The following is a 144,179-nucleotide window of genomic DNA, read 5'->3' as shown; positions in this document are numbered from 1 at the left end:
CGGAACTATTTCATCTTTCATTTTTCTCTGATCTAACCTTCAATTATAAACATAGTGTGTGTGTGTGTGTGTGTGTGTGTGCGCACGCGCGCGCACAAGAGCATATAACACATGTGGCAACTTGGAATTGAATCTAGCCTTCTACCACTGTAGTGTAGAAGGGGTCACACTCAGGTCTTTAGGCACAGCAGTCAGCAGCCTTTGGTTGTGACGTCACTGCTTGGTTTCCTGCCCCTTTCTGGAGAGACACTAAACCAGACCCTGAGCTTCAGGGACCTGGAGGATCACATCCGTTTGCTCTGTTTGTGTATGTCTTGAGCATAATCCCTCAGCCCTTTCACTTTTCCTACCTTTCTTACCATCCGTTTGCTATGGCATTTATCATGTTTATTTACTAGAGCTCTTTTTCTCTCCAATATGCCCCCCCTCCGTGAAACTCATTTAATTCTATGTGTGTGTTTGCCTGCATGTATGTGAGCCACATGTATGCCTGATGCTCCACAAGAGGGCGTCAGGTCCCCGGGCATTGAGTTATGGATGTGAGTCACCATGTGGCTGTGGGGAATTGAACCTGGGTCCTTCGCAAGAGCAGCCAGTCTTAGCAGCGGAGCCATCTCTGTCCAGCCCCAGGCTGTCCCACTGTAAGTGTCCTTTTGAGAGGATGTCTGGGGCGTGGGCAAAGGGCCTGATATATCTCGGTGGCTGCATTCTGTCAAACTTCCCACTCTTGTCCATGAGATATTTCTTACTTTCCTCTTGATGTAAGTTTCATTTTTGTTAAGGTTCAATTACATATAATCATGTAAAATAAAGTATACAGGCTTTCAGAGAAAAACTCAATAAATTTATATAGAAAAATGTCATATTTATCATAGTATATGCATATGAGATTATATATACCCATCTTTATGCCAATATGCCATTTATATTTTATACTTCATATAAGGAAAAATGATAGTTTAGCTATTTTAAATGTCTTTTCATTTAAGTTTAAGTGATTTTATTTAATATCTATCTCTTTGTATGCACATGTATGTACCTGTGTGCGTATGCGTGTGCCATAGCACACGTGTGTAGACCACACCATTTGTGGGAATCAGTTCTCTTCTGCCACCACGTGGGACCTGAGGATTACACTCAGGTCAGCAGGCCTGGTGGCCGGAACCTTTACCTTTTGAGCAATCTTGCTGGCCCCAGTTACTTTATTGTTATGTAACTGTACATAATACATTATTTATTATGTATAGTAAATTGTGTATTTTTTAAAAATTCTACTTATCACATATAACATGTACATAGACCTTAACCCTACCCACACGGCCCTGCCAGGGCCCAGTACAGGACATTTCAGGGTGCTCCCTGTGTGCCCGCCTAAGCTAACTCTCCTAAGGCAAACACTGGTTTTCTCCACAGTCTGATTAGTGTTTCTCCACTTACTGTGGGGAGACTCTCAGACACCGCATTCTCAAAGAACATTACAGTATGCACCTGTCTCTTAGGGCTTCCACTGCTGTGGAGATGCACCATAACCACGGCAATTCTTTTTTTGTTTGTTTTTTGAGACAGGATTTCTCTATGCAACAGTCCTGACTGTTCTGGAGCTTGCTTTGGAGGTTATGTTGGTCTCAAACTCACAGAGATTCTCCTGCCTCTGCCTCCCAAGTGCTGAAATTAAAGGCGAGCACCCACTGCCTGTCTCACAGCAGTTACTTACAACAGCACTGAGTTAGGACTGACTTACAGTTTCGGAGGTTTAATTTGTTATCGTCATAGGGAGAAACACGCCAGCATTCAGGCGGACACGGTGCTAGAAAAAGAACTGGGAGTTCCTACACCTTGAGTGTAGAGTAGGAGACAGTGTGTCACACTGGGCATGGCTTGAGCATATGAGACCTCAAAGCCCGCCCTCACAATGACACCCTTCCTCCAACAAGTCCACACCTCCTAATAGTGCCACTCCCTATGGGCCAAGCATTCAAACACATGAGTCTTTGGAGGCCATTCCTAGTCAAACCACCAAAACATCTTTGACTTATTTTATTTTGTTTTTGTTTTTGAGACTGTAGTCTAGGTTAAGCTTGAACTCAAAATCCTTGTGCCTCTACCTTATGTAGAGCAGCATAATCTACAAAGCGGGCTCCAGGACAGTCAGGACTGTTCACAGAGAAACCCTGTCTCGAGCATTGGAATGATAGCCATTTTTCATTGTGGCAGTGACTTTTTTGTTTGTTTGTTTGTTTTGAAACAGGTTCTCTGTGTCGTTCTGGCTGTCGTGGAGCTGCTCACTATGTGGACCAAGCTGGCCATGAACTCATAGAGATCCTCCTGCCTCTGCCTCTGTGTGCTGGGATTAAAGGTGAGCACCACCCTTTTCACCCCATCCCAGGCATTTTGTTTGCAGCTGGTTGTATAGTGTTATTTCTTTGAAATTTTCGTTTTGGTGGTCAGGGTGTAGCCCTTTAGGCCACGGTCAACTTCAGTAAGCTCCATGAGACGACCCGAGACTTTGTCTCAAAGAAGAAAAAGAAAGAAAATTGATGTCTATTGCCCATCAGGCAGGTATCGTATACAGAGCTACAGAACCTTGGGATGGCACCATTTCTTCCACGGCGAGGTGAGTAGGGATTCCCTCCATCACTGCCCAGTTCATGGATGGTTTGAAGGAAATGACTGTTGAATCTCAGGTGTGAGTTTATTTTCTTACCTGCACTAGGTAATCTTGGATGGCAGGGGATCCCCCATAGAGGTGGTGATACCTAGACATACAGGGATAACCAACAGGGTCTGATCGTTGCGAGCAGCCTCTTGTCCAGAAGGAGCAGGGTAGAGCAAAGCAGAGCACAACCCTCAGCTCCTTAGACCCCAGTGAGACCAGTGCAACCTCAGGAGAAGTCCAAGAGCGCTGCAAAGCATGTCCCTGCAAAACATGTGTGTTTGGCTAGCGGGGCCTCAGCAGGGAGGCAGAATCACTGAATAGTCAAGCCTCTGTGCAGTTATTCCCTGTCTAAGAGTTATGTAATGCCCAACCAAATCCAAGGAGCATCTAATTGTAGGTCCTCCACACATACTTCAACACCCAGAGCTGATGAACAACCTGGGAGCCAAGTCTTACCTATTTTCCCCACCTAAAAAAGTAATTTGGAGAGATGGCTCAGTGGTTAAGAGCACTGGCTGCTCTTCCGAGGGACCCGGGTTCAGTTCCCAGGACCCACATGGCAGCTCACAGCTGTCTACCTCTGGTTTCAGAGGATCTGACACTGTTAGACCAATGCACATAAGATAAAGTTAAATACATTTTTTAAAAAACAGATGTGAATCACTATGTATAACTTTAAAAAATAATTTGCTTTGGAGCTAGAGATACAGCTGAATTGGTAGCAGGGCAGAGACATGTATGATCATTGACCATTAGTGATCATCTTACCTAATCAAAACATGGCGAGCTCTTGCTCAGGGAAAGACCCTATGTTACAGGGCTAAAGCGGAGTGACCGAGCTCCATTGCTGTGGTTGTGGGAGATGCCAGCAGGAACGTAGCAGCCCTATAACTTCAGGATGAAGACAGAGGCAGATTCCTGAGACACGGGCTCCAGCAGTCCTTGTAGACCGGGTCACCATGATGACAAAGATGACGGCTGAGGCCTGGGCTACCTGCTTTTCAGCGTTCTTATGGCCTCTCTTAGGCTCAGCTCAGGAGGTCCCGTTAGGAGGACTGTCCTCTCTTCGGCCATGTGACTTGCTTCAGACCAGGGAACGTAGATCAGTTAAGAGCGGACACTTCACTGTGCTCGCCCCTCCTCTCAGATGGAGCCGTCCACTCTGAGTTGTTAGACTAAAGAACACACGGTGGACATACATGGCCTCTGTGGCAGACATGTATGGTGAAGGACAGAGGTTTCATTGTGAAAGACACTGAGGCTTAGGGGTTGTCTCTTACTACTGCAATTTTTGGTGAAAATTGATAAATACAGCAGATTGTTTTTGTGTTTTATCTGTGTTGCTCAGAATAGCATATTTATTCATTCCCATAGCTAAACAGTGTGGGGGAGAAAGCAAGTTATGTGTTTTACTTGCCAGTCAATTACCAAATACAAAGAGAACTGGCAGCAATCACTCCTCTCAACTCACCAATATTTTCCAAAAGAAGCAGAGAAGAGCATATTAAGAATATTTTTTTCTCTACAGAATTTATTTAAATGTGTATGTATGTGCATATGAAGGCAGGTGCATGTGGTGGCCAGAAGGGGGCATCTGGAGATGGGGTTGCAAGCAATTATGAGCAGCTCCGTATGGGTGCTGAGAGCAGAACTCGAGTCCTGTGCATTCCTAACACCTGAGCTGTCTCTCCAGTCCCATTTTAGTAATATTCTTAGCTCTTTGCTCAGGTCGTTAAGGCAAAGGGCATTGGAAACATTATTTCAGAGTTCACTAGTTTTTGCACTTCACAGTCGATGTAGGTGAGCTGTTTGATCAGTTGCTGTTCCTTGGGGGTGATAATGAAACATTTAAACCTATAGATGTAACCCATCCAAATATATAGCTTTAGCTAAATGTGACAAACACAAAGGAAATATCAACAAATTTATAAAATCAATGAATGCATCTGTTATCTGTCATAAAATTTAAAAAGTACCAAAGGCCACTACAACAAACTCCTGAAAGACACTATGTAGAGAGAATAGAGAAGCTGGATGTCCAAGGGCACACACTGTATTCCACTCAGACAGCATGGAAATGGGCAAAGCCTACCTGGACAGACGACGGAACAGTGTGGTTTCCACGCCTTAGTCCTGAACTGGAGTAGCCAGGACGGAGCTCTCCTGAGTACTGAAAGTATTCTGATGTAGATGAGACTGTGGGAAATGGATCCGTGCAGACCTGTCAAGCTGCTCTGGTGAGACTTTGCACGGCCTTCCTGTCTTTAATTTAAAGATAATTCACCATGGGGTTGAGAGATGGCTCCTCATTGAAGAGTGAGCCCTGCTCTTCCAGAGAACCAAGCTTGGTTCCCAATACCCATGTGGGGAGGCTCACAACTGCCTGTAACTTCGGATCCAGGGCCTCTGGCACCCTCTTCTAGCCTCTGTGGGTGACTGACGTCTTTGATTGACATCTTGTGCACATAATTAAGTTAGTCTGTGCCATGCATTCAGAGTGTGTTTGCATTGACCCCAAAGTTCTTGTGTTGAAATCCTCCCCTCCCATATGATGGCATAAGATAGAATCTTTCGAAAATGTTAAGTTCAGGAGAGCGGGGGCTTGCGGGTAGGATTAGTGTCCTTATAGACACAGAATCTGTCTCTGTTCTCCTTGTGGAGATACAATGAGCAAATGGCCATCTGCTTAGAAGGAAGAGAGCCGTCATCAGACTCAGATTTGCTATAACTGTGGTTGTGGCCTTTTGAGTTCGGAGGATTGAAAAAATAAATAAATAATGTCTGATTTTAGTCCCCTTATCCATGATATTTTTATTGTAGCAGCAAGAATGCCGACAACCTGTTTCCAGATTTAGTATGGAATGCTTGCCAGGGTTGGCACAGGGTGCTTTGTGATCGCTGATTGAGAAATCCATTGCTCCCGTACTAGAGCATTTAAAGCAAGCACTGAGATCCAGCACTAAACTGACATCCAATGGCAGAGCCAACCAGTCAATAGCGCTGACTCTCTAGGACATGGGAAGCTCAGATTGCTAATTGAGAAGTAACTTTTGTGCATTTAAAAATTTAAAAGTTCTTTGCTTCTCCCCAAAGGAATGCCACAGTAGAACTGATAAAATTCAGATTCTCTGACCAGAGACCATGTCTGAGTTCTTTGTATTCAGACCCACTTGAGGTGAGAAAGTATCAATATGCCGTCACATTTGCATATTTAATTAATAAGCTGTTTAGTTTGTTAATCAGCTCTGTTTGGGGGCTTGTAAGAAATAGGATGCGGGGCTGCCTCATGCAAAGGCACCCTGCGTGAGCTCACAACAGTGACACTGGAATTTGTCACAAATGTCTGTAAGATAGACTAAGAGTGACACGGGCTGTGAGCTGCGTATCAGGGCTGGTGTAGGTCATAGTGAAGGAACAAATTCCCACGGGACATTTGCATTGAACCCTAGTAGATGGGTAATCTCAAGTGAGTGAACCTTGTCCATGTAAGAGAGGAAGAAAAGGCAGGGGAAGGAGACAGTATAGCTAGGTAGCTGGCCAGAATTAGTGCTTAGTCGTGTAACCAGCATCAATGCTATATAAGGCCAGAAGAGGACCGTTGTTAAAAGTGCTATGGTGCCGGCATGAGTGACTCTCTCCACGTCTTCAAGCCTCATGTGAATACAGTATGGAATTGCTGAAGATTCTGCCCTGGAGAGTGATATGATACAGAGCAGGCTGTTCAGAACATCCCCCAGGGAACCTTTGCGGGCTTCCCTGGGCAGAGGAAACCTTGGCACACAGAGATGCTGGGCAGGAGGCACAGGGTGGTAAGGAAGAGAAGGCACGGCCTGGTGGGACAGTGGCATGCCCGGAAGCACCCAGAAGCTCGCAGGAGACCTGCAGGTTGCAAGAGCTGATGGGAGCAAGGAAACCGGAGGAGTTTGCTTTGATCTTCAGCTCATGGCAGTTGCTCAGATGCCATTTAGACCAGGACAGGGAGGCTGCTTCCAAACCCAATAGGAAAACCAGAGTGAACAGTCACTTGTGACACCCGCCCTTGGCACAGGTCGGTCAGAAAGCATAAGAAACCTCAGCTACATGCCAGCAGCCCCTGGAGACTCACTTCTTCAGTGATCCCAGCGGTTAGAGTCTTTTTGTTTGTTTGAGACAGGGTCTCATGTAGCCTGTGCTGGTTGAACTTGCTACACAGTTGTGGATGGCATTGAACTCCCAGTTCTTGCCTACTCCTCCCAAGTGCTGGGACTACAGGTGTGGGTAACTAGGTCAGACATATGTGTTCATTAACCTAGCAGTCTGTTCTGTGTGCTTCCATGTCTCCACTCACTTTTGATTTTCTTGCTCTGTTTAGGCAGCATCTAAGTAGTAGAGGTCATGTCTCCTGCCTGTCTTCCTTGCACCCTCAAATATTGGGGTTCCCTGGAACTCATGCTGGGTTCTCCCTCTTTCTCTGTACAATTTCTCTCCACAACTCCAAGACTCATTATAATTTTACCTTTGTGTGCACAACTTTGCTGTGGAATAATCCTCTTCTACACTGTGAAGATTTGTCCCTCGGTTTGGTATAATAAAACACTGATTGGCCAGTAGCCAGGCAGGAAGTATGGGTGGGGGGACACAGAGGGAGCCAGAGATGAATGTGCCATGCTAATAAAGGTACTGCCACATGGGGAGGCATAAATAGGAATATGGATTGATTTAAATGTATGAGTTAGCTAGTAACCAGCCTGAGCTATCAACTGAGCATTTATAAGCAACATTGAGTCTTCGAGTCACTTGTTCAGGAAGCAGTCACTGGATATTTGGGAACAGGTGGACGGGAGAGAAACATCCAGCTACATATGGTGTTCCAACGTGGGGCTGGAATTTCTATGTGAAACCTAACAAAAGCTTAAGAAGGGATACTAGACACACAAGGACGGAGCCAGGCATGGCTTCTTGGCAGCTGCATTTTCTTGGGTGGGTTGCAGAGGCACAGTTCCTTTAAGAGATGACTTCCTGAAGGCTCTTTTCAGAGGCCATGCTAACAAACACGCAAATAGTGTTTATCAGCAGCTGGTGGTACTTACTTCATGGCAGCATGGGCGTAGAAACTTCCCAGAGTTGGGGTGAACAACTGGCTCCCAGAACTGACAGAACACATACCTCCACCATAGGACTAGCCTCTCAGGGAACCAGGGAGTGATGGAGCCAGCCTCCCAAGCGTCCATTCAGTCATGCCACATAGGCTAAACAAAAGACTCATGTGGTCAGCATAAGATAGAGATACATGGTAAAGATAGATTCAGACAAAAAAGAAGAAAAAAAACAAAGCAAATCTCTGAACAAGTCACAATGTGTTTAAAAATCTTTGTAAGATTGGGAGAGAAAAGAAAGGATAGAGAAAGCCCTCAAAATAGAAATAGAATAAAAAAATTGTAATAACCACATAAAGATAGAAAATATAGAGTCTGGATTATGTATATTATTGTGTTGTCTTTAAAATTTTTGGCTGCTAAGAGACCTTGGATAATAAAAACTGCTCTACTAAACCACCCTATATATGTAGACAGAAATTTCTGTCCTGCCCGATCTCATAGCCATTTAGTCTAAATAAACACACAGAGGCTTATAATAATTATAAACTATTTGGCCTATTGCTCAGGCTTATTACTAACTCGTAAGACTTAAATTAACCCATAATTCATATTTATGCTTAGCCATGTGACTCGGTACCTTTTCTCAGTAAGGCATTCTCATCTTGCTTCCTCTGTGTCTGACTGGAGACTGTGTCTCTTCCTTTCCTCTTCACAGAATTCTCTTACTGTGGTCACCGCACCTGTACTTCCTGCCTGGCTACTGGCCAATCAGTGTTTTATTAAACCAAACCAAGTAACACCTCTTTACAGTGTACAGGAATATTATCCCACAGCATATATATTTTAAAATTTAAGTAAAAATATATGTTACTTTGGGAAAGAGGTTATGCTTTTGTTCCCACAGGAAATGAGAAGCTTTGGGTTTATTCTGGGTGAAGAAAAATCAGGTTTGATTGAGGGAGACTCTCCTGAAAAATTTCCAATGGTAACAGATGGCCCAGATGATCCAACCTTTCAGAATGCCTTGATTTCAGTTTTCTCTGAGTTCTACATACAGAATAGCTTCAAGGCTGCTGGTGGAAATGAACCAATCTTTCAGAATATTCCAGCCAGGCCTTGACCATAATCCTAAATTTTCTCAGGATCTGCCAAAAATTTTCAGTGTCTCCAATCATCAGGAAATTGTCTAGAGAACTATGCTCACATTCCCCCCAAAAATGGATTATGGATGTTTGTCCTAATTTGGGGGGTTGATTAAAAATTATTCTTGATCACAGTAAAAAAAAGGCTAAACAAAAGAATTAAATTAAGAGATCTTTTCCTAAAATAAGAAAGGGGAATATGATATAGAAATAGGATAAAATAATAGATTATTGAACCTAATCCAAAAAATAGTCATTAATCTCAGGAAATTTTACACTGGTATAGATTTTAGTGTATTGATACAAATTTAAAGTTATCTCTGTTATGTTGTATGTCTGTTTCTACTCTTGTTTAAGGCATGTGTTTATGTAGCTCATTAAAAATGTAATGTATAATTAAGAAATACAGATTAATAGATATTTATAATAGCCAAACATATAGTCATGATAGTTAGATTTTCCAGATATATGGAGACATATTTCAGATAGATAGGTAATCTTCAAACATTTCAAGGGTGTACAGAATATGGCACTTAAAGTGTTTTAATAACTTAGCTGGGTGGTACCTTTAATCCCAGCACTCAGGAGGCAGAGGCAGGTGGATTTCTGTGAGTTTGGACTAAAAGCTCCGTTTACACAACTCTGTTCAGGATCTTCATTTAGACCAAGCTCAGAAGATCCCCACCCTCACCCCACGACAAGGCATCACCAAGTGATCGCTCAGTTTGTACAACCATTCTGCATTGGGTTCCTAATTTTCCGTTTCTGTGACAGAACACCACATCCAAGACCGTTTACAGAAGGAAGAGTTTGTTTTGGCTTCAGCTCCAGAGGGTTAGAGTCCATCATGGCTGGGACAGCGTGGTAGTGCATAGCAGGCATGGCAGCAGAAGCAGGAACCTCAAAGCTTTCCTCCAGCGACACACCCCTTCTTAAAAGGCCATCCCCTGAGCCTCCCCACACAGCGGCACCGACTAGGAACCCAGTCATCTGTGTCCACGGGAGGCACCCTCCTCCAGATGGCTGTGTCGCATACATAACCCCCATTGCCAGCACTCCAAGCGGTCGGTTTTTGTTTCTCTCCCAGTTTAATTATGATTGTCAGTTCATCCTCTTTTAACATGTTGTACAGGGGGCTGAAGAGATGGCTCAGTGGTTAAGAGCTCTGCACCCGCATGGCATCTTATAACTAACTGTCCATGGCTCCTGTTCCAGGGGATCTGAGCCCCTTACACAGACATACATGCAGGCAAACACCAATACCAATACACATAAAATAAAAAATTAAATTAAAAAGCAATAAAAAGTGTACAGATGAAAAGCAATTTAAGCCTTTCTTATCCCCTGGTACCGTAGCCGACCGGTCCACCCAGAAGCGGCTTCCCTTCCTGGTTTTTGAGGCAGCTTTCCAGGGGTAATCATGGAAATTAAACATTTTCTCTCGTGTGTGTCATACACTCCAGGTTTTTCTTCACTCACTCTTTTCATAGAATGGCTGAGAATCGCCCCGTATCAGTATATTAGTCTGTGGGATTCTTCCTTATTTGGAGTTAACAAAGGTCACTGTACTAAGGGTACACCAAAATTAGTTTAGTTTTTATATTTTTTATATATTGTTTGTATGTTTCCCAATCTTTTGTTGCTGTGAATAGTGCTGCAATGGGGTACACAGGCCATACGCGTTTGTGACAACTTGTATGGTGCTCAAGAAGGGTTAGCTTGTCTGTGACAAACCCCTAGAAAACTAATTTAAAGCTTGTTCCAGTTCGTGCTTTCAATCCATGGTTGCTTGGTGTGTTGTTTTAGACTTGTGGTGTCTGTTTGCCTTTTGGCAGGAGAGAGAGAGAGAGAGAGAGAGAGAGAGAGAGAGAGAGAGATCTTTGAAGCATGATTAATGAAAATTCAGAGGCAGATATTGGGGTTCAACCTGTAGACCAGAAAAGTAAAGCATCAGCCACTGCTTCTTACCTTGACCTCTGTCCAAAATGGTGATCCTGCCTCCAGGAATCTCAGAATGAGACTGAGCCTGAGAGCTGTCTCCTCCCATTTTATAATCCTCTCTAGTTCTGGGCTTAAAGGCATGCACCACTGGGATTAAAGGCATGCACAACCCGGTTTCTACGGCAAACTAGTGTGGCTGCTGGGATTAAAGGCATGTATCACCACTGCCTGGTCTGTAAGGCTGACCAGTGGGGCTGTTTTACTCTCTGATCTTCAGGCAAGCTTTATTTATTAAAATACAAATGAAGTATCACTACATATCTTCTTCAAAAGTATGTTTTCCCAGTGACCTAGCTTCTCTCACGAGTCTCCAGGTCTTAAAGGCTCTCCCACCTACCTGTTAAACCACAAACTGGATGGCAAACCTATAACACCTGAACCTTTGAAGAACACTGCAGAGCAAACTACATTAAGGTCCCTGTAGACACTGTCAGATTTCTCTTCCTCTTCCTCTTCCTCTTCCTCTTCCTCTTCTTCTTCTTCTTCTTCTTCTCCTTCTTCTTCTCCTTCTCTTCCTCCTCCTCCTCCTCCTTCCTAAGATTTGTTATCTTTGTGTATATTTTTTGTGTGTGTTTGTGTCCATTTATGTGTGTCGATGGAGGCAAAAGAGTGTGTTGTTGGGTCCCCGAGACCTGGAGTTTCGAGCAGTTGTAAGCTTCCTAATGTGTGCACTGGGTGTGGGACTCGGGTCCTCTGCAAGAGTAACACAGGTTCTTGACTGCTGAGCCACTGTCCAAGCACTGACATTTCCACATTTCATATATTACATTTTGTTGGCTTTTCTTACACAGCTCAGAATTTTATGCCAGATTTTGAAAGGTCTTCTCTACTCAAACTGTATTTTGTTTTGTCTTGTTTTTCAAGACAGGGCTTCTCTGTGTAATAATAGCCCTGGCCGTCCTGGAACTCCCTCTGTAGACCAGGCTGGCCATGAACTCATAGAGATCCGCCTGCCTCTGTCTCTTGAGCGCTGGGATTAAAGGTGTGTGCCACCACAGCCTGGCTCAAACTGTATTTTAAAATTTTTACATATTTTCTTCCAATAATTATAAGTTTAAAATTTCACTTCCACATTAATTACTAATAAATAATTAACCTTGATGTAAATCCAGCCTTACTTGGGCTGTAACAGATAATCTGTTGGACCAACACCCCCACCTCCCACTGATTTCAAACATCTCCTTTTCAGGTACGAATGACTCTTACATCTACCCTGTTATGTCTGTCTTCCCATGGACTGATATCACACTCTTTCTAAAATTCATCCACTTATCCACTCATGTGTTCTGTGTCTGTGAGAGCATGTGTGTGAAAGTGTGTGCGGTGTGTGTGTGTGTGTGTGTGTGTGTGTAGGTTTCTGCACCTGTGTGCCCGTGGGGGTCAGAAGAAGGCATCAAGTATCCTCCTCCACCCTCTCTGCCTCCTCCACTGTGGCAGGGTCTGTCCTTGACCTGAGGCTCATGCCTTGCTAGGCTCGAAGCCAGCAGACCCCAGCGACCCTCCTGCCTCTGCCCCACTCTGAGTTGGGTTTTCAGCATTTGAGGGGATACAGACTTTGCAACCTGGGTGCTGGGATCCAGACTCCGGTTCTCATAGTTTTGGAGCCAAAGCTCTTTACAGATGAGCTATCTCTCCAGCCCCCAGTGCCACAGTTTTAATTCCTGTAGCTTTCTAACGTGTTTTAATATGTGGTACACAAACCTTAACAGCTGCCCCTTTTCTAGATTTTCTTGATTTTGGTAGTTGTAAATATTAGTTTACATCTAAATTTTTGACTTAGCTTAAGTTAAAAAATAGCTTCGGGCCATCTACCACATTAAATATATACTATATATACATAATTTTGTTGAAGAATTTTTTAATTTTTTATGCTATTAAACCTACTTCTCCTAAATAAATTACAAACCTCTTGGTAACACTGAAACATTTTATCTTGTAGATCTTGCACATTTCATGGTGAATAGAGTTTATCCTCACCTGTTCTTCGGTTTCTAGTAAGCTAGCCTCTTCTCTGCTGAAGACTGCTATTCTTTTGTATTCCCTAAGCTGCTCACAAAATTTTCCCATTCTTAAGGTAGCTCTATTGTTACTTATAATAATCCCATAAACTGGACTGAGAAAATAGCTCAGTTCATAAAGAGTTTGAGGGTCTGAGTTTAGATGTGGCCTAAAAAGCCCTACACCTGTAACCCACCCCAGCTGTAACCCCCACCACCACACACACACACACACACACACACACACACACACACACACACACAGGGAGTCAGAAACAGGAGGGTCCTATCTACTTTTTAGCAGCAAATCCATGCTGTGACGGTTACCCCCCACTGCCACCTCTGTCTCTGGCTTACTGGTGCCACTGTGGCGGTCCTCTGGAGATCCCGCCATATCTTCAGGAAGTTTGATCTGGTGGGAGGAGAGGAAGGACGGAAGCAGATGGCCACTTCTCTCAGACCACACTGAGAGCCGGTTTTTCTTGGTTTTTAACCATTTCCTTGTCTTGTGCGCTGACCTCCCGCATTCAGCTCTTAGCGTTTTTGCAGTTCAATGATGATCTTGTTCTTTCAGAAGCATTTGTTCTGTGCTCTGTATAGATCAGGCACTGGGCTAAGTACCGCACTAAAAACATGGAGCTAAGGTGTATGCCCTAAGAGGCCTTCTCTTCCTCCTGGCAGATGGAAGAGAAGCCTCCAACAAAGAGCCCAGAGATATTTGCTTTGATAGGGAATGAGGTCTCCCCAGGGAAGGACAACAGTCATGAAACAACCGGTTGTGTTTAGGAAGCACAGCTTTTGGAAGCCTAGCAAAGAAGGCAGAGGGGGCTGATGAAGGAATGGGAGTGCCCAAAGCAGAGGTTCAAACGCTTGTCCCCAGTGCGGTCGGTTGGCTGTCCTTTAAGCTTTTCAGCAAGCAAAGATACAACACTGAACTTTATAGTCTTCCTGTGGGAGCAGGTCAAAGGACAAAGGAGCCGGGGAGGCTAGAAGGAGGGTTCCATGCTTGATTTTATTCTCAGTTCAGTTTGGCTTTTTAGATGATGCAGTTAATTTTTAAAAAGTCTTGAATATAAGTATTTATTAACTGGGATATGGGGTTAGTGACTCCCTCTGCCCAGCTTTCTTCTGTTTGTGTTACCCAATAAGGTGGAGACACAATCAAAACTGGAAGTGGCTGGAGGGAGGACTCAGCAGTTAAGAACACTGGCTGCTCTCCTAGAAGACCTGGGTTCAGTTCCCAGCACATACCTGGTGGTTCACAACCACCTGTAACTCTAGTGCCAGGAGACCCAATGGCCCTTCTGGCCTCCGAGGGCACTGTATGTATGTGGTGCACAGATGTATATGGAGGCGAAACACCCACACATGTGGAATAGAAATAAGCGAACGAGAGAAAGAAAAGTCTGGAAGTAAATCCAGATGTGGGACTGGTCATACATGTTTGTTGTCCCTGGTGAGTCGGCTCTTGGACATTTCATTTGTCTTCGAGTGAGATTTTGGGCTGCTAATTTTGCATTTTCAGATCTGGAAGTTAACACTCAGAGGTCCTGCCCGCTTAGAGGTCCTGTCTAGACCTCTCTGTGAGTCTGTAGCTTCCTTGTGCGTGTGTGTATGTGTGTGTTAGTACGTGTACGTGCGTCATTTCTCATGAGCCATCTACTTTGGTTTTTCAGACATGGTCTGTTTCACAAAGTCTTAGTAATAAAAACCCAGAGTCAGATATTAGGGGCTGAACGTGGAAAGATCAGAGAAGCGGTGTGGCCAGCTACTAGAGTTTTTACCTCTATGGAAGCCTCAGACCGAAGGGGTATCCTGTCTCTACAAGTACTCAGACTGAATGTCTAGAGCTCCTGTCTCCTTCCGCCTTATACTCCCCTCTCTGCCCCGCCACATCCCTTCCTGTCTCTAACTCCCTAGTGCTGACATTAAAGGCGTATGACTCCCAAGTATTGGAATTAAAGGTGTGAGATGCCCCTGCCTAGCTCTGTTTCTCTTTTAGACTGGATCAATTCTGTGTAACCCAGGTTGCCTTGAACTCACAGAGATCCATCTGCCTCTGTCTCTGGAGGCCTGGGATTAAAGGTGTGTGCCACCCTGATGTGGGAGGTCCTTCTGTCTGTGTGTTGCTTTTATTGGTTAATGAATAAAGAACTGCTTTGAGCCTATGGCAGGGAAGAACAGAACTAGTTGTGGGTGGGGGGAAAGCTAGGCTGTATGCTGGAAGAAAGGAGGTGGAGTCAGAGAGAAGCCATGGATCCACAGCCTGAGACAGACGCTGGGAACTTTAGCTGGTAAGCCACAGCCATGCAGTGATATACAGATTAATAGAAATGTGTTAAATTAATATAAGAGTTAACCAATAAGAAGCTAGAGCTAATGTGCTAGTGATTTAATTAATACAGTTTCCGTGTGATTATTTCAGGTCTAAGCTAGCCGGGCAGCCGGGAACCAACAAGCAGCCTCCCTACAACACCACCCCTGCCTGGCCTCTATCGCTAACTAGTGGTTTAGCTCTGCACAACTTCTGATCTTTAGGCAAGCTTTGTTTGTCAAATCACAAACAAAATATCACCACCATGGTCTCTTTTGAATCTGGAACTCACCAATTAGGCTAGTCTGGCCTGTAGGCCCCAGGATCTGCCAGTCTCTGCCTCCCTAGTGCTGGGTGGGGTTCCAGTTGTACACCAGTCTTTTTTTGGGGGTGCTGGAAAGTGACTCAGACAATCACTTCATAGAGCCATCTCCCTAGCAGTGTAGTTTCCGAACTGAATACCAGCTGGTGTGAAGTTGCTAACTGGACGAGGACACTGGTTGGAGACACCAGGCTGCTCTAGAACTTAGTGGGTGTGTTGTGATCACCCACATTCGTGGTGGCTTTGCCCGGGGAACTTGTTCCTTTGGTCTTCGTTGACTAAGCCTTTCAGTATTAAAAACTCTGTCCAATCTAAGCATAGAAACACCATTTCCTGCTCCTATACAAATCACTAGATGGTTTCAAACTTCAAAGGACAAAGGAAATAGAAAAACTAAGTTGAACAGTGGTGGAGCACGCCATTAATCCCAGCACCCAGGAAGCAGAGGCAGGTAGATCTCTGTGAGTTCAAGGCCAGCCTGGTCTACAGAGTGAGCTCCAGGACAGCCAGGACTGTTACACAAAGAAACCCTGTCTCGAAAAAGCAAGCAAGCAAGCAAATGAATAAAGAAATAAAAGAAAAAAGAAAACCAGCATCTTTCATTGGTGGCCACATGCCTTTACCTCCAGCTCTCAGGAGGCAGAGGCAGGCAGAGTTTGCTGAGTTTGACACTAACTTGGGCAATATAGCAAGTTCCAGGCAAACCAACACCACAACAGTAATATCCTGCCTCAAAATAAAGAAATATTTAAAATCAAAAATTCTCTGGATGGTGGTGGCGCATGCCTTTAATCCCAGCACTTGGGAGGCAGAGGGAGGCAGATCTCTGAGTTCAAGTTCAGCCTGGTCTACAGAGGGAGTTCCAGGACAGCTAGGGCTGTTACACAGAGAGACCCTGTCTCAAAAAAAAAAGCCAAATATATAAATGTAAAATTCAAAATAGGCCTAGTGGTGTAGTTCTGTGGCACAGCAGCAGACACTGAGTTCAATCTTCTCAAACAAGCAAACAACAACCCAAACACACATGCACAGGTGCATACAAATACAAACCAGTACTTACAGCATGCCAATTAGACCCTTCTGACTCCACGGGCTGGAGGTGTGTGTGTAGTTCAGTGGTAGGGCTTATATGCTTGAGGTCCTGGGTTCAACCCCAGGTACTGGAAGAAAAAGATTTGTAAATACAACATAGTAAGGTAATGCCATCGCTACAGCATTGACTTGACGCAAACTAGGGAAAACTTTGAAAGAGCCGAGACAAAACGGCTTTGGTGAGAGCTGGTGAGTTAATGAGCTTTTGGACACTGTCACCATTTGCAATTGTCAGCTTCATTTGGGCATTTCCCTTCAACCTGATAACTTGGGGAATGCTGTTACTTAGATCTTTATGTCAACTTGACATAAACTAAAGTTATCTGAGAGGAGGGAACCTCGATTAAGAAAATGCCTCCATAAGATTGGGTCATAGGCAAGCTTGTAGGGCATTTTTCAAAGTAATGATTGATGGGATAGAGGGGAGGGCCCAACCCGTTGTGGGTGGTGTCATTCCTGGGCTGGTAGTGGTCATAGGTTCTGTAAAGCAGGTCGAGCAAGCCATGGAGGAGCAAACCAACAAGCAGCACCCTCCATGGCCTCTGCATCAGCTCCTGCCTCCAGGTTCCCGCCCTGTTTGAGTTCCTGTCCTGACTTCCTTTGGTGATGAGCAGTGCTGTAGATGTGTAAGGTGAATAAACCCTTTCCTTCCCAGCTGCATTTTGGTCATGGTGTTTTGTTGCCGCAATAGAAACCCTAACTGAAGTTGGTACCAGGAGTGGGGTGTTGCTGTGACAGACCTGACCATGCTTCTAGGAGGGCTGTGGAAGGACTTTGGAAATTTGGGCTTGAAAAGCCATTGGGTGTTGAGAGCACCGTGGGATGTTCTGGACTGGCTTGAAAGACCAGAATGTTGAAAGCAGTGCAAGACGGAGGCCTGGCTTGTGGAGTTTCCGAGGGAAGTATAAAGACTCTGTCAGCGTTGTCTGCTATTTTTAATTAAGATTCTGTCATTCTGGTCAGCTGGGGCTGAAGAGTCGGCATGGTTAACAAGAGACCAGAACGGGTGAAGTAAAAATCTTTGCATCACTCGGGACAATTGATGCCATTTAGCCAGAGCTAAGATCATGTGGTGATTAAGGAGGAACCAGCATCTGTCTGAGGTGAAGTCTTCTGGGAAATGTTCCCTCAGAGTCAGCACACAGAAGCTGTGGTCGAGAAGTGGACAAGGTTGTGCCCCGTGCTGACTGCTGAACTTGGTGAGGTTTGAGTCACCCAGGTGAGCTGGGCGGTGGTGGTGCACACCTTTAATCTCAGCACGCAGGGGCGCAGAGGCGGGCGGGTCTCTGTGAGTTTGAGGCCAGCCTGGTCTACAAAGTGAGTGCCAGGACGGCCAGAGAAGCACAAAGAAACTGTCTTGAAAAACCCAAACCGGAGCAGGAGGCGGGGGTACGACAAAAAACCATGTCACCCAGGTGGTTCTGGTTTTGCAGGGGTCATGGGCAGTAACTGAGGTTCGGCACCCCGAGAACCCAGGAGAGGGTTCTGGGGAAAGTGCAGCGCGGTTGTAGCAGAGGATTCGTCAGCTGGAGATGGCAGTGCCGTGGGATGCCCACCCAGGACAGCTAGACCTAGAGGACAAGCTGTGTGCGCTGCAGGGGCAGAGCTGGGGAAGTGACCCGGGCTCCGTGCAGGAGCCCAGAAGATCGTGAGTGGATTCCAGACAATTGGACATGGAGTTACTTACACCGTTGGAGTTTGGTTTTGTTTTGATCTGGTAGTGACTGTGCACTGGCTCTTCCCTCTTGATGTGAGAAGGTATTAACTTAGTTTTGATTTTGTTTCATTTTGTTTTTTGAGACAGGGTTTCTCTGTGCAACAGCCCTGGTTGTCCTGGAACTCGATTTGTAGACCAGGCTGGTCTCAAATCTGTCTCTGCCTCCTGAGTGCTGGGATTAAAGGTGTGTGTCACCACATCTGGCTAATTTTGTTTTTTACAGGAGCCCACAGCTGAAAGACTTTACACTTTTAAAAGAGACTTCGGATTCATTAAAGAGATTGGATATTTTAAAGAGGTTGAATTTTGAATGTGTTTGAATGTGTAAGGCTGCGGTTATAATTAACATAAATAATGTGACATCTTGGGGACAAATGAGAAAGGAAAGGCTGTGGCTTTACAGTGATGTGTTGATGTGTCAAGTTGACAAGGATGAGGGGTCAGCAGTGTTGGATGGTTTTCTGTTAACTTGACACAAGCTGGAGTCATCTCAGAGGAAGCAACTCAGTTAAAAAAAAAAAAAGCAAGCCACTAAGCAGCATCCTCCGTGGTCTCTGCATCAGCTTCTGCCTCCAGGTTCCTGCCCTGCTTGAGTTCCTGTCCTGCCTTCCTCTGATGATGAACAGTGCTGGGGAAGTGTCAGCCAAATAAACCCTTTCCTCCCCAAGCTGCTTTGGTCATGGTGTTCTGCTGCAGCCAGAACACCTTAAGACAGGTGTGAATCAGTATAGGTACCACATTTCTCTCTAAGGGTTACCTAAATCACAGCACAGTTTCGGGATGTTCTCAAACAGTAGGAACCGTGTATGTTGTAGACGGATTTTTCTTTGGGCTGCCAGCTCACATAAAAATGACACGGAGGGGGCTGGAGAGATGGCTCAGAGGTTATGAGCATTGCCTGCTCTTCCAAAGGTCCTGAGTTCAGTTCCCAGCAACCACATGGTGGCTCACAACCATCTGTAATGTGGTCTGGTGCCCTCTTCTGGTCTGCAGGCATACACACAGACAGAATATTGTATACATAATAAATAAATAAATAAATATTTAAAAAAATGACACGGAGTCTTATAATTATGACACTCGACTTAGCTTAGGCTTGTTTTTAACTAGCTCTTATAGCTTAACCCATTTTTATTACTCTATATGCTGCCACATGGCTCGTGGATTTTACCTCTCTTGCATGTCCTGCTTCCTTCCCGTGTCATCTGGTGGCTCTCCAGCACCTAGATTCACCTCCTCTCCTCTTTTGGTCCAGAAGTCCCACCTAACCTCTTCCTGTCTAGCTATTGGCCAGCCAGCTCTATATGAAACCAATGAGAAGGTACCTTGGCAAAGACACATCTTCACAGTGTATAAAAAAATTATTCTAGAACAGTATGTCAACCTAACAATTTTGTATTTTTTAACTATTAATTTTTTTTTCTTAACTTATTATTAGAGAAGATTGTGTGTGTATGTTTGTACACGAGAAAGCTTGTGTGCAGGGCATGCATGCATGGTACCCATGTGGAGGTCTGGAGACAGCTTTTAGGGGTCTACTCTCACCCTCCTCCTTAACGAGGCATACTCTCTTCCTTGCTGAAACTTCATATTTTATATATTTTACTTAAAAGTCTCAGGAAAATAAATTATTAATGACAATTCATGAAATAATCTTGGCAAACATACCTATAGGAAGAGAAGGTAATGAGTATTGCTTTCGAGAAAGACAAGGGCACTGTTTGACCATATCTTGGCATAAAACAGTTGAATTCCATGAGCAACTGTAAGATGCTGGCCGAGCACTTTGTACGGGACCACAGGTGAGAGAAACAGGGAGAAGTCTGGGAAGACTTACCTTGGCTTATGCTTATGCTGTCTCTATGATACAAGAGCGGAGGTAGACACAAAGAAATAACTGTCTTGCTGCGTCCTTAGTACTGATATCCATGATGTGGCCTAACCACAAGCGCCCTCATTTCTTTCAAACCCATTTTTTGGCAGCAGAGAAGTCAATAAAAAGATGCTCCCTCTCCCCACCTCCCTGAGTGGACACCAGATATCCACAGAGGACAGATATCCAATAAACATGTTTGGGGGGGGGGGCGACACAGTGAGTTTGATTGCAGTTGCTTACAGGAGCGTGGGTGGAGAAGGAGAGGTCATTTACCAGGCAGCGGCTACACCATTGAAGAGAATGTCTCTTCTTCTCCCAGCTACCATTACCACCAGCCCAGAGGTCCTCAGGGAGCTAAATCAAAACACACACACACACACACACCCCAAAAAGAATTTTTATGAGTAATAAAGAAGGCCAGGGCATGTGTGGTGTGAGCACTCACCCATGTTTTCCTAGGAAACCCTGGGAGAAATGGGCTACTGTGAAGACAGCCAGACCTCTCTGGGCAATCCCGTAACCAGCCTGGGAAGAGGAAGTGCAGTTTCCCCCTGGCTGCGGGGCTGCTGAAACAATTCACTCCGTGGAGCTGGAATTTCCCCAGGAGCTGAATTTTCCCCAGCATGCTGGGAGGAGAAAAGGTCTCGGTGCCAGCCAGAAGAGGAACTTGGCTAAGAGAGAGACTTCACCCCTTTTTCTGACAACTTGTCTGAGCTCAGAGGCTGCCCAGGGTGCCATCGCACTCTGCAGGGACTGCCTAACCCTTCTTCCCTCCTGCCCTCTATCTAAATCTAGGCCTTGGGTCAGGACTTCTCGCCAACCCGGTCTGGGGTGCGGTCACTGGACCCCTCTGTTCTCTTTCCCAGTGTGGCTTCGCTGAATATATCTCCATGCTCTGTCCCTATTATTTGTCTCCTTAATAAAGCATGAGGCTTGTAAGAGGCCGGGTTTTGCCCCAGCCGCTCTCGGAACAACTTCTGTGAGTCAGTTTTACAGCACTGCTCTTTCATAGAGTTAAATTGCCTTAAATGACCACACACTTTCATCTTTTGCTTTAGGACCTCAGATGCAGAGAACTATTAACTTCTTAGTTCCTAGCATACTATCAAGGTCAGTTTCTTTAAGACTTTCATCTTGCTTTAATTTGTTTTAGTATTTTATATACATGGATGGCTTTAAAATTAGAACAATATGCATGAAAGTTCCCAGAAGGTGCTCCCTTAGTCCCGAATCTGTAAGGATGGATGGCGGGCCCTGCGCTGTACAGGGCTGGATTTGGAATTGTTCACCTTCTCACCTTGCGTGAGGGGTGGAGATGGGATTAGAACATGAGTTCACTTGTCCTTGGAATATTTGGTTTAGCTCCCAACAGAATTCCATCTACGCAGTCTAATAGGCTTAAAATAGGGCACCACCATGATGTGGGGGTGAAGGGATGTGGGGCAGCCAGGAGATACCTTGTTAGCTCCCCAGCAAGTTATCACTAAGGAGGTGCAGACTAAATAGCAGAGGTGCATCATTCCACAGCTGTGAAAGTTAGAAGCCCACAAGAAGGAGGAAACCGAGCCACCCCCACACACACTTGCAAGGCTGGGAGGGAGAATCTGTTGAGGCCTCTTGCTGGGGCTCTGCAGCCCCAGATGTTCCTTGTGCCGGGATTTTCTGGTCCTTGTCAGTGGTTTGTTGTGTCTGTCTCTAGGTCTAGCTTGTTATAAGGAAGGACATTGGTCATTTCAAATCTGGGTCTAACCCAAAGAGCTCATTTTTTGACTTGACCTCTGTGTACATTCTTTCTCCAAATAAACACTATGGTGTGGTGGGAACACAGGGTTTGCAAATGTGCTTGGATATGAATGAGTCCTGTCCTCATCCTGATGTGATATCACTCATCGCCTGTTTTCTCTTTGTAGAATGGGATGCTCTAGAATGAGCTGGATGGCAGGGACTTAAGACTCTGGGCTTGTCTTTGCTTTCCCAGGTTCTCAGATAAAATCAGAGGTCTAATTTCTCTAGTTAACACTATACTGGCACTTATTCCAGAGGCGACTGTGTCCTACCCCTGTCAATAGCGATAATTCATAGGCTACTTTTTAGGTGATGTTCTTGTCAAACATTGAATAGCATCCCAACTCAGGCAGGACAATTCATTGACTGATATCAGACAAGGTTGTGTTGGGTGGGGAGAGGGTCTCCCAGATGTGGAGACCAACACTTCCTAATCCTGCCTCACACTGAACAACGCCTTCTAGCTTGACCCGACTGACAATTTCTTGAGGCATTGTCATAGTCGGCCAAGGTAATTCATAGATTAAGCAGGTTCCCTCCTTTATGAACAATAAACATTTGACGGAAATTTAGTATTTAGTGTTGTGCTGGAAAAGAAACTGACCAGTGGAGTGAGGAGTCTGGAGGTGGGGCTGGGGCAAGCTTATGTTTGTGAAGGATCAGGTGCTAAATTCTGTGAAGGGGACACTCTAGGCCACTTCTTCTTTCTTCAGATTAATTATGTCGACTGTGGACTTTAATAACATCAACAGTGCAAATTTGCAAATGTAGCCGAAAGAACTTTGGTGGGGTGCCGCAAGTTTTTGATATCCCAGGCAGTCTAAAGCAAGCTATTTTCCTTTCCGAACCCTAATTTACTTTAGCTTTAGTGTACCAACGGTATACTAACTGTAGGATGTTTGTTGGAAATCATTTAAAGCAAGTGTTTTCTAGGGCCACACTGAACAGAGTAGAGTATTTATCGGTGTTCTTACATTTGTTTTTTAAGACTGCACAAGTTGAAATTGTTGCAAACAGCTTAAGCAAAACGTCCACATAAATATGGCAAACATCAAGTTTAGAAATCAACCCAGTGATTTTGGTACGCAACAGTGAATACACACACCGACCTATATCTAATGCATATATCCTTTCAGGTCATTATGGCCGTTATTTCTGAATAGGTACAAAATACAAATTGAGCCAGTGGCTGTCTACTAATTACAAAGTAGCCAGCACAGCAGACTTCGGTGTCAATGGCCGGAGAGCACACCCAGCGGTATTCAGCTAGGCGGAAGAATGAATAAAAGGCAGAATTCCAGTAAGACTCGACGGTTAAGGCCAAGTGGGCAAATTAAGAATCAGGAAACCGAGGTGGCTTATGACAAGCAAAGATCAAAAAAAACAACAACAACAACAACAACAACAAAAAAACAAAAAAAAAAAGGCCTGGGGTTGGTCTAGGCAGGGCATTCCGATGGAGAAGCCGGGGGAACCGGCGCCCGGGAGCGTGCCCAGCCTGGAAAGTTTCTGCGCGGACGGCGCGGCTCGGGCGCGGTCACGGTCTGATCAAGGTGGCGGCCGCGCGCCCGCAGCCGGGGCCGGAATTCCAGAGGTGAGCCGAGCCGAGCGCAGGGGTGGCCACTGCCTGAGCTCGTCGCGGACCCCCGCGGGCCCGCTCGGGCGAGGGGCTCGCGACCGAGGCCTTGGCGAGGCGCGGGGCGGGCGGCCTCCCGTTCCCTCCCTCCCGGGTCTGCGCGGGCGGGGCTGGCTGCGGGCTCGCGCCGCGGGCTCGCGCCCGGCCGGGCCGCAGTCGGCGTGGGAGCGAGCGCGGGGGCGGGGCGGCCGCGGGGCGGCAGGCGCTCGCTCGCTCGCGCACCCGCGCACCGGCAGGCCACCGCCTCACCCCCGTCCCTTCCTTTCCCTTCTCTCCCCTCCCCCGAGCGAATCACGCGCCCTCCTCTGACACTCGTAGCGGGCCCGAGCTCCGAATTTATCCTTCACGTGACCTGAGGGGGGTTGGGTAGTTGGCTGGGGGACGGAGGAGAGAGGGGAAGGAGGGAACGGAATCTGCCGTTGCCCGGGCAACAGGCCCCGCCCGCCGGCTTGGGGCCGGGGGGGCGGGAGGAGGACGTCAGCACGTCAGCCGGGGTTTTGCGTTTTGATTGACAGTTGCTATAGCGACCGGGTCGGTCCGTCGCCATTTTGTTGGTTGGTTTTTTTTTAAACCCTTTCGCTTCCCGCCCGAATAATAATAAAAAGCCCCATTGGAGTGAGGCGGGGGTGGCGGCGGCAACCGCGGCGGGGGAATCCGGGGAGACTGCTGCCGTCGCCGCTGCCGATCGCGGCCCGGGTCGGGCTGAGAGAGCGGGCTCCCCGAGCGGGGGTGCGAGCGCCGCCGCCGCCGCCGCTTCTGCTGCTGTTCCTGCTGCTGCTGTGGGTGCCGCTGCCGCCGCCGCCGCCGGCGAGCGGGCGGGACCGGTGTGAGTGTGAGGGAGCGTGTGCGAGGGCGAGTGTGCGCGCGGTGAGTGTGCGCGAGTGTCTGTGCGGGATCGGGGGCGGGCGGTCCGGGCTCTCCTGGCGGAGCCGCCGCCGCCGCCGCCGCCGCCGCCGCTCGGGCCCCGGCGCTCCTCGCTGCGCAGCTTCGGAGCGCGCGCCATTTTGTGAGATTTACAAAAATCCTCGTCGGGAAGAAGAGGCCGGCAGCGGCCGCCCCTCGGCGTCCGGCCTCGCCGCCGCCGCCGCCCTCCGCGCCGGGCCCCGCCGCCGGCACTCGGGGGCCCGGGGACTGCGGTATTTGCCGGGGAGGGGCTGTCGCCTCCCCGGCCGCGGGCGCCGCCGGCCCCGCCGGTCGGCCGGGACCCTGAGCCAGCGGGGCTGCGGCGCGGAGCCGGGGACGCCGGGGGCGGAGAGAGGCGGCCGGGGCGGCGCTGGCTGCGGAGGCCGCGGCGGGAGCGCGGCGCGGCGCGGGAGCCGAGGCTGAGACTCACCGGAGGGAGCGGCGCAAGCGCCCCGCCATCGTCCCGGTGAGTGTCCGCCCCGCCCGGCGCGGCCCGGCCTTGCGCGCGGCTTCCCGGGGCCCTGCGAGCCGAGCTCGCCAGGCCTCTCGCGGAGGGAGGGAGGGACCTGCCATCTTAGGAGCGGGAGGGCGGCCCGGGGCCTGCCACCGCGGGAGGGAGCCCGGGCAAGGCCGGGTCCCCGAGGAAAGTTGCGGCGGGTGGGACCCGCGGCCTCGGGCCGGGCCGGCGCCAGACCTCCACTGGCCTCCCGGGTGCAGGGGAGGAGGCTGTCTTCCTCCTCCTCCTCTTCCTCCTCATCCTCTTCCCCCAGCTCCTCCCTCGTCCCTCCTCTCGGTCCCCACCGGCGTGCGGAACGTCGGGGTTCTAGGCAAGGACAATGTACGGGTTAAGAAAATGGGGCTGACTGCCGGGAGGCGAGGACGCAGGGCCGAGCCGGGCCGGCCTGCGAAGGTCGGCGAGCCTGCGGTCTGCGAGGCCCCATGGGCCCGCGCCCGGGCCTGGGGACCCGGGGTGCTCGGAAGTCGGGCGGGGAGCGCGGGCCATCCTGGCCACCGGAGGGCCCGGGGTGACCTGCTTAGGTGCGGGAGGAGACACGAATCAGAATGGATACCTGTGTATCGCAACAAAACTTCACCGGGCTATTTATAGGCACAGACCCACTCAAGCCCCAGAGGCATCAGAGCGGCTGAATATCAGCTCTTAGCCAGAGGCCCCTCCCTACCCCGAAATAGTTAAAAAACGGCAGCATTCGTGAGTCAGTGACTCCGACGACCTGCCTGTCTTTTGCCCAGCCCTAGATTCTAAGAATCCTGTCATCGAGGTGCAGCATCGTTTGCTTCTTGAGTTCTGCCAAATCGCCAGAAAATGTACCCTCTAACAGTGTTTGCACACTCAAAGATTAGTGCCAGGCCTTCTTAACTAGTTTTATATATTCCCTTGCTTAACCTACCAGTAGGAAATGTTACCCATTTTACAGATGAGCAGACTGAGCCTAGAGGAGATCTGTGACTAGTCCAAGGTCACACAGTCAGGTCTTTGGGAGGCAGATGTCAATTGTCAGCCTGGGCTTCTAATCCCCAGCCTGTGACTTCTTAGATACTGTGTGATGACTCAGGGCTCTAACCTGCAGACTGGGTACAGGTTTTGGTGGAGTTAATTTAGGGTTGCAGAGAGAGCACTCTTAATGAAACCTGTCTCCCCCCCCCCCCCAGCAAACTAGTTAGCTTTTGGGTGGAAGAAATGAAAAACACGGGTACATTTTGTTTTTCACATTGAATTGTAATTATAGCATGGAGTTCTATTTCTGTATGTTGTTAAGTCAAAGTTTGTTGTAAAGTTATTTTATCTTTCTTTAAATACTTTGATTTCTATTTTGATCCTTTTGGACTTTGCATATTAAATAACTGTTAGGTACTTTGGTTTGAGATTGTCAGTAATGTAGTAGAATTACTTTACTTTTTCTTTCTTAAATTTCTCTTTTTAATCATTCTTAAAGAATTGCATTTCCAAATAGGCTGTACATGGGAGACAGGACCTCAGATTTCACTGGTTAAGAGTTCAGAGTAGTAGTGGTTAGGGACGTTTATTTGGTTCTATGGTACTAGTGACTGGATTTTCAGGGTCCATGTCTTAAGGAACCCTGGCCTTCGGAGCCTTTGCCTTGGCATGGCGGTGGTGTCCATGGGAGCTGTCCAAACAGAGTTAGACTTCAGACCTTGCCAAAAAGTTAAAAGACTCTTGTCAGCATCTACACCAAGTTCTCTTGTAAAAATGGCTACAGAAAGTTCATAGTTACCTCAGAGACGGATAAACTCAGAAATTATTCTAGAAGGCTCTTCCCTGTGTCTGTAAGGACACCCATTTCTTAGACCTGGTGGATGCTGAAGAGATGTCTGTCTTTCAAGGAATAGCATTGAGTGAATGGTAATTATTAATAAGGGTAGGAAATTGACAAAGTGATCCAGTGAGAGTTTTCTGAAGACATTTTGGTGCATGACCTATTAAAAATTGAACCTTAACCTTTACTATGTTCTCTGGATTGAGAAAATAATAGTCAAGATAACATGGATAGTCAAAAGACCCTTGGCTAGAAAATCTCCCTTGAGCTCTGTCCCCTACTTTCACTTATGGCTTCCTGTATCTGTGACCTAGAGATGGGGGTGAAGAGTGGCAAGTGCAACAATGTATTCAAGGAGCTGAGTCTGTACAGTGCTGGGAAAGTAAAGACACCTTGTTACAGATGTGACATGCCGTGAACTCCGTCATGCGTGTTACGTAACTGCGGAGAAAGTCATGTGCACATGTACTCTTGCGTGTTACTTTAAACCTTTTCTTTTTAATAGCACAGAATGTAAATCACACGGAGATGTTACATAGTGTATTGCATAGTGTATTGCAGGAAGACAGCCTGGGTGGAACTTTGGGTAACTGCTTCATACTGCATGGCATGACAAGTAAGACTCAGAGGGTGGCTTGATTTGTGCCTTTCTTGGTGCTCTTGATCAGATGTGTGTGAATTTGTCATTTTCTTCCTGTCTCAGAGAGCTCTTACTTTGTACCTGCAGTCAGTGCCCTCCTCCCAGCAACGTTCCCCCCCCCCCCCCCACCTCTTGAGAGAGAGCTTGACCTCCAAACCAGCAACCACTGTGAACTTCCAGAAAGTCTCTGGCAAGAGCTTGCCTCTGCGCTTGCCCTTATTAGTCCTGATAATTTTGTGGTATTCCTAAGCAGTAACTTGGCCCTAGCTGTCTACTTGCCTGTGAGTGCTTTTGGTGTTTTTTCCCCCGTTTGTACTTGTCTGTTTTCATTTCAGAAGCAATACACTTGCTTGGAAATATCAGTCAGGGTCACCTGAAACTTGACAGCATGCTTACCTGTCACAGTTTGCATTACCAGAATAGTAGTGTGTGCAGTGGGTGTGCCTTCAGGAGACTGGGACCCTGTGCTGTCCTGGCCACTTGGCAGTATTTGATGGCTAGACAGCCTGTGGTAATTCATAACCCAATGCTTGCACAATTTGGGATTACAAAATAAAGGGATTAAAATTGGTGTTTAGTTACTTGAAAAAAAAATCATTATTTCAAGTTACCTAAAGTTTCTCATTTGTTGTCCCTAAACGAAGGAATCTTTTGAAATCTTGCTTCATGTCAACTCTGTAGTGTTAGGCTAGAGTGTAAAGTCTGTTGTTGGGTGTGTGAGAGTTGAAGGCAGATTTCACATAGCTAAAACGAACGTTTATAATAGATAATGTAGACAAGTCTCATTTTTAAAGTTTAGTTTTATTTTGGTATATTAAAAACAAAATGATGGTAATACATTGTATTTATATAAAACAGCTATGCTTTTTAAAGTTATATTTTGGCTTTGAAATTGTTCCTTGAGAATCCTCCAAGGTGTTACAGTTCTTGAGAATGAAGCCTTACATTGAACATCTTAACTGCCTTGGTGCCACCAAGACACTTCTCGTTGACGAAGAACCACATTGGGTTCTTGGCAGTTCTTCATAGATGCCTCTTTTGTAAGCGAATTTTTGAAAGTTTATATAGTATTATTATTGCTAACAAGCTAAATTTTGACAAGATAAATACTTTTGATGACGGGGCATGTGCATATGTAACACAGTAGTCATCTTAAGAACATCTCTTGATGACGAGTCATGTTCTCACCCAAAGTTGGAATCCATCACTGAAACGCTGTGCGTTTTGGAGCCTCCTGTGAGGTCTGACATGGGGTGAAGCAGCTTGCAGAAGGCATCAACTCTGAATAGCACCCCATCATCAAATAAACCCTAACTTTTTTGTTCCTTCCCTATTTTTTTTAATTAAAAAACAAAACGCAATTCCAATTATGAGTTGGGTTTTTATTTAGGAGTATTAATGGGGTTTGTGGTTGAGGTTTACTGTGCAGCAGCACATGTTTGGGTGGAAGGGTGTTGAGACCCTGTCATCTCTCCCAGATCTGCTTGGTACTTGGTTAGGGGTAGTAATTGAGGCTGTGTAGAGCTCTAGAGAGATCACCTACCTTTGAGATAGTGCACAAAGATTCCCTTCAGTCAGTACAGTCCCAGTAGTGACCATTCCTTTCAGGGAATGACTTCAGGCTCCAGGTCTCAGGGTCACTTCCTCACCTGTGACAGGTTGTCAGTTGTCAGGTTCTTGTGCACGTGACCCTATGACCTCTTACTTCTCTTCTGACCTCACTTCTTCTAAAAACAATTTTTCTTTCTCAGCATGACTACTCAGAGATGCCTTTGCTGGGGGGGAGGGCAAGAATTAAACCTGGGACTTGACACACACTAGGCAAGCCCTGTCCCACAGCCCCTCCCTCCCTCCCTCCCTCCCTCCCTCCCTCCCTCCCTCCCTCCCTCCCTCCCTCCCTCCTTCCCTCCCTCCCAAGCAGGACTTTCTACTTTCACCACCTTTATTGCTGATAGCTGTATAGTGAGTCATCGGTGATTTATAGATACTTATTCTTCCTCTCCATTAGATGGTAAGGTCCATTTGGACAACAGTGTGTCATCTTTTCATGTGCTGTTGGTCAAATTTAGTCATGTGGCCTTAGCTGCACAGGAGGCTGGGATTTGTGGTCTTTGGTAGGGTGGCTGTTTATTTGGTTAAGAACTTGCTTCTACTGTAGATTTGGCAGAATGAAGGAAAATTACTTGTTCATTTCCAAATATTTTGGAAGAAACCTTTGGAAATAAGGCAGTTCATTGAACAGTCACTGTTCAGTTATTGGTCATCAAGCTTTTGTGCTATAGTTTGCAAATTCAGATAGGTTGTTGGCTCTGTAATGTCTGCTCAGAGGAATCTGTGCGCTTTTGTAGTGATGGTATTTAGGCCTGATAGCATTTACTGATGCTCTCTTCTGCTAGAAACACATTCTTTATAGTTGTGATAATATCATGTAAATAACAGAATCTAAACTTTTGGATCTACCTTTAGTCTGCTCTGGACCACACTGTGTGTGTGAGCATACATAGCAAGCGTGTAATGTGCGGTTGTGATCATGTAGGCAGTTCAGTCATCTAAACCAGTGCTGTGGAGTGGTGCCACATCACCACATTCTCATGGCTTCTAGTAACTACACACAGGTTTCCCTGCTGGACATGCTCTGTGTGTATTCATGTGTAGTTACATCTGATATGGACTGTGCTGCAGAACTGTGCTAGATACAACCCCCTCCCTTTCTCATTTCCCTCCCTTCTTTGAGTGACAGTGGGGATCAGACCCAGGGTATTTGGCCTATTTGGCAAATCCCCAGCCTTGTTTGTAAAGTGCATAGTTGTATATATGTTTGTGCATGTATGCAGTGTCTATGCATTTAAAATCAAAGACAAGCCAGATGGTGGTAGCGCATGACTTTAATCCCAGCACTTGGGAGGCAGAGGCAGGAGGATGGCTGTGAGTTCCAGGCCAGCCTGGTATAGAGGGAGTTCCAGGACAGCCAGGGTTACATAGAGAAAGCCTGTCTCAAAAAGAAATAAAATAAAAGAAAAAAAAAAAAGGCTCTGGCTCTCTCTCTCTCTCTCTCTCTCTCTCTCTCTCTCTCTCTCTCTCTCTCATATGTGCTTGAGTGTATGACTGAACACTGAGCCTAGGGCATCACCTGTTACTGGCCAGTGCTCATTAGTCTGTTAGCTTACTCTGAGGTGGGGACTCTGGTGCCTTGCTGTGCACGCTGTGCCCTTGGATTCACTCTGTCCCAGGTAGGCCTTGAGCTCAGATCTTCCTGCATTAGCCTTCAGAGTAGCTGGGATTAAAGGCCTGTATCACTGGGTCTTACTTTATTTATTTATTTATTTTTGTTTTTCGAGGCAGGGGTTCTCTGTAGCTCTGGAGCCTGTCCTGGAACTAGCTCTTATAGACCAGGCTGTCCTTGAACTCACAGCCATCCTCCTGCCTCTGCCTCTCGAGTGCTGGGATTAGAGGCATGCACCACCATCACCTGGCCCTGGCCTGGCTTTATGCATTTATTTTGGTTACTACTCTTTCTGTAGTCCTGACTGGTATGGAATTCACTATGTAACTCACACTGACTTCAGACTCATAGCCATCCTCCTGCCTCATTTTAGTCACTAAAGTTATAGGAATGAGCTACCTCACCTGACTTCTGTGTATGTATTTTTCTTTTCTAGATTGTTTTTGTTTGTTTTGATGACAAGGTCTCACTTTCTGTCTGGCTGACCTGGAACTTGCTTTGTAGACCAAGCTGGCCTTGAGTTTACAGAAGTCTGCCTGTCTCTGCCTTGGGGTTCTACGATTAAAGTGCATGCCGCCATGCCCAGCGCTCTTCAAAAATTTAAAAAGGATTTGTTTTTAAATTTTTATCTATGTGTTTCTGAATGAGTGTATGCCACATGTGTGTAAGTGCCCTTGGGTGCCAGAGGAGGCTGTAGGATTTCCTAGAGCGTATAGGCAGTTATGAGCCCCATTTAGGTACTGGGAATTGATCCGGGGTCCTCTGGAAGAGCAGTATGAGCTCTTAAGCATGGAGCCATCTTTCTGGCCTCTTCCTCTCTCTCCTTTCATTTCTTCCATTTCTTTCTTGATAGGATCTCATGTAGCCCAGCTTTCTTGACCTCCTTTTCCTCTTGTTTCAACCTCTGGAATGTTGTTAATGGATGTGTGTCTCCATGTCCATTTTATACCGTACTCGGCTTCAAACCCGGGTGGGATTCATGGGTTATAGGCAAGTACTCTACCAATTGAGATACATCCCTAGCCCTTCCTTGTCAGGGCTTAATTTTGTTTGTTTGTTTTTGGTTTTTTGATTGGGAACTATTTGTGTTCTTTGGTTTATTTAGCTGTCATGAAGGGACATTAAAATTGTTTTCATACTTTATTGTTTTAAACAGTGCTGCTCTAGTACACTTATTGATACATATAATTGTGTTCTGAACATTTGCTGTAGGATGCCATTTATAAGGAAAGCTATGTGCCAGCTATAAGCATATTTGAATGTATATTGCCAAGTTGTCTTCTAAAATATACTACCATTTTATGTGTTGACAATCACTGTCTCAAGAGTGCTTTTCTCTAATGCTTTTTTTTTGTTTTGATTTTGTTTTCCTTTCGTTTTTTGAGACAAGATTACTTTTTGTAGCCCTAGCTGTCCTAGAACTTCTGTAGAACAGGCTGGCCTTGAACTCGCAGAGATCCACCTGCTTCTGCCTCCCAAGTGCTGGCCATTTCCCCAATTTTTAACCAGGGCAGGTACTTAAAGTTTTAAATATTTGACAGTTTGTTTGAATCTTCCTTCCTTCCTTCCTTCCTTCCTTCCTTCCTTCCTTCCTTCCTTCCTACCTTCCTACCTTCCTACCTTCCTACCTTCCTACCTTCCTACCTTCCTGTTTTTTTATGACAAGGTTTCTATGTAGCCCTGGCTGTCCTGGAACAAACTCTGTAGACCAGGCTGACCTTGAACTCACAGAGATTCGCCTGCCTCTGCCTTTGTCTCTGCCTCCTGGAATTAAAGACTAAGACCTATGCTTTTAAATGACAAAGTATTCACTCCTTGTTAGATGTATAGTTAAAGAAAGATAGATTAATTATTTTCTGGTTTTCCTTTATCCTGTTGAATAACTGATGTTTTGATAAATTGTACACGTCTGGAAAAGGGACTTCTCTTTAGTTGAGGAAATGTCTGCATGTTCTCTGTGTGAGGTGTGAGTGGTGGTTGCTGTTAATGCAAAGGTGAAGAGAATCTAACTGCTTTCTATAGATGTGCTTTCAAGGACAAGCCAGTGTAGGCAAGGCTAGTGGCTGAGAGGTGTTGCCGTGTGAAGAGCTAGTGGGAGCACAGGCAGGTAAGGTAGTTAGGGGGCCTTGAGCAACATTCGGGACAGTAGGTGCGGGACAGTAGGTGCGTTTCCTGTGGTAGAATGTGGGGTTGGGCTTTGCAGAGGAGAGGGAGGGAAGGTGCCAGGATGGGGGGAGGAGGGGAAGGAGATCTTGAAGGAATGAGAGTTCTGGCCGGTGGTGCCGTAAGTAAGGTACATTGGGAAGGGAGAAACTGAGAAGGGAAAAGGTGGAAGGCAAGGGGAGTACAAGTTCTCAGTTGAATTTAATAGATAGCAAGATGACTTTCTGGGTTCCTACAGTGTGTCTGAGGTTTGGAGGTAGGGAGCAGGTGAATGCGGGAGGATTAGTGGGAAGGATTCCGTAGGTCCTCAGGGGAATGCTTGTATTGACAGTTGAGACCTGAAGAATTGTTTCTGTAGTTTGTGTCTTCTGTACTGGGGGTGGGAACAGTTTGAGCACCACTAAGGACCCGAGAGAAAGTGGGTGGTGGAAAAAGGTTTCGAACCTGTGACGCTGGAAGGGGAAGCCGTGCTTTACAGTTGGCAGTGGAGAGCAGCAGAGCATGGGCGCCTGCAGCTTACACCACGTGTCTCAGCATCCCATGAGCCTCGTGTTCTGTGTCTGTACGTGTATCCTAATTTGAAGACTGAGTAACTAAAAAGCATGTTCTTGTGTGGTGATAGAACTATTACTGATTTATAAGGCAGGATCTCACTATGTATGACTATACATGTATATGTGCATGTGCGTGCACGCACGTGTGCGTACACACACACACACACACACACACACTCTCACACTCTCTACTGGCTTGGAACTCTCTACATATACCAGGCTGGCCTTGAACTCACTAAGATCCTCCTGCATCTGCCCTGAGTCCTGGGATTTAAGGCATGTGCCACCATGCTGGCCAGAACTGTTTATTTGTGGAGCACCAAAGAGTGCCAAACGTGACCTGGAGCCTTGAAATCAACTCTGAAACAAGAGCCACTGCTCTTTGCCATTATGGAAATATATTCTGGTGGGGAAAATCTTTTATGGTTTTCTGTGTAGGCTTAAGGATAAAATAGACATAAATTAAATTCTCATTAAAGGGACATAGGATCTGTGACTTCATGATCCTAAAAATTATTTTTGAAGGTCAAAAATGATCTTCGAGTCCTTTAGGCAGTTACTTTTGAGCTAAACTATTTAGCTCAGGGCTGTAGTCCTGACTGAGTAGTCTGTAGTCTGCTGAGAAGTTTGTTGTGCTTTGACCATGTATCTTGAAAACAGTTGTCATCGCCATTGTGACTTTTGCTTTATCTTTATATCAAGCACATTTATTATTGATGAATAATTCCTCTTGTGATAGCAAGGATAAGAAAAGGAATAGGAGCTCATTGAGTATAGTGTGATTTGTCCATTTCCTTATGGCAATTCTGTAGCGGAGTTGAAGACGGTGGTTGAGGTAGGTGAGTTCACCTAGAGAGGGGCTGGCAGTTGCTCAGCAGAGGTGCAGTCAGGCCTGCAGAGGGGACTTTTCAGGATGTGTGGTGGATCATGGGTAGAGGATGCATGCCTATGGTGAAGGCTCAGGATAGAAGTTCAGTTGAAAGGGCAACAGTTGGGAGAATTTGACTGTCTAGAGAAGCAACGTTTCTGTCATTAAAAAGTTAAAAGAAAATTTGTGGTCAGAGGTTGTGGTCCTCAGCCTCTGGTGAGGTTCCTCAGGTTTACTTTGGAGACAGTGTCTTCTCGCCAAGTCGGAAATCTGTGATTAGGCTAGTCTGGCTGTTGAGTGAGTCCCCAGGCATCCGCCTGTCTCTGCTTCTACAGTATGTGCCACCACACCCTGCTCCTCACATGGGTGACAGGGTCAAACTCAGGTCCTTATGCCTGCACACCTGTAATTTTACCTCAGGAAGGTGAGCCAGGGCTAGGTTACTCAGCGGGACTCTTGCCTTGAAACAGACAAAGTAAAAACCAAAACCACCCCCCCAAACAAAAAACAAAGATTCCCCCTCCCCAAAACCCTACTTAATAGTGTTGTGACTTTTAGGATAAAGAACCTGTGCCCTTCTTGCCTAAATGACCTGTCCTTGTGACTGACTTGTGCCTCAGCTGTGTCTGATCATGTGACTGTGACTTACCGCTGTATCTTTTCACTGTTGCTTTTTGGTCTGGAGCGATTAGGTAACTGGTTTCCTTGTTCAGTTCTAGCTGAACAATCACTTTGTTAGGGAAGGCATAGCCCCCTCACCAAGTTATTCTTAGTTTATAAAATCTCATGTCTGTCTAGTCTTTGTTCATAATACTTACTAAAGTTAGTTTTTAGTGCCTCTTTGCTTAATCCTCTGCAGACATGAGCAGTGCTTTACCCTCAGTGTTCTGCAGTCTTAAGCATTTCAGGTACCTGGTATAGTCTCAGCATTAAACAAACATTTGTTGAATGGAGCAATAAACTTCTTTAGTTTTTTTCTTCAGTTAGTCCCAGGGACCAGAGAACTAGAGCAGGGCATGTTTTCATCTGGAATGGAGTAAGACAGGGAATTGGGAGTGTAGGAAGGGAAGAGCAAGGCGTTTCAGAGAGGGCTGAGGCTGGAATCCTGCTATGGTGGCACACTCAGGTCAGTTTTTAGACAGGACTGTGGTGAGTTGAAGCTTCATACTGAATTCTGGGCCACAGGGTGAGGCAGACACTCCTTAAAACAAAAGTCTTGGTGAGATTGGAGAGTTCTGTGTGCTCTGCACAGGGGAAAGAAAATTGCTTACTTGTATATTAATGCTCATAAATGCCTACTTTATATTGGGGCAGAATACGGGTATGAGGAGTGGAAAGATGGCACCTCCTGTGTTAGAAAAATAGCCCATTGTAGAAGTTTACTGAAGTCCATACAACTCTGAGTGGATCTTTGGAGCAGCTTTATTGATTGGCTGAGACAGGGTCTTGCCAAATGATCCAGGCTGGTGTCAGACTCACTGCACTCCTGCCTCAGCCTCCATAGGTGCGCACACATTGTAAAAATCACTGGAGGAATCAGCTTGGCTCTTGTACTACAGTTGTTTCTCCTGGCCAACAGACTGACGTTGATCCAGCTGGAGTCTGGATCTAGCTTTGTAGCAGTCCTGTGTCCACATGTAAATAAGGCTAGCTCCGGAAGGTGACAGGAAAGTGAAGACAGTGTGCATGCCTTCTGGCTGGAATTTTCACCTTAAGTTGTTTGGCTGACGGAACATGAGTGAGGGAAAGCTTGTGTGGAGAGTTTGCAGAAGTGAGCCTTGCACGTAGTTGAAGCTAGTGAAGCTGTCAGTCTTGCCAGGTGCAGCAGGCTTTGGAAGCTTATAAGGCCAGCATTTAAAATGGTTCTCAGTCCAGTGTCACAGCTTTTCTCAGTGACTGCTTTCCAAGTAATAGTACCAAACTTGGAACCTCCAGCTTGTTTGCAGTTTGAGACAGTGTGTCTGTGGAACTCATTATATAGCCCAGGCTGGCCTTGACCTGAGGACACAGGCTCTGTCACCACTCTTGTCTGTGGTGGTGGTGGTGGTTTGCAAGAAGGGCTCATGTAACCCAGAACCCCTGTTAAGAAGTAAGGGACTATTTAGTAGTGACAACTATCACAGTCAGTTCCCTGTATTATGCAAGCCTTTGAACAGATATTTATTATTAGCTATTGACCCTGTTCGACAGCCCTACAAAGTCACTAATATTATCTGTATTTTATAAGTTATTCAGGTAGGATGCAGGGAATTCAATTTTGCTGTATATTACTCTTAGTAGGTCACATGCTGCTACCAGATAAGTCCAAATCAGCATTTTGAGGGTAGGGAACCAAGCTTCAGCCAATAATTAACCTGAGGATCTTGGTGCCCTAGAACCCTGGAATAAGTTCATCCCTCCCCTCCCCCGACAGGGTTTCTCTGTGTAGCCCTGGCTGTCCTGGAACTTGCTCTGTAGACCAGGCTGGCCTCTAACCTACCTGGCTCTGCTGGGATTAAATGTGTGCGCCATCACTCTTAACACCTTTCTGGTTGGAGAGTGCTTCTTTGGATGGGTGTTGCTGGGAAGCAGATTTTGCTTGTCTTTGTCTGGGCAGATAGAATGTGGTTGTGTCCCCGGTTCCTGTCCTGCTTGTGCTGGCTGGCTGTCTCAGGAAGAGTCAGGCACATTGTACAGTTTGTGTTCAGTGGCAGCAGTGGCAGATTCTGGTTGTAGCATTTAGTTTGTTTTCAGTGGTGTCGGGACAGTTGGCAGTGATTGAGTCTGTGGTTTGCATTTGGTCTGTTTGACTATGTCCTGATACCTGTACAAGGTTTTCTTTTAGTTACTTTTAGGCTAGCCCAAAGTCAGAACAAGTTCCTAAGTAACCCTTTACTTAGTCATGCTAAGTAGGTAGCCCGTGCTAGAGAGGTCTCCTGGGGCAGGCTTACCTGCATCTAGGTTCGAATTTACTCGTGATGAGTTCAGTGAATGGTAAGTAAAAGGCTCCTGAGTGGTTTGCTGCTGATTGAGTGTGCTGTTCTAGTCAGGGCACAGTCCAGATGGAGATACAGGAGCCACTTGGTATACCTCTCTTCACGGCGCTTATATTTTGTAGTAAGATAGAGTTGGGAGGAAGGCAGCTAGTATAATTACAGAAATGAAGCAGGGATGATGTCACAGAGAATGGGTTCCTCTGTAGAAGTTACGTCCTAGAAAACATTTAGTTTAAGCTTAAATGAGAAGGAGTCATGACTTCTGTCTTTGCCTATGAGATAGCATTCTAAATGTCATTTCCTACCATACACACTTAGAATACTTTTCATTATTGAACAATATGAAAGATTAGCACAGAAAGATACATGGCTACTGAATACAAGTGTGATCCTTGACAGCTGGGAAATGAATCCGGAGGAGGTTTCTACCCCTCGGTCCCAGCCCCAGCAGGGTGACCGCACTGCTCGAGGAAGAGGGCTGGAGTTGCTGAAGCCATGAGGTTCTCCTCTGAGGAGTAGTGCTCTGGAGAGAAGGAGAGGCAAACAGAGCTCTGCTTCTCAGTGGTCCTCTGACCTGAGCAGGCACCTGTCTGCAGTGTGGTGTGCAAGCTTTCTGTGCAAGGAGCGCCTTGTGGGGAAGCTGCAGGTGGAGCAGTCCTCAGAACCTACAGAGGGCCGAGACTTGAGGATTACTTGCGTACTTTATACTCAGACTGGGAAGATCTCACTAAACGCAGTGCTTATCAAGACCCTAGAGGGCTAGCCTAGTCCTAGAGTAACTGTGTCCTCTGTAACTATATAAACTGTGGCATCCAGTTAAAGTTCTGTGACTTACAGGGACTCAATTGAAACAAATGTAAAATTGTACACAGATGTTAAAATTAATGCACAAGAATGTTAAACAATTAGATAGGGACACAGACACGAAAGTATCTAGAAGGTTCAGGTTAGCGTAGTAAACACTGTAAAATGTGATGTGGGAAATGCAGGGTAGAGCCAACAGAGCAGTAAGCTGAAAGGCTAGGAGACTGACATGACAGAGCGAGCAGACTGGCGTGTACAGTGGTCTTGTGAAGTCCAGGCTTCCATTAGAGTTTCCTGTTGACATCTTGTTACCTGAGTCTTGCTTAAGTGTCATTGTAGTTAGGTATGATGCCGACATAGTACACCAGGCAGAGGAGTTTGAGGCCTGCCTGCTCTGTAGCAAGTTCTATAGACCAAGTTCTATAGGTGAAGGCTTCATGGGGAGATCATGTCTCAAAAAATGCCTCCCAAAACAAAACAAAAAAAAATTGTGGCCTACAGTGATAGTGCCTTATGCCTGTAGTTTGAACACCAGAGAGGCAGAGTTAAAAGGACCGCTGTAGCTTCACCTTGCTCTAGGTGGGGAGGTCCAGGATAGCCAGGGCTACAGAAAGAGACCCAAATTAGAAAAGGTGATTGTGACTATAGCCTGAAATTGATTGACTTGATATGCGTAATAATTGAAAATAAGCCTCCCAGCAGAGCAACATGGGTGACCAAACATTACTGCGTGACAAACAATACATTTTTCTCTTGCTGTGTGACAGTATCCTTACAAAATTAGTAGTGGAAAACACTGGGGCATTACCTCGGTTTCTGAGAGTCAGTCTTACAAAGCTATGTTAGATTTGACTGGGGGAAAGATCTCTAGTAAAAGTACACTGTTGCTGGCCATAAAGTTGAAGACTGGCAACTTTAGTTTCTTTTTGCCATTTGGCAGGTATCCATCTTAAATTCCTGCCATCTAGTTCTTTCCTGCTTAGTTGTTTACTTTGTCAAGGCCAGAGTAGGACACTCACTCTACAGGCAGTTGACAGTTGTGTTACAACTGTGGAAATGACATCTGCATTACCTTTGTTGCATTTTCTTGGATAAAGGCAAGCCCTTGGCCTGTTCACACTTAGGGAAAAAGAGGTACACATGGGTGAACAGAGTTAGTGTCATGAGAGCCAGCATAAAGTCTGTCACCAACAGTATGGTGAAGTGGTAAAAATGTACATCTGTGTTTCTGGTCTTCAGTTTTGGTTTTGAGTACTAGCCCTGTCTTTCCCCAGCCATGTGCATGGTTCTGATCTTGAGTTCTGGGTCTAAGGATATCGACTTCCTGCCGAGTGTAGTCGTGATATCCTGCCGAGTGTAGTCGTGAAAAGGAAGTGGATGCAGATGGGCGTGAATGTATCTTCAAATCTCAACTGTGATGTTCATATCCTTCCCTGGCTCATTGAGGATGGCATTTTCCCTCTCTGGATTTTAAAGCACTCTGAGCTTGTTCTTTTCATTATTTCATATCCATTCTCCTGAATTTCCTAGATAGGTGTATTTATTTGTTGGTTACATCTTTTGTCAGACTAGACTATGGTCTGTCTGTATGTCGAAGGCCTAGTGTATGGTGTGGTGCATGGAGTAATTGTAAGGGCAATGCTAATGCGTTATTTCTTTGGGAGGATACCTTATTGCTACTGTATAATGTTCTGGGTTCTAGGGAGGCAGGCAGAGAGCTTGTCCCTCTTTCTAAGGTGATTAGATGCTAGCAGCTTGTAAACCCTTACTGTCTGGATTTTTTCATTCTCCCGTCTGTGGTCACTGTCATCTCTCTGTCTAAAAACTGCATCACTGTCTTCTTCTTGTAGTAGTTTCATTTATTTGTTTTCTTTTATTCTTCTCTCATACATTACATCCTGACTCAGTTCCCCTGCCTCCATTTCTCCCAGCTTCCCCCTCCCCCATTGTAGTTTTAAAAAATTCTTTAAAACTGGTGTTAATTGAGATTTCTCTTGGTTGCAGATTTGTGAGCTAGCAGAGTCGAGCGAGTGGATTACTCAGTGTGTTGAGTGTGCTTGCTGAAACTTTGGTCCTCTCAGGATTTTGTTTGTTTGCATGCGTGCGTGTGTTTTGTATTGTTATCCTTTTTCTGTTCCCACCCCGAATGTGCTCTGTTCATGAATTCTGTAATCTTTCATGGCTCTTACTACCATGGAGTGAAAACCAAATTTATTATTAAAGTTTTCAGATTCTGTTTGTCACAGGCTCTAGTTTATCCTTGCAGGTCATTCTGTTCTGAGTAGTTTGATTTTCCTGTGTTAGCTTTTCTGTGCCTCTACTCTTAGCTTTTCCTTGAGCATGTTGTCTGTGCTGCTTTTACTTTGTCTGTGAAACAGAGCTGGCGTAGCAGATGCTTGTGACATTAAACAAACAAATGTTATATTGTCTAATATAATGCCACTCAAACTTTTTGTTGTTCATTATCATTTCCAAATTTTATATTATCTCCTTTAATTGCGGTGCAGCTCTACAAACCATTATTCATCTTCCGTAAATGCTGTTGAGCAAATTGCCCAAGGTTGTGTAGCTTATAGATATGAAGTTAGACTAACAAGTGTCTGTATGCCTCTTTTAGGCTCAGTTTTAGCTGGCTCAGGTGGGGAATTAAAGCAGAAAATCATGTCCTTTGGAACCAGCATAAAATGCTTATATTCCAGCCCTGATGGAGTGGTGTGAGGGAAAACCTCCGTAGCCTCATTTAGATTTATTACTCATTTAGATTAGATTTATTTACTCATTTAGATGCCATCTTTAGGTTTTTTTTGTAGTTTGGTAGGAAGTGATTTTTTTTTCTGTTGTTTTCCTTAGTTTTTGTCTTACGTTCTCATTTTACTACATGTATTTGTAAAATTATTATTTGTATTCAGGGCCTTTCTCAGTCCTTGGTGCTGCTATGACAACACTGACTACATGCCATATAGTTACTGTGAGACATTGAGGACTGAGTCACCAGCAGAGTCGGTATGGTGAAGGCCTGCCTGCTCCTCCATGGTCTGGCTGTGCCCTCACATGACAGAGGGCAGCTAGTTAGTTCATCCATTCCCAAACATGTTGGGGCTTGTCTTTCTTTTAATGTTAAACAAACACAAATTAATTATGTGTGTCTCTGTGTGTATGCACATGTGTGAATACAGATGGCTATGGATTTCAGAAGAGGGGATTAATTCTGTATTTGAGTTATAGGTGGTTGTGAACCACCTGATGTGGGTGCTGGGAATCAAACTCAGGTCCCTCTGGAAGAGAAGCAAATGCTTAATCACTGAGACATTGCTCCAGCTTAATCCCCAACTCTTCATGCTGCTAGGCTCTAAGCTCATCTTTGGAGAAGACAGCAATATTCAGAGCTCAGTACATGGTGCTGCGATGCAGAAGTACAGACTGAAGAGCAGAGACCTAGTCATAGCGCTTTAGGCTGGGACATCCCGATAAAGCAGTAGTAACAGGCTCAGTGTTCAGTGCTGCTGTAGTCTCTGCTTCCACAGTGGCAATCTGAACACAGCCTCAGACAGAGGGTTGAAGCGCTGTGCTTTCCTGCTTCTGTCTGTGTGTAGTAATCTGGAGATGGGGTCTCTACCCTTCTTCTTTCTCAGTATTAGGCTGTTTGGCACAAATTCCATGGCTCTGATGACATGAGAAGGCAGGATTCACAGCCTCTCTTTCAATTAAAGAAGACATCATTTCAGAGGAGAGAATGTTACTGCAAAATAGTTTCCTAACAGCTTCATTGTGATTTCCCCATATTGTTGGTATACAAAATGTCGGGGTTACTTGTTGCTGCTTAACAAACCGTCACAGTGACGTAAGTCACAGTACTTATTGTTTGCTTAATTCCAGTTTAGGCAGGATTGTTTCCATTCTACATGGTTCCTGCTGTCACTGTACAGTCCAAGTTGACTAAGCCTTCACTTGTCTGGTGTCCCTGTCATCTCCCATATTGCCTTTTCCTCACTGTCTGGAATTTCTCACAGTTAGTCTCAGGCAGTTGGGCTTCTTACGGAGTGACTGCTTCCAGAGGTGCTGGAGCTACCAGGGCATGTTGGAGTTCATTTCTGGAAGCAGGCCACTTTCCCATATTCTCTGATCATGTGGCAGGTCAGTCTCAGGGGAGGGGACAGTACAAGGTGTGACTATTGCAAGAGTGGTTGATTTGAGCCAGTGGATATTCTTCGACATAATGAAAGGTGACACTTTGTGTTGACCTGTTCAAGATTTCATTATACAATGATATAAGTGTATCAGCTTTTAGCTATAAGTACATTGAAAAAGCCATATAATTAATGTAATTTCAAATTCAGTTAAATTGTATATTTGTAATTTTGATAGAATTCATAAGCACAGATTTAGGACTAGAGCAGAGGTGATCCTGAGTACTTTAATGGGCTTCTCAGCTCCAACTTAAACATGTCAAAGCACCATACTATGAGATAAAAGCCAGGCTGTGTAGTTCATCAAATAAACCACCTCTTGGGTCATGTTGCACTCCATAAAACACCTCAGGTGTTCCCACAGTGAGCCATGCTGTCTTTGTACAGGGAAAGAAGGGCTATACAGCCTTAGACCTGCACACTTTCCAGCTCTTAAGGGTGAGCCAAGGCACTGCCTGCTCCACACAAGACCCAGGAGACGCTCCTTCAGAGGCAGGTTCCTGTCCAGTGTGTTGCTCAGCTATGACTGCCTCTTCCAGGGAGGAGGGCCAGTTCTGTGTCTGCTCCTGCACAGTGGTGAGGAGTGGGTAGAAGACTGGCCTGTGCCCCAGTCCTGTAGGAAAAGGAATGGAATAGTGTTGACATCTGCTTGCTGGCTTCTCTTTTTGCTTTGAGCTGGACACACCTAGAAATGCTTCCCGGGAGCCGGTGAGTGCTGAGGACAGGGATGACAGACATAGGAGAGTGATTTTTAACCTATTCTCTTTTATAAGAAAACTACTAAAATACCTAAGCGTGTAGTCTAGTTTGTAGCATGACATTGAGGGTGGAGGGAAGGAATAGACAATTGAGAGCTGTGTTCTTCTTCCTGCTGTGCTTTCAAGTTGTCCTGGCTGTCACTCTCCTGTGTAGAGACTTAGAGAGTCTGGTGGGTAGTTTTCTAAGAAGTTTCAGTGTCCAGAATTCTGTTACGAAATTTTGTACTGCATCAGAGGTATCCTTGTGAAGGGAGTTAGTTACATTAGGCACCTAAACCACAGTGTATTCTGACCAACAGCCACACTGCTGGAGCAGATATTTGAGGTCAAGGTGGGGTGGGGGTCTGCCTCACTTGTTCATTTTTCTGCTTTCATCTGTGGGGAGGGTGTCTGCGCAGGAAAGCACAGGGCTGGGATGTTCGCTGTGTCCTGAGCGCTAAAGTGGCCTAATTCTGTTTATGGGGAGACACATGGCCATATCCCCTGAATAGCAAGCAGATGGGAAGTTAACAGGAAAGTGCTTGGCCATGAAGTCAAACTAGATGGATGGTTCTGGGGAAGAACTTTTTGCCTTTTTTTTTTTTAAAGAGCTATTTATTTTATATGTGTCAGTGTTTTGACTGTGTGTGTGTATGTGCGCGTGTGCATGTGCATGTGTGATGCCTGTAGAGGTGAGAAGAAAACATTTGATCCCCTGGAACTGAAATTGTGGATGATAGTGAGCAGCCATGTGAGTGCTGGGAACTGAACCCATGTCCTTTACAAATGCCCTTAAATGCCGAGCCATCTCCAGCGCTACCTCCTTCTCCCCATCTTCTTTTAAAATCAGTTATGGATTTCACACAAGGTAAATTATTTTGGCAGGTAGTGCATAAAAATGCTAAGAATGGGGTAATGAAAGATATTTGAAGTTAATTAAAATATATAATTTACCAAACTTGACTATATGTTTGCCTCATGAAGCGTTGTTGCAACCTTCTATGTAGATAGATACACATTTAGTCTCTGCAGTGGAGGGCCTCTTGTGAGCCTGCATAGAAAACCTTTCTGAATGCCATTCAGACTTCTGGACTCTGGGTTCTTACCATAAATTCCCAATTTGGCCACATGTCAAGATTGCCTAGGGATCTTGTTCAGTTTGTAGGCTCAGGCTGTGCCCTCAGGAGATTGTGATGGTTCTGTCTCAGAATCTGAATTTTTAACAAGCCCCTCAGGGTGATTCGGATGGAGCTGTCAGTAGTGTGGAAACCACTTCCATAGATAGTTGGTGTGTCATTTTCTTATACGAAAGCACTTCGTTACCTCATAGGCTGAGAGAACACGAAATGGGCTGTATCTGAAATTGTTCTGTAAAAGTGTTAGGAGCTGTGTAAATGGAGTGTCTGCTGTGTGTTTGGGTGGTTTGCCCAGAGGTGAGAGGTGACACTCCATTCCCGTAGAAATCCAAGGGAGCCTCAGGTAGGAGGAGGAGGACTCCGAGAATGTTGACTGCTCAGTTTACCTGCCAGTGAAACCAAATCAGGAATACATATTTTGTTTTTGCATAGTTCCCATAGGATAATAGGTGACAGCTTGACGCCCAAGTTAAATTCTTCTTGAGTGTGGTCTGCATGGAAGACCCCGAGCTTTGCTCTTTGACAAGGCCAAGTTGAGTAAGAGGTTCCTTGTCCATAAGGAGGTTGGAATCTACTAGAGGAGACTTAACAATTATGATACTGCTCTTAAGAATTGCTTTCTCCAGTAACCAGAAGGACAGCGTGTGAGGTGGTTTTTATGTCAAGAGCATACCTTGCAACAGCAGGGACAGTGTCATGAAGCGGGAGAGCCTTTTGCTGTGCTGTGGAGCTTAACGAGCAGGCAAGAGGATGATGGGAAACTCGCAGAGGACCCCCTTCCTGAGGGTTGGGATGCAGAGTATGTGAGTGGGTCTTAGTACATGCCCCCTTGTCCCAGCAGTCCTGGGAGGGGAAGAGCGGGCTCTTTTAGTGGACAGAACACAGGGTCTTGAAAATCTCAGAGCAGTTTGTAATTGTGCCACCAAATCTTGATTGTAGGTATTTAAAATAAGTGGTTTTTCTTGGTGAGACGGCTCTCTAAGCCTGGACTATCTTCCTTGTCAGTGAATTAGTTTTGGCTTGATTTTGACCAAGACTGGATGGCTGCTAACCCATTGTGACATGAAGGATAGAGGTCTATGGGCTCATTATCAAGCTGCAAGGCACAGGCAGGGAAGAGCAGTGTGAAAAACCCGCTGCCTTTGGTAGTGAGGAGTTCGCGGCAGACAGTTTGCCTCCATACTTCTGAGGCTTCGCTTAGAGTACTCACTCTGGCTGTTTGTATAAAATATGTGAGAGCTTCTTGACTGATACTGTTGGAGATGGGGTAGACTATTGTTGGACTTGGCTGAGCACACTGGTGGTAGAGTTTATCCATGTCCTGGTGAAGCTGGAAGGGGCTCCCTACGAAGTCTGGTTGGAAATCACTCCAAATGAGATGGACATTAAGTACAACTTTCCATTTAAGAATGTAAAGGACCCAGGAGCACTAATGCAGGCGGAACATCTCCTAGGAGCCATTTCTAGAATGAATATATTGTATGAAGATTGAAATGTTTTTCTTTGCTCCTAGTATTAGCTTCCTGTGTCTGCTGTAAGATCTTAGGAAAACTTCATGACTTAAAGCAACATAGGTGTGCTTTGATAGCTTTGGAGATCAGCAGTTCGATGACAGCCACTAGACTGTCATCCAGGAGGCCACAGAGCTGGTCTGTGTTTCCTTGAGAAGCTGTGGGAGAGAATCTCTTGACTGACCTTTCGGTAGCTAGCTGGTGACTGTGGCTGCGTCATGTTGGTGTCTTCTGTGCCCATGTCACGTCTCCTGCTTCTGTCTTAAGGAGCATGTATGATGGCGTTTAGGGTTCATGGTGGTAATTGTGGATGGTGTCCCCTTAAGATGGGTTACTAACCCACATCTACAAGAGCTGTTTCTCAAATAAGCTGCAGTTTCTAGGTTACAGATATCAGGATGCAAATATCCTTGAAGATGCTCTTTGTAAATGGTTTGGGAGAGTAGGAAGAGTGCTTTTGAAATAGTAACTTTTTTGATAATGTGTCTTGTAACTTTTTGATGTTGGCTTGATGATCCAAATTTGGAATCCAAACTGGGAGGCAGTAAATCTGTAAGTTGTCATTTATAGCACTGCATTGATTGAGCTCCTTTTCTGTAGTGATGGCAGTTAGTTCTGTTAGCTGGCTTAAGCTGACTGATAATTTTATACCAGGTATTTATTAAAATGGGTCTATTCAGGTGTTAGCCGCTGTAAAAATGAGTGTAAGTTTTGGGGAATGGTACAAATGCTGGGATCTCTTGAGGACTCCTAGAGTTTGAACGCTGGAGAACTTGTAGAGAGTAGCGAGGAGTAAACAGACAGTCGCACTTTCCTGAAGGTTGGTGCTGGAGTTGAAGGCAGAAATAGGTTGTCTTCATTGTTTGGTTTTACTTTTTGAGACAAGGTTTCTCTATGTAGCCTTGGCTGTCCTGGAACTCACTCTAGACCAGGCTGGCCTCAAAGAGATCTTCCTGCTTCTGCCTTCCGAGTGCTGGGATTAAAGGTGTGTACCACTACCGCCCGGCATTATCATTGTGCTCTTATTGTGCTATATTTTATGTGGTTAATTTTGGTGTAGGCTAATAGCTTATTTTAAATAAGGTATAAATATACATTCAGTATATTTACTGAATGTTAAAAGATATACATACTTGAAAGTTAAGTGTCATGGTGGTTGGGGTACCCTCCTGTAATTTAGGACTCTGGAGACTGAGGCAGGAGGATTGACTTCTAGAAGTTCAAGAGCACCTTGGGCTACCTAGTAGGTTCTAGGCAGTCAGGGTCCAGAATGAGGCCTTTTCTCAAAACATGCAACAATAGAAAAGGTGGGCACACGTGAAATGGAAGGTGCCAGTGGAGGGCTTTTACAGGTACATGTACATCTGTTTATCCGGGCATCTTACCTGATTCATGTTTTTAAATTATGTTTTCACATCTGTTATTTCTCGTTTTTTAAGCGAGTGACCTACCAGTGAGGTCCGTGTCTAGCCCCTAAACTTGAGATGTACCTTGGCTTTGGGATGGAGAATATATGCAGTGTTGTTTGTGATTGCTGAGCTTTTTTGGAGGTCCTCTGTATCTTGAGGGTGCTCACACCTGCTCTTAGATGTTTGGAGCCAGAGCTGCCCCAAATTCTGTTTTGCAACACATACCGCTTCTCCAGTGTGATGGCCCTGGTCTTGCTGGCTCCTCCCCAGCCCTTCCTCATGTGCACGGCTGTTCTGCACACTCCTCTGTTTTGCACATTGAAACTTCAGCTTATTCCTTACTGGGCTTTACCTTTGGCCTGTGTTACTAAATAACTCACAGTTATTATTTTTTTTTAGAACTACCGTTTGTTTTTTAATGAAATTAATGGGAGAAAAATCATTTATGAAAATGTATCTACTTATTCTTCTCTATTTCTTAGTATAGATTTGAATTTCCATGTAGTTTCCTTTTCCTTTAGACTTAAGTACAGTGTCCCATGTCATCCTCATTCCCATAAAGGTCAGAACAAGGTGTCAGATTCCTCTGGAACTGGAGTTGTGGATGGTTGTGAGCCACTGTAGGTGCAAAAACTCCAATCCAGGTCCTCTGCCAGAGCAAATGTGTCCTCCCTGTGGAGCTCTCTCTCCAGCCCCTGCAGAATGTTCTTTAACATTTCCTTACAGTGCAGGTAGGGCCACATAGATGTTTCTCGGTTCTTGGGAAGTTTTATCTGCCAGTGACTTTTCTTTGTCCCCTGTTTGAATGTGAAGGCTCCTGTCGCTGTTTTGTTGGTCAGCTCTCTGTGCTGTCTGCTTGGGAGGGCTCTGACTACGGGCAGTGCTGCTTTACTCTGCTTAACTCCTCTGTAAGCAGTGTTGGCTTCCCTGGCTCCTTTGAAGATGCCTGCCGTCTTCTCTTTGGTTTTGAACTGTATAGGTGTGGATATGGCTATAAGTTGAGAATTGTCTGCCCCTTCATTTCTTTGGTTTCATTTTATGTGTGTTTCACAGCATTTGATGCTCCTTGGGCTCCTGAGGCCTCAGTCTGTCCTCAAGTTTCCTATACTTCTCTCTCTCTCTCTCTCTCTCTCTCTCTCTCTCTCTCTCTCTCTCTGTGTGTGTGTGTGTGTGTGCGTGTGTGCGTGTGTGTGAGAGAGAGAGAGAGAGATACACTCTTCAATAATGTTGTTGACTCTAGTACATTTTCTGATGAGGTTATCATAATCTTCAGTCTTAGAGTCTTTTTGTTATTTTCTATGGTTTAAATTTTTCTGGTGAAGTACCCTATATATTCACATACTAAAAATCATCATGTTCTAGCTGGACATTTGCTTTTAATCCCAGAACTCTATAGAGGTTGGGAGGTAGAAGGATTTCTATGAGTTTGGTGCCAGCCTGGTCTACATAGTGAGACCTTGTCTCAAAACAACAACAAATAAAACAAACCACTACCATCAACAAAAACCATGTTTTCCTCTTTAAGTTTTTGAATGTAATTCCTTCTTTTTCTTTGAATGTTTAAAATAATCACCTAAAAATCTGCTTAATCTAGCAACGGTCACCCCAGCATTGATCTTCTACTGATCTGTTGCTCCCCTTCTCATTGACTGTGGATCACATTTTTCTGCTCCATTTGTTTTGTTTGTTTTTTCAAGACGTGTGTGTGTGTGTGTGTGTGTGTGTGTGTGTGTGTGTGTGTGTGTGTGTAACAGCTCTGGCTGTCCTGTAACTAGATCTGTAGACCAGGCTGGCCTTGATCTCACAGATATCCGCCTACCTCTGCTTCCTGAATGCTGGGATTAAAGGCACGTGCCACCACTGTCCAGCTTGATCCAGTTATTTTTTTTACATTACATTTAAAGATTATTTTCAAACAATATATTTGATCATATTCTTTCCCCTCTCCCATGTCCTCCCAGATCTCTCCACCTTTCTACCCACCCAACTTCACTCTCTTTCTCTTTCCAAAAAAAACCACAAAAATCTTAGATAACACCCCTCCCCCAGCAAAATAAAACACACAGAGACAGAAAGCACTCAGTCACAACAACAACAACAAAAAGCACAAAAACCATGGAGTCAGTTACTCCTGAGCACGAGCCCTGCCCTGGAGTATGGCCGGCATCCCCGATACCGCCCCAGTGGAGAAAACAGGTAACTTCTTGGTTAGTGGTTGAACTTTGTACCCATTTTCCTTCTGTGCTGGGACTTTTGTCTAGATGGCATTTGATCAGGTCTGTACATGATGTCGTCTGCGATCATGCGTATATCAGTCCAGTTGTGTCTGAAAGGCTTCCTTGCTGTCTTCTCTTTTGCATAGTTTCTTCCGCTTTGTGAGGAGGAGTTCTTAATAGACATCCCATTCAGGACTGAATGCTCCAAGGTCTTTGACTGTCTGCACATTACCCGGTTGTGGGTCTCTGTGTTAATTACCATTTGCTGCAAGAAGTTGTTTCTCTGATGAGGGTTAAGCGATGCAGTAAACTAGGGATATAGTAGTTTGTCACTGCTATAACAACTGTTTCATTGCTGTACTCACTTAGTAGAATAGTAGTATATGTTCCCCTAGGGTGCATTACCTGTATAGTCTTTTTTTTTTTTTTTTTTGGTTTTTTGATACAGGGTTTTTCTATGGCTCTGGAGCTTGTCCTGGAACTAGCTCTTGTAGACCAGGCTGGCCTCTAACTCACAGAGATCTGCCTGCCTCTGACTCCTGAGTGCTGGGATTAAAAGTGTGCGCCACCACCATCCGGCTGACCTGTCTAGTTTTATGCATTCGGTCTCATTAACAGGGTCAGGTTTATGTTTCATGGATGGGCTTTAAATCCGATCAGAAAGTGGTTGGTTGCTCCCATAACGTTTGTTGCTACTACTCCACCAATGTATCTTGCAGGCAGGTTGCTGTTGCTGGGCGTGTAGCTGGGTGATTCAAGATATCTTTTTCCTCCAGTGGCATGGATTGTACCTTCTAGCGCTACTTACAGTAGTTAGGAGGGGTGAGGTGCTTCTAGTTTTCTTCATGTTCAATGACATAAATAAGTGGTGTCTTCCCCAATAAGGTCGCATCTCATGTTGTGGAGGGTAACCAATAGCACTGACAGTGCCCTGTGATGTTTGGGGTGGAGCCTGTGAGACCCCTTTGGCCAATGACTCATCAAGAAGTGACCCGTACCCTGTACTGGGGGTTTTTACATGATAGATGATGTCTACTTGGGTCTGTGTCTTTCTCTGTTAAATGGTAACTCTATTTAAATTCCTTTCTATGTTTTAGGAAACTTCTGCAGTAGTAGGTTTCCATATGGCTTTTCCAATGGCCTTCAGTGTTAGCTGCCCTCCCCATAGTCCCTCCTTTATCCTGCTCGCTCACCCTCCTCTTCATTTAGTCCCCCTATTCTAGTTTCCCTTTTATCTTTTTATGACATTGTGCTCTATTTCCCTGCCTTGGAATATCTCCTTCCCGCTGGTCCCTTACTGGTTACCTAGCCTCTGTGGATATTCTAAATGAAAAACATAGGTCTAAAGCTTAAATGCTACCTTCCACGTATAAGAGAAAACATGTGTTTGTCTTTCTGGGTCTCGGTTACCTCACCCAGGATGATTGTGTCTGGTTCTCAGAATTTTCGTTTTCCTAGCAGCTGATAATATTCCGGTGTGTAAATGTACTGTTGTTGCATATTCGTCCACCTGTTGATGGACATCTAGGCTCTTTTCAGTTTCTGTCTGTTACGGATAGAGTAGCAGTGAACATGGATGAGCTAGTATCTTTGTAGTAAGGTGTAGAGTCCGTCTTGTATATGTCCAAGATTTTGTGGTAGAACAGGTTTCATCTCTGTGAGGGACCACTGCACGAATTTCCATGGTTCCTATACCAATTTGTACTTCCACCAGCAGTGAGTGTTTTCCTTTCTCTATGTTCTTGCCAGCATCTGCTGTCTTTTTTAAAGTTAATCTTGGCTACTCTTTGATTAGGGTAAAATGAAATCTCAAAGTACTTTTAATTTTCATTTCCTGATGGCTAAGGATGTTGAGCATTTCTTTAGGTGTTTCTCAACCATTGTCATTTGATCTTTTGAGAACATTCAATTCTATACTCCATCTTTTAATTGGATTTTTTGTTGTTGTTGTTGTTTTTTGATGCTCAGGTTTCTTTGTATAGTCTAGATACTAACCCTCTGTCAGCTATATAATTGGTAAAGATTTTTTTTTCCCATTCTGTGTTGGTTCAAATACCCAGTTTCAGGCTTTCAGAATAGTTTTGCTCTTATTGTTAGACCATTTGCAGAGTGAGTATAAAATGTGAGGGCAGGAAATAGTCTTAGTCAAAGAGACTACTTTCTTTTAAGACTTAACTGTTCTGACTGGGCAGATGCACTAGGCAGATTAAGCATCCATAATCAGAAAATTGGTACTATGAAAGCCTCAAAGTCTGTACTTTTCTGATTTTGAGAGGTGACATGATGCCACAGTCTAATGCTTTATTGTGTATAAACTTTAGCTGTTTTCGTAAAATAGTTTATTTTGTGTGCATTGGTGTTTTGCCTGCATGTCTGTATTTGTGAGAGTGTCAGATCTTGGAGTTTCAGAGAGTTGTGAGCTGCCACATGGGTGCTGGGAATTGAACCATGGTCCTCTGGAAGAGCAGTTAGTGCTCTTAACTACTGAGCCATCTCTCCAGCCCCACAAACTTTAGTTTTAAGCATAGAATTATAAAGAAAAAAGTTATCACCTTTAAGCTCTTTTTATAAAGTCCATTAAAAGTGTAAAAGAGTGTCATCTTTAGACTTTCGTCCCTAAGATATCTCATGTGCAGTTATTCTAAAATATGTCTTGACTTACTTCCGGTTGCAAGCATTTTTTATCAGGGATATTGGACCTATATTGCTTTAGTGATAAAGGCCTCTCAGACAGGACAAGTCAGGTCAGGCCAGTGAACAGCTTAAGAGTTCTAGGCAAGAAAACTCCTTGCCTAGTTTTGTGATCTGGCCAAGGAAATGCTCTGGGTTCTAAATTCTGCAGATGAGAGATTGCCGTCCATGAAGCAGCTATTTCTCTCTTCTGTTGTAGCCTGTTCTCCTATAGCACTGCGTATTAGTTGCAGCCCAGAGGGACTCCTAGGGACCATGTACCCTACATCTTTGTATGCCGTGTGTAATTATTTGGAGACACGTGCTATTCTTTCAGTTTTTTTGTGCTAACTCACTGATTAACTTAGAACTGCAAGACTCCCAACTCATTATTCATGTTTTGAATCTTCTTACTAATAACACCTCCCTACCCCCAGAATTTCTTTGTGTAGTCCTGGGTGTCCTGGAACTTGTTTGTAGACCAGGCCAGGCTGACCCCAAACTCACAGAGATTCACCTGCCTCTACTTTCTGAGTGCTGGGATTAAAGTTGTGTGGCACCACCGCCTGGTGTGTGTGTTCTACTTTGTACTCTAAAGTCCTTGGCAGGGTACAGCATGATGACCAGATTGGTTTATAGATAGGATGCTAGTGTGTGTTCTCCTGTGTGAAGTTGTATCTCAGGAGGATCGTTAGGTAGACATGTAGTTGGGCTGTTGAAGTGTGTTCCCATTTGTGTGTAGCTGTATTCCAGTTCAGTTCTTCCTTCTGCTGGGTCATCTCCCCAGGCACACTGATCTAATCAGGATTGCCGTCAATCTTTGACCATGCCACTTTGAATGTGCCCGATTCAGCTGATCTCTGAGGCAGTGTTGTGCCAGGCCTGGTTGTACTTAGATGGGAGGAATCCTGGTAAAGGTTTCTGGGTATTCTCTTGGTGAAGGCTCGTGTTCCTGTTACACATGTATTCATACATATTTAAGTGAAGCAGAGTATTTTGACTATTCAGTTAAAACAATGGTTGACTATCTTGCTTTTGCAATTGGTTTCATAAGCCTCTTCCGTGTTTATATTCCTTGCCTCTTAGTAAAGGATTGAATTTTTTCTTCTTTTTTAATAACAGGGTCTTCATAGCTGGGGCTGTCCTAGAACTCACTACATAGACTAGGTTGGCACTAATGTGAGATCCACTTGCCTCTGCCTCCCAATTTCTGAGGTTAAAGGCATTTGGTACCATGTCTGGCAAAGGATTGATTTGAATGTCAGAATTAAAACCTCCCTAGCTCTAAATCTGATAATTCAACATTATTGTATAATTAATCTTCATTAAATAGGGATATTGTGCTTTTCTGTATTGAGAAAGTATGGAGATAATAAAATGTGATTTTTTTTTTTTTTAAATCTGAAAAAAGAGTTTGGAGGCTAGGGATGTAGCTCATCTGGGCATGTGTTCTCCTTACACTCTCAAAGCCCTGGGTTGGGTCCCTAGTGCTGAGTAACCAGGTGTGGCTCACACCTGTAATCTCAGAACTGTAGAGACAGGAGAATCCCTAAAAGGTCATCCTTCCCTCATAGGTTCAGGGCTAGCCTGGCGTATGTGAGGCTGCCTGAAAACAACAGAAAGAGTGCGGGAATTGTTAGACTCTGCAGTGGCCTGCAGCAAGAGCGCGCGAGAACTGTGTTTTCTTAGGAAGCTAGTGCAGCTTTCCTGTGGGGAACTAAGGCTTCTGGAAGGGAGTTTTGTCCTTGACTCCCTCAACTTTGCTATTAAATTTTTTTAAACAAAAATGTATGCTTTTAAAGAAATCACAGAAATCAAAGCTTTAATTAGGTAAATTTTTGTTAGTGATTAAAAATCATACCTCATGGAAAATAGTTTCTTAGGCAGTTTTTGCCAGAAGAGGAGCAAACACCTCCTACCTCGAAGGGTTTTGTTTAGCTCTTCTTAAAATGTCACTGAATTGTCAAGTGTCTTTAGTTTTTTTTTTTTTTTGTCTAGTAGGTCACTTGTTTTTGTAGTGTGAGGATTATTGTAGTCTCACCACACATATACACACACATACATAATATTAATATAGGTGTGTATGTGTTTATATGCTCATACATATATTACATTTCTTTGTGTGCAGCATGTGTGTGAGCATTTTTGGAAGTTAGAGGACAATTTATAGGAATCCATTATTTCCGTATCTACTGAACCATCTTGTCAGCCCCCAAAACACCTGTTAGAAAAGAGGGTTACTACTTACGTGAAGTCATTTTCAAGTTTCTTGAGGGCTGGCTGTTTATATAGAGTAGATAATTATGAACAATAATCTCTAGCAAAATTGCTATGTTTTGTGCTGTTTGTATTGAATGAGATACAGGATTGAGATGTAGTAGATACATTCATTCCCCTGTCAACTCATCTTAACTATTAACAACTTCCTTACTTTCTGTAAAGTAAACCCATGTAGATGATTTTGAAGGCAAATGATTAATAATCATGGCTTTCATGTTCTCCTTTGCTCTAGTCAGCTGTGGTTGCTGAAGCCCTGCTTTCAGTGACTTGGTAGTGTGCATATAGTCACCCACTTAGAAGAGTGGTAGAGGTAGGTAGGTAGTCATGGGATAAAAATTTTTGCCAGCCAGGTGTGATGGCGCACACCTTTTATCCCAGCACTCGCAGAAGCAGGTGAATTTCTGAGTTTGTGGCCAGCCTGAAATACAAAGAGAGTTCCAGGACATCGAGCGCTGTTAGCACAGAGAAACCCTGTCTCACAGCAACAGCAGCAACAGTAGCAGCAGCAACAAAAAAGAATCTCCATGTCTAGGCAGTCATGTCCTTAGGAAAAGCACTGGTGTTGTGCTTGATGGTCTTGGCAGCAGAAGTGGATAATAAGGAAGACTTGTGGGGTAGTCAGAGCAGAAAGGTGGTGTTTGAGGGCTGGATGGGTGTTGGCCCGTTGTGACATAATTGTGGATTTGGAAGTGAGAAGTAGAAGGTGAGCTGGAATAGGTGAAGGTGAAGTGGTGTGCATTAAAGAGTTGATTCTTGAGCAGTGTTGCCGTGAGCTGTGCAGTTGAGATTGGTCAACACTCAGAAATGCTTGGCGATGACCTGAGTAGCTTCGATTCACTACAATAACAAAAACTAAAACTAGAGAGAATTTAGGTATGAGCCCTTTCTGATGTACAATTTTCTTCAGGTCATAGCAATTGTAAGAACGTAATTATTTCACATTATTTGTAACACAGAATGTACTGTAGCCTGCCATAATTTCTTTGTGGTGAGCCCTTGTATTCTAAATTTTTGTTTTGACTGGCCTGCTTTTTCATATAAAGCTTGTGTGTTCTGTGGTGAAATGAGGCTCTTAGAGCACAAGTGGGCTGTGGAGTGGCTAGGTTGTCACTGCTGTCAGAGTGGGAATACTTGGGTTTGAGCTCCAGCCCATTGACAACCTGAGTTGGGCAAGTGCATGCCTGTGGTGTCAGTGCTGGGGAGGTGGAGACAGGAGACTCGCTGGGTCTGATGGCCTTCCAGTCTGGCCGAATCAGTGAGCTCTGGGCTCAGTGAAAGAGCTTTCTCAGAAACTAAAGCAGAGGGACTGGAGAGATGCCACCCAAGTCCAGTTCCCAGCATACATTCACATCAATACAAACATATATATATATATATATATATATATATATATATATATATATATATATATATATATATATATATATTTATAAATAAAATTTATAATATTTATAAATAAAGTGGAGCATATTTGATGCTGACTTCTGACCTCCACAGACACATTTGGACACAACTGCAAATACGGTGGTACACACACACACACAGAGAACAAAATGTGGGTCAGTGCTGCCCCTGGAGGAGTACAGTGGAACTTATTTTGACAGTGTTTGTGTACACTGTGTGCACATCGGAGATCATGTATGATGAACATGAACAAAACATGAATTGGAGCACAGAATTGAGGTTTAAGAATGATTGAAGGTATTGATATTCAGTTGGAAATGAGGCAGAAGAATAAAGTCTGTCTCTAAAAGAGGATTTTGTAGTCTGTATAGCTTAAAAAAACAACAACAAACAAAAAACAACCCTAAAACAAGAAGTGTAAGCAGCTTGAATTTAAATTGCACAGAGGAGTTGAGGAGGTGGTTTCTGACTAAGGGTTGCCATGGTAGGTTGTCTGTCATGAACTACTTACTCTCTGAGATTGATACATCCCCAGAGCCTTTAGGAATACCTTTCTGCTTAAGGGGAGGAAGGGCAATTAGGATGATACCAGACCTTATTGTCTTATTCTACTGTTTTCTCACCTATTATGTGTCAACTGGTTTTATATGGAGACTAGAGAGTGACAGTCATACTATGTGTTTAAAAGTTTTGACTGGAGGACATCTCAAAACAAGAAGGCCAACTGTTTTACAAGTGGAGGTCATACCTGGGAGCAATGTCTGTGCTGCAAGACTGCACCAGGTCCCTGAAGTCTGAATATTTAAATTAGTTGAGGCTAGTGGGATTTGAAGTATAGACTTGGCGACATTAGCAAGTGTATGTGTTAGGATTATGACAGTATCACCTCATTTCCACAAAATTCCCACTGAGAGTAAAATTACAGGGGAGAGCTTTAAGGTATAAGATTTTGTCTTATCAGAAAACAAAAATTAAAAATTCATTTTTGACAACAAATTGGAGAGGGCTTTTGATAGCTTCTCTTTGGAGGTGACCATGTTTGTGTTTGTCATGCTGGGTCTTAGATAGTTCATTTTAAATATACAGATAGTACTTGCATTGCTGTGGGACAATGCTCTTGTACCCTGTAAAGATTTGTCACTTAAAAAAAAGCTGATTGGCCAGTAGCCAGGCAGGAAGTATAGTGGGGTGACCAGACTAGGAGAATTGTGGGAAGAGGAAAGGCAGAGATGCAGTTGTCAGCCACATGTAGAGGAAGCAAAATGAGAATGCTGCACTGAGGAAAGGTACTGAGCCACGTGGCAAAACATGGACAAGAGTTATGGGTTAATTTAAGTTGTAAGAAAACAGTATCTAATTAACATAAGCCTCTGTGTGTTTCTTTGGGACTGAACGGCTGTGGGGCCAGGTGAGACAGAAACTGCTTTGTAGTCCACTTTTCCCCTCCTTTCAAAACAGCGTTTTCATTGTCATTCCAGTGCCCCAGTCTGTTCACTGAATGTCTGTGGGAGATCACCCAATAGTGGATGTCACTGTGTGCTAAGTATACAACAGTCGTTGGAGCATGCTGATAGGAAATGCTTATTCAGACCAGACGGTAGGATAGCTGTTAACTGGATGGGGAGGAGATTTGAAGCGGTGGTGTTGAAGATTAGAATAGATACTAGGTAAAGAAGCAGCAAAGTTTAGATTGGTGAAGGGACCAGTCCAGAAGGTGGTAAATATATCTTATGAGATGTGATGACTACCAGTTATAGAAGGTTAAATCTGGATTGGAAGTCATTTGTTATTGAAGGTATGTGTAGCAGCCATATGCATGCTGAAGCTGGGGAAAGTAAGCTTTGCACAGAGAGCATCTGGGGTTGGGACTAGTGTCCAAAGCCAGATGTAAGCTCTGCTTCTTTGGGAACTAAAGCCAGAAGATCACTAGTTCATGGTCTTTTAAGTCTACAGAGTGACTTGAGGGTCATCCTGGGCAACTTAGTGAGACCCTGTCTCAAGCAGAAAAAAAAAAATAAAAAGAAGGCTGGGTTTAGTCACAGCTCAGTGATAGAGTGCCTGCCTAATGTGCAGGAACCTGGAGGGTCAGTCCTGGGTATCCGAAAAGAGAATTTTGGATATGTTTCCTGGTTTCTTGAATCAGAATCTTTGACGTGTAGCATGAAGTTTGGTTTGAAGAACCACTTGTACTATTGAGGCACCATCAGGCCCTGGAAATGCATAATCCTAGAGGTCATTGGTATTACCTCCAGTGAAGTAAGGACCCTGGGTCAGAGTGGTTAAAATGGGCATGAAGAAGAGATGGAAAGGCCATGGGATAACTTGCAACAGTTAAAAAAAAACCTTATGTATATATGTGTGTATGTGTGCCATGTGTGTGCATGAGATCAGAAGAGGCGTTACATACTCTGGAACTGGAGTTTCAGGTGGTTGTGAGCTGCCATGTGGGTCCTGGAAACTGAACTTAGGTGCTCTGAAACAGCAGCAGATGCTCTTAGTCATTGAACTATCAGTCCAACCCCGACTTCTTAAAATTTATGGTCTTCATTAAAATTGTTTAGAACAGATAAAAGAAGTCGTGTGAGGGATCATGGTATACCTGCCTTTAAAATAGCTGATAGAAGCCACACTTGGTGGCCATACTTTGTATTTAATCACAGCACTTGGGAGGCTGGGGGAGGAGGATTCTACAAGTTAGGCCGGCCTATGTTATGCAGTGAGTTTGAGATCCTCCAAAGCAAACACATACACATACTCAGAGAGTAAAGATATCATCAGCGACTGGTGAAAGTAATGGGGACATGGCAGTGCTGAGAATAGAGATGCAGACTTCCTACACATGTGATTAGGGCACAGTGAGGTGGGGAAGGAAAGAGGAGTCACCTAGCAGTTTGCAGGACTGATACCAAGTAAAAAGTTAAGCCGGAAACAAATTCAAGTATTCTTTTTGGTGGGAAAATTGCAAGTGAAATGAATGGAGGGGAGAGTGCAGGGATGTGACCGCCCAGGGCTAGGAGGACACCACAGGTATTCTGAACCTGCGAACACAGAGTTTAGTCACAGGTAAGAAAGGGGAGGGTGGGAGGGTGGGAGCAGGAGCCTCTGCTCCAGGAGTCCCAGGAGTTCTACTAAGCTAGATCACCTGTCAGAGCAGACTGTGAGTGAGTGATGACTAGGAACACAGAGGAGCTTTTAAACAGCATCACACTGGAAGAGGTATGGCCAGTAATCCCAAGTCTGCCTTTGGACCACTGATAAGAAAGTTAGATTTGAATAGAGGCAGGAGGTGTGTGTAATTAAGGGTCTTGGTGGAAGTGGCCTAGCTGATAATTGCCTCAGTTGTGTTCATGTAGGGTAATCGGAAGTCCCTACTACATTCGGGACTAGGACAAGTTGGTTCTCTGGAGAGAATTATGCTCCAGAGTACAGCTTTTCCTTCATGGATAATTGCTATCTCTGGGGAAGGAGGTTTGGGATGCTGTGCTTTTCTTGGAATCCAGGGTGACTCAGAGTTCAGGAGGGAAGTCAGGAACACAGGAAAAAAGCATCCACTAAGATGCCTCAGTTACTCTTCCCTTTGTTCCTTGTCATCCTGAAGGAATGAGATAGGTTAGGAGTCCCCAGCGTTTAGACTCACACTCTGAGTCATTTACATGTAGACATGTAGAGCTAATTAGGTGACCCAGAGTAAAGGAGACAGCCATAAAACAAAGGCAGAGATGCTGTGATTGCTGCTGCTTTAGTTACCTTGTAGACCCAAGTGGGACGCCACTATTTTTAGCAGTAGCAGCTTCCAGAGTGCGGCTACAATAGCACTGCTCTGTGAAAGCCTAGCATGGGAAGTAAACTACACTTTCATCAGTGGTTTTTGTTATTTCTCTATTTCTTAAGAACTAAGATAAATAAGAGCAATGATTTATTAAACTTAACACATAATTATATGTGTATAAAAGTATACATAGCCAACTAAGTATGCCCTTATGTAAATTAATTATAATAGTTTATATATAAAAATTATATATGAATTTATTGTACTTGTAGACCATCTTATTTAGAAATACCAGTACAGTCAGGGTAGAGTGGGAAGTTTATGTGTCTGTCCTAGAAACTGGATTTGAGAAAGACCTGTAGGCTGTGATTGAACATGTTTGTTCTACATGCCTTCTGTTTGACAGGCAATCTTTGTTTAGGAAGCATCTACACAAGTGATTATCTAGGTGTTCAGATTAGGGAGAAAAATGCAATAGATTGCATGAAACTCAGTCTGAAGCTTGTTTGAATACAGAGAACCTACAGACCATCTGCCACCTCTTTTAAGTTCTTAGGACCTAGAATGTAAGAAAAAGTGTGAGCACATAATTTGTAGGTGGTATCTGTAAGTAAGCATGCCAGGGGAGAAGTTTAAAATACTTTGCTCTGTCTGTTCTGTTCATATCACTGTGTCCTTAATTCCTGTTAGAAGATGAGTAAAAGCAGGCACCAAGTTTCAAAATTTCATAGTAGTGAAAAAGTGGAAACCACCTACCCAGGGGTGTTTGCTAGAGTGCATCCATGTCTGTTCAGTAGGAAATGTGACTCTATTGGAAACAATGCAGATATATTTTGTTCAGTTTTCAAAATTTACTTTTTAATTGTTTGTTGTATCTATCAGCTTGTGTCTGTATTGTATATATGCCACATATGCCAGGTGCCTGTGGGTGCCAGAAGAGGGTGTTGGAGCTCCCTAAGTGGGTGCTGGGAACCAAACTTAGGTCCTCTGCAAAAGTAGCCAGCATGTATTGTTCTTTTCTGTGGAGGCATTCTCTAACCGTTCAAGTAAACTCTAGATAGAAAGATGCACAGATTTTACAGGAGGAGCAGAAATGGCATCACCAAACTGTAGACAGTCATTTTTTTAATAAAAGGAAACTAATATTTAATATCCTTTTAAAAAATAAAATAAAAAATTATTTTATGTGAACATGGTAAGAAGATTTGAAGTTTTAAATTTGGAACAGAGAATAGACTCATCCTTAAGCAGTTCTACCTTCTGAACAGTGTAAGTATGCATGACAGGCTTGGACTGATGGCATGATTGACTTCTAAGGACCATATTTGTCATGAGAACGGGCTGTAGTAGGTCAGAAGACAGGAGCAATAAGTCCAAAGGGAATGAGGACCTTGGCAAAGATAGACAGTGGGCAGTGAGACAGTGAAATCTATCCCAAGAAGTTGTGGGTTGAATGTGTTGTAAGGAAAAGGTTTTGGTTTGCGATCATGGGCTGGTGGTGACATTCATTAACCAAGGTGGAGAATACAGGAGATGACATTCTTCTCTGTCCTTCAGGCAAGTGATGGGAAATGGTAAATTCAGTTTAACATGGACCAAAAGCACTGGTTTTGAGTTTGCAACTTAATGTCTTTCCCATGCTTATGTCTGATTTGGGGTGTTTTAGTGTTTTGGGTCCTAGTTTTCTTATATGTAACAATGAATATGATAGCGTGATTTATGTAACTAATGGGGGTTAAGTGAGTGAAAAGATTCCTTGTGCAGTGAATTCTAACAGGGAGATTAGAGTTCACTGGGCCATTGGGAATGTGGGCCTTGAACTCCTGAGAGACGTGAGCAAAGAGCCACCTGGGACTGGTAGATGTGCATATGGTGGGGCCTTTTCCTGGCATCTGCTTTATATACTGTCATTCTGGTAATGGCAGTTAGGGCCTCGGAAGCTTTGTGCTCTGAATTCAGAATCAGAACAAATGCATTAATAGACTGGAAACTCCATCTAAATCTGCAGGTGCCTCTTAGTGTGTTTGCATGGACTGAGAGAAGACAGAGGGCAGCAAGCAGAGCAGGGCATTATGGGTGGATCATGTATCTGGAGTTAATGATAGGTTATCTTTAGTGTCACTTTGCACCTAGTGACCCTGTTGAAGCCTCCCTCCCCCTATCCTGTAGAAGAGGATCCTCAGAGCTCATGTATGCATTTAGTAGATGGTTTGCTTTGGAGCCTTTTCCTCTCCTCTGCCGTATTCACTGTGGTGTCTAGATACTTAGTGCCTGATTTAATTTTGGGGCCAAAATAGGTTCTAGAGGCTGAGTTAGAACTTGGTTTGATTTGTTGAAATAGCCTTTTTCCTAGCGCTTAGGTCAGGACCTGTTCTCATGATTTTAGCAACCCCACACTTTTCTGTCAGGCACTCACTATTCCTCATTCCAGGGTGCTGTTGGATTACAATAATCCAAGACCTGTGCTATTTGTGGATTGTCTGGTTGTTTAGTGTCACTAATTGGCTTCTTACCCCTACCCCTTTTTTCTCATTTTGTGGATTTTTTTTTTAAAGGTGATAGAAGGACTATGTGGCAATCTGTTATATGTTTGAATTAAAATTTTATTACTAGTTTGGGAACAGTTGATGCTCCATTTTCTGAGTTAATTTTTTTAACTTGCTAATTTATTACTTTAGGACTTTTTTCTTTCATGTTTGAGATAGAACAGGGTCTAAAGTCACAGTTGGACAGATTCTTGTATCTTTGCAATTTTCTCAATTGTTTCATGACTTATTGAGAAACATCTTGAGGTGTGGAGAACTTTGGTACATGCCTGGAGTTTATAAATAATGGGGCCTTTGACTGTTAGTCTCCTTGACACTTACTTTCCACATCTATAAAGTGGAAGTGAGGCTGCTTCCTTGTTGGGTATGTTAGCATGCAGTAACGTGTGAGCTGGGTGGTGGGTGTGTGTTGTGTGTCAGCATGCACTAATGTGTGAGCTGGGTGGTGGGTGTGTGCTGTGTGTCGGCAGACATGCTTTTCCTCGTAGTTTCATTAATAATGTTGTCATGGTAGTGCCTACTACAGTCTTTTGGGTTTTCCTTTAAAAAAAGGAGCTGTGATTGTTTTCTGGAGTTTTTGATAAATGTTCTTATTTTTCTGGATTTCACTTGCAGTCCCCTGCTAGTGTAATTGCTTTTTCTGTAACACCACTTGATCATCTTATTGGGAATTAGAGATGTGGATTGTTTCCTCTTCTGAGCTAAGTATCAAGACAATGGCATTTCTTTGTTTTCTTTCTAATCATTTACCCAGTGTAAGTCTGGAAAATGTACTTCTAAAACTACATAGCAAAGATTTTATTTTCTTCTGCCACTTTAACCCGTCATATAAGTGAGCACAGAGGTGTGGAGATGTCTATCAGTCACAGTGTGTAATTTTTAGAGAATCATAGCTTTAATTGGTGGGATAAAATTGTAGATCTTTTCCTTTTTATATCTCTTTGTTTTCCATGTTTGAGTATTTTATCTGCATGTATATATGTGCACCATATGCTGCTTGGAGTCTTTCAAAGTTAGCAGAGGTTGTCAGAGCCCCTGTAGCTGTCTATGAGCCTACACTCGAGCGGTGGGGACTGAACCCAGATCCTCTGCAAGAACAAGTGTACTTAATTGCTGAGCCATCTCTCACCCCAAATTTAAGATGCTTTATACTTAATGGGCTTTGCTTATTTTCAGGTGGTACCTCTGAAACCACCTAAATTGTCCTTTTAAATTCCATGATACATCATATTTTTTTGTATAGATGAATTTTTTTGTGAATCATTTGCAAAGATAGATTGCATAGGCGCAGTTAGAGAGCAGCAGAGAACTGCGTTTGCACTGCGTTTAATAACAATGGCACCTAGTTAGGTTTTGAAGTTCCTTATATGATGATGTTTTAAGAATCTGCTCGCTCTGTCTCTGTCTCTGTCTCTGTCTCTCTCTCTCTCTCTTTGGTGACCAGGAGGTTCCAGCTGGTCTGGAACTTACAGAGATCCACTTGCCTGTACCTTCTGAGTGCTAGGCTTAGGGTGTGTGCACTATGGTGGCGCTTCTGTCTTTTGTAGCAGCTTCCCACTGCTAGTGATTTGGAGTTAGAGACACTTGTGAGGTTGGTGTCATTACAAACCCTTGTGGTGTTAAGGAAGGTTATGCCTGAAGTTGGGTTTCCTGGGCTCTGTTTTGATCTGTCCTCACCAGAGCCTGACTGCTGTGCCCCATGTTGCCTTTGTAAACACCAGCAGATGGGCTGTGACTATGGACACTCAGGCACTAAGCTCAGCCACCCGACACACCATGTGCTCTGTGGCCTGTGGCTTTCTGAAGACAAGCTGTAGGTTCGGTTTATTCAGAGAGTTCTCAGACAAATAAAGAGTTCTCAGAACCACTTACGCTGAGTTCTTGAATTGTTCATAGCTGTTGGCAGAATGTGAGCTGAAATACACTAAAAGATTTTGAGAACTAGCACAATTTCCTTCTATACGGGTCGTGCATGGTTTTTCTCATTGTCCACTGTTGTTCTCCACAGTTCTGAGAACACTTTCATTCATGAGGGAAACTGGACACATTGACTATATATATATATTTTAGAAATAAAAAAAATGACTATTTGAAGGCTCTTTAGAAAGAAAATCATATCTGAAGTGAGACTACAAAAAAGCCGACTGGTGTTGGGATTATCTGCAGTGGATGTCTTAGGGTGCAGATTCTGTTCCTCAGTTTCCAGTAGATAGATAGGTGATAAAAAAAAATAAAAAAACCAAGAGCAAGTTTTGTGACTTCTAGATAAATGTCAGCTCTTGCTAAAGGCTGCTTTTCAAATGAGTGGTGGCTAATGCACGGTGTTTCTAAAAGATGTCAAAATTTGTTTTTATCTTTAGATACTGAAATCAGTAGTGAATAAATATTACTTTAGTTTTTATCAGCTTTTTATAAAAAGAGCACGAGAGGCTGGAGATGACTCAGCAGCAGGAAAGAGCACTAGCTGTTCTTACAGAGTACCTAGTTTCAGTCTCAGCACCCATACAGTAACTCACAACTTGTGTAAGGCACCAGGCATGTGCCAGATGGACAGGTATATATGCAGGTAAAGCACTCAGATAACCATTAATAAAATGAAGAGACCAAAGGAATGCTGAGACCTTGTTTGATCTGGTCTTATAAGGATCAAACAAATCATGTCATCTGTTCATGCTGAAGCTATTCAGTTTGTGAGGAAGACTGTAATTGTTACAGGTGAACATTGTAAAGAGCTAACATACAGCTATAAACACAATTCAGAGCTAGAGACAGAATTGGTACTTTCTCTGTTGTTCTTGTAGTCCATGCCACAGAAGTTTAAAGACCTACCAAATTGAGGGGAGAGAATTTGACAGCTACAACTGTGAAGTAAAAGTCTTTAATTCTACTGATTGAGTTATTTTTAGAAGCAAATATATTGTGATGGTTACTTTTATTGTTCATTTACTCACCTAACCATTCACCTAGCCACATACCTAGGCATACACCTAGCCATGCACCTAACCATTCAACAAGCTAGCCATGCACCTAACATTACACCTATCCATGCACCTAACCATACACCTCGCTGTGAATTTAACATTGTCTGGAGAATTGGTGCCCCTTGGCTTGGGTGTATCTTGGTAGCAGCAGTGTCTCACCTAGAAAGGCTGTCCTTTATCAGGAGGTCAGGAATATATAGGCAGTGATTTCAGAACAGGCAGTTTCCATTTTAAAACTAATTCAAAAATTCAGCTCCTGTTCTGAATAGATCACTCACCAGTGGAGTGTTTCCTTTTGCTGCTGTTTGGATGACAGAGTTGGACTTTCAACCTAAGAGTTCAAAAGTAGGATAAATAAGTGAAAAACAAAATATTTATCAGCAATAAATGGAGATTTTAAGTAGGATATATATATATATATCCTACTAGCCTAAAAATATCCTTCTTCAGACTTAGTTTTCTTATTACTCTATGACATTATTTGGATTTCTATTAATAAATTCATTTGGGCTAGTTAGCTTTACTTGTTGGGAATTGCAGTTATTGATGTAAGTTGTTTCAGTCTAGATTTTTTTTTCTTTTAGCTTACCTTACATAATGAGCTACACTCAGACAGCAAAACCTTTGGATGGTGATTTCAGAACATAGAGTAAGTTGGAGAAAGGGCTTGACTTGGGGACATCACTGTGTCAAGTATATAGGGAATTACAGATGTCGGGAATCAAAGGACAGCTTACTTAGATGATTTAGATTAGATAGAGTTTATCTTTTCTTTCTCACAATCTGTAGTGCCGATGACTAATAGCATCTTTGTGTTTGTTGGATTGTTTCTTTGCATTTACTTTCTTTAAAAAACTTTGTGGTTAAGAGGACTGGCTGTTGTTTTTCTAGAGGGCCTGAGTTCAATTCCTAGCACCCATATGATAGATAGCTCACAGCTGTCAGTAACTTAAGTTCCAAGGAATCCAACACCCTCTCAGACATGCAAGCAGACAAAATACCAATGCAATAAAATAATAAATAAATCATTTTTAAAATTTTACATTAAAAAGCTTTTTAAAAAAAGGTTAGCACACAAGCCTGACTTAGGAATCAATAGGCTTTGCTTATTAATTAGTTCAGCTACCTTGAGAGCTAGGCCAGCATGAGCAGCTCCGCTTCCTTTGGAGTTACTGGGTCTCACAGTGTCACTTGTGAGCTATTCTTCAGCCTGGTGGTCTTTGCTTCTCTCCTGGTCCTGTGTGGTCCCCTTCGATAGTCATGAGGATTGCACTCACTTTCCCACCGGTCGTCAGGAATTAAGAAAGCCATAAATAGGAGGGAGGGGCCCTTAGAAAATAAAAAGTGGACCTCTCGGAGAGCAGGGGAGTGTTGATGAGCAGGATAACTGCATTTGAAAAATGTCTCTGAATTTAATCTACAAATAATATTGGTAGGTTGACATGTTGACATTTGTAGCTTTTATTACCTCTGCCTTGATAGTAAGTCACTGTGGAAAGGAAATTAAATTTGTATTGGTGTGTGTATACTGTACAAGATCATAAATGGTTTATTTCCTTTAGATACATTATATAAAAGTACATATTATTCATGCTTACTTGATGCTTAGAAATGCCTGGAATGGTTATTGGTCATAGGCATATTTTAAAACTTTTTTTCATGATAATTGATTGATATATTTTCTATATGCTTGATTTTGATAAATGAATAGAAATTATTCAAATAAGTGTAAATGTTAGTAAATTGACAAATTTGGAATAATTTTATCTATGTTTTGGAGATGGTAGTTATTAGATACTCTTCAATTAGGGGTAATTGTCTTACATCATCATTTCTTATCGTAATCTGTTTTTCTTCACACAGTGTTATAGTTTTGCCGCTGGACTCTTCCCTCCCTTCCCCCACCCCATCAGGATGCTATGAGACTTGAAGAAGACGATGCATACAGGTGACTCACATTTCGCAGTAAAGTAGCGCTATGGCTGTGAGACAGTGGGGGCTGTTAGTGTGCTTTCTGGGTGGGCCTCTGGCAATGCTAAGGTTCGTGACTCTGGGACTTGATGTCGCAGCTTTAATAGTGATGCTAACAAAAGAGTAATTCTTGGCACTTGAACTTTTAAAAGCTGGTTTGCTTTTAAAAACTAATAGCATTTAGTTTTAAATGTTTTAAAAACTAAGAACATTTACTTTTATGGTTAAATATATGTCTCCCTGTATTCCTATGGGAGAATAGTAAATCTTTCCTGAGAATGGATGTTAAGATGATTTCAGTAAGGCTGACAGGTAAAGTTGAGAGCTGTTAGCGGAACACTTGCATGTGTGGTCCTTAAGCAGACATGGTCTGGGAGTTAGTGCTTCTTATTCCTTCTCCTGTATTGTTTTTGTAGTTCCCTTCTCTTTCATCCTTATGTCATTTGAATGTGTAGATGAAAACCTGAGAAGTTGTTTGGAAGTGTGTTTACTTCCTTCATAGATAATTGAAGGATCTTACTGGTATTGTAAAACAGAGACTCTTCCTTCCGAGTGACTGTGTTCAGACTAAAAAGACAGTGTAGCCAGTGGGTCAGATGTGTTGCAAGCACTCACCTATGTGCTTGTAGATTAGCTAGATGGGACACATTTTGTTAAACAAAGTTACCTTTATTGGTAGATTTGAGTTTTATTTGATTGTATTGTAAGCTTATGTTTGAAAATGATTTCAGCTGGGAAAAAGATAAATCTTGAGTGGTATCTGATGATGATAATTGGTATAGCTGTTGGTGATTTTCATTTTTTTGTGACCCTAATTTCCTAAAGTAATTTTTCTTTTGCTTTAGAATGAGATTTTAGATGTGTCATTTTCTATGACAAAATGTGTTTGACTATAACATTTGTAAATTAAATGGTATGGATAAGTAAGTTACCATGTATGCTACACGAGGAACCCACCATTTCCGGAATTATGATGGTAGCTGCTTAAGTCAATGACTGGTCATCCCTCTGTGGTACTTCTCACACAAGCATGCATACAGATTTCCTATGTGTGTTTGCCAGTGTTGTAGGGATGCATTCTGCTTCAGTGGCTGGTTGTTAAAATCACCATGGTGCTGATGCAGAACATCATCATAGAAGAACCATCAGGAATGTTTACAGAAATGCTTCCTTTAGAGTTTCTGTACTTGGCCTTTAATGCTCGAACAGTTCAGCAGCACTGTCTCTTCCTAGGTTGCTCTTGGCTGCAGGGTGTTCAGGCAGCATCTGGACTATGCCAAGCAGATGCTGTCTGCATTGTTGTAGAGGTCAGTAGGAGAACAAAGCAGCTTTAGTTGTTGCGTAGTAGTGACTTACTGATGGGAGGTTTCTTCATGAGGTTTTCAGTGTGCAGTGTTGTTCGTAGTCAGAGGTGTACGACGTGCTCCCAAGTAGCTGTTTCTCTTAAAGCTTTTTGGTCTCGGTAGTATTAATAGCTAGAGAGCAAATGTTGTTCTTAAGACATACCTAATTAACTTAGTAAGTGTTGCAAAACAGGAAAATTCTGTGGATTTACATTTTGCTTTTTTGAAACGTAATCAATATTTATCACCTTACAAAAGAAAAATAAAACCCAAGAAAGCTCTTTTTAACATGTGTACATTGTTGGCATATTTCTCACTCAGAATTTGAAAGTTGATTTTTTTTTTTAATCGTAAAATCAACAACTTCCCTGATCTGTTAATACGATACTTTCCTCTTAATATTGTGGAGTGTGTACTTATACTTTAGCTGACATAATACAAACAAGCTTATAAGGAGTTTTTCAATGAAAATTATTTCTGCAATGTGTACATGTATTTGAAAGTGAATGTTCTGCTCTCTTACACATTGCTCATAGCACTAGCCTTGGTATGTTTTTAAATTCTTACTCTCCCATTCCGTTGTATTGATGGAAGTGTAGGCCGAGGAATGCTAGACAAGCCGTTGAAGTAGGCTTTGAGTGGTTCACCTTTCTGTATGTAGTCAAAATGTAATCGATTTTCATGATAACTATGTGAGGTGATAGTGATGTTCATTTCCTTGTTTTTTTTTTTGTGTTTGGTAACTTTACTATTGTACACATATATTAAGTGTCATGTGGATTACTGTAGGTGTGTACACTTGGTATTTCCTAGTTATACCCCAGTAAAGCTGGGGAGGAAGTATGAAAAAGACAAGGAAAGATAGTTGTTTATTGAACAGTGAGCCAAAATCACACTGATGTGTCTTCAGCACAGGTGTGTACCGCACGGGCGTGTACCGGTTGCCGATCTGCGCTTGTTAAAACCCTAGGTTCCTTTGGTCGCGTTAGTGGAACTAGAGCGCAGTAGTAGGGAAATGCAGTTTGCTTTACATTTTTAAAGGATGTTTGCAAACATTTATTTGGCTAACACTTGTTTCATAACAAGTACTGTAATGGGTGTTGTGCCTCTAAGGATTCTGAGTATTTATATCGGGTCATATTTTCTTTAGAGTGAGGGGTGATGTGTAAGGACCTGTGCCATGGAATGGATGTGTATCATAACATTTAAGTACTTGCCTGTGGAATTCAAGGCACATAGAGCAAAGATAGCACCTTCTCAGTCTAAGCGTGTTCACAGCAGTGGTGTCAGCTGACATTTCAGTGCCCTTGTTATAAAAATCTCTTTGGGGTTAGTGAGGTGTCTTGGTTGGTAGGTCTGGCGGTGGGCGTGACATACAGCAAATGAATGTTCAGAACTCGTTACCACATTGTTTACCTAGGGGTGCGCCTCAGTGTGAAGGGCACTCTTGTGGGCGTCTGTTCTCTGCTTCCTCCATATGTGGGGTCCTGGGGATTGAATTCAGGGTAGCAGCTTCCTCACTTTGACTACCACCTCCAGACTTCAGTGATTGCCTCCTTGTCTCCTTCATAACCCTTCCCATTTAAACATCATAACGGTGGGAAGTACGAGCCCAGCCAGGTGCTTGTCGTCTTGGTTTACAAGTAACCGAGTTCAGTTTATTTTGGATATGGGATCATTCCTAAGATTAGGTTTGGGGTGGCGGGGGCTGGGGGAAGCAGAGCCTTCTCAGAATCATTATACATATTAACTTAAAGCCTGCAGGAAGAAACCTGGGAGGCCAGCGTTTCTTTAGTGCTCAATTAAAAGATCCCCTTTAGAGTTTGATTTATCGTAGTCCTACATTTTGTTTTTTGTTTTAATGGTTTTAACAAAGTAGCTTTTTTTCCCCTAAAGCACATAATAATGACACACTAGTCACTTAAAGAACTGAGTGGTGGTAGATGATGCTTATTTGGCAAAGTGTTTGCTGTGCAAATGTGAGACCCGAGTTTGGATCCCCAACACCATTACAAAGATGGCCTGGTAATGTGCATCACATTTCTAGCTAGCTCAGTGGAGGTGGAGACAGGACAGTTCTGGAGCTCATTGTCTACCCAGCCTAGATGAACCAATGAGAGACCTGTCTCAAAGAAAGAAGACGCCTAGTGTTGGTTTCTAGCCTCTGTGGTTGAATATACATGTGACCCCCCCCCCCCCGCCATCATATACCCCTCCCTGCAAGACAGGCTCTCTTGCTATCCTGAGCCTCCTCAGTGCTGCATGACATCGGGCTGAGCACGCCATAGGGAACCAGCCAGTAAAGCTGCACGTGTGGACTCTGCATCAGCTCCTGCCTTGAGTTCCTATTCTGACTTTCCTCAGCGATGAAGTGACCTGAGAGGTGTTAGGGGGTGGACCCTTTCTTCCCAAGGTGCTTTGGCCATGGTGTTCTATCATAGCAATAGAAACACTACCTAAGACGGTAAGGAAATGGCATATTACTCCCCCCCCCCCCCCGCGCATACCAGTTTAAGTTGAGAGCACACTGACTAGGCATTCATGATGGTGAGCTTGGGTAGAATGCATTTGATGTTCCTACTGACTGCTGTTCCATTGGAGACTTGTAACAGTGACCTGCTGTCACTTTCTACTTGGGACAGGTCCAGATCGTCAGACATAGACCTAATTGGTCTTGAGGATAAATTACTTTTGGCATGTACTACTTTGAGCCTTTCCATCATGTGAATGTTTCCTAGTTTAAGTTAGATATTGCTTATTTCTAGCAACCCTACCTCATTCCCACCCATGAGTCAAGGTTGTTTTGCTATACATCCCTGACCATCCTGGAATGTTGTACCAGTGTTGACCTAATACTCAGAACCCCCCAGTCCTGCCTCTGCTTTGGAATTTTGGAGTTATAGGTTTGAGTCACCATGCTTAGATTTATTTTATACCTGAGTGTTTTACCTGCATATATGTTTGTGTATTATGTGTATACTTGGCCGTTTCAGAGGACAGAAGAGGGCATTGGATCCTCTGGGACTGGAGTTACAGGTGGTTGTGAGCCACCATCTGGGTGCTGGGAATCAAATTGGGATTCTCTGCAAGAGCAACAAGTGCTCCTAACCACTGAGCCAGCTCTCCAGCCGCCAGCTGTTTTTTTTTTTTTTTAAATCAGTATTTTTGTCAGTTTTAAAAGTTACTACATAGTATTCATGAATATTTGCCTTGAATGTCAGAGTTTCTTTACTTTGGGGTAACTGAGGTCACGGGATCTGGAAAATTTTAGATTTACTGAGCTTGTCAGAAAGCTGTCCTTGTAAGTTCTCCCGTCCTGGCAGTAGGTGTGACTGGATCTCTGGATGGTAGTGCTTGTTATAGTTAAAGCTAAGCTCTGGTTGGCTGGTGGAAGGGACAGTGCTTCAGATAGACGGAAGGTGACAGCCACAGCCTCTCCCTCTTTCTGGTGGTGTGGAAGATCGCCCTTTCCTCAGCTGGAGGTCGGGTCTACCGTGTGCTCCTGCTTGGCTCCCCGTGTGTCTCAGCATGTGCGGCCAGCTTTCTAATGTCAGTGTCTGCTGCAGATGCTGGCTGCCACGGGGATCTAGTAAGAGGAGGAGGAACTGGAGAGACGCACACGGCACCCACATGACAGCTCACAGTCCCCTGTAACTAATTCCATAAGGTCAGATGCCACCATCTGGCCTCCAGGGGCATCAGGCACATACATTCAGGCAAAACAGTGATAGACATAAAATAAAAATAATCTTTAAAAAATGTAAAACAGGAAACCTCAAGGAGCAGAATGTTACACAGATAGGAAGAAGCATAGCAGTCAGAAATGCCAGCAGAGTAAGGTTTTCAACCCAGTGTTCAGAGCACACCCAGAGAAATCTCTAGAACTGATGGAATATGGAAGGACAGCATGAAACAACATGAAAGGAGGAAGACTTAAAAATTTATTATTTTGGGAAGGGAAAAGAAGTGGGGGGACCCAAACAATCCACTCACCTAGGAGCTAGGGTTGTGGCTAGTTGACAGAGTGCCTGCTCAGCACAAGTGGGGCTCTGTGTTGTGCAGGACCAGAAGTTCAGAAGCTTGTTGCCCTCGACCAGCCTGGGATTCGTGGGCTGCTTTCATGTAAACAAACAAATGAAGGGAGGCCCTGTCAAATAAAGACTTAAAAAATAAGCTTGAATTATTAGTTATTGAGGAAAGGCAGAGAAGTTTCAGTATATGATAGTCTCGTGACTTATTCCAATAAGAATAATGCAAGAATATTTCCTGAAATGGATGGTTTTGCCTTTGTTTTGGAGAGGGTAAGCATCAGGGGAAAAGATGATGCTGTGTAACTGAATAATGTGGATAAGGCTAGGCATGTTGGCACACTTCTGTACTCACTGCACCCTTAGACAGAGTCAGGAGCATCCTTGCTAGTTTGAGGCCAGTCTGGTTGGTCTACATAGAGTTCTAGGCCAGCCAAGACTGTATAGTAAGATCCTGTTTACAGACAAACAAGAAGAAAGCAACAATCCCCTGCCCCCAAAGTTGAACTGTAAAGATATGGTGCGGAGGGTCTGATGGCTTACTGAGGAGTTGATATTAACATGAGCTGACTTTTGAAAGCCCTGTTTTATGCAGAAACCATAGAGTAACAGTTAATGTGCTCAAGGAAACCTAAGAACTTTGTATCCAGCTACACTGACTTTAAAGTAAGAAGACAGAACACAAAATGCAAAACACACGAGTGTGATTTTGGACAGTATTGTTTTTATGATCTCTGAAAGACTGCCAGAGAACAAATTTACACACTCAAAAGGATTTCACAGGCACCAAATGCAGACTTGTGAAGGTTAGCTTGTAGTGCTTATATTCTCTGCGGTGAAGAAGGAAGGAGCAGGACTGGGCGTCGAGCAAAGGGAAGCTCACTAGCCTTGATGCTGTATAGTTAATGGGCTGGAGGTAAAAGACCACAGTTCAGATGCAGGTGGGGCAGGTTTTTATTGGTTCTCTAGGCAGGGATTCTTAGACCATGCTCTTTCAGACACATCACACACACACACACACACACCAAAAGGAAACAGACAGGATTTGGGTTGTGATAGTAGAGACACAGCAATAACTATGGAAGCAAAGTACGAAACTTCACCCCTCAGTTTCTCTTCGGGGCACTGATGAGACTAATGGAAACAGTTCCCTGACGTCAGCAGTGCACAGCTCCTGAGCACGGCCTAGCGGGGATGCTCGGGGTTTGCCACTGCTGCCCAGTGTTACTGTTCACATTTAGCTTGTGGTTTAATTTCTTGTTGAAGAAACATTTTCTCAAATTGCATATTAATGCTCCACATGTTATTTCTTCTATCTGTGTTAGCAGTTCAAAATCATGTTATGTACCTACTTGGGAATTTTTGTTAAACCATAAATATACATTTCTCATGTTTGTCAGTTAAGTTAAAATTGGGCTGCGATTGTGTATTAGACTGTTGTGCCCATCAGGCACTGGAGTTCCCTGCTTACTCAGTGTGAGTTCTGTGCTTTGTACTTTTACTTTGTGGCTTATGATTGACTCATTCAAATTTTTAATTGAATAATACTTAAAATACTTGATGTTCTTTCTGTCCTCATACAGTAAAATGCACCATATTTGTGATTGCTAAATTCTTATTTTCTTGAGCTTAAGTTTTTCTTACTTATCGCCTGTGAACATAAAAATTGCACAAAGTTATTTGTAATCCATACATTCCCTGACTTTACAGTCTTACTTCCTGGTGCATTTGTAGCACCATCACACTGAATTATATATGTTTTCCATTAAGAATAAAAACAATGCACTGTGTATATTGAGCTGTTACTCTATGTCAAGAACTACCTATTTTCTTTGACTAACTCTGGGGCAGGTGCCGTGTTTGACCAGGCCAGAGGTAGGTAACATACATTAGGTCGCATACCTGTAAAAGTCGGACTGGTGTGCAAGTCGAGGATTGACATCCTATTCTTGACCTCATCATGGTTTCCTTGTAGTGAAGCAGTTCTCAGTTTGTCTGGACTTGTTTTCATGGACCGTCCTGCATGGCGGCTTTATGCTGCTGTCGGGAGTGGATCTGAACGTGATAGGTTTTCACATCTCTTGAGCAGATTAGAATGAATTACCAATTCCTTCTGTTGTCAATCTGTTGATAATGATGACCTTTTATTTTCTCCAATTCCACCTTTAAAGATAAGATCCCCAAGGGCTTCATAACTAACTTTTTCTTGGATTAAGCTGCAGTAACTTACCAGTGTCTGTAGAAGAAACCCTGTGTTAAGTAGGAACACGTTTCCTTAAACAGCCAAGTCAGAGTTTGTATTACTAACAGTGATCTAAATCCTTGATGGAACTGAAATGACATGCTCATTTCTGAAAAAATCTGGTGGAGTTTATATTTTTAGAAAATATTATGGGTAGATTTCGCCATTGTTTAAAATGTTTTAAATTTGTTTTAGTTTAAGAAGTAAAACAGAAAACACAAACCAAGAAATTTGATATAACATTGTCATGTAGATAACCCCTTAAAAAGATGAGATTTAAGATTTTACTTTTGTCAAAGACTAGTTCTGTCTCTTACCTACACTTTAAAGGAAGTATTGAGATCCATGTTATTAGTGGCTCTTATTAGAGAGAGACCGCTAAGTTCACTATTATTTTTGATCTGGTTTGGTTTTTATCTAGAATTCTCTGGGAAGAGGAACCTCCATTGAGCAAATGCTGTTATTAGATTGACCTGTATGCAAGTTTGTAGGGCATCTTGATTGATGTGGGAGGTCCATCCCATGTGGATGTGCTACACCCTGTGGTAATAACAATTGAGGTAGGAGGTCCAGCTCATTGTGGGAGTGCTACTGGGCAGGAGGTCCAGGGTTGTGTAAGAGAGCAGGTTAAGCAAGCCAGTAAACAGCATTCCTCCATGGTCTCTGCCTTGGTTCCTGCCTCCAGGTTCCTGCCCCAGCTTCCTTGCATGATGTAATATGCACTCTTTCTTCCTCAAGTTGCTTTTGGTTATGTATTACAGAATAGAAACCCAAGGCACAGTTATACAAATTACCTACAAATACACCTACAAGGAATTTATTTTAAATCAGATGTTCTGCATGGAATGGTTGATAATTAAAGGAGTAATTCCTTCCCTGGAGTGTGGTCAGCCATAGTAGCTTTCCTAATGACCACACTATGCAGCATTGCTGCTACCTGATTCTCTCTTTCTGTCCTGGAATCTCTGTCTCTGTTCACCCTGGAAATCATGGCATAATGTTAGGAAGCCAAGTGACGTCTTGAGAAAGGCTCCTATAGATATCTGGCCAGGTCCCCAGCTCTGATCCCAGCCAGCATTAGCTGTTAGCTTATATGAGTGAGCAGGTTCCATGTGGTCCCAAGCTCCCACCCAGTCACCTAATCAACACTGAGTGGACAGAGTCATTGATATACCCTATGCAAAGTGCAGGTTTATATAAACATAGAATAGACATAGTCATTGATGTAAACTTGTAAGTGTTGGAGTGTTGCCATGCAGTAATAATCAGAACAGCAGCCCTGTGGCCAGGGCTGTTACCCAGCTGTTGCTAGTGTCATGGTGAAGGCTGGCTCAGGATCACTCCTGAGACCCCACAGTTCATGCCATAGAGGCAGGGCACCTCAGTTAGTGACATGCACTTAGGGAATGTGCAGTGGGTGATATTGAGAGTGGGTCTCTAGTTCTCTTCCGTAGAGTGGGCACCGTTCACTGGTGGTGCCTGGTTTCTGGCTGGAGACTCAGCTGCATTACTAGAGGTCCACGGAGGACCCCTCTTGCTTTCTTGATGCATCACATTCATGCCCCTTCACTGCCGGTGCCACTGCGGTCACCTGGGACTTCCACACACATGTCTATGCGTTTGCTGGTAGGCTATCTGCTCTCTGTCTGATTGGTTGAAAGCTGGATAGAGGAAGGACATTTGCCCATTCCTAGTCAGTGCTGACACTGGGTGGGAAGGTCCACGCCCAGTTCTCTTCCAGACTCTGTCACTTGTCAGGCCCCACTTAGCCCTTCTGCTAAAGTCAGACATGTACTTTTCTTCTTTATTATGCTTTAATTACTAAGTTTCCATGCCCACTTCTAATGTTTAGTACATTTTGAACATAGAAAAAAAGAAATGGAACTTGTTTTTCTTTTCCTCATTCACATTCCTAGGAGTAACTTTTTAATCACTTCAGTTTTAAATTCTCTTCTTGAATACATCTTTCACTTTTAGATATGATAACAGGTTATTGCTGTGTTTTAACATTCAAACAACTATTGACAGTCTGCCAGGAAGCCAGAACAAGTAATTGTCTACAGCATCTCTTCTTGCCATCCTTTCTTGGCCCTTTTTAAAGTTTTTGGTTAATTAACATTTAATACAGTTGATTTAAAACTCTTTTTTCTGACCCACTGATTTTGAGCCAGTTTTCCCTTATAGTTGCAGTGGATAGCCTTTCACCGGCAGACGTGCACACAACACACACTCATACACTTTAAAGCTACTGCCACGGCTGCATGTTTGCCTTAAAAAGCCTGAAGACTGAAACCAGAAGACTCGTAGGTAAAATAACTTGTTAGGATCATAGAAAGGGAGTGTACTACCGTGCCACTCTCTGTGTTATTGTAACCACAGAGAAAGTGCTAGCCCTGGGGTGGAGATTTGGTTTATGGCAGGTGATAATGACTAACAGATCTCTTGTGTGATACATAGTTACCTATCACAGGAGTTTTTGATTGTTTTTAAACTTAGATGCAGAGAAGGTGTTCTTGGTGCTTATCATCTTAAGGTCAGGTGTGTTTCGGTAATAAACACTTTGAACTTTTATTGCCCAATCAGGAGACAAAGATTACTCTCTGCTACTGTGTGCTTTTCTTTTGAACTAGAGGAAGAAAACAGGTGTACATTCGGTGTTCATGGGTGGAACATATTAATGGGTTTCAGTGAGTATGAATTGAAGCTTTGGCAACAGGAGTGCCTTTTAAATTGTCGGCTTGAGGAGGCTCTTTGGAGCAATAAGGACCTGTGCTTTTTCCTGCCCAGTCTTTAGACATGTTGTTTAGTGTCTGTAATTATGGTTCTTCCTAGACTTGGTCTGGTGTGAATCATCTCTGTGTTGACTAGCTGGTGGTTGGTATGCTCCTTCCTCAGATGCTTCCTAGAGCCATTGGAGGAGGCTGTACTTTCAGCCAGCCCTGCCTTTCCAGGTCTCTCCTGCCCGAATACCATGCTGGCTCAAGTATTGGTATGGGAGAGACAGACAGACACACAGACACAGGTGCACACTTGCACACATGCAGAATGGATCCCCTGGAACTGGAATTACAGATAGTTGTGGATTGCTATGTGGGTGCTGGGAATCAAAAGGGGTCATCTGAAAGAACAACCAGTGACTTTTTAAAAAATTGTCCTATATTATGATGATTACTATTCTGCTTTTTTTAAAACTAAAGATGTAAACAAGTATGTTAAATTTATTTAGTGCTTTAGATTTTTCTCCTCAAGTTGTCTTTTTTTCCCCTCTAACTTGCAGAACTAAATTTCCAAATGTCCTTTTGACCCCTCTTGCTGCTGCCTTAGTTCTGAAGACTGCATTTGTCCATGCTGGCTCTTCACACGTGTGAGTTCTGACTATGAGTGGACAAGTAGGTGGCTGGCCTGGCCTTGGGAACCATTGCCCACTGCTAAGCAGCTGGAGGATGCCACTTCAGATTGACCCAGGAAAAGTCACTTTGTTGGAAGGCCACCTGTCTTCAGTCCTGTCTGTGACTTTTGAATTGGGATCCCTTTGCATGTTGTCTTCTGTCTTGTTTCCTCAAAGCCTCCTCTTCCCAGGTTTCAGCTTAGAGACTGACTGACCATGTCTTCCTTTAGGTGTTTTCACCCCAAGGCTCTGGAAAGTAAATGTTCATACTGCTCGGAAGGAAAAATTAGACTGGGTGGTGGTGGTGCATACTTTTAATCCCAACACGTGGAAGCAGAAGCAGGCAGATCTCTGAGTTTGAGGCCAGCCTGGTCTGCAAAGTGAGTGCCAGAACATCCTGGACTGTTAAATCCAGAAATCCTGTCTTGAAAAACAAACAACCCCCCTCCCCAAAAAATTAGAATAAATTTATGCCTTTAATTTGATAAGTCTGGAGCTGGTGAGTTTCTTTTGAGTTTGAGGCTACATTGGTCTACAGAATGAGTTCCAGGATAGTCAGAATCATGTAGTGGGACCATGTCTCCAAAACAAGCAAACGAACCAAATGCTCAAGTCACCAAGTTTTTATTAGGTGACTTGGGGATTAACAGGAAAGTATTCAATGTAGTTTTTATAGATTAGTGTACTTAAAAAATGATGATGCTGTTTTATTGTTTCTGAGTATAGTTCAAATATATTTTAAACCTCAAAATTAGTCCTTTGTTTTAAAAGTTTATTATTATGTTAACTTTTAGCTAAGTAGAAGCTTCCCTAGCCAACTGTTTAATTTCCTTAATACCCAACTGAGAAAAATGTACATTTACTGCATAATCATGCATTCCAGTAATGTTCTAGGTGACTTCTGTGCTTTAGAAGGGAACACTCTTTAAACATGAATCAGACCTCCAGGAACAAGACAGTCCAGTATTTAAAGCTTGGTGTCTGCAGCGTGATTGCAGTTAACAAGGGACCTGTTAGCATCTAAGAAACAGCGGGCAGGGAGGCTCACAGTGACTCTAAAGTTGGAGAGTCTAGTAAGAGATGCCCAGCAGATAGCAGCGACCATTTTATAGAGTGAGGTTCTAAAAATCCAATCAAGATAGGTACTCACAAATTTTTGACTATTTTTCCTAAATTGATGACTTTAGATTTAAAACGAAAAAGGTATTTTATATTTAAAATTTTAAAAACTGTAAAGTTGCATTGTTTTTCTTAAAGTGGAGTGTGATATGTCACTCAGCGTATGTTGGGTAGGGAGTGGTAGCAATCGAAGGTGTCATGATGACCCCCCCCCCCCCCCCGACGGAGGGCTGCTGTTCTTCTTTAATGCAGATGAGAAGTTACCAGCTGCTTAGCTCTGCCTACAGTACAGGAGAAACATAACTGAAAGTGCTGGGTTAAAAAGGTAATGGTTAGTCACACACTTAGAACACTTACTTCCTGTACTAGAGATTCTAGTGTCTGTTTCGTGAGATTCTAATTTAGTGAGTGAACTACTTTTGAACATTTTAAATGTTTAATTTCTTATTCTAAAAGTAATATTTAGGCTTTCCTAATTCTACTTTTTAATTTCTTGAAAAGCAGTGATGTTAAGCTTCAGACAGCTAATGCTGCTGCTTTATCCGAGAGTATCTGCCACCAAGCAATGATGTTTGCTTGAGTCTCCAGTCCTTGAAGAGAAAGCCCATTTCCAGGACAGGGGAAGTGTTTTTGATTTTGGACAGTGTTTGAGAGGCATTAGGAAACAGTCCTTGTGTCTGTGGAGAGCGTGTGTGTGGGTTGCTCTAGTCTGGAAGATAGGCAGAGTTAGAACTCCCTGTTCAGTGCGAAGGGAGGACAGGGTCTGAATTCGAGTCATGGGCAAAGGTGTGAATGAAATTAGATGCTCCTCTTTTTGTTTTGTGCCTTTAGGATTGAGAACTAAAGGAGACTCTAAAGCTTGTAAGTAGTTTAAGAAAGAAAAAACAACAGGCCAGATGATGCTGAGGTTTGTTGTGTTGAGAGCGAGGCTTATACTCACCCCAAAGCCCTTGTCCCTTCCTCATTTAGATAAATTCACCTATTTCCTCTGCCTCTTAAAGAGGAAACTTCAGTGTTAGACATAGGAGCCACACACTTTTCTTAAGACTGTGAGTTTAAGCATACTCTGTGTCTTCATATGGCATAATTTTATAAATGCTACAAATCTTTCTGGAGACATTTACAGGCCTTCTGTGGAAAATATTTAAAAACTAGTAACTTCTCAACAGTGTGGAACAAATCCACATTCCATCTAGGTGAGGCTAATTGCTAGGAAGGGTGACACAAGTCCATGGATTTTAAAGTGTGTCTTTTGTAAGGCAAAAGTAATAACTGTCTCCTTGACATGTTTGAAAGTGTTTATATGGAATTAGAAATTCCCTCAACCACAAGATTGTCAGAACAGATACTTTTAACACTGCCTTTGTAGCTATTAGTATTGTACTAACAGAATTAGAAGTTTCAAAAAATATTTTATTCATTACTGAAAATTTTACATATATATCATATCTTTGTATTGTGGTTATGTTTTTAGTTGAACGTTTTTCTCAGCTATGAAAATTTACTTGGTTACAACCTGCATATTTTAAACCTTATATAGTTAATACTTATTGCATCTTATTATTTTTGAAATTATGTTATATAATTAACATTTAACATAGTTATATTCTGAAAGATGCCATGATAAAAGACAAAATACTATATTTTCCCTAACCTGCAAATGCTTCCTTGAGCTTTTTTTTTTTGTGATACACACCTAAACTACAGTTTATAAAAACTAAAGATGAAGGTTTTGTAGGAGTTCTCTTTAGAACTGTTTGAGAATCTCTTTAAATGTGTAGAAATGGATTTATAGAATCCTTTTGAGAAGGTGGAGGAGAACTTGAAGTGTTGACGGCTGCAGGTGTTAGAAGAATGCATGTCTGTAAACTAGAAGTTAACATTGCAGCAGACAACTGCTTCAGCAGCATTCCGTCTGTGTTTGCATCTCGCTGCCTTTGTAGTACCAAGTAGATTGAAAATCTAATCCTTTGTAGTTGCTGTTAATTTTGTTCTAAACCTGAAAGTGTTAATAGCAACTTGAAAATGTGACAAAGCTCAATTTCATTTCTTGTTTATTGCTTGTTTTCCTATTGGACAATTGGAAGTAGCTCTACCCTGGCAACTAAAATAGTCTATTTGCATAACCTAGTTTGATTGGCTAACATTCTGACTAACAGTTCCAATCATATGGCCTCGGTTTAGTGGTAGGCTATGCTAATTAGCTGCTGTTGCTGGGGTTCAGGATGGTTTCTGTGTGCTTTTCTGCATTGTGTTGCCTGGTGAGAGACATTGATAAACGCAAGATTAATGATCTGCAGCAGTTCCCACTCACTGCGGGCAGGCGGACTTTAGAACAGAAGTAGAAATAAGGATTTAATTGCTCCGTTAAATGTCTGTAGCCAAATAAGTGTATTAAATTGTAGAAGTGAAGTTGTAAATCTTGATTAATTAAATATAACATAAAAGACAGCACTTTTGCTTCATCTTTTAAAATCACTCCGAAGTAGCAGTGTTAGGTAAATATTTTCTAAAGCTATTCATTAAAATTGGTCCTTCTCTCTGCAGACTGGGAATAGTACCGTTCTGCAGTCAGTAGCATATATGGCTCTTCTCGCAGCCCCGACTCCTTACAGTGATACCTGCTGGTAGTCAGTTCCTGGGAGCCTCTGGACCAGTTTTCTCGTGCTATCACATCACCTAGTACAGAGAGTGAGCCTTGACCCCTGAACATGTTCTTCTGTTCAGTTTGAAAATCACGCTCTATTTATTTACTATGTCATTTTCCTAGTTTAAACCACACGGTTTGAAGTACTGCTTTACTGCTTGTTTTCTTTAGTTTGCAACAAGTCTCCTAAGTATTTCTGTGGTTCTGTGGAAAATAGAAAAGTCGGAGACATAAACATGTGCATTACTAAATGAAAACACAAAATGACCACACAAAGAAGCGCCATAGGATTAATGTGAGTGATTTTAGGGGGAGGTCGCTAGGACTTTCACTTTTTAATTGAACCTTGTCTTTTATTTCTTTAAAAAGTTCTGTATTTATTTTGCTTTTCGCCTCTGTGCTATGCCTTCAGAGCTCTCACAGTTGTCTGCCCCAGACAGACTTAGTGCACATGAGTTACCACAGGCCCTGTGGACGAGCTCTACATGTAGACCCTCTGATAAGACCCTTCCATCTTAATTACGAACCCTCACTTTGTCTGGGCTAGTGCACACCATGTGCAGGTTCTGGTGGTTTCCCAACCTTCTTCATAGAAAGGCAAATGGGTTTGAGACAGCCTAGTTTTGCTAGAGGCCGTATGCATGGTAGAAAGTCTGTGTCAAATGGTGCTGCTTCTGAAGCACTGAAGGATCGAGGGCTTTCCAAAGGACTCGCCTGCTCTACACCAAGTCTGTGGCGGCCCTCACCCTCACAGCAGCTATGGCACTGTCCTCCAGGATGGCTCACCTGTCAAATTCCTCGGATGGCTGTACGTAGTAAACGGAACAAACATGAAGAAGAAAAGAGCCACCATACCTCTCAGCTGCTGAATGTCTGAGAAAGAGCAGAGTGCCCTGAGCCTTGTGTTTGGTGAGTGTGGCTTCCAGGTGAAGTAGCTGGGCAAGTGCAGGGAGGAAGAGCTGTAGGGATGACTGGTGAGGAGAAGCAGCATTTCGGTTATCAAACAGGTGTCCACCGCCATCAAAGGCCTCCAGTATCTTAGGCATTTGATTGCCTGAGCTTCTACACTGGCTGCTGTCAGCCATTATCTTAAAATCAGAGCAGGTGTCTTATTGTTTAGCTAACGTTGCTGGCTATTCTTTTCTTCTTGTTGTTTTTTGTGGTTAGCAGTACTTTGCATTTTCTAGGTCTCCTAGCTGAACACAGAACACTTTTACCTTCTTTATCCTCTTGTTTGGCCCTAAGGCCTTAAAATACCCCAAATAATCTTGAGTTTAGAAATTTATCTTTAATTTTTAGATTATTTTCACATTTAATCTAATAATAATTTAATTTAATAATTCTGTCCATTATTGAAGACCTAGTTAAGTCACGTAGACATGCTAATTGAACCATTTTACTGAGTTGTGAAGAATGAAAATAAATATTAAACTGTAACTTCATGATTAATTATATTTTCTTTATCCATGTAGTTTGAACATATTTTAGAAAACAACCTTTTAAGAATGCTTTCTTTAGTTACAGATTGACTTGGATTTAATTGTAATTTAATGGAGGGGATGTGATTTGTCTTCACATGACTGTGTCTCCAGGTGGAGTGTGTCTGGCTGTGAGAAAAGTAGGCACAGGGCAGGGAGAGTTGGGTGGGGTAGGCAGGCATTGCCCATGGAAGGAACTAGGGTGGGGTTCTCACAGGTGCTTCTGGGGCTCGGGATTCGGAAGATGGGTCATCCAAAGTGGAGGGTGATTGTTTCCAAGATTTAGGTAGTAAAGGAGATTAATAATGTTGAGGGCTTTGGAGAGAGATTGTGCCCTGGATATAGTGGCTCATGCCGGTAATCCCAGCACTAAGGAAACTGATGCAGGAAGTGAAGTTGGAGACCAGCTTGGACTCCAGACAGCTGGTTCTGGACCAGCCGTATTTACTAAATGAGAGGTTCTTTATCCTCCCAACAAACAGAAGTCAAAATGGTAGATCTCGCAGAATTCCAAGATTATTTTGTGGAAATAGGGGTATTTGAATTCTTTACAGAATGGTTTTACGATTAAGAAAACGAGTTCTCTGTGACATTTTCTCACTCAGATAGCCATTTCTTTATCACAATAGAATATTCTCTTAAGAGTTGGTGGGTTTGCGTTTCTGTCATCGAGATGGGCTGTGTTGCAGAGAGTGGAGGGAGGAGCGCACCTGCCAGCGAGGTCAGTGCTTTTGCACACAGTCTTTATGTTTTATTTGACAGGCAGTAAACTTAGAGAACATAGGATTTAATGTATCTGTGAGTTATTACCCTCTCATTGAATGCATTCTCCTGAAGTCTCTCGGGGCCTACTTTCTGTTTTTCATAGTTCACTGCTTTGTCTTCTCTAGAATTGTGTAGTGGCCCACCAGTCGTCTCACGTCAGTGTGACTCTTGAGTCATCGCTGTCACACGAATTACATAGCAGTAGTTTAATTCTTTTTTGAAGATTAGTATTTTGTTGTGTTACCACAGTTTGCACACTTGTCTGTTGATATTTTTTAATCTTTTCAGAATTTTGACATACTATAAATAAAAGTCTCCATGAATATTAGTGAAAAACTCTTTATGTGGATGTAAGTTTTAATTTCTCTTGGGTAAAGTGGATGATGTTATCATATAGGAGATTCGTACTTAACCTTTTGCTCTGTGACCTGACTTTCACCATGTCTTCATGTGTTAGCTCGTTTCTAGTCTGCAAGTGTTTAGAGACTCACCATGTCCTTCCTGGTGATTAGCAAGGGGGACAGTTTGGGTGCTCAGAGACAGAGCAGCTACTGTGTTGTTGTTTTGTTTTAAATCTCTAGTAAAACAATTGGTTGTTTTCTTGTTGAACATCAGGAGTTCCTGGTTTATTTTAGATTTTTTTTTTTTAAGTCAGAGTTTTTCTTGTGTAGTTCTCGCTGTCCTGGAACTAGCTCTGTAGACCAGGCTGGCCTAGAACTCACAGAGATCCGCCTGCCTCTGACTCCCGAATACTCGGATTAAAGGTGTGCCGCCACCACTGCATGGCTTAAATTTTTTTTTTTAAATCAGTATGTGCTTTCTAAGAATTTCTTATTATTCCATGTTTAAAGTTTTTATGAAGTCTTATTAATTTGATTCTTTTAAAAATTGTTCTTTTGCCAAATCTTGACTTAATTGTTCTGATATCCAAAAGACTCTTTTGTGGTCCTGTGAGTTTGCTCTCCTAGATTTATAGTTTTCATATTTTATCTTTAAGTCAATGGTTCATTTTGAGTTCATATTTACTAGTGTCAAGAAGCACAATTCAATTGCTACTGTTGTTTATTCTGTATATATGTGTGTGTGCTTGTGTGAGTTTGTACTACTTGTGTGCAGGAAGCACAAGGGGCGTTTGGCACTCTGGAACTGGAGTTACAGATGTGTGCAAGTCACTGTGGCCACTGTGTTGGTGCTGTGAACTGCACTAGGGTAAGTTCCTAGTGCCGCTGACTGCTGATCCTTGTCACATCTTTTTTTTTTTAAAGACTTTCCTGTAGATCCATTTGTTGAAATGACCGTTGTATACATCTTCATAATCCATTTTCACTATATTTTGCATGTCTTTCTGTGAACTCTGTATTTTCTGTTTCATTAATTTGTTTGTCTCAATACTGGCATCAGTTTGCTGGTGATGAAGCCTTAGTACTGTAGTAAGGGGATGTTAATCCTAGTTTTCTTTTTCAGAGTTGCTACAACTGGTTGAGCCCCTTTACATTTCTGTTTGAGTTGATCACTTGGTACATCAGCAGCCAATAGTGTTTTGATTGGTAATTTTTTTCTTCAGAGATAATAGTACATTGATAAGAGGCAGTTTTCCATTTTAGTTGTTTATATTTCTTTTTCTTACGGTACCAACTTCATTTCTTACTGACTGAAGTCTCCATGGATTGTATTTACAGAACATATTTACAGAATATGAAATCTAGCATTGAATGGAAATGCAGAAAAAAAGACATTTCTTGTTCCTTGGTTACTTCTAACTGTAATGTCAGATATAGGCAGTTTTGTTTTTCTTCCTTTTGACAGTATTCTTTGTCACTCTGAGGAAGATACTTTCTTTCTTGTTTAAAGTTTTTTTATATATATAATCTAGAATGGTGTTGAATTTATCAGTTTTCCCTCTTGTATCTGTAGAGACTATTCTATGTTTTTTTAGTAATTTGAATCTCATTGCTAAACTGACCTTGCATTCTGAAATAAAGGCTACTTGGTTATGGTATTTGTCCTTTTAGCAAGGTTATCAATTCAGTGTATTACAGTTTTATTTAGTACTTTTGACTCTTTGTCCAGGTCTCTGTGGCATAGACGGCAGTCAGACTGGATTTGTGTTTACTCAGTGACTTTAACTTCATCCTTTGCAAACTATTTCCAGATAAACTCATAGTCTGAAGTCCTGGGGTCTGAGGTGTCAGGTGGTGAATTTAGAGAGGTCACAGTTCATTTTGCAGCCTCTCTCTCCCCTGGGGTCTCTCCTGCACTTGCACTGAAGTGGCCCTAGGTCCTTCTCACTGGTGCTCCATTCTTGCTTGGAATGCTTGCATCCTTTCCTCTCCTCATCTTGTTTTAAAGCTAGTTATGAATCAGAAGTTTAAGAAGGGTATGTAATGTCACTTGATGAACACTGCTTACTCCCAGCACTTGCTTGGAGCAGCCAAGACAAGTTGGAGAGGGGTTCTTCCAGGCCCCGTGCAGGTTCTCCGCTCACTCAGTGCCATTGTAGTAGTGCTTTGTAACCAGTGGCTGCTTTACTAATGTGTAGGCGAATGCATCTGAGTAGACAGGCTGTGGGAATGAGGTGTTTCAGCACAGGATCAAATCAGGAAGGCTTGCGAGAGTCTGGAGATGAAACCAGGAGTTCAGGTGGAGGGCGGTTGTAGTCAGGTGTGGTGTGCATTATTTCTTAAGTTGAGCTCACTGAGTAGAGTGCCCTTCACCAAGTGCAGACATTAGACCAATGGAATTTTGTAATTAGTCTGTCTCCACAGACTTAAATGAAGATCAACATGGTAACACAGAGAAGGTAAATCTGAAAGGTTTTCGAGAGGACCTCTATACTACACCAGAAAGCACGCTGGAACGTGGGGACTTTAAATGGCACCATGCCAAGACTAACTGTGTAGAAACATGTTTGTGGTTTCGGTAACTTATCTTGACTTTTGGCTTGATTATATTATGGTTTGTATCTTTTTAGTGATGAGTTGGGTGTTTATGATCTGGTTTCTATAGTTATTGGTCTTAATTTTGCTGAAGATCCCTTCCCTTCCCCTTCCTCTTCTTCCCTTTCCCCTTCTTCCCCTTCTCATTCCCCTTCTTCCCCTTCCCTTTCCTCTTCCCCTTCCTTTCCTTTTTCCTTCCCTTTCCTTTCATTTTTCTTCATAATAACCCACCAAGTCCAGTGTGTGCTGACCGTATCCTTCTGGTTGCTGGGCTGTCCACTAGAGTGTGGTCAGCCTACCAGAGGTTGCACCTCTAAAGAAGACCGACTCTTCCTTCCCTTGTGTAGTCAGTTGTCAAGAGCTCATTGGTTAGGGATGGGAACCCACGGGGCCCTTCCCTTCCAGTTAGAATGGTGACCAGTTTGACCTTGTACAGCTGCTGTGAGTTGAGTCCAGCGGTCCTGTCACGTTAAGAAGACAGTGTTTTGTCTTGGTCTTTCTCAATCTCTAGCTCTTACTCTGTGCACTCTTTCTCTGGTCCCTGAGCCCACTTATGCTGAGCACTCCTGACACAGAGCTTCTTTTTGAAGGTGCCAGTTATTTGTCCATTCACTACATTGCCGTTCTCGGGGTCAACTGAATGATTGATTATAGTTGGAGAGGAAGACTTAATAGCAGATAAATAAAATCTACTTCATACCACATATAAATTTATAAGATGGGAGATAGCTCAGTTGATTACGTTCTTGCCTTGCAAGTATGAGGGAATTGTTCCCAGAATCCATGTTTTAAGAAAAGCTCAGCTGGTTGTGGTGGTTCATCCAGGGAGGCAAATGCCGAAAGACTGGTAGGAAGAGCCTGACTTTGAGGACAGTCTGGCTACCCCTGACAATTGTGCCATTTGCAGCTCTGGCACTGATGAGGGGATAAATAGACCCTTGGGACTCACTGCCCAGCCATTTTAGCCACTCAGCACCAGGTCCGCGGAAGACTGCCTGAAAGCATACAAAACAAAGAGACAGCAGCAACAACAAAACAAATCCACCAGCGTGGGTGCACCTGAGGAATGACATCCGAGGTTGTCCTCCGGCCTCCACTGAGCGCACTCACACCTTTCCACTCCCCTCACTCAGGAGCATTCCTGTGCATAAGAACATGCGAAACAAAGAGATGAGGTATGAAGTCTGATATTGGCAGAGAGAACACGTTTATATTAATGAACATATATACAAATGAGTTTTAGGGTGCCTTAAGCTGATTTTTCTTCAGAGTTCCAAGATTCCAAATCCAGCTTCTGCTGCTTTTTTGTTGGTACTTTTTTGGGGGATACAGTTGTGTTCATTGGGTTTTTTTAAGCAACTTTTATGTGACAGTAGCCAGAGTGGCTGGCAGCAGGTAGAGACTTTATCACACAGCCCCCTACTGGTGAGCTGGTGATCCAGTCCCAGGTGTTCTGTCCTAAGTAGGTACCATATGAGCACCACTCAGAGGGACTCAACAGGATGTGTTTATATGTGTACATGTACATATATGTTTATGTGTGCATTAATAGTGATTAAGAGGAAGTGGGAGTTCACAGGAGGAGTTAGAGGAAGGGGAAGAGTCGAAGTGATGTAAATAGAGTGAGTAGCAATGAATGAAATCCTCAGAAATTAAGTTTTAAAACATTGTTGATTCCTGTCCAAGACTTTGCCAGGCACTTTACTGAAAATTGTGGTCCTGGTGTGGAGCTAGAAGGTTGTTTGCTCTGAGGAGCCAACTGAAGTGACGTGCCCGTAGAGCTCTGGGTTGCAGTGGATAGCTTCTGTCTCTTGGTATATGATCATTGTGTGGCTGCAACCAGTTTTTACTTTAATGTAACAAACCTATTGTGCCTCAGAGAACATTTATTCTTAGTGTTTGTAGCTGTGAATGTGTGCCATAGTTTTATGAATTACAATTATGAATTAATGGAGGTATATGTGAGCTAAACAAAGTTGCTTTCCAAGTCTCCTGCTTCACAGAAGCTGAGATACAGATTTTCCACTTGAGTTTTATCTGAGTTGGAATTTTATTAATAATTCTGTTTAATCATTTTAAAACATGTTTTATTTCAACTTATATTCCTTTACAGAGTGACTTGGGTTTCCAGAAATGCAGAATGAGGATTATTAGTTTGTTAGCTATGTTAAAATTATGTAAATTATTTTAGACTAGAACAAGAGGGTCTTTAGCCATCAAAGAGATTTATGTTGTTCTATGTTTACGTTATGCAAAAATGCAGTATTTAAGTGCACCATTCTTCTATCTTTCTCTCATTTGTTCATTCATTCATTCTCTCATTCATGGCCCTAGAGTTAATAATAATATCTTGCTATTATGTAAATCAGGCTGTCCGTTACTTGCTGTGTAGTCCAGAGTGACATCAAACTCATCCTCCTACCTCAGCCTCCAGGGTGCTAGCACTATAGGTGTGTGTCACCACTGTTCATTATTGTTTTTCAAATTGTACAGTACAAGATGTTCTTGTTGGGGAACCTAGTGTCATAGGGAAAATGAATGTCCAAAACTGCAGAGGTGGGGTATCTGGTGTGTTTTCCCAAGCTCCCTTACTGAGCTATGGAGAAATAGTGGCGTTCTTCTGCTCCAGTTCATGAATAACTCTAGAAGACTGTATCTAATAGGCTTCTTTGAATTCAAATGATGAACAAAGGAAGGACATATAAGTTTAGGCTATTCGCATGATCTGAAGATGTTTTGTCTTGTCTACTTTCCACTCTGTGCATCTGCACTTTAAGGAATGAGCTGCTTCTCAGCCCCAGAAGCATGTTCTAGGCTTAGCGTCAGGCTAGGTTCTCAGTGGTGTGAAGCCAGAAGCATGTTCTAGACTTAGCTTTTGTCAGCTCAGTTTTTCACTGGTGTGCCTCTGCCTTGTGTCTTCAAACAGAAATAATATTCCTGTGCAGTGTGTTGAGATTGATATTTCTGTACTTATTGAAGTTGGCCAACTTGTATATCACTTGTACTGTTTTCATTGGCTGTTAATGTAGCTGCTGTTCCATAGTTATTCAAAACAAAATGCAGAGATCTTAATACCAAAAAAAGTACCCAAAGGTCATTCCGGTCTTTGATAGTCATCATTAAATAGGGAAAGAGTGTAGACAACACAAAGCAGGTTTTATGTGTAGGGATGGTCCACCACACTTTCATTGGCATTCTGTTGACTGGATTTTTGTCACCTGGCCATGCAAAGGTGCCTGGGAATATACAGTCTTATTACCACAGTGGAGAAAAATCAGTACTGTTGTCTATCCCAGTATCTTGGTGGATATAATCACCACAAATGTCATCAGTGTCTTAATTAGGGTTACTGTGATAAAATTCTATGATCAAAGCAATTTGGGAAAGAAAGGCTTTATTTCATCTTAAAAACTTGTAGTTCATCTATCATTCAGAAAGTCAGAGCAGGAAGTGAAGCAGAGGCCATGGAGGAGTGCTACTTTTACTGGCTTGCTCAGTCTGCTTTCTTATAGAACCCAGGATCGTCAGTCCAGGGTGGCACCACTCACCATGAGCTGAGCCCTCCACTTCAGTCACCAATCAAGAAAATGCCCACTGGGCCTGGTGGGGCCGTTTTCTAAGTTGAGCTTCCGTCTTCCAAGGTGACACTTGACTGTGTCAGGTTGACATAACTGTCCAGCAGTTAATGAGATGTGAGCTCTTCTCATCAGCTTTTTATTTCATGGTCCTTTTTAAAACCAACCAACCAACCAAACGTATTGTCTAGAACTACAACCTCAGCACCATATTTACTGTTTGTGAAGTGGTTCCCAATTGTTCAAGTTACGTGTGACAGTCCAGTGTCTGGCACACAATAGCAGCTCAGGGCCTGTGCAGGAAGGGGTTAACTGCGGCAAGTTAGCACCAGGACACAGAGTAGAATGGGAAGCTGGCAACTGTGAGGACTGTGAGGAGTCAGCACTGGAGTGGGGACCTGCAGTATCCACAGGCCAGTGCTAATGCTTGCTCCCAGGGAGTAACAGGGAAGATGTGGAACTAAGAGTGGGTGTGGTGAGAGGTGTCCCTTGCTGAAGCTTGTGGGACCCGTTTCCTTCCCTTTCTCTCTTCTTCCTGTCCTGTGAGGAACAATTTTGTTTTGCCTCTGTCCCCACTGTGATACACCACCACAGGTCCAAAGTAGTGGGGCTAAAGGAATATGTTCAGAAACTTAAGATTGTCAATCAGTAAGGAAACCATTTTTTTATAAATTGAGGTTTTTTTAAAAGTAAATTTTTAAAGATTTATTTACTTATTGTGTATACCATATTCTGCCTCCAGATAACCTGCAGGCCAGAAGAGGGCACCAGAAATCATTACAGATGGTTGTGAGCCACCATGTAACCATGGGAATTGAACTCAGAACTTCTGGAAGCCAGTGCTCTTAACCGCTAAGTCATCTCTCTGCCTCCTGAGCCATCTCTATAGCCCCTAAACCTAATTTTTAAAGGAACAGTATCAAAGTGTCAGCAACAGGGAGACTGGGTCAAGCCACCAGTCGAACCAGCTTAGGGTTCCACATTTGGCCTCCTTGCCTTTGTAACTGTGGCTTTGGTAATGAATAAAGTGTAGACAGTCTGCTTTTTCTGCTAAGAGATCAAAGTTTTGGATAGACATTCCTAAAACATGCACACACAGATAAAATACTTAGACTTAGTATAGGAAAGCTCAGGGTCATACACGATTCAGTGAAGAAGTGCCCTGTGTGGCATGCTAAGCAGACAGGCCCTTCCCTTTATTGTAGGCATGACCCTCCCTCTCACCTATATGGTGTCATGTGAAGGGTAAGGGTGTCCACATTCCAAGTAGCCCCATGTGATAGTATGTTGTAAATGGACACTATGCTTTGTTTTCTAGACACTCAGACCCAAATAATCACACATTAACTGTATTAATTACAACACTGTTTGGCCAATGGCTCAGGCGTATTTCTAGCTAGCTCTTATATCTTAAATTAACCCATTTCTATTAATCCATGTATTGCCATGAGACTGTGGCTTCCTGGTAATGTTTTGGGATCTTTCTCCTTGCTTTCTGCCTGACTCCGGCTTCTTTTTCCCTTCATTCAGTTTAGTTTTTCCATTTACCTATATTCTGCCCTGGTGTGGGCCAAAGCAGCTTCTTTATTAACTAACGGTAATAAAACATACTCACAGCCTACAGAGGGGAATCCCACATCAGTATGTGTTTAAGAATGTATCCTGTAGGACAGATACACTAGGCTATAAGATGGGAAATCATCATTCTTCGTTTGCCGTTGACTATCTTATGGGCGCCTGTCTTGCTCGCTCCTGAACTGTTTCTCAGTGTTCTTACGTTCCCTGAGATGTGGGCTGACACCCTTGCATGGGAAAATATATGAGTGGAGAAGTTCTACTGTGTAGTTGGTGTTCAGTGTGTTTATAATTGAGCCCAGGTAGGTGTAGGATCTGAAGAGCACCCTGTTTAGTAGAGAAATGCAACTACTCTGCCTTTCACCCATTAGTTCATTGTTATCTGTAAGACATCGCACTGTCGTGGGTAGGAGAATGTAAAAATAATTATGACCATCTTTCCTTCAAAGGTCCTGATTATATTTCAAGAGTAAGATGATGACTTTAGCTTGATCTCTGTGGGAAGCTAAGAACAGCCTTCTAAGTGAAGGCTTAAGCAGAAGTCTTAGACTCTAGAAGGTTTCTTAGGATGACGTTTGATCTGGTTCTCAAAATTTGAGTTCAGAATTTTGAGAGCAGAAAAGGGAGCAAGCTGTGCATTCTTAATGAAGAAGACAGTTGTGTCCTTCCTAACATTGTTGGAGAGCAGCAAGCAGGTCAGTGTAGTGGAGACAGAATGGTAGGAACTGAAATGGGAGAGGTGTGAGCACTTAGCCTGCACACTCTGGGTGTTCTGGGTGCTGGGGTTTTGAAATTTCTGATATGCAGCTGAGGGCCTGGGGCCTGGCAGACAGTGTAGAAGTGATCTGCGTTTGTGAGCCTGAGGCCAGAGCCCGGGTGTATTATGACTGGGTGTGGGATGGGGAAGGGAGAGGGGAGGAAGAGGGATAGTGTGTTGGGAGATAGAAGGAAAAGAGTGAACCAGGTTTCTAGCTTGAGTGGATGGTGGGTAGAGATGCTATTTATAGAACTGGGTCAGACTTGGCTTTCCTGCTTGCTCTTGAGTCCCTCAAGTATTAACTATAGTATGCCATGCTCTTGGAGCAGGCTGCAGTTAACTTTGGAAGCTTTTCTCTAACAGCAAGTGCCCGACAGCCTCCGCCAGTCTACTGAGTTTGCACTTTAGAAACAACCTGCTTGTCTTCAGTGTTAGATAGTGAAGTCAGTGAGGGAAGGAAGGTGTTGTCACCTCACCCCAGGGACATTTTCCCTGTTTCCTCTGGAGAACAGCAGTCCTTCTGCTCTGATAGCACTCTCTGGATGCCTCTGCTCACTGCCTTCATATTCATGTCAGTAATGCTAGAACTTTGCCTAGATCAACACTGTTTCAATAGCAACCACTCATGTAACTTAGCCAAACAGTAAGACAAGATACCACATAAGATAGCCAAGCAATCACATTTTTTTAATTTAAAAAAATTAAGTTTATTTTAATAATCATAAAACTTTATCTAATGTATCTAAAATACATTATTTAAATTATAATCAAATTTAACATGTGAATGAGGTAGTTTGCATTTATAACATTCTTTGATTCTGAGTAGCCATACAGATTGTGAGCTAATGCATGGACAGTGTTGAGTGACAGCTTGGTTCAGGGGTAGTGAATAACCTGTGTGTAAGAATCTGCTGTAAAGATTACATGTGCAGTCAGGGAGCTTTGCTTTTGCTGTGCAGCAGTTGGACATGTTGCTGTACTTTAGTAGTGAGAGGTGGGAGGTCACAGGAGGCAGCTCTGATGCTGGAGGATATGCTGAGGTGTCAGTAGCAGGGTCTGTAGTCACTTAATCCCCTTTAAAGAGGTCATTCTTGGGTTACATTGTAAGAGAACCCACAGTCCAGTGTGTGGGCATCAACAGTTTTATAACTGTTCCCTGATAACATTTTAGATATATATTAACATTCAGGTAGTTGAGGATCGTTTTAAAAGTCTTAAAATTGGGTAAGGGGCAGACTTCTTAGGGGTTAGAGCAGTGCAAAGACCTGGGTTCAAATCCCCAGCACCCCCACCCCAAAGACCTATAGTGTTTTCGAAATGAGTTCAGAGAAAAACGTCCTGTTAACATGGGAAGTAGAAAGAGTGCTATTGGCCGGCTGGTGGTGGTGCACGTCTTTAATCCCAGCATTCAGTAGGCAGAGCGGGCGGATCTCTGTGAGCTCGAGGCCGGCCTGGTCTACAAGAGTTAGTTCTAGGACAGTCTCCAAAGCTATAGAGAAACCCTGTCTCAACCCCCCCCCCCCCCCAAAAGAGTACTGTTGTAGTGTGCTAGTATTTTTTATTTTAGTTTTCATTCAATTGGAAAGAAGTATTTTATGTATTGAATATTAATTTACTGAATCTGATTTTTAGAATTTATTATATTTGAGATTTTATAATATGTATCTGAATATAAAGTGAGATTATTTTCCTAAAATTTCTTAGTGACAATTATACATATCAATGATTAAATATCTTGTGTGGTCTCTCATATTTTGGGTATAGTTTTTATTAATCTCTCTAAGAAATCCTCTTCAAGGATAACATAGGCCCATAACGCCCTTTTTTCATAGCAGTTTTGGAAGCTTATGGATATTATTTAATAGAATGGAGTTGTAGAAAAGCGATACAAAGACTTCACAAATCTTTGTGAAGATTAGGGAGTTTATATTTTCAGGTGTTACTGAAAACAAAACTCAAGGGGACCCTGGGGTTAATAGAAAACATCACTATCCTAATGTTAAACACTTTATGTAGCTGGTAACTGAGTTCAGATCCTCATGAGCGGTGCTCCTTCCTGTCTGCTGAGCCCTCTCTCTGTCCCCTTTGTTTTGATACTGAACTCTGTTTCTAACAGTTTTGACTGCCTTGTACTGGACGATGTAAAAGCTGCTGGGGTACACCAGAAGTGGACTTTGAACTCCAAGTCAGGATACATTTGGGGAAACACCATCATCTGGTTCAGTTATCTCTTCTCATCTCTAATAGTCACCACTGTTGTCTAGGTCACCTGGACTCCAAATGCAGTGTCTTGTGTGTTTAGAGTGGTTTCTGAGTGGACCCCATCTGTTCGCATGTGTCTGTTCACACATGATTTTCTTTCCTGTGCATGACCTCACAAAGGCATTTACAGTCTCATGCTGTTGAACTAAATCACAAATTCTCTTTTCTTACTCCCTTTTTCTCATCATTTCTGTTATTTTGGTGGCCCATGTATCATTCATTTTAAATAAGCAGTGATGTCTCAGTGATCTTACTAGCCCATTCTTCAGATGTAAAAGGGAGGTAAAGATCTAATTGACTTCTCCAAAGTCACCCAGTAACTAAGCAGTAAGTAGCATGCTAACTCGAGACCTCTTGTGCGTCTTCCCTCACACATTCCCTCTAGCCTGCATCACCCAATCCAGACTGTTTAGCCTACCACTTACACTCCCCCTCCTCCATTGCACTCCCAGCATGCCTCATATTGTGGATTGAACCCCAGGTTCCTTTGTATGCTAAGTCTAGCTCTACCACTGAGCTATGCCTGCAGCCAACTTGTGTTTCCAACCCTGATCTGGTCTGTGTTCTCTGGTCATATTTAAGCTGTTGCTTAAAAGAGAGTCAGCTGCAGGTGCTGCCTGGGGCAGCTTGTGAAGTGCTCCTAGTTCTGTGTTCTTCTTCACAGGGCTTTTTGGGAGCTGATCATGAGATTCATGGCGACTGATAACTAGGACCTTTTTTTCCTTTGTTTTAAGCATGTGTTTTTGGAAACTTGTGAATTTCCTCTTGCCTGAAATTCGCGTTATTTAATCTCCTGTCTCCCCTGCGGCCACAGCTGCCTTCATAGGTTGTGCCTGAAGCAGATGCTTTCTCTCTGCACAGTGACACTTTCTCTGCTGGTTCCTGGTATCTTCATTCCTCTGTAGATCCAGCAGTCTTCCAGCAGTCCTTCCGGAGGAGTCTGTAGGGTTTCCCACATTGTCTTTCAGGCACGGTAGCAAGTAGTAAGGGCTCTGGAAATAGGCCTGCTGTGCCTTCTGAGGATGCTACTTCATAGGAGGTGCCACCCAGGGCCTGCTACTTTGCAGAGCACTGACTGCAGTGGAGCCTCACCCAGAGCTCCTCTGGCTTTGTGCCTTACTGCCACAGTTTGACCCAAAGGTAGAGTTTGGTAAATGCTTTTTCATTCCCCCCCCCCCCCCCTTGTACCCTCCATTCTAAAACTGGGTTTCAAGTGTAGTCCTGGCTGTCCTGGAACTCACTCTGTAGCCCAGGCTGGCTCTAAACTCAGAGATCTACCTACCTCTACCTCCCTAGTACCTCTGCCTCCCAAGTCCTGGGATTAAAGGCGTGCACTACCACTACCTGGCTTTACTTTTTATTCTTTGCTCTAATTGTTGACCGCTATTCACAGACCTGTGACAGTGTCATAGAAACCCATGTTATCAAGAACACTTGTAAAAATGTACTTCTTGAAAGGGAAAAGGAAGCTTGGTTGTTAGACACTTACTTTAGGTCACCAAGTATGAGGCTTTTCTTACACACTTTACTTGATAGCACCTCCTTTTCCTGTGATTTTGAGTGCTGATGGCAAAGAGAGGGAGATGGCTTTAGTGACTTCAACTATCATTTCAATTAGAGCGCTGCCGTATGTATTTACGTAGGGTGCAGCTTCGGACAGCAGTGTTTTCTAGATTACCTTGGTTAGCTGTAGAACTGAAATGTTAACTGCTTTTGCATAATGTAATGAAGGAGTGAAACTTACTATAGAAATAGACTTCTTAATGAGGAACTTTTTTATCCTTAAATATTGAAACCATTATTATGTAGTTAATTTGGTTTATTTTATTTTATTTGTTTATTGAAACAGTGTCTCACTGTGTATTTCTGTTTGGCCTCAGACTCTGTATAGACCATAGAGTAGACCTCAGACTCTGTGTAGACCAGACTGACCTCAAGCTGAGAAGAGATCTACATGTTTCTGCCTCCCAAGTGCAGGATTAAAGGCACATACCACTCATGATTAACTTTTAAGTGTCTTTGTTCAGGTAAATACCTTGTTTTTTGAATGGGTTGTGATGGAAATTCTGTAAATACACAGTGTTTTAATTAAAATCATTAAGCCAAATGATTCCCTCATTGGATAATTTTAAATGTTAAGCTATAAGTACTTAACTGTCTTAAAAATATCTTGTTTATTTAACAGCTGTTTAACTAGAACTAAAAAAGAGTTAGGAGTATGTGTATGACCCCCTGTTTATCCTTGAGATAGGAAAGGGAAAAGTTTTCTTTCTTTTCTTTTCTTTTTATTTTTTATTTTAATGAAACAGGGTTTCTCTGTGTATCCCCTAGCTGTCCTGGAACTCGCTCTCTCTCTATATCAGACTAGCCTCGAACTCACAGAGATTCACCTGTCTCTGCCTCCCAAGTGCTGGGATTAAAGGTGTGTGCCACTGTCACCTGGCTCTTTTGTTTCTTTTTTTAATTTTTGTTTTTCCTTTTGCTGAGCCTGCTTTAGAAGGCAGAGGAAGGCTTGAAGCAGAGACTCTTCCCAAAGCTTAGTCATGTCTTCTAGGTGTTCTTATGTTAGGGCGCAGTTGAAAGTCTGCTTCGACTGTGGTTGGGTGGGGGGGCTCTACTGTATTTAGTTCTAGTTGTCGTTTTCTGTTTTCAATTCTTTTCTGCTGAGGAAAAACCAGCTAACCAGTCAGCCTTTGCCTTTTTGGATGGCTTTGTAATGATTCAGTGTCTCTGCACTTGACCATCTCTAGGATATATTGTAAGATCCCATTAATGTATTGTAAAGCCTTGTGAGGTTATGGGTTTCAGATCTGAAGAGAAACTCAGGGCACGGGGGAGAGGAAGTTTATATGCATGTATGTTTGCATGTGTGGTGTGTGTGTGTGTACATACATACATGCACATCATTGTTTAAAATTAACATTTTTAGATAAAGTAGCATTTTGCTATTGGAATATTTGATAAAATGAATTAACTTGGAATCAGCATTAAAATATTTTTTTTTAAATGTTCATGGATTATCCTTTGTCTCCTTTGCTTGTTAGATAGTGTTCATATCTGTGGTATAAGGGAGTGCTCAATTTCCGTTGAGTGTGTTTTGTTGCCCTCAGGAGAGTCTGACTTGTTTGTCATCTTGCTCCAGTGTCTGAGCCTTCTCACAGTGATTTCTGTATAGTGCTGGACTTGTGGGACCGAGGTTTTTGTTTGCCTTTTTTATGTACATGCTAAACTTTCAAGTTTGAAAGGCATCTGAACTATGAAAAGCAGGCCCGGGGTGGTTTTGTGAGCAGCTGGAGTGCTGCAGTGAAGCTGTCTGGATTGTTGTGGGTTCACCTTAGCTGCTCCACACATGACTCTGATCTAGGAGAAGAGAATGAGGACCCCATCACCAGACTGAAGTGGGAGTGCTGTTTCTGTAAAGTGCAGTTGACATACTTCTGTCACTTTGGCTGACGTTTAAACACTTTATATGCCACTAACTGTTTTAATCCGATCTCACCTGATTGCACCTGACAGGTAGAAGTATGAAGGACTATGCTCACAGCAGCATTGTTTGTCATAGCCAGAACCTGGAAACAACCTAAATGCACCTTGACAGAAGAATGGTTAAGGAAAATGTGGCACATTTATGCAATGGAATACTACACAGCAGAAAAAAATAATGACATCTTGAAATTTGTGGGCAAATGGATGGAGTTAGAAAACATTATGTTGTGTGAGGTAACCCAGACCCAGAAAGACAAATATCACATGTACTCACTTGTAAGGGACTTTTAGACATAAAGCAAAGAAACACTAGCCTACAAATCACAATCCCAGATAACCTAGACAACAATGAGGACCCTAAGAGAGACATACATGGATCTAATCTACATGGGAAGTAGAAAAACACAAGATCTCTTGAGTAAATTGGGAGCATGAGGACCTTGTGGGGAGGGTAGAAAGGTAGGGGAGAGAAAAGGAGGGAGCAGAGAAAAATACATAACTCAATAAAAACACTAAAAAAAAGAAGTATGGAGAACGGTTCAGAAATCAAGACTGGGCCATTCCATTGAAATGCCAGAAGCTGTCTTACCATCTGCTCTGATGAGCAATCCTTTATAAGATTGTTTTCTAGGGATATTTGATTATAGCCAGTATAGTGTATCAGTTTGAAGAAAAAGGAATTTTTGTACAATTCCTTACATATTTGTGAGAAGTTGGGCTTTTAAATATTGGTTAGCTTATGAGCAGTTTCATCAGGACCCCTGTTATTGCCTCATTTTTTTATACTACTAACTTGGATGCTACTGGACCAGCCGCCGTTGTTCTCTGGAAGTCTGGAATCCTGCAAACACCGTTCATCCTTAAGAGTGGTTATAGATGTCAGGCATTTTCAGGGGTGTGGTTTTGGTCAGACCTCCATGGGTGCAGCATTGTGCTCTGTGCTGAAACTGCTGGGAACAGACCGCTTCAGCAGCTGTGGTCTGTCCAGGTCTGTCCTGGATTATTCCTTTAGGGCTCTCAGCTACATAACTAACGTTAAGCTTCCCCCAGAAATGATCATGCTATTTGCCACCAAAAGGTGGGTAAGCTCTTCTCATAGGAAATAGACGCATGTGAAAAATAGTATCCCTAATTTCTTGGGTGCCTTAGACTGAGTGCTTAGTTAAGCCACTGGAATCATAAACCACTTCTATGAAATTTAACTGTTTTCTTACTACATTTGCTTCAAACTTAAAACGTGATTATATAAGTATCCATTTTCCAATTGCAGTGTGTTCTTTTTTTGGGGGGGTGTTTCTAGTAAAGCTTTAGTATTAAGTTTCTCAAAAGTTTTGTTGTAATTAATTTAATAACTATCAGTCTTATTTATTGTTAATATATAGAGGGGCTTCCGTTTTGTACCGGCATTGCTGAATCTCTTAGTGGCAGATTCCACCATACTGTTTCTTTATTTCCTATCTATTAGGCAGCGAATACTTAGGAGCTTCCATGGCTGTCCTCATCCCTGGGGTCCAACATTCAGGAAGGCCAGGAGAAGTGCTGGCACACAGCGCACAGCAGCACATCAGAGCAATCATTGCATTAGAGCAGCACCTCTGCAGGGCAGGTGGCACCACTCCAGAGCACCAGCCCCAGACCAGTCACAGAGTTCTGGTTATTCTATTTGGTGGGTTTCCCCCTTTCCCCCTTTCTCTCCCCCCCTCCTTCCTTTCTTTTCTTTTCTTTTTTTTTCTTTTGGGCAGGGTTTTCTTGCATAACCCTGATTTCCCCCCCCCCCGGAACTCACTTACTCTGTAGATCTGGTTGGCATCAAGCTCCAAGGTCCGCCTGCCTCTGCCACTGCTGGGATTAAAGGTGTGTGCTACCACTGCCAGGTACAAGCCTCCCTCTTTAGAGCTTCTTCTCACCTCAGACTTTATCTTGAGACAGACATACCTTTATTTACCTGTCTTTGATTCTCAAGTTTCTCCACCTCCTCATTCCTAGTGGGCTCAGAGCAGCTTGGTAAAAAGTTTTAGATGGCTTTATTTCTTAAATGTTTTTTAAGTATAGGTACCATCAGAAAAATTTGTCTTCTCCACTTGGAATATGTAATGCTGTTAACATCTATAAATGCCAGGTGGTATTACCTCCCTTATATTTTTGCTATTTAAAGAAAAGTTTAGGGCATTAGAGAAAATACAAATTTTATATGTGAGTTATAACAGTACAATAATTACGGCACTTAACAGCTATCTCTTCAGGGGTTATTTTAATATTTTTCATACTCCATGTTCTATTAAGAATTAAGTTCTTGGGCTTCCTGTTTCAGCAGTAAGGAGCTACCTACCTCTGTGATTGGAGATAAAAGGTCCTTTTGCTCTGAGGTTAAATACATTTTTCTGTAGTTTAGCTTTTAGGGTAGTATAGTGCCCCAGAAATAAGCCCATGTGAAGTGTGCAGTAAATTACATGTAGACATTTGTGTGCTGGCCTCCTACTGTGAAGACTGTTCTCTGTGGTTCTTGTCTGTCTGTCTGTGCCCAGCTGTCTCTATCAGTTGTTGTTCTGGGGCTTTCCTCACACACTGCTCAGCTGCCCTGGGGGCGCTTCCCCGTGCAGCGCTTGTCCTTGTGCTGGGACTGCTGCCCGTGCATTTTTATAGATGCAGTAAGCTCCATAATATGTTATTTTTGTTGCCACAGTTGTCTTTTAGAAGTATTTTTACTTTTTTTTCTGGTGTGCTTAATTTTTCTGCGTGGATCCTAGTTTCTGTCTGTAGTCATTTTCCTTCCATGAACCTCTCTGAAATTTTTTTATTTTTGAGTGCAGATCTAATATTGGCAAATTCTTTCGTTGACTAATAAATTACTTTGCTGACATTTTTATGAGGATATTTTCACTAGAGATAGAGGTCTAGGCTGGAGGTCTCTTTCTTTGATCGTCCTTTCTTTAGATGGGGCATGGTTTTCATAAGTCAGTGGTTTACCTGTATGTAAAATCCTCTGACTACTTTGTGGATTTTCAATGATTTGATTGGATGTTTCAATGCTTTGGCCTTGCTTTTCCCATTACTCTTTATACTTCTGAATTTGGCAAGTCTCTATTTGTTTATTTAATCACTGATCTTCGTTTCTAGAATTTTCATGTGGTTCCTTTTATAGGTTGCACTTCTCTAGTAAGATTCACTGTTTACTTAGAGTAGCAGCTTTTGTGTTTGAATTTTTTTATTTCTTGTTAGTGAATGTCCACACTTCTTGCAATATCCTGCGTTTTCTGGCTTGATGGATTTGATTGATGCCACAGTGTGTGCCATGTTGTGGAGCATCTAGGCCTTGGTGTCCTGATGGAGGAGCAGTTAATGTGCCTTCATCCTTTGAGATTTGTTTTTCTGTCTGTGTCAAGAAGGTGAAGTCTTTGTTTTAGAATAGAACTAGGTGAACCTTGAACCTAACACGTTTGGTCTTCTGGCTTCTGTTGGATCTCTGTGGTTGTTTATCTTGGTTTAGTCACTGGGTCATTGGAATACAATGTCATACTGGTCTCTGTGGGCCTTGATGGTTATTTAGCTCACAGCATTCTGATAGATTTCGTTGCCTAACTAACAGTATGGGCTCTTCTGTATAGCTTAGCGCTAATTGAGAGTCAGGTGACCCACTCATTTCCATCTCTTTCCACATGGTGTGGCAGTGCTGCCGAGTCTACTGGAGTCTGGCACTGCTATGCAGTTTCCTCCTGGTGTAACAGTATAGTGATCGCTTCCTTTCCCTCTGTGATCATAGACGTCCCCAACATGGTTGAAAACCAGTTCTTTCATGTCTTGGCCAGTTCTGTAGTCATTTACCATGAATGAGGCAGTCTGGTAGCAGGGATTTTAAAGTGGTCAGATATGGAAGTCTGAGATGATAGGCTTTTACCCTATCCCATTGTCACTAACAGCTTGATAGACTGCTTTCATTACTATTGCATGCTAATAAACACAGGCTCTTCCTTAATATCTTAGAAGTAATTTCATTGCTTCTATGCATAACTGAATATTGTGTCTAATAGGTGAAGATGTTTGCATGTGTGTATGGATATGTGTGTGGTTATGAATCATGTAGCAACATATATTGGTTAATACAAGTCAGTTCATATGTCCTTAATGTAAGGTCACTTTTATTAAATAACCTTATCATTAGATTCAGCAAAGCCACAGTTGATGTGTGGTTTAATCTTAACATAGATTTATCTAACTCCAGCAGCCACAGAGTAAGACACTGCACTCTTGGGCTGTGAAGGGCGAACGGAGACTCCTGTGTCTGAAGGCTGTGTCTGTGGCCTGACCCCAAGCTTCAGTTGAGAGTCACTCCTTTCACTCTCCTGTCCGTATGGGCTCAGCCATAGAGAGAGTTCTTAATGAGTGCAGGTTGTGCCCAGGGGCGCAGTCAGCAGAGCCACTCATGGGTGTGCAGTCCTTTTCTCTAATCCCACTGTTTCTAGCGTCATATAAAACACAGCTGTCTGTTCCTCTAACATTTGTTTCTCTTTAACACTTTGTTTCTTACTGCTAGGGAATCTAGTAGGTTTATTCCCATGCAAAGCTGATTTCTTCTGGTGTTTCTTAAGGGATTCTGTGTCAGACCTTAACTTCAGAGTTTCCATAGTTGGTACTCTAATTTCGACTAACTTGAATTATTTTCATTTATTTATTCCTTAGTATTGTTCTTAGGTTGGCTGTTCCTTTTTAATCTAAAACAGAGCAATGCAGTCACTAGTCTTGGTCTACACAGTAGTAGTAGTGACACCTATCCAGGGGTTGACACCTATTCAGTGGTGCTCTCTAGACCAGTGACCTTGAGACTAGTTGTACCAGAGGCAAGGGTTGAGTGTTCCTTGTTACATTCCCTCGGGTCTTTCTCAGGCTTTTTAGTTTGGTCTTTCCTTGGGTCTGCAGTGCTGAATGTATCACATACCAGCTCCAGCAATCTGCCAGTGGACTCGTCCGCCCAACCAGTGCTGCTTCTCACTGGGAACAGGCTCCCCAGCCACAGTCGCTCCCCTACAGCACACTGAGAAATGCTTCTCACTGGGAACAGGCTCCCCAGCCACAGTCGCTCTCCTGCAGCACACTGAGAAATGCTTCTCACTGGGAACAGGCTCCCCAGCCACAGTCGCTCCCCTACAGCACACTGAGAAATGCTTCTCACTGGGAACACGCTCCCCAGCCACAGTCGCTCTCCTACAACACACTGAGAAATGCTTCTCACTGGGAACAGGCTCCCCAGCCACAGTCGCTCTCCTACAACACACTGAGAAATGCTTCTCACTGGGAACACGCTCCCCAGCCACAGTCGCTCTCCTACAGCACACTGAGAAATGCTTCTCACTGGGAACAGGCTCCCCAGCCACAGTCGCTCTCCTACAGCACACTGAGAAATGCTTCTCACTGGGAACAGGCTCCCCAGCCACAGTCGCTCCCCTACAGCACACTGAGAAATGCTTCTCACTGGGAACACGCTCCCCAGCCACAGTCGCTCCCCTACAGCACACTGAGAAATGCTTCTCACTGGGAACAGGCTCCCCAGCCACAGTCGCTCCCCTACAGCACACTGAGAAATGCTTCTCACTGGGAACAGGCTCCCCAGCCACAGTCGCTCTCCTACAGCACACTGAGAAATGCTTCTCACTGGGAACACGCTCCCCAGCCACAGTCGCTCCCCTACAGCACACTGAGAAATGCTTCTCACTGGGAACACGCTCCCCAGCCACAGTCGCTCTCCTACAGCACACTGAGAAATGCTTAGTTGTCAAGCTGTAATCTCAGGCTGTAAACTTAGGTCAACGTAAGTTTAATGGGATTTTGAAAGTTAAAACATGCTTCTGTGGTAAAGCCAGTTCGCACAGTTCAGAAGGCCGTAACTGAGTTCAGATAATGTTTGGAGGATTAAATGGTGCAGGTTTATTAGGTAACTATATCATTTGATATGCCAGTGTATATTGTTGTGTACTCTTAGGCCGAAATATTGTAGTTGTTTGTTAGTTTAATGGAATAAGGATCATTTGTAATGTGGTAGGTATTGGGTGAACCATACAAAATTGTTACTTTAGATCCCAAAGGAAGCTAAATACCAACAATTTTGTATGCTTCAACCTAGTTCTTCATGATTACATCATCTCTGCTAAAAGATGAGCTGTGTCTACTTTTAAGTTAACATTTGAGTGTAAATGGAAGGTAGAGACTTTGGGAAGAACACATACGTGGTAGTTTGCGTCATTCAGGGTCAGATTGAGAGAAATGTCTGCTTTGGCTTGTCTGCTTGGAGTCTTGTAGGGAAGAAATGAGTGGGTACCTCATATTTCTTCTTGACATCATGGGAGGAAATGAATGACCTGACTTCTGACATTTATACAAAGAATTGCATATGAAGTAGATTGAGCATATCAAGTACACTTGTCAAGTATCCCCGTGAAGAAACCACCACAAAACTTGAAAATCCCAGAAGAGAAAGACAGTTGTTGTAAATCTGCACTCATTGATGGCAGGTACTTTACCACCTAATACGCAGCACTGCAACACCTACGTACAGGAAAACACCAAGTGCACACAGATACCGCCTCCCACTCACTCTGACTCGCATCTTTAAGAACCAAAGCAACCAGACGTCTGTGGTGCGCTCTAATCTCAGCACTGAGGCAGATCTCTGAGTTCAAGGGCAGCCAGGGCCACATAGAGAAACGCTGTCTTTGAAAACCAACCAACAAAACAACAAAAAACCCAAAGCAGAAGTAACTGGAAGGCAAGTATATTGGGAGCCTCTGGTGTACTGTATGGTCAGACACGACTTATTTTTTGCGTCATCTGCTACTGCTATTGGCTAGAGAACAACTTCCCACCTATTTACTTACTTATCCGTTCATTTATTTATAGACATTTTAATCCCTGGCTGGCTGGAAAACTTGTTGTGTGGACCAGTCTGGTCTTGAGCTTTGCCTCCTGAGCGCCGGACTAGCACAGCTCTTTAAAAACGACAAAAGCAGCTCATCTTGTCGATCTGTTTAAGACAGCGTTGACAACAGCTGGCGATAACTTTCAGGCTCTATCCTAGTTCTGCATAGCAAAACCATAACTACCTTTTGACAAGAATCAGAGATAGTTGGAAAGTACAGTCCTCTGGGAAGGGTCGTTTCTGGAGTGTGAATCGCCGCCGCTACAGCATAGTAACACCATAGCATTGATAGGAAGGAAGAACAGTGGCTTCTCATTTAGACTTAACCTTAAATGGGTCTAGGAATTGGCAAAACTAAGGTCCTGAATGGTTGCGTAATTTGTCACTTACAACCTTGATCATATTGCCATTATCAATTTCTCTTTTAAAATAAGGACCTCTATTTTATTTATATTCTGTTGCTACATGTTCTTTTTAGCATGTAGATTAAAGCCCTCCTCCATACCATTTGACAAATAGAAGTCTGAATTTTTTTCTGTTACAGACATGGCTGTTGTCTTTGTTCACATGTTTTTCCTTAACTGAGTAGTTTCTCCATTGAATTAAATTGACTGAAAAATGGAAAGTTTATACAATGTTCTGTTTCCACCTAGCATAGGTTTGCTGTCTCTTGACTTGTTTGCTCTCTGTTGTCACCAGAAGCTGCACCGTACGCACACCACTCTTAAAAACAGTACCAAAGACAGGTGATGGTGGTGACAGGTCTGAGCCCTGATCTTAGAAACAGTGCAGGGTGCACACAGGCTGAGGAAAGAGATGCAGCCCGTAGGAATCGTTTTGTGATCACACGGGAGATGTGCTGGTAGGAGTGTTCTGTGGGACGGGGGCCCACAGACTGGGTAAATTGTGAGGGAGACCCCTCTCCTGCAACTCCAGCGTTTGTTCAGGGTGGCACTTTTGTGTGGTGGAAAGGAGAAGCAGACCTAAGTTCTGGGACTGGAGCTTTTTTGCGTTCGCAGGCTTCATTAGCATTCAGTTAGAGGCGTTATGGTCTAGTGGGTTGCCCATTGTCCACATGGCCTTTACGCCATCGCAGTAAAGTTAGAGTGCTTGACAGTGCGCTAGTGGCTGATCTCATTTGGCCATTTGCAAGTTCCTAGAGTTGCTCTGAGCACTTACCCTTCAAAGCACCCTTGTCAGGTAGTCACTGTTACCACGAAACTACACGCAAGGCTCTTACAGGTGTGTGGTAAAGCTGAGCTTTCAGACTTGTAGCCTGGCTTAGTCTCCGCTTCTGCTATGTCCTTCTCTGGGTAGTGTGGTTTGGTGAGCGAGCACTGGGCACTCATGAAAGAGGAGACGCAGGACTGATTGATCAGGGCTTTAAATCTGTCTTTTCTAGTCACAAACTTGGCTGGAGATAGGAAACTTTTTTTTCCCCCTTTTAAAGCCTGGCCATCAGTGATTTTATGGACTGCAGTGTTCATCTTCCTTTTCTGCTGTGGATATTATAATCAACAGCTTATCTGTGGTGATTTCTGACTGTCCTGTACCCTCCTTCTCTCCCTTCCTCCCTCCCTGCTTTCTTCTTTCGAGATTGCCAGGTCTGTTTTGTCAGGGCAGTGTTGGGAAAGTCTAGGGGGAGTCTCACATCTGCAGATTAATTCAGTTAGGTGTGTGTGTATTTGTTTGCTCAGCCTTGGTCACCTTTGCCAGTGGAGAGCAGCATCCCTGTAGCTCTTTCACCCAGCCGGGGATGCCGATTGTTAGCACTTGGCCTTCAGAGTTGTTCTGGGGAGCTAGTTAATTGGCAAGACTCTTCTCAAGAATCCATGCTGTAGGGTTCTTAAGTATTAAGAATTTCGTATGTGAAAATAAGTTTTGGAAGTTGTTACTTTTGGACTGGTAAGGTATCTCAGTGGATAAAGGCACTTGTGGCCAAATCTAATGACCTGAGTCTGATCCCTAAGACTTAGCTGGTAAAAGGAGAGGAACTGTGACATGGCATGTGTGAACTCCTGCATACAAATTCACAACATTTTTAAAAGTAAACAAATAAATGTAACATTTTTAAGTTGTTACTGTTTGTTATAAAAAGCTTTAAAAGAGATTTTCTCAAAAGAAATTTGTATTAATTTTAATCTGTGTTTTATACTATATTTACCATATAGCTGTTAACATTGAATGACTATGCATGTTGGTTGTTACAAAGATTTTTACTAATATTGGATGTCCTAAAGTACTAGTTGAAGTGTCTGAGCTACATCAGATGCCACACACATTAGAATATGACTCCTTTTAACCATTCCTTGTCTGTTCCAGGAGGAGAGACTTCAGCATGCAAACCTTCATCTGTTCGGCTTGCACCGTCCTTTTCATTCCATGCTGCTGGCCTTCAGATGGCTGGACAGATGCCCCACTCACATCAGTACAGTGACCGTCGCCAGCCAAACTTCAGTGACCAGCAAGTTCCTGCCTTATCATATTCTGACCAGATTCAGCAACCTCTAACTAACCAGGTAATTTCATTAATTGTCAGAAATGGTGTTGAAATTATCGCTTATACCTTTGAAAATGCTAGATCAGTAAAATGGCAAAATGCCTTCGGTTTTCCCTGTTAAATGGAAGCCTTGGTAGACAAAGCATGGTGTGTAGCAGTGTGTTTACGTTTGTGGGTTCTCCCACCCCTTAGCATGTGTTTTCACTTTATTGAAAGATACTTGGAAATACAGCTACAGCTTTTCATTCTGGAAAAGAAGGGAAATTATTTCTAAGGAAGAGATTTAAAACTTTAAAAAAATAAAATTTATATTTATGGAAAGATAATGGTTAATTTAAGAAAGGCATAGGAAACTGAGAATCATAACAAATTTATGTTATGATTTTATGTTATAAATAGCTTTTATATACATTTATAAAGTTATAGGCAAAAATCCTTAACACTCAAAAGATGTGTGAATATTAAACAAACTGTTCAAATATTCAGACTACAGTTCCAGCAGTTTCTCATAAATTTGAGGCTATAAAAGAATGCTGAAATCTCTGAACATACTGTGTGCATATGTGTAGGTATATCTTAAATGTTTGAATTAGCTACTTCCTACATTAATTACTGTTTGGGGAAATCTTCTCACAGGCTGTGATTGTGAGGTAGTTTTATTTTCTCACTGTGGTGAGTAAGGAACTTGATTGCTGTTAATGGATTTAGGATTTTAGTTGGCCTTTGCGTTATTCAGATTTTTTAGTATAGCAAGTAAGGAATGACAAGTATTTCTTATACTGGATTAGTTGAAAAGTGCTTTCTTTAATTGAGTAGTGTTTGGATTTTGTGAGTAGTTGGCTTTGGTTGAGTGTCTACGTTATAGGTGTCTGTTGCCAGTAGCCCCTCTCTATATTAGCAAAGTGTAGAGTACGTGAAACAGCAACATCGTGGTGGGGCTTAGAATCTGTTTCATTCAGTTGAATGAATGAAAGTTAGGCCTGTGCTTGAGAATTGAAGCGGTTCCTCAGAATGTTTAGGATGATGTACCCGAGGGAAGCAGCAAGGGTGGAGTAAGAGCAGAGCACACTGGTGCTCCTGCAGTGTGCAAGGAAGACCCAGTGTGCTCAGGGGTGTGCTTCCACTTCTGATCTCTCTGTGTGAGTGGGGGTGGACTTCCGAGTCCAGCTCCACTTGCTTCCTTTAGATACACGTTCTGGGATGTAGAACAGCTGCTGTTCATAGGGCGCCAGGGAAAATTCCTTTAAAATAATTGATCTCTTGTTGATAATTTAGATAGCAGAGTATCTATTTTTGTATTCAGCCAATGTCTTTAAATCACTTAAAGATAATTTGCTTAGTATCTTTGATTTAAGACACAAAACGTTTTTAAAGGTTCATGTGATGTAAAATGACTACTAAATAGAGGCAGGTGTGGTGACGTACACTTCTGATCCCAGCACACGGGAGGCAGAGGCAAGCAGATCTTTGTGTTTGAGTTTGACCTTGTCTACATAGTGAGTTCTAAGACAGCTAGGGCTACAAACAAATAAGGCTGTCAATGATGATGAAGTATCTCTTCAAAGTCCACAAGTTTCTGAATCTGTAAGTCAGTCTTTAGGAGAAGGTGTCTTCCTTACGACTGATAAGGTGTCACTTGCCAGGGAAGATGTGATGGGCTCATGGAGTTGGCTCTAGATCTGCTTAGAGGACTTGAGTTAGAGACACAGGGACACCTCATGTCTGAGAGGTTCTTAAATGTAAAACCAGGACCTTTTTCTAGACCTTCTTATGTATTTTCCAATTGTTGTCTTGTTTAAAATTCATAATGTGATTTTTGTTGCTTATCAATGTCTTCTAAGTGAGACTCACTACCCAAGCTCTTGGATTGAGAGGAGCTGACTTAGATCTTATTCCTGGTCATTAGTTTTTCTCATGCATATGTTGGGTATAAATATAAAAGTTTCCACTTGAAAAATAGTTAAAAAATGAGAAGCAAATAAACGTGAATGCAGACGAGTATGACTCTCACTTGAACCCTGATCTCTGGGCTAGTCCAACTCTCAAAGCATCTGTTGGTGTTCTTGAACTCCAGTGCCCTGGAGGTGGGTTTAAGTGTTATTCCTTCATGGATCACTCTGAGAACAGCACACAGGCAGAAAATAGTGTTCTGTTTTCTTGTGGATGAAAATGGGACTAAATCTAAAATGAATGGAATAAAAATATGTTTTAAGTGAAGTGTTGATTTCTAAATATAACCTGCTCAGTCTGTGTACTGCCACTTGCATGTATGTTTTCAGGACTGGCCATTTGGTATCGGATAACCAGTTGGTGTGCCCTTCCCTGGGGAGGACGGTCTCTCCTGCTGTCAGCATCCTTAGTTGCCTGTAGTTCTCTGTGTAGGGCTGAGGACTCGTGGTCTTTCTTTCACTTGTCGTGTTGTTGGTGTTGCCCTTGTTCAGCTGTGCTTGCTCTAGGACTCTGGCCAGCTTGTTGGGGGCATACTTGGTGTTCTCCTGTATAAATGGTGACAGGAATAGTACCTTTTCTTAGAAGATACATAACAAAATATGCATGCTTAAAATAATTTTCAGTAAATAGTTGCTTATAGTGTCATTTTACTGTTTGAGTGTTGAATTGGTTTTGCTATAATACCAACTTTTACATACAGCAGTAGTGGAATGTTTCAGTGATTTTTTTATCATCGAGGTTGCATTGCTTTAGTACAGGAAAGGGCCTCTTAAACACAAGGTACTTTAATGAAACTTGTATTAAAAAGGGAAGGACTGTCAATTAAAACTTTTTCATTACTTTAAATGCTTATAGCATTAACTCACATGAAAGAATTGACATACTAGTATGTCTGTCAGTATAAGTCCGCAAGGAGTGGCATTCTTTGAGTTTTGCCTGTTTATATTTTGAGGAATAAAGCATTTGGAAAATTATTTTAAGTCTTGTTAATTACAAAGATACTTCAGATGAATAGTTAGAGTAACTCCTGCTAGGTTACCTTATTAGAACCAAAAGAGATGATCAGTCACTCAGTTCAGTGGATTTACCATTTGGATAGCAAAGTTTTAGGAATTTGAGTATGCTGGGCCTGGGAAATGGTGTCAGTAATGCACTTACCTTGTAAGTTAGGGCCCTCGCCTCATTCCTGGCTTTTCCATAGAAAATGGTGCTATGTGCATGTAGTTTCAGTGTTGAGGAGGCTGAGACGCAGGGATCCCTAGGACTCCCTGGCCAGCCAGTATACCGTAATTGGTGAGCTCCAGGCCGCTAGAGATGGTGCAAAGGAACTAGATTGCACCCTGTTGCCTGGGGCTGTCTCTTGGCCTCCACGGTTATGCAGGAAGGTAATGCACAGACTCTGTAATGGGGCTGTACTTGTTTCAAATTCTGTGCACAGCTAACCAGGACTCCAGACATTTTCGTGAGGTTATATATTCTTTAGGCTTTGCCTTCCAAGCTGCTGACCTTTGAGAAAGTCTTTGTCATTATCTTCTGGTCTCCAAAACTTGAGTGCTGTAAGGGTCTCTTAAGAGCTGAGCAGTGACATAAGAATAGTCTAGTGGTCATCACTGTAGGTGCCCAGTGTTAGTGTATTTGAGTCTGTTGACTGCTGGGAGCCCCTTTAGGAACTCCTGCACTAAGGCATGACACCTGGCGGCAGAATGGTGCTTGTAGAAGGACTCCATGACATTGGTGTGCTTGTCCAGTTTTCGGTCTTGCAGATACTTATCAGAGGGGTAGAATCCGGGGGTGTTAGAGTCGTACTTCTTAAGCATCCAACACTGGAATATTGGAGTCAACTGTTTTAGAAGTTATAGGCTAGTTCAGTGGCTAGGTGTGTCTTTATCTGCCTATTGTTGTAAACCAGTCAGACTTTAGAAATAATTCAGAAACAGAAATGGTCCTAGGACTAATGTAGAGTACAGAAGGTATGTGGGCAGGATCGCATGTCTCCAGGACTAATGTACAGTAGAGAAGGCATGTGGGCAGGCTTGCATGTCTCCAGGACTGTGACTGCACCTGGAGTTCCCTTTCGGGGGAATGGAATCCAAGCATAGATGTCTGGCGTAGTATCTTCTAATTTTATTTATTTGCTTCAGAAGTTGTTTTCCTTAGAATCCAACTAAAAGAAATAACTTTGAGAGTGTATAGTCTAATATAAGTGTTTTTTGTTGTTTTTTGAAAGAGGCTTGACTAGATTATGCTAGAAGGAACTTGACAACTAGGTTATGGCAGAGAAATTTGACTAGGTTGTGGTGGAAGGGCCTCTCCTAGGTTACAATGAAGAGAGTGACTAGATTATGGTAGAGGGTGTTAACAGCTGCAGTGTAGTTAAACTGCTAGTCTTTCTGTCTATTTAAGGTGATGCCTGACATTGTCATGTTACAGAGGCGGATGCCCCAAACCTTTCGTGATCCAGCAACTGCTCCTCTGAGAAAACTTTCGGTCGACTTGATCAAAACATATAAGCATATTAATGAGGTAAGCGTATTGATTTACTGTGTCATTTATATTTTCAACAGAATGGGGATAAGTATTTTGTTTCCTCTTTAGCCATCTAAATGTGTTTTATTTCTAATAATTGTAATATGAGTATTATGAATTTTAATAAGTTAATGATTTATAGATAGCCTAATTACAACTGTAGAAAATGTACTAACAAGGACTGCAGATGAGGACACTGTTGATGATTTCCTTCTTCTAAAGTATATTTTATACGCTGAGTTATTTCTATAGCTTTTTCTCAGAACAAGAGAGGGGAACAAACAACTATAAAAAACATGGAGTAGACTTTTGCTTAAATTTTCATATATATAATATATATTATATGAAAAACACATGCATATATATTTGTATATATTTTTGTATATGTATTTATTTCTGCTTTGGTCCTGATGCCAGGACTTTATATGAAATGTATTGAACATTAAATTAAAAGGACCTGCTTTATTTGAACTAACTATATTTCTGTCATGTCTTTTGCATCCCCCCTAAATTTATGTTTGCTTGTTGTCTATTTATTTGTTTGTTTGCTTACTTATTTATGAGGCAGGATCTCACTCTGTAGCCTAGGCTGGTCTTGAACTCGAAACAATCCTCCTGCCCCAACCTGCTGAGTGCTGGGGTTACAGAGCTGTGTGTGTTCTTTTGTCTGTGTCTTTCCATGGTAAGATATTCAAAAACTTTCATTGGAAAACAGGATTTTTTTTTTTTAAAAAAAGCGCATTGAGTTATTTCTCTTGTAACCTGGCTTGTTGCCACTAAAAATTATTTTCTGGTGTTGGGACCTTTTCTCCTTGATTGCCATTTGCTTCTGGCCTCAACTCTAGTTTTAGAACTGATTGTTAAGAGATTTTTAGAGTCATAAGGAAGAGGCTGTGCTTCCCCGCTGGAGCCTTTCCCACTGAAGGCTTTTCTTCTGCTGTCTCTGGAGCCACTTTGCCAAAGAGGGGTTCTTAGGTCTGTAGAAGTGTGACCACAGTTCAGTGCCATGTAGTGCTTCGCAGCATGTCAAGAGAAAATGAGAAAGCCTCAGTGGACACTCCTGGGGTAGATTCTGTACACATTTTGTTGATTATCTGGAAATACCTGAGACATTATTTCTCACAGTGTATCACTGACAGTTGGTTAAACTGTTGTTAATAGCATTGTTGATGAAGCTCATTTATCAGATGTCCTGTCACAGTGTATCAAGGAACCGATTTCTTGGGATATTATTGTTGTCATCCCAGTAGCTTTAAGAACTAAAGTGTAAGAAACTCGGGTTTAAGAAAATAATTCAATTCGTGATTGACCACAAAGGCTCAAGGGATTGGCAGGGAGGTATGTGGACAGAATGTGTGTGGCTTTCATCAGTCATTAGATTAGATTATTCTGGACATTGAAATTGGATGGCTTTAGTAAAACATCAATTCATTGATATTTAAAACTTTCATTTTAAAAATCTTTTGCTATAAGATTAAATATTAAATTGGCATTAACTGGAGAAGAAGGCATGAAAGACCTTGAAGTTAGAGGGAAAAAAACTTACTTCTTTCGTTTGGAGTTCATTGTATTTCTAAAATCTGTGTGATCTTAATGTATATAAATTATGCCATATATTAACAAAAGTGTACTTGAGGGATTTTGATTCTCTGTTAATGGGATATATTAGACCAATCTCTTAATACCTCTTATTTATAAAATGTATCTGTAGTACAGCTTTGAATTTCACTGTGAATCTCTCTCTCGCTTTCAACTGCAGAAAACCTTTGTTTTGCATTTCTTATTAAAAAAAATTGTTTTATCTATTTTATACTGATTTGTTGGGAACATACTTTTCAAACATATCCTCAACAGTGACTTAAGTCACAGTTAACCCTGTGTGTATTCATTTTAGGTTTACTATGCAAAAAAGAAACGAAGACACCAACAAGGCCAGGGAGACGATTCCAGTCACAAGAAGGAGCGCAAGGTTTACAACGATGGTTACGATGATGATAACTATGATTATATCGTAAAGAACGGAGAAAAGTGGATGGATCGCTATGAAATTGACTCCTTGATAGGCAAAGGTTCATTTGGACAGGTAATTTAATAGAGAAAGCTGAATTTCAGTAATTAAAATTTCTATTGAATCTTGACAGTATTTTCTTAGTAACACACTTTTGATAGTAATAAGTTGATGTGAAAAGTATGTATTTAAATATTTAGATGATCATAATTCTCCAGCCCTAAAAATCCCTTTTATTTTTATGAATGTTTCTTTTGCTGCTGTTTACTTTTAGCTGGTGGCTAAAGTGATGAATTTAAAACTGTTGGTAGTCACAGTCACCTCTTCTGTCCCTGCACTCAGTCTACAGGTCTTCCTTGTAGATCCCGCACCTCTGTCTGCTCAGAGCCCTGCAGCAGCATAGCGTGCACTCTCCTCTCTCTAGGCTGGGACTAACCACACCAAGCTTGGGTGCAGGCATACGGGCTTCAGAATTCCTTTTTCTTCCCAACTGCAGCAGTTAGTGCGCTAAGGACTCTATTTGGGGAACTAGTAAGTGGACCTGGCCTTGTTTATTCTTGCCCTTCTCTGCACTGAGGAGTCTCCTGTCCTATCTGAGCACCTCGTCGCATTATACTCACCCAGGATTGCTCACTCCCTCTTCACTGTTTCTGTCTTTGGAAACGGTCTGCATAGGTAGCAGGTTGTTTCCTGTTTGAGCATCCCAAGTGCTGAGGTCACAGCCTCTTATTGAACATATGCCACTTATTGAACTTATCTCTCTGGCTACTCCCAGCCGGCCCTTCCTCTGCCTCACTGAGTCACTAAGCTCTTTCGGTTAGAGGTGTGATTTATTTATTGTTCATGCTATTCATCTCACTAGATAATTCCATGCAATTCAAACCTACTTTTTACTGAGTACAATAAAGTGGGGGTCAGAATGGCTTTTTGTGAAATTCGGTTTTGCTTTGTTGATTAAAAACAAGCAAGCAAACTGTAGAACTGGATGTGGTGGCACATATTTATAATCCTAGAACATGGGGGTAGGGCAGGGGTATCAAGAGTTTAAGTTGATGTTCTGTGACACAGTGAGTTTGCAGCCAGCTTGGGGTATATAAGACCATGTCTTAAAAAGAAGCACATACTGACATCACTTCTCTGAGCCTTGAGAGAAAACAGAATATATTCTTTTAACTAGTGAAGTAATACTCATGTGTCAAATCGTGCTAAGGACAGAAGTATATTGTCCACCTTAGCAGCCATAGATCGAATGACAGAGTGCCATTAAACACATAGAAGAATGCACACACATGCTGTGGCCTCCAGCTGTATGGACTCTGGTATCTCTGCTTCCCGTGTGACTTGAAGCAGATCTGTCACAAAAGTCCTCCTAAGTCAAGGCTTCCTGACCCAGTGACGGTCAGTCTTCTCACTTGCATTTTTTGAGATTCTTCCAACTCCAGACCTTTTGAATATGGTCAAATATATCCAAAGCCATGCCTGTCAGACTCTATATCATATTACAAATGTGTGATGTGAATCACGTCTAAGATATCTTCTAATTATGACATTCCCATCATCATACTTTATTGGTGTCTTAAATAAACTAATTCTTTTAATGTATGAGAATCTAATTTAGAACTAGAAAATTGGTTTCTGAGAAGCATTAGAACCTTTTATGTATTCTTAGGATTATATTGATGTTTTTCTACATAAAATATAGCTGAACTGGAAGTCATGGTACATGCCTTTAAACCCAGAACTGGAGAGATAGAGACAGGGAGATCTGTGAGTTTGACACCAGCTTAGTCTACATAGGGAACTCTAGGCCAGCCAGGGTTTTACAATGAGACCCTATCTCAACAACAGCAAACAGCAACAACAAAAACACAGTAGTTGAGTAAGTTGTCTTATTTTAAAAAAATAAAATAATATATATATATATATACATACACGTGTACATACATATGTACATATACACACCTACATATGCACACACTTATGTACAGTACATGTATACATTTGTTGTAAGGAAGAATAAAAACTAAAGTCCGAATTCATCAAGAGTCAGGTTGTTTCTGAAGGAGGAAAGCAGTTTTAGTTTTGTTGTGGTTGTCTGGTCTGTCACTGTCTAGAAATACTGTCAGGGGATACAAGAGGAGACTCAGTTCTGAAGGAGGATTTCACTTGCCGAGTAGAAGCAATTGTTCCTTAGAATTAGAAACATCAGTGGAATGTACAGTTAAAGAAGAGTTAAGTAGATACACAGTATGGAGAAATGTAAACTTGTTACATTGTTACTAATGAAACTGAGGGATTACTTATCTTTTTTTTGTAGGTTGTAAAAGCCTATGATCGAGTGGAACAAGAATGGGTTGCCATTAAAATAATAAAGAACAAGAAAGCGTTTCTGAATCAAGCCCAGATAGAAGTGCGGCTGCTTGAGCTCATGAACAAACATGACACTGAGATGAAATACTACATAGGTAAAGGCTGTTTTCATATCCATCTTAAAGCCAGTGTGGAGAGCGGGAGCTGTGTTTCCAGCTTTGGATGGCTGCTAGTGTGAAGCTGCTGACAGCCAGCAGGGTTGTTGTTTGTTGCCTAAGTCAGCTCACAGGTGCCATGTGTTTGCTTTCCTGTGTCTTTGTCCAGGGAGTCTTCATCAGGTGACCGCTAGCGCTGTGTGTGTGTGTGTGTGTGTGTGTGTGTGTGTGTGAGAGAGAGAGAGAGAGAGAGAGAGAGAGAGAGAGAGAGAGAGAGAGAGAATGAACTGGGATCTCAGCCCCCTCCCACCCCAGGTGGACTTGGTCCGTGAAGCGGCATCGAGTGCTGTGGGCTCCCTGTAGCGTAGGGAGCCTACCATGGCATACTCACCCTGTGTCTGCTGCTTCTCCTCTGGTCACCCCACAGGAAGATGAATCAAACTTAACTTATGGAGGAATTCCTTCAGTAGTGAGTGTGCATGGTGTCAGAGTGCTACAGCTAGGATCTGCCCTGCCTCTGCAGAAGCCCAGAGTTAGTGTGTTTCATTGTCACACCATCTTCCTGAGGGAAACAGAAGCAGTAAAGCCAAAGAATTAGGAAGCTGGGAAGTTTAGAGCCAAAGACATTCTAATTACAGCTTTCATACTTTTAAAAGATGTATGTGTGTACATACGTGCATGTATGCAGGTGTCTGCAGAGGCCAGAGGCATCTGATCTCATGAGCTGGAGTTAGTTTTGAAACTGTCTGAGGTGGGTGCTGGGACTCTGGGGTCTCCTGGAGCTTACCCACCCCTACCCATTGAGCAAACTCTGGGGTCTCCTGGAGTGTACCCACCCCTACTCACTGAGCCTACCACTTTCATATTGTTTTAAAATACAGTGCTGATAAAGCACCATCATTTTGTTTACTAGCAAGAAAAACATGCCACCAAGTTCACAGCTCTGGGAGATTGATGTCTTCTTTAGCCACACGTGTGACCACAGACTTTCACACATCCACATAATAGAAATTAGCGTTTCTTCCACTTTGACAGAGAATTGGTGGATGGGAGTGCCTCTGGAACTGTAACTTATGGTGGGTTCTGTTTCTAGAGAGTCTGAAGGAAAAGGATGTGTGTGAGCAGCAGAGTTAGCTGTGCGGCCAGATATGAAAGCAAAGGGTGAAGAGATTCAAAAAAAGGCGTCAAAGTTGGAGACAGTGCTGCTCTCAAAATACAGAGGCACCAAAGTAGTTCTCCATGACAAGGGTTATTTCTTACTCAGAGATGGTAACAATGTTGGAGCCATGAGCTGAATTCACAGTTGGAATGGTGTCCCGTGAAGCTGCCCATCCCACTGATGTTCTGAACTGTTGGACCACGAAAAATAATGCCAGCATCTCCCTTTATAAGAAACTGTTGATACATAGACTAATGACTTCCATTCTCCCAGAAGTTTAGTCTCACTGTACTGTTATGAATATTTCCAAGTAAAACAATGTACCTATACCACACACATATACATTGTTTCTACAGCAAATATTGAAGGGCCCAATTTACCTCAGATTCTGTGGCCATTTTAACGTTTAGCTGTTGTGGTAAGTTACTGGACATTCCTGATGTTTGGCTGCAGGCATGCACACAAGGAGAAGCAACAGCATTCACATTATAAGCAACACTCCACCGGAAGACGCAGTGTCACAGATAGACAGGATTTCAGATGGACATCACCCAAACAAGACGTGGGAGTGCATTGTGGCTTAGTCCTATCAGAGTTACCATAGTGTGAGCTTCAGATAGTTCAGATCCTCCCATCTGAGAGTCCCTTACCCTGTTACAGAGAAAGGGCTGTGCCACTAACCTTAGTTTCTTCTCTGGAAATTGTTGGGCAGTCATGGATGTTACCGGGTGTGTCTTAGAACCTTTTCTCATCACACTAACTGAAATGCTGTTCACATGAGGTCTGTTTAGTGACCAGTAGCCCGGTGCTGTCCAGAGGACATCAAGGCATGCCTGAATTACAGAGCTCTCAGGACACGCTTCATCCTCTTTTTTATTTTTGTGCCGTGTATTTTGGGTGTTCAGGTCCCTGTTTAAGAGTATGGAAAATTCTTAGTGACTCAGAACAAAACTGAGGATTCTATTCTGGATGACAACAGCAACAGGGATGTTTAGATGCCACGGTGTTGCATCACCTGTACCTTCAATTAAAGGCTTAAGGTTTTTTTTTGGTGGATATAATTTATTCTGGTGACCTCACGTTTGAGTTTTAAAACTACACTTCCCATATAGAATAACTTATTTTAATTGGCACAAGTAGTTGTACACCCTTTTCTCTACTGTGTGTATTTTAATGTATGTTTGTCTAACATAATGTTCAAGCCAGGATAAGCATTCATTATTGAAAGTATTTGAAATTATTTCCTGTGTTTGAGGCTCGCAATGCATTCTTTTTTATGGTCACTCTGTGCCACAAAGTATCAGAGTTTAGTTCTTTCTTACTCTAAATTGAAATCCATGAATCTTTCTCTGTCCTTCCCTTTTACTCCTCTTCATAGAATAATTGTTTTCAGGAATATCTAGTAACAGTGGTCTGTTAAAAAGTATTTTCATTTCATATATTGGATAAAATCTTACACAGTCTCCATTTTTTCAGGATCCTATCAGAAAGATGAACAGACATATTTGTGTTTGAGTTTTCCTGCTAATGTCTTACAGATTCCCAATGACTGAGTGCTTAACTAGAAGTGGGTAGATCTTTTATTGCTAGAACATTCTGGTTGCACAGCTTCTTGAACAGACTTTCACACTCACATTGGAATTTTGACTTAAGAAATCTTTTGCGTTTCTTTTGTGACTACTGCTTAACCAGGAGATTAAAATCTCCACAGGGCCACGTCTATGAGGTGTCAAGGAGCTGCTTTTAGTTTTAAACATAGAAATTATGAAGTGAACTAAGAACAGATAGTATATGCCCGTAGGAAACTTTGTAAGAGTATTTTTATTACTTTGCAGTGTTAAGGAGTGCTGTAGACCCCTATTTGTACCACACAGAATACTCCTTGTGTGGGTATCCCTACTCTAAATCACTTATATCATGAGTGACCTAAGAATAGTTATAGATGTCTACTTCTCAAGGCAATCAGTCCAGGACTATGCCAAGAAGGCTTAGTATGCATTGTGTGTTTTCTCCCACAATGGGTGTTTGACTACTGTGATATTTTTCTGGCAATATCTGTAGAGATGGTTGTTTTTGTGATACTCAAGACCATAGTAAAGAGTTATCTTAACCATTCTTGGCTAAGATGGCAGTAGCTGACTTACAGATTCTTTCTGACCTGGGGATGCTTGTGCTGAAGCTGTCTCCTTCAGATGCTGTGCTCTGGTGACACTAGGGACCCTGTAGAGGCTGGCAGCAGTCGCTGTCACTGTCTGGACTGTCCCCAGTCCTAAGCTGCTGTACATTTCTTTCTGTGGTTGACCTGTACTTCATAGCTGCCTAAAGCTCCGAGTCTTACACAAGACTTTCATTTTCTCAGCTTACTGAACATAATCAATCCATTGATCCTGAATTCCCAAGAACTTACTCGGCACGATTTCCAGACACCTGCTCTGTTTATTTACCTAAAACACAAAAAACAGATGCTGTTCTTAGGCAGTTTCAAGAAAACTGATCGCCAGTTATTCGTGAAAATTGCTATTAAACACACATTTATCTATTGACCAGAGCCAGTGGAGAGGGCTGTCGGATGAAACGGACACTGTCACAAACCAGTAGAACTTGCTTCTCTAACATAGAAGAGTGGTAGATGCTCCTAACAATCAGAAGAACGAGTTCTTAGTGCTGGGTGCCGATATCCAGACTAACTTGCCTTCCACTCTGCACTGGACGGCAAAGTGTTGGAGAACACAAATAGATGTTAACTCTTACCTCACCATTATGTATAATTTATGTAAAATTTCTTTTCTCTTTCAGTGCATTTGAAACGCCACTTTATGTTTCGAAACCATCTTTGTTTAGTTTTTGAAATGCTGTCCTATAATCTCTATGATTTGTTGAGGAACACCAACTTCCGAGGGGTCTCTCTGAACCTAACACGAAAGTTTGCACAGCAGATGTGCACAGCACTGCTTTTCCTTGCGACTCCAGAACTTAGTATCATTCACTGTGACCTAAAGCCTGAGAACATCCTCCTGTGTAACCCCAAACGAAGTGCAATCAAAATTGTTGATTTTGGCAGTTCCTGTCAGTTGGGGCAGAGGGTAAGTATTACTTTAGGACTTGTGACTTAACAATAAAATTAGGTAGAACAGTATAGATAGCCATTTAAAACATTTTTTTTTAAACAATGTATTTATAGTTTGGAGGCAATTAGAGGATGGTTCCTTATCTTGAACATGTAGCAATTCTGCTGATGTCTTTACAATCCAGATTGTAGTACCTGAATTGAAAAATACTGATTTTTTTAAGTTAATATTTAAAATTGTGTTTTATGCTAAAATTTTAAGAAAGAGTAAGAGATAAAAGAAATATGTGATTTATAGTTTCTAAATAACGCTTTTAGTATAAAATTTGTGTAATTCTAACTTGAACTAGGTTCTTGAGTAAAAATTATTTATCTTATATAATCAAGATAAATAATATATATAGAGAGACAGAAAGCCAGGACAGCTAGGGCAACACAGAGAAACCCTGTCTCGAAAAACAAAACAGAAATAAACTTAGCGGCCGTGTGACCTCTGTGCCAGTGGTGTGTTTTACATGCAAACAGAAGTTGCAGGGCTTCTTCTCAAAAGAGATCACGGTTATTTACATAAAGGTATTGAAACTATCATTTTAATCTAACAACCAGATATTACTATTTTATATTGGCATCCCCATTCTTTTCTTTCCAAGGTTGTGAAATTCCTATCTTGTCCAACTGTTTCTAGGTCTTAAGTGGAGCAGATTATTTATAGTGAAGGCATAGGGTCAGTTTGGTTAGCAGCTTATCTTTTATCATTTCTACACTTCATTTTATAATAGCAAAGCTATATAGCTATGGAAATCATTTTTTTAAATTGGATTAAAGAAGCAAATTGTACAGTCTCAAATGCTATTGAAAAGCCTAGCATTGTTCCTGGTTGTCGGAGTAAAACACACTGTGAATGGAAATTCATGCCCATGTGAGAGTAATTACAGTAGATTTACCACTTAGCAGTTCCCCTCGATTTAAACCAAGTCCTCTGTCTGCACACACAAACTGAGGTACCTTACCTCTTTAGGTCACTGAACGTTTAAGTGTTAAATTGTGCTGTGGTTACTTGGGAAATGCCTTCCAAGGGTTTGTGTGTGGCCCTGCCATGGATGTGCTGTGCTGCTCACAATCAGCAGGTGGCTGGAGGGCAGGTGTGAGCCTGGACGAGGGCTTTCGGTGACTGGGGTGGAGAACCTGGTGAGCCAAGGAGTCAGCTGGATGGCAGCACCTCACATCTAAGACGTTTGGGACTAGAGTATTGACTGGGATCAAATCCAGACCCTCACCCATGCTATACAACTGCTCTCTACCACTGAGCCAAGCCTCAGAGCAGGGGTAATTAACTTGGTTCACTATTTCTCTTGACTACTGATGTAGGACCGCATTACATGAAAGGGTCTGAATTCTTAACCAACTTTATGTTTGGTTATTCCTTTGAAATGTTATTTAACTATATTCATAGTGTAATGTTGAGCTTTCCTGTTGCCGTGAGTAGTAGGGTTTTGTTGTTGGGTTTTGTTTTTTGTATTTTGGTTTCTCAAGACAGAGTTTTTCTGTAACTTTGGAGCCTGTTCTGGAACTAGCTCTTGTAGACCAGGCTGTCCTCAAACTCAAAGAGATCCACCTGCCTCTGCCTCTCAAGTGCTGGGATTAAAGGTGTGCGCCACTGCCGCTCGGCTGTGAGTATTTTTAATCTGATGTTGAATACAAATAAACACAGCACATAGGATTAATACTATTTTGAAATTTGTTTCAGATATACCAGTATATTCAGAGTCGCTTTTATCGGTCTCCAGAGGTGCTACTGGGAATGCCTTATGATCTTGCTATTGACATGTGGTCCCTTGGATGTATCTTGGTTGAAATGCATACTGGAGAGCCTCTGTTCAGTGGTGCCAATGAGGTATGTGAAGAATTGATGTGCAGCTCTGTTTCCATAGAGACAATGCCCTCTGAAAGTTGTCTTCATAGGACAGTGTCTGCTTAACAGCTTGATCACTTGGGTTTGAGGTCAGCTTGTCTTATTTTACACTCTTACAATTTTTCCTCTTTGTCAGTTATATAATGGTAGGTTTAGAATTCTGAACTGGTTATTAAGATAGTTAGTATGTTAATGAAGGAGAATAGTAAATTAGACTAGACATGGTGTTTCGTAGACATTTTGCAGGTATAAGTACAGTAACAGAAAGCCTCAGTGTGTGGTGAAGAGATGAGGGCACCCTGAGTGATACTGTGAATGCTGGTTAGAACCCTGAGAGTGGGGCGCAGCACTGGAAGAACAGTGCACAGCTCAGTCGGTAGATGCTGGGATGCGGTGCTGGGTGGGCAGTGCCTGAATCCTTTCATATAGGCTAGTAAGTCTAGGATTTTAGGGCCACAGAAACTGCAAGTCTGCAGGCTTCTCTGTTCCTAAGAGATTCTGGAGTGAGAAACAGTCAGCTCCCTGCAGAGCAGCTGAGCTTTTTTGTTTGTTTGTTTGTTTTTTAACTTATTTGTAGAATTTTTTTTTGGGTAGAAAATTGATCATTTAGGATCGTAATCTAAATTTTCATTTATAGATTAAAAAAAAAGTCCAAATGACTTATCTTTTGTTGGTGTTTTTTGTTGTTGTTGTTGTGTTGAGATCTTGTCATGTTACCTAAAGCTTCTACATTTAGTTTTAACTTCAGCTCATGAACCAACTTTGATAATACTTGTTTTTATTTGAATTTAAATAATTTAACCTATAATTCCTAACTTTCTTGGGATTAAACAGTATTAGGATCAGTTGGGAGTTTAGTGTCTTCCCATTTTTCTCATTGTCAAAACCAAAATCCTTTGTGTTTGATATACTCCTGTCCTCTGTGCTGGCTCTCTGCGGTGACCCGTCTGCTCTCTCACCTGCTCCCCCGGCTCAGCCCACAGTCTCTCTGGGCTGCATTGACCTGCCTGACCCTTTACACTTGCTCTTCCTGTCTTAATGCACTGGTTCCCAGATGGCACCGCAGACTGTGTTCTCAAGTCAGCTTCCCAGTGGAGCCCCCTGATGCCTACTCAGCAGCTCTGACCCTTTCTCCCACCTTCTTTCTTCTCCTCTGTGCTCAGACTCGCGTTGTGGTCTCTCTGCTCCCTCTCTGCATCTTTTAATTCAACCAGCAATATTTGTGAAAAAAGGTTACATCTGTATGGATAGAGAAGTAGTTGGTTAAAAACTATTCCAGGCATGTCTTTTCATTGCTAGAAATTGTCTGTGAGATGGAAGAGTACAAATGTCTGAATTTGAATTTTATTATACCTGAGATTATTTATGTCTTAACTTTGAAATACAGTCTTTAGGATAATTGAATCACAGTGTAGCTGTTACTGGTAAGCCAAATCTAGCATAGCAGGAATGTCACCTATAGGGAACAAGTGCTGACCCTTTCTTGGTGTAAGGATTTCCTCAACAGTATGGTGTAATGACTTTTTCTAGTATTTGTAATTATGAGTAATCTAGAGAAGATTTAAAGTATAGGAGGATGTACATAAATTACTGCATATATTCCTTTTATACGACAGATTGGAGTACCCATGGATTTGGGCATCCATGGGATGGGGGCTGGGTTGTTTCTGCCCAGAATCAGTTCCTTATGGATACCAAGGCTTGACTACATTTCTAGTTGGCCTCTTCCCAAACCGGATTTTTTTCTATTTACTTTTCTTTGTTCTGTCACTAAGCATGATTTTTAGCCTTATGATAGATACACAGTTATATTAGTGCATAGTTTTCACTTAAACAGTTATTTAATTAATGCCTATAAAAGTTAGTAAAATTTTGTTTTTGGCTATTTAGACACTTAAAACTTCCCCCCATCCTGTCTTAGTGTTCCCATCGCATCTGAGTTCCAAGGCACACTGTAGACTTGTGTTTTTATTTGTGCATTATCTGCTTTCCCTTATGCTGAGTGTGTAGCCCATGAGGGCAAAAATGTATTACATCTGGTGGTTTGACTGTGTACTCAGTGTCCAGAAGAGGGCCTTGCACAGGGTTATGTGCAGCTGACCTAGGGAAGAATTGACAAGCAGAAGTGAAATTAACAAGCAGTTGAAATTACATGTTTTGTTTTTGTTTTTTTAATACAGGTAGATCAGATGAATAAAATAGTGGAAGTTTTGGGCATCCCACCTGCTCATATTCTTGACCAAGCACCAAAAGCAAGAAAGTTCTTTGAGAAGTTGCCCGATGGCACTTGGAACTTAAAGAAGACCAAAGATGGAAAACGGGTAAAAATAGGGGTACACTCATTCTTGGAGGGGGCTTCCTTTCTCTCCCCACCTCCTTTTTTTTCTGTCTTGTTTCTCATCAGGACTGCCATATCATAGCTCCTTGAATTTACTTGACAGCAGTATTATAACTAATAATTAAAAGATGGTATTTTGATGAGTTGAATGTTGTTGATCTGAGCTGTGTGCATGGGCCAGTGTTTGCTTGATGGTCAGGATTGTTTGGGCTGTGGTGGGAACGTGCTACTGTCTGCTGTGTTTGGAGACAGCTGGTGAGGCTGGTGTGCTTCTTTCCGTACTGAGTCAGGGAGTTCACAGCTTGCACACAGCAAGTCAGAAGTACAGTCAGTTGTTTTTTTAAGTGAAAAAGATGATTTTTTGTTTTTGTTTTGAGGCAGAGTTTCTCTATAACTTTGGAGCCTGTCCTGGAACTCTGTAGACTAGGGTGACCTCAAACTCACAGAAATTCACCTGTCTCTGCCTCCCAAGTGCTGGGATTAAAGGTGTGTGCCACCACTGCTCAGCTGAAAAAGATGATTTTTAGGCAGTTTCTGCTGTTTTCTCAGGGATATGAACTGACAGTGGAGCTCAGGTTCCCAGCCCAGTGCCTGAGATAGCACGGTGATGTTTGCATCTTCTAAACAGCGGTAGATCTGATGCCTGTTTCAGAGGCCCAAGTATATTAATTTTAGAGTAAATGATACCAAATTTCCATCTTGATTTTATATCTAATCTAGTTTGGGCTTTATCAGATGAAAAGAATGTGCAGATACATAATTAAAGTTGGTATATACATGTTATCTTTTGGGTGTAGTTCTGGGTTTTAATATTTAAGAACTTTTTTCCTTAGTTCTTTTACCCTGTATTTTAGTGCTGCTGCCACCAGGTGTCATCTGTAGGGAGCTGAGGGTGTTTAATTCACACTTACTTAGTCATAAAGCCTTTTAATGTCTAGTGATTCTTGTTTTGCTTTTTTTCCCTAAAGGTTTGTTCACTATTCATGTGTCTTTTTCTGCATGTGTATGTGTATGTTTACAGAGGCCATATGGTGACATTGGATCTTGTTGGGTTTTGGGATAAATAGCTTCCCAGTGTAGGTGCCGGGAGCCAAACTCAGGTCCTTGGGAGAGCAGCAGGAGCTCTAACCAGCCAGCTAAGCTCTTTGTCCCTGTTATGTTGTTGTTTTGGTTTTTTTTGGGGGAGGTGGGGTTTGAGACAAGAGTCTTATGTAGCCTAGGCTGGCTTTGAACTTGATGTGTAGCTGAGGTGCAAGGTAAGCACTCCCAACTGAACTATATCCCCAGCTCCAAATGATTTTTACAGTACTTGGAGATTTATATATAGTTATTATTTCTGTCATAACTGGTTTGCAACTTTTTGCATTCTGCCTTACTCTCTAATTGTAGGCCATCAGCCTCCAGTTCCTAAATTATACCTGCGACTTCATCCTGTACATGTTGTGAAAGCTGTCTCTAAATGCAGGCACCCTGAGTCTCTTACATGTGTGTACATAGTTAACCATTCCCAGCCCATCTTCCTGTGACAGAACCAGAATCAGTAGAACGTCCTCAGTCTGACTAGTGCTCCAGGTAGAGCTGTTGCTGTGTTTGTTCTGCGGTCCAGTCTGCTGCCATCTTTTTATTTTAAACTTACCCCCTTAAAATAAAACATTCTTCCCATTCAGTTTTTCCAGTCTCTGTCATTTTAAATTAAGGAACTGATTCGTCAGCTATCATTTCTCTCAAATTGAGCTATAATTATTATTGTGTATTGGTTATTAGAGGCATTTCATAAATTAGTATATCTTCTTTGTGAATCAAATCTTAACGTACACTTTAATACCCACTAATTAACTGTAAATTCAATAAGATTTCCCAGTCAAACTTAGTGATTGACTTATTTCTCTTTTAGCAAAGCAACAGCATCAGCAATCAGCTGATCATCCGTGGGGAGGAGACAGCAAACATTCAGACACTGTCATTGACAACATAATTTTTCAGCTTTCATATTTCAGAAGCCCATATTCAAGGTTTAAATGGAATCTCTATTAGTTACTTTTTTATTGCTGTGATAAAAACCGGTGACCAAGACAGCTTAGAGAAGGAACTGTTCATTTGGGTTAAAGTTCCAGAGGGTTCTTGTCCAGAATGGCTAGAACAACATGGCAACAGATGGCAGACATGATGGCGGGAGCTGGAGGCTCTGAGCTGAGAGGTCACCTCTTCAGCACAGTCAGGAAGCAGGGAGCAAACTGGAATGGTATGTGGCTTTAAGCTTGAAGTTCTACCCCAGTAGCATACTTTGAACAGCAAGGCTACACATCCAAAATCTTCACAGACATCTCCACCAGTTGGCAGACCCATGAGCCTATGGGGAACATTCTCATTCATATCACCAAAAACACATATTTAGCTGTAGTTCTCTTCTGTAGTGGGCAGACATGCACAAATCTTTCTATTTTATTGAAGCATAATTTATTTGCAATAATATGTGCATGTTGTAAGTGTTCAGTTTGCATTCACTACCTAACAGAATATAGAGTAGTATCACAGAGTCCCACCTTGTGTTCTGACTCTGTCCTGTTCTTCTGGTTTCTGCTGCAGTGGGATTGATCAATAGGTATACTTCATAAAAATGACAGTCTGTGCTATGGCCACCTAACATGTTAACTTTGCTGCTCTGACAAAATTGACTTACAGAAGAGAGGGAGGTTTTGTTTGCAGTTTGTGAGTGCCATTCACGGTAGCAGGGAAAGCATGGCAGAAGGAACAGGAGCTGCGGGTCACCTGTACTTGGAGTCAGGAAGCAGAGGGTGGATGCTGCTGCCCAGCTCTCTTCTCTTTTATTCCTTCTGGGACCCTGGGCTTGTGGATTGGTGCTCCTGACACTTGGATAAGTTCCCTCCTTCTCAACAAAAATAATGTAGAAAACTCTCACAGATTCACCTAGAGATTATGTCCATGGTGATTGCTAAGCCTTGTCTAGTTGATAGTGAAGACTAAGTATCACACTTACTTAGTAAAATAATATTTTGGGAATTTTATATTGTTCATCTCAGGTCTTAATTCATTTTATTGCTTCATGGTATTTCATTGACTATACTGTAATTTTTTATCTGTTAGTAAACTTTCTTTTGATACATAATTAAGAACTACTTGCTTTTTGTTTATTTTGCCATTCTGTTCATTACCTGATGTAGAAACTTAGATTACTGAATCGAGTTCTGTGGTGGTTCTGTACATTTAAAGTTTTTCTTTGAGATTTCAGCTTTGATCATGGAAAATACGAAACTGTATCATTAAATTTCTCTCTGATAAACAAAAAAAAAAGAACTAATTGATTAAGGCTAGTGAGAACACCACACATCTTTTTTTTTTTTTAAATGGTGACATTTTCTCAGAATAGAATTTCCAGAGTGTAGAGCCTATGTGTGTTTGTCATCATCAGAAAATATTTCACAGAGCTTCTTTCAGTTTTTTCTTGCTCTTCAGGAAGGGCCTTACTTACGCTGGGCACAGGCCCTCATTGCCTCTTAGTCCCTTTCCCATGCAGTGCTCGCTTACTCCTTTATAAACATGCTCTTTTTGGATGCCGGCGAGACTTCTGTTAGGAAACACCTGTAATAGTTGGTACTGTTGTTCAGATTTGTAGAGCTTTATTTTCTAATTCCTGTGTAACATGAGGGCTGGCTTGTTGGGGTATCTGTCCCGCCCAGTACCCCACAGCTAGCAAGCCCCAAAGAAAATCACACAGAGATCTCTATAAGTTATAAAAATTGATTGGCCCATTAGCTCAGCCTACTTATTAGCTCTTATAACTTATGTTAGCCCATTGTTTTTATCTATGTTAGCCACACGGCTCAGTACCTTTCACAACTGGGCAGGTTACATCTTGCTTCTTGGTGGTCTGGGCAGGAATGGGAGGAATAGGCTTCCTCATTCCTAGCATTCTCCTGTTCTCGTTGCCCCACCTCTACTTCCTGTCTGGTTGACCCACCTATACTTCCTGCCTGGCCAATCAGCGTTTATTTAAAACATGATTGATAGTAAACTAGAAACATGATTGATAGTAAACTAGTCGGGGAGCAGGTGTCCTGGCAGGAATGCAGCTCACCACTGCTTTTACATTCCTGAGTTAGTAAAAATTTGCTTTATAGGTGTTTTCTCCTAGAATTCCTTTGGATTGTCCCTTAACTTTGTTGTGGTTCATCTTGAATTCAGTTTTGAGCATGGAATAATGTGAAGGGGGCAGTGCTGAGCATCATCTGCTGACAATTGCTTTTTTTTTTTTTTAAACAAAGCTAATTCACCCTTTATGTTGGCACATTTGGGCTGTTTTCCAGTGCCCTGTCCATACACTAGCAGATCACTGTCTCCTTAGTGACTCCTGACTGCAGGCAGGGCAAGCCTTCCAAGAATCAGTCCACATTCTAGGTCTTTTCTTGATACTCCATTTTAAACCTTGTCACAAGCCATTTCTGCATCTACAGAGATGATCATGTGATTCCCCACCCCCACTATAGACTGAATTTGTTAATTGAGTTGGGAACATTTACCCTAACCTGTAATGAAGCACACTTGGCCCTGGCATTCTCTGGTGCAACATTGAGTTCAACTTCCTGGTCTCGTCAGAGTATTCCGGCATGTCCTGACGTAGCTTGTGACTTCTCTAATTCAACAATTATCTTGTTGGCAATTTCAAATTATTTGAGAATTTTCTAGACATGTTAACTCATCTCTAGCTCAGTAGCACTGTAGTTTAAAATGTGATTTCATTCATTTAAAATTTATAGTCTGATTTTATAGCCTAGTATGTAATCTGTCTTGGTGATTCTTTCTTGTGTATTTGATAAAAATTATACTTTGTTTTAGTGGTCTGTAGGGTGTTTGTGTGTGTGTCTATTTCTGTCAGTAGCGTTGGTTGCATTTCTAGCCACTAATAAATACCTGGTGGAAAGCAGCATAGGGAGGAAGGAAGACTCTCCTTCAGGTCATTGTCTGAGAGGATGCAGTTCTTCAGGTTGTGGTAGCTTACTGTCTGCCGAGCTCCAGATTAGCATGTCCCACCTCAGGAATATGACCTGCCTCTTCTCGACTGCACGGTCTGTGAAGAAAGTCAGTATCTTACTAAGATATGGTTTCCTTTTCCTTCAGGATGATTAAAACACTTGATCTTTGTACTTGATTATTATGCACTTACATTTTTTTTTTGTATTTATTCTCCTTAGAGTGTATTGAGATTCTTGGGTTTGTGGTTCTTAGCTATCATCAGACATTTGCTTTGCTCGGTCTTGCTGTCTTCTCCAATTACACACATGGTTGTCAGTTTAGTGTTACCCTGAGATTTCTTTCTCTGGTGTCATAGGTGGGTTGCTTGGCTTAGCACAGGGTCTTGCAGTGGATAACAGGCCTGCTTGGACTGTCTGTGTTATGGGAGTGCGGTAGTACCTACCTTGCTTTTGTGTTTTGAATTTAGATAATATCTTTATTCTGTGTTTCTGGTCACCATTAATTTTCTTAACCATGGCTCCTCAGCACTCTGAATCCTAATCTATTGTTAAAACTGTGATGGAGGCTAGAGAAATAGGTGTCAGTGACGTGCTTCCCTTGTCAGCACAAAGACCAGAGTTCAATCCTCAGAATCCACCTAAAGCAAAAAGGCCAGACATGATGGTATGCATTTTTTGTCCCAGTGCTGGGAGGCACAGATAGGGATGTCCCAGGGGCTTCCCGGCTAGCCAGTCTGATCTGCTTGGTGAGTTCCAGACCAATGAGAGATGCTGCTTAGAGGAAAAACAGAAAAGGACATTTGAGGTTGTCTGCTGGCCTCTGCCCATGTGCACACAACACCCAGATGTTAAGTGAGTTCTTCACTTCTGACAGTGTTTTAGTTAAAATTTGTGTTTGTCTTTATTTTTTATGAAGACTTTCCTTTTCTGAATCCCATCTATATACACGGCTGCCTACATTTTCAACTGTATAACTTACATTCACTGCCTGCCAATTTTACTGCCTGAGCCATTTATCAGTATGGGTTGATTGGTAACCCATTTCCCCCACTAAATTATGGGCTCCATTGTTTGTTCCTATAATTTTTTAATCTTTCTGTATTTGAGGAAAGTTGAGATGTAAGTGTCGTTTCCTTTGAGAAGCAGACAGTCAGACCAGTAGGATAGGGCTGGCATTAGCTGAATCTGGGTGCTGGTTTTTTGACTCAGGTTTATTTACCATGAGAGGAGGCTTCTTCCAGCCTTCTTTGTTCATGGCTAAAGGAATCTCTGGAGCTCTGTACGTGCTGCCATTCACCAGCAGCCTGACCTCTTCCACCTTCTTCTGTCTGCCCACGTGTGACTGAACTGCCCTTGCTCATTGTCCGGCGTGCTGGCCTCTTTCCACTCCAGGACTCTTCTAACCCGGGATGACTATTCGGGTCTGAGTTGTGGTCAGTGGGAGAGCACTTGCCAAGCACGCGCGCATTTGTGATTTGTCTTGATGCTTGACTTTCAACAACCATCTGAAGAATCCCACACTATCACTCCAAGTCCAGTGATGCTGTTATGACCTTGGTGTTTGTAGAGAGCTGGAGGCTGACACTGCTGCGCTTTACCAAATAAGTGTCAGGAAACCCCACTGTGTTGTTAGCCAGCTCATGAGCCGTGCTGTAAGAGAAGACTAGTAGGCTCTCACTGTATCTGAGCAGGTCAGCATAGCCAGTGCTTCTGTACTCTGAGCCACCGTCAGGATGCAGTGCAGCGTGTTCTCAGGTACACAGCCAGCCTGGCTTAGTGGTGGACAACCGTAATCTCAGTTCCATTACTTGGGAGGCAGAGGCAAGTCTTTCTGTGATTTCTGTGAGTTTGAAGTCAGCCTGGTCTATGTGGTGAGTTGTAGGCCAGGCAAGACTACATTCCTAATGACCCTGTCTCAGAACAAACAAATCTAGGTACAGAGTAGAACAGGTCAGAGTCCATATTTCTCTACAAAAAACTTCACAATGATTGTATTTGTGGGTTTTCTGTGTCATTCTGTGTGTTTACTTGCTTGTTTGCTTTTTACACAAACTTGAAAAACAAGTATCATGTTCCTCAGTGAAGTAGTACAAACCCGACTCTAGGCCGGCCATCATCTACCTGCCTTGGGTCTTTGAAATTGTGCAAGCCCAGCCTAGGCCAGCCATCATCTGATGGTCACTGAGCTACACTGACCTTCGTAGTCGCTTTTGTGTTCTCAAAACTACATTGGATTTCCATAGCCACGTGTGTTTAAGTGTTGTATGCAGAAGTAGGGGGGTGGCTGACTAGCTCAGTAATTGTCCCTCCTCACAAAGACTTGTACACATGAGTGCCTCAGACATTTGGAGTGAATCACGTAGATGTCACATCTCCCACCGACTTCGGAGACAGTTTTTGTTTTCTCTTCTTTAACAGGAATACAAACCACCAGGAACCCGGAAACTTCATAATATTCTCGGAGTAGAGACAGGAGGACCTGGAGGACGGCGTGCTGGGGAATCGGGTCATACTGTAGCTGACTACTTGAAGTTCAAAGACCTCATTTTAAGGATGCTTGATTATGACCCCAAAACTCGAATTCAACCTTATTATGCCCTGCAGCACAGTTTTTTCAAGAAGACAGCTGATGAAGGTACAAACACAAGTAACAGTGTGTCCACCAGCCCTGCGATGGAGCAGTCTCAGTCTTCAGGCACCACCTCCAGCACCTCGTCCAGCTCAGGTCTGCCATCTAACTGGGGGCTTCCTTGCACGTGCTTTCTGTTTGCTTACTAGTGGGGGGTTCTTTTAGAGTATTGAAACTACTTTTTCAAAAATTTTGTTATGGGTGACAAGGATTATTTTACTTAAACCTGTTCTTTGCAAGTGTGTGACTCTGAGTTTGCTCACCTGTAAACACCACCCTCCTGTCTAGATAGTAGCAAATCCAGTCCTTATGTGACAATTGTCTACCTGACAGTTGGCAGCAAAGCTACTTATTAGCCAAAATTATAAGTGGGTTTTAAATGGAGTTACTTTTCTATATCCTTTAATTTTTTTGTGGCTGAGGCAAATGACTGAGGTGAACTTAGCTGTATTATGGCTGATGTGGGAAGATGTCCTCTGAGCTCAGTAACGTGATGTAGTTCAAGTTAGTACTATTTTCTGAAAGTTTCTTGTGTCTTTATATGTGCCGTGTGCATTTGCATACACCTAAGATCACATGTGGAGACATCACACCATGTGCCTTCCTTTCATTGCCTGCCTTCTGCCCTAAAGACAGGAGTCTCACTGCACCAAAGGCCTGCTGTATGAGCCAGGTCCCCTGTCTCCTTCTGACATAGTCAGCTGGGTTTTTACATGGTGCTGGGGCCCGTGCCCAGATCCTAGTGCCTGCAGAACACACGTTCTTGCTCACTGAGTGTCTTCCTGGGCCTGTATTGAGTAATGATGCAGTCTCAGAGCCCGGCCTAAACTCAGCTCTTTCGTGTCCTCTGCTGAAGGTGGGTCCTCGGGAACGAGCAACAGTGGGAGAGCCAGGTCAGACCCAACGCACCAGCATCGGCACAGCGGGGGACACTTCACAGCTGCTGTCCAGGCCATGGACTGTGAGACACACAGCCCTCAGGTGAGCTCCCCAGTGCTCATGGCACGGCCCACTCGCTCAACTGTGAGGCTCTCTGTGTCCTCTTTTTCTAAAGGCATGTAATATCCTCACTGCTGAAGAAGAAAGCTTTGACTATGGACACCATGTAACTCCCTTCTTGTTAGAAATGAGAACTTGCACTGGGCATACACACCACCATCCATGTAGACATTCCCCCTGTGTTGATTGTTATTTGCCACAGCAGTGTCCAAGCCTCATGCAGTTTGATCCCTGTTTCAGTGGTGCTGAGACTCCGTATGTGCAGACAGTCTCCCTGAGCTGCATGGTGTGGGTCTCTGTCATTGCCTCTTGTGACCTCCGCTCCCAGACTTGGTTTCTGAATCAGTCTGTGCTTGGTTTTGCTTCTTAAACTTGGTGATTTAGTAAACTCACTAAGAGTCAGCAGTGGCAGTGCTGAGATCTGAACACAGGTGAGAGCAGTGCAGGAAGACAGGCTCGTCTCGGCCCCAGCCCACAGGACAGCATCCGTTCTCTAGGGAAGAGGAGGCTCCCTGGTCGCAGTGCCTCTCTGCATTCAGGAAATAAGACTTGAGGCTGGGCCATAGATAAGCTCAAGACCCACCTCATTGGCCAGCTCCAGCAAGAGCTTTGACCTTTGCCACTTGCTGCAGCTGGGGACCAAATACTCAAACATGAGCCTATGGAGGTGTTCCTGTTCAGAAAAGAGCACATGACTTTATAGTACGCCTTCACACTGTCACCTACATTTTGATTTTTGTGATGAGAAACCATTTGGTTAGTTTTGGTGGAGTAAGTAGAATCTGCTAGGTTAATGGTTTACTTTCTTGTGACTGGGCTGCTAGATTCTGCAGGAGAAACTGTCACATGGTTTCGTCATCACTGTTAGTGTTCACCCAGCTATTCAGTAATTCCACACTTCTCAGAGTCCTGTCTCCCTTCTGTTCTCTAAAATGCCACAAACTTTTCCACTTTTGTGTAGATGCCTTCGGTCTCTCTCCCTGACTTCCCTGCTTTGGACAGGGTTCCACCTGTACAGCCTTACCTATGCATGCACTTACCCATAGCTCACCCAGCTGCTGTTCCCTTCCCCTGTTTTATGTGTCTGTCGGCCCCAGGTTCCTTCTCCAGTCCAGTGTGTGTCTCCTGTTTTATATTGCCTTTGTTTCCCCTTGTACCTGAACATGTAGAGCCTTCTGTGACCGCAGTGTGTCTGCGCTCTGCCCCTCTCTTCTGACCTCAGAATGTTCAAACTGAGATCTTTTACAGATGGAATGTGCCGCACTTAATCCCCAGGCCTTTCTCTTTGTGTCTGTGTGCTCAGCTGGACCACTCTTCCTGCTCTGGCTTAGTGATGACACTATGCACTTAGTTCTTCAATATCACCTGTTCATAAAAGCTGCCCTAAATTGTTTTGGACTAACTGTCCTTAGTTCATGTCTTCCATACATATTGTACTGTAAACACACAGAGAAAGTCCCCAGAATAACATACCCTGTGTCCCCATCTAGCTTACAGAAGTCACAGTTTGGTTGTTTTCACGTTATTTACTGATCTCCCTGTTTATTTTGGGTGGCTATTGGCAGCCCCAGCTGCCTCCCGCATTATGTAGTCCTCCTCCTGCCTCCCAGGAGTTGGAATCAGACTCATGCTTTGCTGTGCCCAACATATTCTTTTCTTTTGGGGTTAATTTTTTTAGTTGCTTATTTATCTTGTGTGTGTATGTATGTATGTATGTATGTATGTATGTATGTATGTATGTGGGCACACGGAAACCATAGCATGGCTATAGAGGTAAGAGGACAACTTGAGGGAGTCATCTCTGTCCACCTGTGGTCCTGGACAGTTAAACTCTCAGATAGGCTTAGTGGCAAGTGCCTTTATCTGCTGAGCCATTTTGCCAGCCAGGTTTTGAATGGTTGATACAGTGTCGTGGTAAAAAAGAAACCTAGCACACAGGGCTGTGAGCAGGTCCTCTTTATCACGTCCACTAGGTTAGTACAAGCTAACAGTGGTAGCTTGTATGTCTCTAAAAATGTTCTTTATGTAAAAGTAAATCTAATTATACTTTATCAGATAATATGTACTAGTCAGGTAGTATTTTATATGCATACTCAATATTCTATACACGCCAAACACCTACCCTAGGTATGTCCTACACTCTAGCCTGTATAGAAACACATACCCTAGGTATGTCGTACATTCTAGCCTGTATAGAAACACATACCCTAGGTATGTCCTACACTCTAGCCTGTATAGAAACAATGTCATACCATACAAATTTTTACATCTAGATTTTTCTACATTTGGCATAGATTTGATATTTTTCCTATATCAAAATAAAGCTTCTATTTTATATTTTGCAGTATTACATCATTTGAATATTCTATGAGCCATTTCATTCATGGCTTATTAATGGCCTTTTTGTTTATTTACAGTCATTTTTACTATTTATGATGGCATAATAAAAAAATCTTCACTGGGTGGTGGTGGCGTACAACTATAATTTCAGCATTTGGGGTGCGGGGGCAGAGGCAGGCGGATCTCTGTGAGTTTGAGGCCAGCCTGGTCTACAGAGCGAGTTCCAGGATAGCCAGAGGTGTTACACAGAGAAACCCTGTCTCAAAAAAAAACAGCCAAAACCCCCCAACTTTATGTGTGAAGGGGTGGCACGGGTTGGGGGTTGCGGGGGGCTGCCTGCCTTTAATCTCAGTCAGTACTCAGTAGGCAGAGGGAGATGGATCTTTGAGTTTAAGACCAGCCTGGTCTACAAAGTGAGTTCCAGGACAGCCAGAGCTGTTACACAAAGAAAGGGGAAAAAAAGTTCATGTGCATTTTGTCTGTGTTGTAAATTTCTGAAAACTGTTGGAAGTAAAATTGCTGAGTCATAGTGAGGCGGCATATAATTTTGATCATAATTGTCAGATTATCTTCTGCGAGATTTTTACAACTCAGTAAACATAAATTGAGAGTTAAATTTACTCTCATTACATTAGCGACTTAGAGTACAGTGTAATGATGGAGCATTTGCCTGGAGTACACAATGCCCTGGTTAGATGAGGTCTCCAGCAACACATAGGCACACAACCAAAAGAAGGGAAGAAAAAAAATGAGAAAAGTAAGTGTTAGTGTCCCTGGTCTGTCTGCAGTTTGACTTCATTGGTGACATCTGCTATGGCCTGAAATTGTTAACAGAAAATCTACAAATAAGATTGTGTATGCTTCTGAATGTCAGGATGAGATCCTCTCCCACCCTGCTCTGTCCTCTGTCCAGCTTTGTCTGTGCCATACACGACCTGCCCACTTGTCATGGAGACATCCTAGTCGTCAGACTGCTTTTTGTACAGCCGCAATGCTTGTGCCAGGGATTCCCACCTTATAATTTAAGGGGTTCGTTTCTTTTGTTTTCAGTTTTGTAAGACATGTTTTCTCTGTGTGCCCTTGGCTGTTCTGGAACTCACTCTGTAGACCAGGCTGGCCTGAAACTCACAGAGATCTGCCTGCCTCTGCCTCCCAAGTGCTGGGATTAAAGGTGTGTGCCACCACCGCCTGGTTAAAGATTTTATAATTAACCATTTGATAATAGATGCAGCACAAGAATCTCGTGCTGACCACTCAGATTTCTCAGAGAGCACCCTGTTGTAGTCTGTTAGGATCTTTCAGTCTCTTCTCTCTGCCTGAGATTATAAGTGTGCCTCAGGAATTAGCCCTCCCATAGGTAACAGGGCTCTTCCAGTGCAGAGTGTTGGTGCACAGTATCAAGTAGTTCTGAAGTGCTCTGATTGTAAAGCATTTCATGCCAGATTAAGGTTGTTCAACCTACATTTTCTTTCCTGAGATTGTCTGTCAGTTTTATTTTCCCCGCTGGATTTTCAGGAACGTCATTTCCATATAACTTTTATTGAATAATACTTAACAATTTGTGATAAATTGGTGGTCGAGAAGCCTTTGCCTTTTCAGGGCTTCTAGTGACACAAGTAAATGCAGCAGAACACAGATGACAAGTACTGTTTACATAAAAACGGAAGGCTGCGGTGGACCCCAGAGTATTCCCTGCATGGTGTTAGTGAGGGCTGGGCTAGACCCTCGCTGCTCAGCCAGTCAAGTCTCACATGGCTGAGAAGGACACATGTTTGGTGAGGCATGTTGAGTAAAGTAGACTAAACACTCACTATCGAGTAAATTGTTTGAGAGAATAGAGCGTTCCCCTTCCTTGACTGTGGCAGCGAAGTAACCGAAGCGGCTCTTCAGAGCATTGGTGTGCCGTTTGTGCCCTGTTCTCACAGTGTGTGATCTCTCACACCTGGGCTCAGCTGTGCACGGTGTAGTGTCTGTCCAGCAGACAGACCTGCCTATACCTCGCGAGCAGTGACAGCTGAAGTCCACCTTCATTCCAGCCATAGCTGTGCTGATGGCTGTGTCCAGCACGAAGGAGTCTGGAAAGTACAGTACACAGAATGGGATCAGCAGCCTTTGCTGCAGAGGCTGGGGCAGAAGTAGCCAGAGCACCTGGGAACTCCAGAACTGGCATGAGTTAAAAAAAAGATGCCCAAGCAAAGATTAGAAATGAAAGCATTCTTGACAGGAGGAAGCAGTGAGCAGATGTCCAGAAGCACATGTCCAGGCCAAGGGTGGGAAAGAGGTCTCAGGTGATTAGAACCCAAGCACTTAAGGAAGGTTGGAGTGATAGGAAGTGGGCAGTCACTGAAGGTTTACAGACAGAATGAGCCGATTGTGTTTTGAAAGAACTTCGCTACTCTCAGTGGGTTGAGAAGGACAAGTATAGAAGCAGGGGGTGATTTTTTTATTTGTTTATTTTATTTAGTAAAGAGGTCCTTGCATTAGTCTAGGCTAAGTGATAGTGGTGGTGGCCAGATTGGGATCATGTGTGAGGGATCTCATTGGTGCTTCCTGCTGGGTTCAGAGGGAAGGAGGGATTGTCAAGAGTCTGGGTGAATCTGAATCCTTTTGTTGAGTAAAGAAAGCTGGAAGGAGGACCTACCCAGAGTGTTGCTGGGTTCTTTATAGAAGCTTGCTGACCCAGCATAGATAGTGAAACAGGAGCCTGGCCATGAGTGTAGCTTTCCTAAAATTGACCACTTTTATAGTAAAATGTTCTTCGCTCTGAAACTTACTTAGACTTTTGTGGTATAGAACAGTCTAGTGTGTTAAAAGTTTCCATACTCCCCCCATCCGCCAGCTCATTGGCTTTAGTACCCATGCTCAGATGCTGAGTAACCCTTTGATAATGTCTCCCCTTCCAGGTGCGCCAGCAGTTTCCGGCTCCTCTGGGCTGGTCAGGCACTGAAGCTCCTACACAAGTCACTGTTGAAACTCATCCTGTTCAAGAAACAACCTTTCATGTAGCCCCTCAGCCGAATGCATTGCATCATCACCATGGAAACAGTTCCCATCACCACCACCACCACCATCACCATCACCACCACCATGGACAGCAAGCCTTGGGTAACCGGACCAGGCCAAGGGTCTACAATTCTCCAACAAATAGCTCCTCTACCCAGGATTCCATGGAGGTTGGCCACAGTCACCACTCCATGACATCCCTGTCTTCCTCAACGACTTCTTCCTCTACATCTTCCTCCTCTACTGGTAATCAAGGCAATCAGGCCTACCAGAACCGCCCAGTGGCTGCTAATGCCTTGGACTTTGGACAGAATGGAGCTATGGACGTTAACTTGACCGTCTACTCCAATCCCCGCCAAGAGACTGGCATAGCTGGACATCCCACGTACCAATTTTCTGCTAACACAGGCCCTGCACATTACATGACTGAAGGACACCTGACCATGAGGCAAGGGGCTGATAGAGAAGAGTCTCCCATGACAGGAGTGTGTGTGCAACAGAGTCCTGTAGCTAGCTCGTGACTACATTGAAACTTGAGTTTGTTTCTTGTGTGTTTTTATAGAAGTGGTGTTTTTTTCCCAAAACAAAGTGCGAAGCTGCTTGAATCAGAAGGAGATTGACACACTGAACCGCTACCAGAGGGCAAGGCTGCTTGAATCAGAAGGAGACTAACACACTGAACCGCTACCAGAGGGCGAAGCTGACTCTTTTTTTAACTTGAAAAGATTGCAAAGGGACAGTGAAGTTTTTAAGAGCCATGTCCACCTGTCTTCACAGAGAGCTCCGAGGTGCCCTCTTTTTGTCCCCTTTTAACCTGCCATCTCCCTGTCACAGTGGGTTTGTCTTTCTATCCAACAAAAGTTCATGTTCAGATGTTGGTCTTGGTCATTTGCCAACTAATTTTAAAATAAAAAGGCACTGCACATAATTTGCATAAAGGGCCCCATAAGGGTGTTTTGGTTTTTTTCTTTTTTTCTTTTTCTTTTTTTTTTTTCATTTTTAAATTTTCTCCTTTTCCCCATGTTTTGTTTTGGGTTGGGGTAGGGCGTGAGATTTGGGTTTTCTGTCCTCTACATGTTTGGGCACGGAATGCAGTACTGTAAGGAAGAGGGCCTCCAGCTCACACAGACACCATCTTCTGCTGTGTGAGAGGAACGATTGTGTTGACATTTGGAAGGCACAGTAAGCATGCTAAGTGGCGGGGATCAGGACTCTCCTATCTGAGCCTACCGAGGAGCAAAGCAGCAATTCCATGGGATCCTGTGGCTCTCCTGTTGGAGAGGCCATGGGAAGATAGGAATGGAACGGGACTGGTCTCCCCAGCAAGGTGCACTGAGAAGCAAACACCGGGTCAGTTGTGGCCAGTCCTGGGGAGGTCTGAGTGGTGGTCTTTGGGATAACCTTTGGCCTTATGGATTTGGACTCGAAGTTAGAAGAGCCTACCATTTCAGATACAATCACTTGCGGACATGCGTTTGCAGACAGTCCTTAATGCTGAAAACACAGAGAATGGGTAATTCAAGAGGCCTTTCTTTTAAAATAGACTTTTGTGACCCACTAATTGTAAGGTATTGCAAGGTCACTTTGCGTGTGTCATAAAGCTGACTCCCTATTGGTTGAAGGCCACAGACGTAGTGGTTTGCTTTGATGGAAATAGCTACAGCTGTGTCCTTCCTGCTTTTTACCTTTTCTTTGGCTTTTTCTCGGCACGTGGTGTCGTCACCATTTCTTCTGCACAAAGACGTCTTCTGTTCATCCTGAACATTTTAAAATGCAGAATTTTATGTGACTGCTTTTTTGCCTCACAATTATGCTGTGAATTTTACAAAAATTTATTTTCTTTTTGATAATTTATTGTACCAAAGCTGTTTTTATAGCACATAGATGTCTGTAACCGATGATGTAGCAGTCCTGCACTTTGACACAAGGTGTGACTAGACCATTTTCAATGTCAGTGGGAATTATGGCTGTACTATTGCTTAAACAAAACTGGAACTGTTGTCGAGTCCATAGCCAAGACATTACAGCAATCTGTGTACTGGACAGAATAGACTGACACCTAACTCGAGAGTAAACACCTGCCACATTCTAAATGCATTCAGGCTTCTAAAGGGAAAGGGACACTGGATCCAGACACTGTGGAGCCAGCAGCTAATGCTTGTACTCCCGAGTAACTTACTTGTAAACTTGAATGTGAGGCCTTGACTGAACCAACAGGTCCACAGTAGGGCAGGAGGCGGGCAGAGCCTGAGCAGGACCCGTGAGCAGGCTGGCGTTAGCAGGTGCCTCCTCGGAGATTATGCTGCCTTCATGTAACACAGTCTGGCAGTGGCTAAATTTGTGTTCCCATTTAAACTGAGCAATTTTAGGGTGTTACACTCTTAAGCAGTGGGATTGGGAGAGTGAAGACAGAGTAATTTCCCTGTCCAGGACCTCACGAAGCCTAGGACCTACCTCTGCCTGCCGACAGCCCTGTTGGGAGCAGCTCAGCAGAACACCACGTTACTTTTTATTGGTCAGCTCCATGTGGCTGACTAGGTCAATTTTTTCCCCCTGAGCAAAAGCAGGTTTTTACTGTAACAGTGACAGAAGAAAGGCCCGAAACCCTGTGAGTGTGCGTGGGAACTTGGAGAGCCTGTTTATAAACACAAACACTTTGGTTGTTAATCAGGAAATCCATATTTATTTTGTAATTAAATGTCAAGCCTGTGGATTGTTTTGAACTTGGTAGTCGATGAGAGTTTACGTGAATAAAGGCGTCACCTCGAGTGCAGCTCGGTCAGAAGGGATGCGGTGGCGGCACCTGCTGCTTAGAAACCCCAACACCACACCAGGTGGCTCAGGTCTTTTTTTCTCCCCTGTGCTGGTTGCCACATTGTAGCAAGCACCAAAAAAGAAAGCAGTTTTTAAGCTGATCCTTACATAACGGAAACCACACAATCCAGTGCTTCTGCATACTGTGTTATGTTACAGTCCAGTTTTGTGTGCTTTACTACACAGTTTGGTTACAGGACTTCTGTGCATTGTAAACATAAACAGCATGGAAAAGGTTAAATACCTGTGTTCAGATTGTAAGATCTAGTCCGGACTTGCTGTGTATATTGTAACGTTAAATGAAAAAAGACCCCCCTTTGTATTATAGTCATGCGGTCTTATGTATGATAAACAGTTGAATAATTTGTCCTCAGACTCTTTACTATGCTTTTTTAAAAATTAAGGGGAAAATGTAAATACAGTAAAAATCTTCCTATGCAATGAAGCCGTTCCAGGTCTGGTAGGTATAGCAGGCATGATTGAGTCGCCTGTGTAAGGGGAATACTGTGGCGTGGAGATGAGGCTTCATGTTCCTTTAAAAGTAAAAATTGGAGGCTGAATGGAGGAGTCGTTCTTTTACATGGATTGTTTTACCTGAATGATTGTCTCGCAGTTACTGCTTTTCCGCGGTCCTGTTTGTGTTCAGAGGGGTTTTGAGGGCCACAGTTACCCTGACTGCGAGTGCTTCCTGGGGGCGCACTGGCCGTTGTCCTGTGCAGACTCCATGGGGCTACCATGCCGCGGCAGCCTTTTCTAGGTCAGCTTACACAGATGTGTTAAGGTGGCGTTCAGAGGTAAGAGACTCACACGAAACTGTTGGTTGTAGAGTTCCTGTGTTAGAGTAGAAAATTCCCTAAGTTTTTTTGTCTTAGGATATGGGATTCCCTACCCCTTAGGTAACAAGCATATTTTATAATACTGGACTAAAATGCCCAAGACTTACTTTTACCTAATAAATAGGACTACATTTTTTATTTTATTTTAATGAGACTGTCGTAATTGGAGGCCTCAGTAATGCCATCTGGGCTGTAGCCACTGTCCTGCTCCGGCTTATTAAATGCACCATGCTCTGACGGTGCGGGTACATGAAGAGACAGTCAGCACTTCATTTTCAATCGGTCCCCACCTTTCTTTTCACTGCCTACTCTTATTTTACCTGGTTAGGTTCCCACTTTGCTCTGTGTCTGTTCTTGTTCTGCTGACCATGCACAGTAGATTGCAGACACAGGACTGGGCCTCAGTGCCCTGTCTGAGCATGGAGATGACTGAGAATATAAAAGCTGTGTGGGATTTTGGTGTCCTGAGACCAGAGTTCTTAGAGTCTGGGATCTCTGCAGGGCAGAGTCTGGCCTGTTTCCAAGCGCAGTCCTTGGCAGTGTGTGCATGCTGGCCGTGAAGACCCATGTGGCCGTCCTTGCTTCTCTTCATACATTCCTTCAGGTTCTAGGTCCCAGCTGCCAGCAGCAGGAAAAGGTAAGGAACCAAGCTGCCCACATCAGGGCAGGGATTGCAGCAGTTTTAACACTGGCTGAGCACAAGCACTTTCAAAGATACTCTTGCCTTGGTCGTGAGACAAAGCTCTCTCTCCAACTAGACACTAATGTGAGCACAAAGTAATTGCCTAGATTAGACCCCTTCAGGGGTCAAATGACCCTTTCTCAGGGATTGCATATATCCTGCATAGCTGATATTTACATTATGATTGAGAACGGTAGCAAAATTACACTTAAAAATGAAGTAGCAATGAAACTTATGGTTAGGGTCACCACAACGTGAGGCACTGTATTAAAGGGTAGCAGCATTAGGAAGGCTGTGAACCTTTGACCTAGATTTTTCCACTGTGGACCTGTGTAGCTGCTTCTTCCTCCCCAGTTCTCTCTTGCACCCCCTCTCCACAACCCTGCTGGGAGGACTTCACGCAGGGTAGAGCAGCTCTGTGGTTGTGTTCTGAAAGTAGTCACACTGTAACAACACACACGTTCACACCTTGGTGGGGCAAAGGTAGGGCAAGCTCACAATGTGAATGCTGAAGGCAGCTACAGACGAGGGCTCTGAACGTGGGAGGAGATGGTGGTGTCCGCTGTGCTTTTCCAAGCCTTCTTGTTGCTAG

General features: G+C 42.9%; 1 protein-coding gene across 3 annotated transcripts; it reads left to right on the top strand.

Annotated features, from left to right (window-relative positions):
- The first annotated feature begins 24,887 nt into the window (after positions 1-24,887).
- On the top strand, positions 24,888-142,436 carry Dyrk1a (dual specificity tyrosine phosphorylation regulated kinase 1A). Of its 3 annotated transcripts, none has more exons than XM_085685811.2 (12): positions 24,957-24,985; positions 66,753-66,837; positions 107,691-107,887; positions 112,222-112,341; positions 114,239-114,427; positions 116,670-116,817; positions 120,773-121,059; positions 122,791-122,937; positions 125,136-125,276; positions 132,703-133,009; positions 133,770-133,894; positions 139,156-142,436. In XM_085685811.2, exons 2-12 carry the CDS (start codon positions 66,828-66,830, stop codon positions 139,774-139,776), a joined length of 2,292 nt encoding a protein of 763 aa, XP_085541937.1. In that variant the 5' UTR covers positions 24,957-24,985; positions 66,753-66,827; the 3' UTR covers positions 139,777-142,436. The 3 variants fall into 3 exon arrangements, with proteins under 3 accessions (XP_085541939.1, XP_085541937.1, XP_085541938.1); XM_085685812.2 differs by having other exon boundaries at positions 24,958-24,985; positions 112,249-112,341; XM_085685813.2 differs by lacking the exon at positions 66,753-66,837 and having other exon boundaries at positions 24,888-24,985.
- The last annotated feature ends 1,743 nt before the right edge of the window (positions 142,437-144,179 follow it).

This window comes from Myodes glareolus, chromosome 2 (assembly GCF_982192425.1).
Source record: "Myodes glareolus chromosome 2, mMyoGla1.1, whole genome shotgun sequence".
NCBI classification, from domain to species: Eukaryota; Metazoa; Chordata; class Mammalia; order Rodentia; family Cricetidae; genus Myodes; species Myodes glareolus.
This window is presented reverse-complemented; position numbering and strand designations above follow the sequence as displayed.

Coding starts and splice junctions, on each gene's coding strand:
- Dyrk1a (XM_085685811.2), top strand. Junction 112,342..114,238: donor CATATAAGCATATTAATGAG/GTAAGCGTATTG, acceptor TATTCATTTTAG/GTTTACTATGCAAAAAAGAA. Junction 122,938..125,135: donor TGTTCAGTGGTGCCAATGAG/GTATGTGAAGAA, acceptor TTTTTAATACAG/GTAGATCAGATGAATAAAAT.